General features: G+C 38.5%; 1 protein-coding gene across 1 annotated transcript; it reads right to left on the minus strand.

Annotated features, from left to right (window-relative positions):
* Positions 1 to 79,295: 79,295 nt before the first annotated feature.
* On the minus strand, positions 79,296 to 104,766 carry ISOC1 (isochorismatase domain containing 1). Its single transcript, XM_003404462.4, has 5 exons — positions 104,428 to 104,766; positions 94,128 to 94,247; positions 93,819 to 94,022; positions 92,004 to 92,120; positions 79,296 to 87,075 (listed from the first exon to the last, which is right to left on the minus strand). The coding sequence occupies exons 1-5, from the start codon at positions 104,734 to 104,736 to the stop codon at positions 86,929 to 86,931; spliced, it is 897 nt and encodes a 298-aa protein (XP_003404510.2). The 5' UTR covers positions 104,737 to 104,766; the 3' UTR covers positions 79,296 to 86,928.
* Positions 104,767 to 135,121: the final 30,355 nt, after the last annotated feature.

The raw sequence follows: 135,121 nt of genomic DNA on the forward strand, positions 1-135,121 counted from the left end.
AACATGTTGAATGAATGACTACAACCCTTATGTTAAGATTTTTATAGTCTCTGTTTTTGGTACGCAGATTTTAAATAATCACTATCTCGGATAGTCATGTTTGACAATTTTTTTTGTAAATTATAAAGTTAACAACAATGTTAAAAGATTTGTATAATTTAGGCATGGGGGGACTGAAGTATATTTAATCCATGGTGTTGTTTAGGCCCTTGCAACTCAGAGTGTTCTACCATGGACCAGCTGCATTGGCATTACATGGGAGTTTGTTAGAAATGTAGAATCTCAGGTGCCACCTCAGAGTCATTGAATCATAATCTTCATTTTAATAAGATCACCAGTTTGACAATTACTTTTATGGTAGTCATAAATAAGCAATTCTCCACTCCTTTACAAAGAATGGGTAAAAATTGGTTGGACTTATGGAGATATTCTTTCTAAGAATAAATGTTAAGATCTAATAGAGTAAATTACGGAAAGAATGTATAAGAACGCCTTTTCTAGAAGCTATTTTTAAGTGATAGGTTATTACTTATCTAAGAAACCTCAACTAGGAGAAGGGTCTTAGTCCCTGAGCACATGGAAGGCTATAATTTACTGTTCTAGAATGTAAGCTTCATGGAAACCAATTCTTTTGTCTCATTTATTGCTGTATCCTCAAATACACAGAAGAGTGCATGGTACACAGTAGAGATACAATAGACACATACTGAGCAAATAAAAGTATGTTCTCAAGATTCCTAGAGCATTCAGAGTATATCATTAATAATCTCTTTACCTAATTATCTGTTTAGCAAGGGGATGCTTGCCAGAAGACTGGTAAAACATGTTGTTTTAAATAGGCTGAGCACTTACTCTCCTTTTAAGATGATATGTGAAATATTTTAAAATAGGCAACATCTTACTGGGTGTCTTGGGCTGGGTTCTCTAGAGAAGCAAAACCAGTAAAGCATATAAATATATATATATAGAGAGATTTACATCAAGAAAACAGCTCATACGACTGTAGAAGTTGGAACTTCCCAAGTCCGTGGATCAGGATAGAGGCCTTTTCCAATTCATGGAGTGGCAGAAGCTGGTGAACCCAAGATCATCAGGTTGGAGAGCAGGGCTCCTGCTCACAGGCTGTGAAGGTCAAAGAATCCCAAGGTTGTCAGGCTGGGCCACAAGGTTTCTCCAGATTCACATAGCTTCAGGAGTTGTGGACCCAAGATTGGCAGGGAGGTCAGGGAGCAAGATTCTTGCTCGCAGGTTGTGAAGATCTGAGAATCCTAAGATGGACAGGTAAGCTGCTAGCTCAAGTCTCAAGAACCAGAGGTCAGACAAGAGGCAGCTGCTGGATCCAGAACAAGCCAAAAACTTTGGTAAGGCAAGCAGGAAGGAAATAGGTGACATAAAGCGGATAGATGAAGGCTGAGAGCGTGGTAAGCCATCACAGGCCCTGCCTTCGCTGGTACTACTCAGAAGATTTCATCATGCAGGTGATCACATATCAAATTTCATCAGGGAAGTGATCACATCATTATGCAACTGCCAAAACACTGAGAATCATGGGCCAGCCAAGTTGACACACAATCTTAACCATCACACTGGGTATTTTAATAGTATGAATCCTGAGGGGAGTCACAGGCCATCTAGCCAACATTGGTCAGTGCATTTATTGACCTTATTTGTGGGAGAGAATGGTTAAAAAAGTGGGATTAGGGGGCAAGAATAACTTCCAGGGATCTACTGGCTCAACCCTTTACGATGTGATTTGACTTAAGTATCCTAATATGGAAGAGATTTTTTTGTCATTAAGGAGGACAGAAAGAGGTGAAGAGAACACAGTGTTAAAGCCTTAATACGTCTACGTGAGGGACAGCTACAAATTACATGAGAGAAAAAAAATCACCATTTCTTGATGGCCTGGTATCAGTGCCATTTTCTTATTTTAGAATGCTCTTGGGCATAATAAACTCTGAATTTTGTTCTTTGAACTTTATACCAAGAGTTTTGCTTAGGACAAGATGATTAATTTGGCACCTCTTTCTGGACACCAGGGAGCATATCTAACAACAGGCAACCACAGAGCCAGGCCTCTAGCTCCAGCGGTATAAAGAGAACAGCTGTTTTCACTCCAGCATCTACTCATAATGATGAACTCTTGCGGTATGTCATTTCCTCTCTCTGAGCTAAGTTTCAAGGCTGCAGATACAATCCTTACAATATCATGAAGAAAAACAATAAATATGTGCCCAGATGTCAAATCACAGACAGTCTAATCAGCCCTTAAGTTTAGAGTTAAAGGAACAAATGTAGACACTAAAGGTTAGCGTCTGATTACATACTAGATAACCAAGATTTCTTATTATTCGTAAGTATTGATAACATTTGATCTGTTTGCCAATTTCACCCTTAGAATGTCACAAACGTTGCTGAGGTTTAAGTACCTTAGGTGCATAATCAATGCTGCAAAGGTTTTTCCCCGTCATAAATAGAGGTTTTTGAGTGTTTTTAGCTTAATAACTGAAATAAAAGCATGCCAACTTCCATTTTTGTCCCCCAAAGCCACCCATACTAATTCATGACAATAGCAAATTTTCTTTTATCTACTTGCTTTTTAAAACACAACTTTATTTTCTTCTAAGATTACAGATAATTCTAAGATTTGGGGTAAAACTACCATCATGAAAAAAGTGAAATATGTAAGAGATATAGAAGTCATTTCCTGAGAATTTAATGCTAGCAAAGCAGTTAACCAGAGAAATTGTTCTTCACAGTCTTTCCTGGCAGTGTCCTGGTTGTACCTGCCTCTGAAAATCATTTACCTTCCTCTTGGGTAACTCTCGTGGGTAAACCCAGGGCAGTATTTCCTATGACAAGGGAAAGCTGAAAATATCTACAAAGGCATGAAGCAGTATTTCAATCTACTAAGCAAAGTAATTCCAATAGGTTGATGGATGAGAGGTCAAAAATGTCAAGTTCTCCAAAAATTAAATAGTTCACTCATAAATCATTCAACCCAGGCAAGAGCAAAAATAATACCGCTTGTCCCAACAATCACCAGAATGAAAGGACACATTTCAGCCACAGTGACAGTATTGCTTTTTTCCTGTAATCTCTAATAGCATGTTTTAGGGTATAGGTAGGACAGAGAATAGAAGCGCCCATCTTAATAGATTGAAAACCCCATGACTCACTTCCAAAAAATAATCAAAAAGAGCAGCCCATACAAAGAAAAAGAGAAGCGCATCTTTCAACACAGAGATCCTTGAAATACCTTCAACACTATAAGTGCACTGAGCATAGCAATCTTTGGCTGAACTAGACAAAAAAGGGGTTGCAAAGTCAAGGCAGGGTGGGACAAGACTGCTCTCTCCTTGATGTACACCCACCAAGAAGTCAACTGACGTTAAACTGGTTCAACGCAAATAGTTAGATGTCAGGGTAATCATTCACATACCAGGTACTGTGTACAAGGACCAAAAACTGCCTGAGGCTACTTACACAAAAGTGGAAATGACTGATACCTTTTCTCTCTGCTTTTTTTTTGTTGTTGTTACTGTTGTTTGCTTTTTGAACTAGTATTTGGATTAAAAATAACAACATTACTGGTATATACCACTAAAATTGTGTGTCTGTGTATACACATGTATATATACACGTATATTATTTTTATCTCCACAAATGAAAGTATAACCTATATTTAAAAAAAAAATTGCCATTGAGTCAATTCCAACTCATAGCAACCCTATATACATAGGTACTATTCTGAATCTGGTCTCATTTTCCGCACAATATATTTGGGAGATACTTCTGTTAGCTTATAAACATCTGTCTCACTTTTGTTGCTGTTGTTGTTGCTGTTAGTTGCTGTCGAGTTGATTCCAGTGCATGGCGACCCCACGTGTGCAGAGTAGAACTACTCCATAGGGTTTTCAAGGCTGTGACCTTCAGGAAGCAGATCACCAGGACTGTCTTCCTAGGCACCACTGGGTGGGTTTGAACTGCCAAGCTTTTGGTTAGAAGTCAAGGACTTAACTGTTTGTACCACCCAGGGAAACTGCCTCACTTTTAAGGGACAAAATAATATGATATTACTGGAATATCCCATTGTTTACTCAACTAATCATTAATTAACACTATATTTACTATGTATTTTCACACGTACATGAATATATCTATAAATTTACAGATATTGAATTACTGGTCAAAATCTATTTGTGTTCTTAATTTTGATAACCAAAACCAAACCAAGTTGGTCGAGTTGATTCTGACCCATAGTGACCCAATAAGACAGGGTAGAACCGCCCCATAGAGCTTCTAAAGAGCACTTGGAGGATTCGAACTGAGACCTTTTGGTTAACAGCCTTGGCACTTAACCATTGTAATAGGAGTTATCGAATTGTTCTTTAAAAGATTCAGCATATAATCCACCACCAACAGGATACAAGAAGGTCTGCTACTCACACCCTCGCTCACATTATATTTGACCTTTGGTGAACCTGACAGGTGAAATAGCCTTTTGTTTATGTTTTCATTTTTATTTTGAAAGGTACTAATAATATTAACATCTATTTATGTCTTTTCATTAGATTGTTTATCTTCTTCTCACTGATTTATAGAAGCACGTGATACTCCATATTTCATCAAATCTAAGACATCATCAATTGTACTATGGGCCAAAAAGGAAAAATATCACTGCCAATTAAATTAAATTAAACACATGCTTCTTATCACCTACAATTTTCAATTTGAGTATATTAAAATAATTTTTTACACTCACAAACATTTGTGTCATGTTTTATTCTCATATAGAAGGGAAATTATGCAAAACAAATTTCTTTAATTCGATGTCTGACTCTTAGGAATCACTCTCCAATACCGAGTCTTCCATGTCCATAGTTTTTCTTACAATAGTGTCCTCATAGCACTGATACTGAATTGTCTTTTTTTTTAAATCCCTAAAACAACAAAATGTCATTGTGCCTCGGCTCTTAAGCAGACTTTGTAATTAAGTTCCTCTAACCTGCTCTTGGCTCCAGTTGCAGGAACGTTGCTAAACTAGTCTGATTCCTCACCTACTCCAGGCCTTTTACCCCATTGATTTCCTACAAAGACGACATCTTAGGAAGCCTTCTGACATACTGATTCTAAACAAACAAACAAACACCAAACCCATTGTGGTCAAGTGGATTCCAACTCATAGCGACCCTAGAGGGCAGAGTAGAACTGCCCCGTAGAGTTTCCAAGGAGCACCTCTTGGATTCAAACTGCCGACCTTTTGGTTAGCAGCCATAGCACTTAACCACTATGCCACCAGGGTTTCCATCCTGATTTTAGGGATGTTAAAATGTGGGAGAAATGTGAATTTTAACAAAATACTCAAGAAACTAGATTTTGTCTGCATTAGGTGTTGTAAACTTCTTTCACAGTTTGGCATTTTTATTTTGATTAATATCCAAACTAGAAGAGTGGAAAAATGAACTAAGAAAAAAATATTTATCATTCCAAAAGACTCAAGAAAGGGATGAAAGAGAAACCTAGAACATGCAGGACAAAGAGTATAAAATGAGTCTAAGATCATCAGATTGGATTTTCCAAGAATCAGTTTTACTATGCTTGTAAGAAGATACATATAAAACATAAGGGCAGAGAAAGGCTCAAAGTAAGATTATGGAAATAGCTTTGGCATGCAGATTCACATCAAAAGGTAGTCATCATTTTAATATCAGCCAAAATAGACACTAAGCAAAACAGCAGTACAAGAAATAAAGATGATAGCTTCATGGTATAAAAACATTTCTTTAGGAAGATATCAATTCTAAATTTTTAATATGTATGCACCTAATAGCACAACCTCAAACTGTATGACATCCTAGCCAAAAGGATGTATGTCCTTGTCAATTTGGCCAAGGTTCAATCTCCTAAAATAGAATTTTAATTTATTTAATTCTCCTAAAGAAGACTCTTTTTCTTCTTAAAAAAATGCTAACTGCATTCTAATAGAATTCAGTTCCCTCTCTGATTTAAGGATTTCTCCAACCTACACATGGCTAAAGCAATTTGTGTCCACTTGAGCCCCAAAACCTCCACAGATGGAAAGCATACAGCACGGGTATGTTTCGCTCCACTCATTACTCCTACCAACTGTTAGCACAGGATATTCCAGAACTAAATTGCTCTTTAACTGATGTTACAAAAAAACTGTGGCGTAGAACGAGCAGCTTTGTGCCACTGGAGTACAAAGAATGAAAGTTGAAGCAATTATTTTGGATCTGGCGATGAGCATACTGAAAAAGATTTAAAATATCAATATAAACAATATTTCTTCTTCCTCTTTCCACTCCCCAGTTTTTGTGACAGGCTGATCCTCTGCCATAAAGCACATAATCAGCAAGGATCTATACCGCTTGTCTATCATAAAGCAAAGAAATTTGCTGATGCTCGAGCAGTAAATAATCCATAGATGATATCTCCACTAGTGGTGGCACAAACCTAAAAAATTTGAAATTTTTGTTTATTTGCTCTAAATCTTCTATGGTTACAATTTTTTTAAGGAATTGTTAAAAAATATATATATTAAGCACAAGAATAGTGTTCAGCTCACGTAATACCAGCCTATGGAGTTTTATGCCATTTACACAGAAAATGTTGCTGAAACTGAACCATTAAATAAACTAAATTTTCTAAAGGATCTTTAATATTAAAAAAAAAAAAATTGTCATTCTTTTAGTGAATCAAATAATTCTTTTAACATAAATAATCATTCTATAATGTATATAATTTTAATGTTCATATATTTGCATTATATTTGAGCTAAAGACATATTGGCCATTATAAACTATCAAAGGTTTATAGAATTAAGAAAACAGAATTTAACATGGAAAGGCCATATGTATAGTATGCATAATCATTTTCTGCACAGTTGTTTTATTTTGATTGGTGGAAATATGACTTAATGTTTATCATGACAATATTTTCTTTGAAGTGTATGAGCTTATCTTAATGAGCTTATCTCATTTAGACCTTTAACTTCGTTTCTAGAAAACAGTTGCAAAAATACTGATTAAATCTAGCTTTCAACCTTTGGGCAAGAATATGACTAAATTATCTCCAAGTAGTTTATATTATCTTTAAAGAAACTGAGTATGTGGATTTCACAGTTTCCTTGGATAAACTTTTCTAAGATTTAAAATCCTCAGAGTCATGAAAATAACACCAAGCAATATCTTTTAAAGCAATCATCTTTTCTCAGAGATGTTGGTCCCATTGGGTGAGAGCTTCCCAGCCATAGATCTGGCCTGGCTGGAAAATCTAAGAGCAGAAGGATTTGTAATTAAACCACATATCTCTGGAACACAGACAGCCAAAAATCAGTGAGTGCCCGTTTATTCAGTAAAACACTAATAATATTCAGGACTCAATTTAGGGTGGCTTTCAGCAGGGAGAATAAAAACGGATAGAAATTTTGAAACTGTGTTTGAGCATTTTGATAAATGACTGTAGAGTATATGACTAAGTCTTTGAAAAAAATTGTATTAAAAATATAGAAGGCAACCATTAATACCACTAGAAACCAAAAACTTATAAAGTTAGGAAACTAAGGTACAGAACATTCTTCGAATCAGCAGGGACCAGTGTTTTCATAAACCACTATTTGTATTAACTACAAATTGTGATATAGTTACATTGAGAGGAAGGTAAGTAGGTGGTGGGAGAGTTAAACTTTTAACTATTACAAGCAAAAGTCTTATGTAATATCTAAAAGTAGCACTATAAGCATATCATTTAGAAAAACTGCAATAAATACAAATATATAGGAGTTGAAAGCATCTATCTTTGGGGTAGCTGAAATATGAAGAAATTTCTACATTTGGCAACTCAATTTTTCTAATCTCTCTCCTTTCAATGTTTATTAGTTACATTATTATTTATTCATATATCCAGAAAATATTTCTTGAACCTTGTCTTACCTACCTAGTGCCCCTATAACAGAAATACTACAAGTGGATGGCTTTGACAAAGAGAAATTTATTCTCTCACAGTCTAGGAGGCTGGAAGTCCAAATTCAGGGTGCCAGCTCCAGGGGAAGACTTTCTCTCTGTCGGCTCTGGAAAAAGGTCCTTGTCATCAATCTTCTCCTGGTTGAGGAGTTTCTCAGCACAGTGACCCAGGGTCCAAAGGACTCGCTATTCTCCTGGCTCTTGTTTCTTGGTGGTATGAGGTCCCCCTGTCTCTCTGCTTACTTCTCTCTTTTATACTTCAAAAGAGATTGACTCCAGACACAACCTAATCTTATAGATTGAGTCCTGCCTCATTGACATAACTGCCACTAATCCCACCTCACTAACTTCATAGAGGTAGGATTTAAAACACTTAGGAAAATCACATCAGCTGATGATCACACAACACTGGGAAGCATGGACTAGCCAAGTTGACACACACTTTTGAGGGGCACAATTCAATCCATAACAAGCCCCTTTCACATTTTAACCACCTGTAATACATAAGTGAACAAAATAAATAAGTAACACTGGAACTGTGGAATTTACATTCTAGTAGGGGGAGGCAAAAAATAAACAAATAAACATTGTATGTAAATAAATAATACAGCAGTGTTAGAAGATAATAAGGCTTTCCTATGGATGCTGCAATTGCATGTTAAAGTATCACTGAGCATGGAAACACTAAGAGATGTCCCAATGAATCTCCTGGCTTCTAGACACATATTCCCCTGCACCCATGGTATAGCATAAACTCTGGCTCTTTTGTTTCCTTGTGGAAAGCAGGGTCAATCATACATACTGCCAACATACTAACTCCTTTCTTGACTTGAAGGTACATGGGCATCAATGTATACAAGTGTTAGTCATAGCTATCACTTGGATCCGTTTATAGATATCCGCCATCTTTTGCAGTAATTCATCTTTTTTTTTTTTTTTTCAGAGTCAAATAGGTGGACTAAATGAGGTATGTTGGACCCTTTAAGTCTTTGAAGAAAGGGATAATCTCTGAAATTCGTGATGGGATGTGATGTTGCTTCTCTTAATTTTTTGAAAGGGTGGGAACTTTTCCACTTGGTCTTTATTACCTTATTGGTTTTTACTTCATTGGTCAGGGAACAAACCTTGAGGCTTCTGTAAGTTACTAAATGCGTGTGTGTGTGTATTCCTATTTCTCTATAGTACACATAGTATTCACTAGCACATTGAGAGATTAACTTTTACCAAAACTCCACTTATTGCCTCCATAAACTTCCCCTAAAATTGGAAGATGTTGATGGCGTTTCAGATCTCCTGGTAGTACCATTAGCACAGAAATCATGTCCATGAACCCTGAAACAGTCTGGATATTCCACTTTATCCAGTGAACAATAAAATGGATAGTTATACGTTCCTTTGGGAATAGATAAAAAGAATGTTTATAATACGTTCTCAGTGTGCCTTTCCAAAATCCTTCCAAAAAGGGTTCTGGACTCTTGATCAATGCATTTTGGGTCAGTGAACTGATTTTGATTTAAAACTGGATGAAGGGCTGCAGTTTTTTCATGGCGGTGGCTGACATTAGCCTTTGCTTGCGTACACCTGAATCAGTCATTTATCTAGCTCACCATTTGAACACCAGGATCTTTTAGCATCTACAGATACCTGTGTACTCTGTCTTTGCTGTCCATTACAGTAATTATGTCTACTCTGCCACCACCTGGCTTCTCCTCTTCAATTTCTGAATATCATCATTCCCTTGATAATAAAAATATCTTAGTATTAGTTCTATACATCTCCTAGAGTCATTCCCAGACTGCAGAGGAAAGCTACCACCCAGCTTCTCAAAGATGCTGATGTCCCCCTGAAGCAGAACATTCCTTATTGCTTAGTGAATCAAATCTGCACAATGTAGTACAGTGGGAGGAGTTTGGGCTTTGTAATAATATGAGTCATGCTTAATACTGACTCTGCTATTTACTAACTGTGACATTAACTTCTCTGAGCTTCAGTTTTCTCAACTGCAAACATATCTACTTAGCAGGGTTGCTTTTCCACTCAGGAAACAGGAAGATATTCTAAAGGTAAAAGGGAGTCCTATAATTTTAACACATTAAAGTAAGAAAATCAAGATATTATTAGGATTTGTAGAAACTGCAAAAGCTTTTGTATACTACACAAATTCTAGAAAATTACATTTCTTACATAAGGATATGCTTGCGATCACCAGCCATTAGAGAAATGCAAATCAAAACCACAATGACATACCATCTTACCCCAGCATTACTGGTGCGAATCAAAAACGCTGGAAATAACAAATGTTGGAGAGGCTGCAAGGAGATTGGAACTCTTATGCCCTGCTGGTAGGAATGCTATATGATACAACCATTTTGGAAAACAATATGGTGCTTCCTTAGAAAGCTAGAAACAGAAATACCATATGATCCAGCAATCCTACTCCCAGGAATATATCTTAGAGAAATAAGAGTCATCACATGAATAGGCATAGGCACATCCATGTTCATTGTAGCACTGTTTGCTATAGCAACTAATGAAGGGTTAAACAAACTGTGGTACATACACACAATGGAGTATTATGCCACGATAAAGAACAATGATGAATCTGTGAAGCATCTCATAACATGGATGAATCTGGAGGGCATTATGCTGAGTGAAATAAGCCAATTACAAAAGGACACTACTGTAAAAACTCATGACAAGGTTTACACACAAAAAGAAACAATCTTTGATGGTTATGAGAGAGGGGAGTGGTAGGGATGGGAAAACACAAAATAGACAATAGTTAAGTGGTAACTTTGGTGAAGGGTAAGACAGTACACAATACTGGGGAGGACAGCACAACCTGTACAAAGCAAGGTCATCAAATCTCCATAGACACATTCAAACTCCTTGAGCGACCAAATTGCTTGGCTGAGGGCTGTCAGGACCATGGTCTTGGGGAACATCTAGCACATCTGGCACAACATAATTTATAAAGAAAATGTTCTACATTCTACTTTGGTGAGTTGCATCTGGGGTCTTAAAAGCCTGTGAGCAGCCATCTAGGATACTTCACTGGTCTCACCCCTTTGGAAGAATGAGGAAAACTAAAGATACAAGCGAAAGATTATTCCAAAGGATCAAGGGACCACATCTACCATGGCCTCCACCAGACTGAGGCTAGTACAACTAGATGGTGCCCAGCTACCACCACTGATTGCTCTGACAGGGATCACAATAGAGGGTCTTGGACAGAGCTGGAGAAAAATGTAGAACAAAATTCTAACTCAAAAAGAAAGGCCAGACTTACTGGCTTGACAGAGACTAGGGAAACCCTGAGAGTATGGCCCCGGGCACCTTTTCAGCTTCATAATGAGGTCACTGCTGAGGTTCACCCTTCAGCCAAAGATTGAACAGGTCCATAAAACAAAACAAGACTAACGGGGCACACCAGCCCTGGGACAAGGACTAGAGGGTAGGTGGGGATAGGAAAGCTGGTAATAGGGAACCCAAGGTTGAGAAGGGAGAGTGTTGACATGTCGTGGGGTTGTTAACCAATGTCATAAAACAATATGTGTACTAACTGTTTAATGAGAGTTTAGTTTGTTCTGTAAACCTTCATCTAAAGTACAATAAAAAAAATTAAAGAAAATTACATTTTTTTCTGGCTCAGAAATAGGTGATATTAAAAGAGAAAAAAGAAATTGTTTTTTCAAGAATTAATTTTTCTTTTTCTAAATATTACATTAACTTATAAAGATTTTTTTTTAATCACAGTAGTACTAATTTAGCCCCAAAATAGAGAAGTATAATGGAGAGCATGACCTGAAACTCTAAATTACTCAATTATTTATTTCTGTGAGTCTTTATTCGAGACTCTTTTAAAATATAGAAAAGGGTCAGCAAGCTACAGTCTGCCAGCCAAGTCTGGGCCACTGCTTGTTTTTGTAAAGTTTTATTGGAACACAGCCAAACCCACTCATTTACATATTGTCTATAGCTGCTTTCTGGCTACAACAGCAGAGTTGAGTAGTTGTGACAGAAACCTATCTAGCCCTTCTAGAAAGCCTAAAATAATTACCATATGGTCTTTTACAGAAGAAGGTTGCGAGCCCCTGACATACATCACAGGGATGTCATATGGATGACTTTGTTGAAGTTCACATCACAAATATTTAAACCAACAGGAGCAGAATTTAAGTACTGCTTAATAAATTCTATTTCATTGGATACAAGCCTAGATTTAAAATGTTCAGAGTTTGTAGTTTTTTCTTTAATTTGTACCATTTTGAATCTGTGTGAATAAATGGTCATCTTCCTAAAGGTGAACCCAACATTAAGTGAGTTTTTCTCTAACTCTAGGATGATGTTCTAGAACACAGTTTTCCTTTTTAGGATTATCACAACAAACTACATAGCCTCAGGTTAAAAATCCCACTATGGAGGCTCTAACCTTCCTCCACCACAGGCCAAAGTTTTATAAATTTACATATGACATAAGGTATGTAGTTTAAAAGCTTCAGAAATGTAAGAATAAAGCACAGAAGCTGACCACACGTACTGTTTTGCTACAACAGAACTGGAGTAATTTATGGCAAACACTTATCTTCATTCTCATCAATCATGCCTTGAAACTTGCTGGTAAGATTCCCATTTTGCTAAGAATGAGTAAAGATGCTGGATCAGTGCCCTGTCACTTTGACTTTCCTGGTTGAATTTGGCTTCTAGTAATTTTTTTGGGTGGGGGGAACTTGCAATTTGTTCCGCTGTCATGAGGTTGAGAAATCTAAGTCCCAGTTTGATTCCTATCTGCTACTCTCACTGGTTTTAATCTCATTTCCTAAAAATGCTTTTTCTAGCACACATACTCATGCTGATTCTAAAGCACTCTTGCTTTTGGCATTGGTTATTAGGTGTTTTCCTATCGCTGTTAGTTCTTCCTTTTCTCTCCTTTCTACTCTCCGTCCCTCGCTCACTGAAATATTCATTGGCCTAGACAGCATCTGTAGCGAGAAGATATGACTACTGAGCAAGTCAAAAACCACATCTAGCACCAAGTAGAGAATGTATTCTTGGTTTTTATTTTACAACTGACCAGTGAATAAACTGATTCACTGATAAATGTACAAAGCTTGGCATGTGGGAGAGTGCTCCCTCCACATGTGGTAGCGAGTTCTGTGTTTTAGACAGAAATGTTTGCTCCGGTAATTTAGCCCCATTCCACCACACAGTCTCAGTAAGGCATTCATCTACTAACACCCAGTTAAATCACACTGCTCTGCTTCCTTGAGTATTGTGATCTACCTAGTAACCCTTCTTCCTTCCTCCAAACCCTTCCTTTCTCTTATCCACTGCACATGCCCTCCTGATATCTTTCCATCCACCTAAATCCTACCTAGTCTTCAAACACCAGCTGTGGCATAACGTTTTCTCTGACCCCTCCAGTCTGTAACTCTCTTTGGAAGTCCTACTGTCTCTATCTCTTTCTGACAGAGCATGTCCCCAGATATGTGCATATATCACGTGGCCCCAGATACCACAGCTCCTACCTTATAATTTGATTTCTTTTTTTCAATGTATGTATAATCTCACCCAAATGGATTAAAAACTTTTAGAAGGGAAAGGTTGTGCCTTTTATTCTTTTCCATTTGCCTGTTGTAACTCACATAATTTCCTATACACACTCTAGGCTCAATAAGTGAGGGTTGATTAATTCTTGTGCATAAATTTACCACTCTGGTGAATGTACCCCTAATCTAATCTGTTTTACATGGAGATGAAGGAAAGATATCTAAGCAACTTTTCCTGGAAGTTTTGACATTAGGGCTGAATTACAAGAATTATGGTTGATGTCTTCCAAAGACTAAGAATTTATTTTAGACAATTCTTTGCTTCCCTACCTAAGTGCTATATACGAAAGCTGTGAATGAATGGCCAATTCTATATACATTTTTAAGGTGTACTTAATCAAAACTCTAAAGTGGTAGCAGTTGGGACAAAGAAAAGTACAGTCTGTTTCTGGATTGTGAAAAATTTAGGTATAAATCTGCTGACCTACGCTTTTAAGATTTTCCAAAAAGGGCTAAAGGTACTATGTTTTCAAAACCATAGTTTTTTAAGGTTAAAAACGATTAAGGAAAAATATTCCTAGTTACATGCTTTATTCAATAAATGACAAAATACACCCCTTACCAACCACGTGGAAATATTGTCCCTGAAACAAGTAAGAGCATCAGCAACTCCAGAAAAACAGAGTGAGGAAAAAAAACAGCATTTGGTGTAAGTCAAATCTATTTTAAAGAAAGGACAAAGAAATATTATGGTACAGAAAAGCTGAAAGAGAAAAATAATAATAAATTTTGTATTTTAGGAAAATGAGGGTAGGAGACATATGTTGGCATTATTTTGCTGGGAAAAAAAAAAAAACAGAGCAATATGTGATCGAGAACCTTAAACATGTCAATAATGTTCGGTCAGTAATTACAAACCTGCTAAGGAAATAAGATATGAGGATAATATTTTAGTATATAGATGTTCTTCAGTACATTATTTATAACAATGGAATACTGAAAGCAAGTGAAAGATCCAAGAATAAGAAATTTGGGCATTTAATATTATGGAGGCTTTAAACTGTACATTTTTTAACATTAACATGAGAAAATATTTGTGGAAAAAAGTAATCACTCAGTTTCTGTACCAGCAGAATGTTAGGTCTATTATAGGCATGTTGCTGTTGTTCAGTGCCATTGAGTTGGTTCTAACTCTTAACAACCCTACCTACAGCACAACAAAACACTGTCTGGTCCTGCACCATCCTCACAATTGTTGTTATGCTTGAGCCCATTGTTGCAGCCACTGTGTCAACTCATCTTGTTGATGGTCCTCCTCTTTTTCGTTGACCCTCTACTTTACCAAGCATGATGTCCTTCTCCAGGGACTGGTCCCTCCTCCTAATAACATGTCCTAAGTAAGTATGGAAGACAAAGTCTCCCCACCCTCTCTTCTAATGAACATTCTGGCTGTACTTCTTCCAAGACAGATTTATTTGTTCATTCTTCTGGCAGTCCTTGGTATATTCAATATTCTTCGCCAACACCATAATTCAAAGGCGTACATTCTTCAGTCTTCCTTATTCATTGTCCAACTTTTGCATGCAGATGAGGTGATTGAAAATACTGTGGCTTGGGTGAGGTGCATCTTAGTCCTTAAAGTGACATTTCTGCTTTTTAACACTTTAAAGAGAACTTTCACTGTATATTTGCCCAATGAAATGTGGCAAATGTGTCCTTTGATTTCTTGACTGCTGCTTCCATGAGCGTTGGTTGTAGATCCAAATAAAATGAAATCTTTTACAACTTTAATCTTTTCTCCGCTTACCATGATATTGCTTATTGGTCCAGTTGTAAGGATTTTTGTTTTCTTTATGTTGAGGTGTAGTCCATACTGAAGGCTGTGGTCTTTGATCTTCATCAGTAAATAACTGATGAATGGTAATGAAATGTCGTACATACGTACAATGGACTATTACTCAGTCATAAAGAGGAATGAAATCCTGATGCATGCCACAGTATGGATGAACCTTGAGGACATTATACGGAGGGGGGAAGAGGGAGTTTTTTCACAGAGTAAACTGAAGACATGTTAATGATGGTGGATTAATTTGAAAAAAGAAAGCAAAAATGGTTACACAACTTGAAGAATGTAATCAATGTCACTGATATGAATATGCAGAAACTGATGAAATATTGTATGTGTTGTGTGTACATTACAATAATTAAAAAAATACCGGAAAAATTTAGCAATATCTAAACAGAGGAATTTCTGAACAGTAAGATAGGTAGGAAAATTGTATTCCCTTCTTTGTACTTTTGTGACATTTATAATATAAGCATGTATTTCTTTCATGGGACAGGACCTTTAGGCAAAGAGAGATGAATCAATCAGATACCTCTGTGCACTGAACATTACCACTGCTAGTCTGGACAAGGCTCCCTGTTATTTTATGTAATTATTGATTTTCATTAATTCCCATTCTCTACTCTCATCCGCCTACTTTCCCTTATAGACAACTATTCCAACGTGTTTATGGTGTATCTTTTAATTTATGTGTGATCTTCTAAAAATGTCGCTATTCTTTTGTATACATGTATTTGAATTTTTTTTTTAATTTACATAAACAATGTTGGGTTACATATTTCATTCCATTCTTTTTTTCCCTTTATCATTATGCTTTAAGGGGTCCTGTGTTTTAAAATTCAATGCTTCTCACTTTGCACAGTCCTCCATCATTTTCTTACAGTGTGTTTCACCTAGTCTCTCTCCCACTTCTCTAGTTGGCCTCTAGCAACCTGCCAGCTCAGACAGTACATTTTAGCTGCTATTAATTAGGTCTAGACAATTTCCTCCCAGATTAGAGTAACTAGTGGGACCCTAGGAGGACATAGAGGCTTTGATCAGGGTAAGGAAGAGAGCACAGTTCAGAGGAAAAGTGATTTTAAAGCACATGATACTTTAGAGGAGAATGCATGCATTACTACTTGAATCATCAGAAAAAATAAAGATATGCTTGAGATTACTGAAAGTAAATTAGCCTTTGAATGTGTGTATCACTTATGCCCTAAAATTATTATAAAAACATATAAATGCATTAAATGTAATTTCTCTGTGTTATTGAGGACACAGAGGGGTATTAACACTTTTCATTGAGGATTTCTCATTCTCTCTAGAACATTCACATCTTCATTTCAGAAACCAAAATCAAATAAGGGTAGAATTATCAGGGAGCCAAATAAAATAGAGTTAGTTTAATGGAGAAGCCAAAAGCAGAAGTGTTTATTCTCTTGATTTCCAAAAACAAAACAAATTGTATTCATCACAATGATTTCAGAAGCAAAGGATGGAAACTTGACTTAAACTAGTCGTCTTAGGCTGGGTTCTCTAGAGAAGCAAAACCAGTAAAGTGTATAAATATATACAGAGAGAGATTTGTATCAAAGAAATGGCTCACATGATTGTAGAGGCTGGAATGTCCTAAGTCCATGGAATAGGACAGAGGCTTCTCCTGATTCACGCAGCCACAGGGGTTGGCGAACCCAAGATCAGCAGGTTGGAAAGTAGGGCTCTTGCTCACAGGCTGTGAATATCGACAAATTCCAAAATTGGCAGGCAAGACCACAAGGCTTCTCCTGATTCATGTAGCCGCAGGGGCTGGTGAACCCAAGATCGGCAGGTTGGAGAGCAGGGCTCCGCTCCCAGGCTTTGAAGATCCAGGAATAAAATCAGCAGATAAGCTGATAGTTCAAATTCCAAGAACTGGAGGTCAGATGAACGGGAGGCAGCCACAGGATCCGGAGCAAGTCAAAAGCCAGAACATCTGCTTATATTCAGATGTAGGCCACATCCCTAAGAAAACTCTTTTCAACTGATTGGCTACTCACAGCAGATCCCATCACGGAAGTGATCACATATAAACACTGAGAATCATGGCCTAGCCAAGCTGACATATAATCTTAACATCACACTAGTTTAAATAAAAAGACCAATTTCTAATATCTCTTCCAGTATTCACAGCAGCAGCCCCTAAAAGGACTATGGTCTTCTATGAGCATATGAATACTTCCTAGTCTGATCACTGGATTGTATTGGTCAGACTACGTCACTCTGTCACCCCTATTGCAGGCAAAGTGGGGCTCCATGATTGATAAGTCCATTGCTGTCGAGTGGATCCCAACTCACAGTGGCCCTATAGAATGGAGTAGAACCACCTCATAGGGCTTCCAAGGCTGTAATCTTTACGGAGGCAGACTGCCACATCTTTCTCCCACGGAGCAGCTGGTGGGCTCAAATCACCAGCCTTTTGGTTAGCAGTTGAGCACTTAAACACTGAGCCAACAGGGCTCCTTACATGATTGATAGCTCAACAAAAATCAAGTGGAATGACAAAAGCTAAGTTTACCAAAGAACACTTCTGTTACCTCAAAAAGAAGGAAAAGGGCAGAGGCCAGGCAAAAATTACAAATGTTAATTGCACAAATTAAGTTTCAGTATTAAGTTACTAAATACTTTGTCTTTGAAATTAAAAAAGCATTCCCACTGGAATTAAGAAAGAACTCAGAGAATTTGTAATACAGACTCTTCAAGATATACGTACATTCTCGGGGAACTAGGTGGCCCCTTTGAATAAAATAACTGATGGCCTTTACAAGATGAGCAAGTATGAAAACAACACGATTCCTGATTGTATGTAGTTTGCCTGCCAAGTAGTATGAAAAGCCTAACCAGCCTCTGAGCTCCCCACTGTCTAGATTCTCTCCTTACCTGCAATCTTCATCCCAATAGGGTGAGTTTCAAGGATGGTTAAGATTTAGAAGTCAGTTTCATTCATTTTTTCGGAAATAAAAATATCTAAAAGTGAAATAATTTGTTTCTTCTTGCTAAAGATACTCTCTTGCTGGCTTGGGGAAACTGTTATGCTGTGAGTGATCCTATAAAGAAGCCCATATGGCAAAGATCTGAGGATAGCCTCTGCCAATAGCCCTCAAGTACCTGAAGCTGTCAGTCCAACAGGCTGCACTTAACTGAGTCCTAGCAAAACAGACATTAAAATCTTATGTAACATAATCACAGAAGTAATATCCCATCACCTTTTCTATACTCTATTGATTAGAAGCAAGTCATAGGTTGTGTTCATATTCAAAGGGATTACCAAAGTCATGAGTCTCAGAAGGTGGGCATAAGTAGAAGCCATCTAAGAATCTCTCTGCTACAGACAAGATAGAGAAAGTGAGAGAAGCATAGAACACTTTTTCTCATCTTTTATTATAATGATTGTGCTGATACTGTCAAAATTTGAAACATGAGCTTGGGAAAATAATAACTCCAACCTGAACGTCCCTTTAATCTTCTAATCATTCTTAGTTTTAAAATGTTTTTTTTTTAAGATATTAATACCTTTTGTGGTAAAGAAATACCTACTAAATATCAGCATTTACTTCAATTTCAATTATTATTTATCATCTATTAAATTCAAATAAAGTAAAATTTTTAATTTTTTTGAAAATATCTTACATGATATAACTCACTGTTATAATTTTCTATTCTTTCTATAAGTATATATGCAATACAGCAATACTTGAAATTATGTTTTACTGTAGTCCTCATAAAAAATGTCATGCTTACAAAAGTATTGCTGGATCATAAATAAACCATTTAGCATTTTATTATTACTATTATTATTTTGCTATCAACAAGATAACAGTATTATAAATTTGTTGCACCAGTATTAATAAATTTCAGAGCATTTGACTGTCACCAAGACTTAAACAATTATGATTAGCCAATATTACAAAAAAAGCTAAGCAAAATACAACAAAAGGAAAAGATAAGGAACATAAATGAGCGCCTTCAGTTTGATAAAAAACAGCAGCTTTTAGAATGAATGATGTAAGTCCTAATTAAATATTAATCCAATTATCAGTATTAACCCGTTGATACAAAAAAATCTTTGAGAAACTGTTTTACCACGATAGAGCTTCTGAAATTTTTGTTAGTAGTTTGTCTGTCGTTGTGGCTGTGTGCTCTTGAGTCGCTTCTGACTCATAGTGACCCTGTATAACAGAGTAGAACTGACCCATAGGGTTTCCTAGGCTGAAATCTTTGTGAGAGGAGATGGCCAGGTCTTTTTCCCCTGCATAGTAGTTAGTGGGTTGGAACCGCCTGTTTTTTGTTTAGCTCGTAACCATCGTACCACCAGAGTTCCTTTAGTTTACCTATGGGAAGTAAAAAAAATTCTAGAAGCATTTTCAGGCAATAAAAATGCATGAATTAGTATTTTTTAATCTTGTCCAAACTCCAAGTATTTGTATAATGGTTGGTAAATTGTAACAGCTTGTTTACTACAAAACGAAACAGGATACCTAGTATAGACCTTTAATCACAGGTGATAGAACTCTAAATTATTCATTATGTGTAAATATGTTTTAAGGTTATTATGCTGGCTAAAAAAGATTCTAAAAATGAGATAATTATCTCAACATAATATTTTTCTAAAATTATTACTTCTGGTGTATGCATATTTATATATACAGACATACACATATATGTATGTTGTCACATATATACATATATGCACATACATATATGCACTCACATACACATGCATGTTACGTTGCAGAGAGCTTCTATGCTATAGTTTGAAGAATCAATTAAAATATTCACACTACAACCATTCTTGCTAAAGAAATCCTAAGATCCCCTTACCCCCAGTCTTAGCGTTCTACTGCTAATATGACAAATTTAGAGGCATAAAACAACAAAAACTTATTATCTTACAGTTCTGGAGGTCAGAAGCATTAAAATCACAGTGTCAGCAGGGCTGTGTTTGTTCTTGAGCTCTAGCTCTAGGAAAGAATTTGTTTCCTTGTTTTTTCCAGCTTCTAGGGGCCACCTACATTCCTGGGCTCCCAGTCCCTTCCTCCATCTTCAACACCTTCAAGTCTCTCTCTGGCTCTGACGCTGACCCCTCTGCCTCCCTCTTTCACTCATAATGACCTTTGCGATTACACTGGGCCAACCTGATGATCCAAAATAATCTCATCTCAAAACCCTAAATTTGATCACATCGGCAGGGTCTCTTTTGCCAGGTACGGTAACACAGTCACAGGTGCTGGGTATTAAAACATAGATATCTTTGGGGACCATTATTCTGCCTGCCACACTGTTCATTCAGGTTCACTTTAATACGTGCATTTTCAGGCAGATTTTAAGGTAAGGATTTTGCTTGTTGGTTTGTGTAAGAACTCTCCTGTAAAGTCCATTTTTACCCAGAGTAATTATTTCGATAGCCATCTGTGACTGATGTTCCTAATATGGAGATTCAGGTAGAAGCTGTTTGGAGCGCACTTAAGGTAAAGCTTATTTCTGAGGTGAGTTTCTTGGAAGGAGGGAGAAGTAATTGTAAAAGAGGAGAAGAGCTAGGGCAAGACAGGTCAAGGTTAGAAGGGCGACAGAGATGTTTACGATGCTGATGAACCCAGCCAACACGTAGCTGCTGAGCAGAAATTTTCTTGAGGCTAAAATTTTTTTTGAATTTCCAATGACTGGTTAGAAGACATAGCCTCCTAAGAGGGGCAGTTTTGGATTGGATATAAAGGAAAAAGGAATCAGATTAATTTACAAAGAGTAGGGAAATACTGTGAAGTTAAAGTGATCCTCTCCACACTGTTATCTTTTGAAAGTATGATCTCTTAGAAAGTGTAAACATGGAGACTGGGTAAAGCTTGAAAGTCTGAAACAGAACTTTATTGCTGAAAGAGGTAGCATATATAGGGGAATATGATTAAGGCTGGTCAAAATGGGATCCACTTTCACTTTACGCCACGGCTGTGTAAGGGCAGAGTCTGGTAATCTGTAATCAACTCGACAGTGGCTCAGGTTAAGTCAGAAGATGTAGAGTCAGTCAGAGCCTCGAGAGGGAGGGGATGCCATCAATGACTGGCCCATTAGTACATCGTCTGATCAAGCAATCAAGCAGGGATTATCTAAATATATATACACACACACATATATATTTTTTTCTATATAGCCCACAGCTTGATATAAGTACATAATTTTTTTTTTTTTTTTGCTAAAAATTACTTATTTAGTGCTTTCCAATTAGGAAGAAATGCATTAAAAGCCTTTTTAAATGACATTAAAAAAAACCATGAGTGTGGTCTTGACTTACTGATAAGCAAAAAACATCCCAAAATTTAAATGGAAATTTATCTTCACATCCACATACATGTTAAACAGAGCTACTATGTGCACGTTAGAATTAGGGAAATGTGTTATCCAAGACTGACACATTTCTAGGGACTACAGACACATACTGAATGCTGAAAACTTTTCTCGGCCTCCAGAAACTGGCAGTAAGGGAGGAAAATCATGCATCAGAAGTAGAAGGAAGGGGTGGATGAATTGCCTGTAAAATTTAGTCAGCTGCCAAAGGGTCCCCAGTTAGATCTGTGTGGGGTCACTCTTGCTGAGCCAGACCAAGTATCCCTGAAAAGGATCAGGCAGATTTCTTACCTGGAGGTCAGGAGAAAAGGAAAAACAAATATCAGAGTCTTTTGCCATTCAGTCCTGCTCTGTGTTTGTAAGGTGCCCAGGTAGCATTTTGTATGCCACCCTATAGCTCATATTTTCTTTTCTTTATAAGTTACTTGGCTCAATAACTTCACTAAGTTCCAAGAATGGTGAAAATGTTTCTTGCAGCCAAATCTTGTTCTCTGGGAGAGGAGACCACAGGCAGGCAGGCTCCAATTTATGAAAGGGCTATATTTTAAATGTTCCTTTGAATATAAATAGTTTAGTCCTTGGAATTTATTTTCTCATAGAAACCATGCTGTAAATGGAGAGTCATTCCCCTTGCAAGTTTTCAAATGTCTATTCTCAACTATATTGTACTGGAGCTATGCTGCACTATTTTTAATTACAGCTATCTACCACTTTTAACTATTCCTGAATATAACTCTATTTCTTCTTTTTTTTTCTTTCACATGGTTGCAGAGGTATAGTAAAATATAAAGTTTATAATGTCTGAAAGTATTTTACCTATCTTGCTAATAAGCTGCCACTGCCAAGGAAGATGATCACAAGAGTAATAAGTGAATATATCTATGTATATATTTTTTTTTATTCAGAATCTCAATTCAAGGCTCCAGGAATACAAATGTCCTAAGGTCCATATTCACCCCACTTCTTCCTGTACTTCCTTAGCAATAGCCATCTATTAGCAGGATGGGCAAGATGCTTCCAGATGCTATAAACTTCACACTGCACTGTACCTCCACAGCCATGTCAAAGATTTTAACTTACCAATTATCCTGTTCAGAGGTCCCAGGAAGCTGGAAGCCAGCAGGTTAAACCCAACATGGTATTTTATTTGACCTACATAGCATTTTAAAATATTTTTAAATTACTGACTAACATTTAAAAAAGGACAGGCTGTACATGAATACGCAGATGTTTATCTTCTCTTGTTAAATTGGAAGATTGGTGAGACCAGGCCTATATTTTGAATGGCACTTTTAACAATTAGTGAGTCACTACTGTGGTTTTAGGTGGTCACCCCCTCCACTGTTCCTCTCCATCCTATGGCAGGGAATGCTTCCCACATGTATATTAACAGACTGGCTACTGGAGGCATTTGATTCTATTTGCTTGGGATTGAGAAACAAGTAGTAGTTCCTCCCAAAGAGGAAGTGGGAGACTCTAGCCTCAGAATTCTTTCCACCCATTCACAGGCAGAGTTCATTTCATAAACCAGGCGTTTGTATGCTGGGAATGTCTTACACTGCCTAACAACAAGTATACCTGCAGTAAAAATTTAGACTTATTTTTTTTAATTCAGACAATTTCACTGATTTATTAGTCTTGTGAGGAAACAGGGAAAATGGTTGAGAAACTAATACACTGTACTCTTGGTTGTTCTGGAAATAAGGGCACAGAGAATTCAAAAACATTTTCCCTAGATACCTCACATTATGATTTGTATACTTTGATCTAGTTACAATTTTCACCTTTAAAATTGGGCTTTTATCTTTTAAAAAGAAAATAAAGCATGCAAGTGTTTATACCTAACCCCAAAAGGGGACTTGGGTGGCTTTAGGCCCCATAATGTCTACCACACCACCAAGTTACCCCTCTAAGGTATGAAAGCATGTTTGTCATGGAAATGCACATTCCAAAGAATTCTGCCTCCCCATATTTAAATCAGGTTAGCCTCCTAACACTCTTGCATATAGAAATTCTGGAGCCTCCCCTTAAATACTATTCAAATGAAACAAACAGAAAGTAGTCTGCCTCCCTGCAAAAAACTCCCAGCCCTCCTCCCTTAAGGCAATCAGTACTAATATACTCTTTCTTGAATTTCTCCTTGATTTTTTTTTATTGAAAGCAGGACCAAGAAATTACTGGTGCAGCAACTCAGAGGCAATAAAAATGTTTCTATCTTTCACTGACATAATACTCCTTATGAGCCTTCACCAGCTGGGCATTACCCATTGCCATCGTGTCGATTCCTATTCATAGCGACCCTATGGGCATTAAGTGAAAACAAAAATTTTATCCAAACCAGTTTTGTAGGCTTAATTCCCTAATTTGAACATCTTCTTTAGTTTTCTCAGACTGTTGAATAAAAAACTCAATCTCATAATCTACCCCTTAGCAATCGGACTGCATTAAAATCAGAAAAGTCTGGTCTTTAAAAGACACTGTTAGAACAAAAAGACAAACCACATTTGGGATAAAATATTTTCAATTCATGTATCCAATCAAGGACTTGTATCCAGAATATATAAAGAACTCTCAAAACTCGATATTAAGAAAATGAATAACCCAGTTAGAAAAATTGGCAGAAGATTTGAACACATATGGTAAATAAGTACAAATAAACGCAGTAGTCATTAGGAAAATGCAAGTTAAACCACAGAGAGATACCACTACACCTATGCCTATTAGAATGGCAAAACTTGAAAGACTGACCATACCTCCAGTTGGGGAAGATGTGGAGGAACTGCAATTTGCATAAAGTGCTGTTGGGACTAAAAAACGGTACAAACACATTAGACAAAAAATTGGCAGCTTCTTAAAAAGTTAAACATACAACTACCATGTGGTCCAACCAAAGGTAAGCCTATATTCATACAAAGACTTGAATTGACATAATGTCTAGAGCTGCTTTAATTGTAACAGGCGAAAAGAGAAAACAGAAGCAACCCAAATGGCCGTCTACAGATAAGTGGATAAACGTGTTGTGGTATATCCATACAATGGAAGAGTAATCAGAAATAAAAAGTGGTGAACTATTAATACACACAGTGACATGGATGAATCTCAAAATATTCCTGCTGAGTGAAAGAAGCCAGACAAAAAGAATGTGTACTGTATGATTCCGTTTATATAAAACCCTAGAGAATGCAAACTAATCTATAGTGACAGAAAGCAGATTAGTGGCTGTTTCTGGAAGTGAAGTGAAAAGGCAGGGAAAGAAAAATTACTAAGTGTCATGTAGAAACTATTGGGAAGATGGCTACATTCACTATCCTGGTTACTGGGATGGGTTTATGGGTATGCACATAATGTTGAAACGTATAATTTTACACATTAAATATATACATCTTATCATATATCGAGCATACCTTGATAGCTGTTAAAAACAAATAAACAAGATAAAACAAAAAAAAAATCCCATAATATGATGCCACAGAATAGCTAAAATTAAAAATAATTAAAATGCCAAGTGTTGGCAAAGGTATGAAGCAACTGGAACTCTCGCACATTGCCACTGGTAATAAAAAATTGCCTGACATTTTGGAAACACTTTGGCATTTTTTCTATATAGCTAAACATACATTTACCATATGACTCAGCAATCCAATTCCTAAGTAATTACTCTAGAAGAAATAAAACCATTTGTCCACATGTAAAATTGTATTCACATGTGTATAAAACCGCAAACCCATTGCCATCCAGTTGATTCCAACTCATAGTGATCCTATTGGACAGAGGAGAACTGCCCTATAGGGCTTCTAAGGCTGTAAGTCTTTATGCAAGCAGACTGCCACATCCTTCTCCCACAGAGTGGCTGGTGGGTTAGAATCACCAGTCTTTTGGTTAGCAGCCGAGCACTTTACTCACTGCGCCACCTGTAAAAAACCTGATTCCAACTCATAGCCCAAAACTGGAAACAACTAACTATACATCAAAAGAAGAATGGGTTAACAAATTGTAGCACATCATACAATGGACTATTACTCAGCGATTAAGAGGAATAAATTGTACAGTTATACTTGGATTGAACAAGTAAGCAAATGTATGGTGGATGGTGGGAGTAGAGTTTCTCATGATTAAAGTGAAAAGTTACAGATAAGCATGAGGGGTGGCTAGCATCAACAGTGTAATACTGGATTAGAGTCAGAGACATCAGTAAGAACTCATGTTTAGCTTAATACAAATACTGATAAAAAAATAAGGAAAAAATTATAGGTATACACATGGGTTAGTAGACACAAATATTTCCTAGCTCTTTCCACTAAAAGGGCTTAGAAGCAAGATATCCAGTTGCAAAAAGCATACTCCATGGCCAGATCTTGGTTTCTAATACCATTCTTCAATAAAACAAACCAGGACTCCTTGGAGAAGCGGCTGATTTTACTGCTAGGACAGTAAATGTACATAATAATCCTAGAGTACCTTGTAGTATCAGAAAGTAAGGAAGTGTTCAATCAACAAAACAATAGGGATATGTCAGAGGAACACAGGAACCAATCAAAAGAGCTTCTAATGGCCAGAACAGAACGATTTGAACATTAAAAAATACATACATAGTATTGGTTTATTATCCAAAGTAGAAATACATATATATAATACTGATATAAATAAATGATTAAATAAATAAATGGAAGAGACTAACCTATACAACAGAATTATAATAATTTCTCACTTACCGCTAAAAGAAAAAAAAAATAGAGCATAATTCCCACTCTTAAGTATGGACTGCACTTAGTGACTTGCTTCCAAAGAGTATAGTATGGAATGGAAAAAAAAGTAACTTTGCAGTGGAGAAAGCTGACAAAAATTACCCTAGCCAGGTAATCAAGGTTAGCATCATCAGTGATAAATCATACTGATAGCAGCGTTTCCTTGATATAACGGACTGACAATGGCACTTCACCTTTGTGGTCTGTCTCTGAAAAAAAACTGTAACCCCAATCTAATGATGAGAAAACCACCAGGCAAACCCAAACTGAGAGACATTCCACAAAATACCTGACCAGTACTCCTCAAAACTGTCAAGGTAATCAAAAACAAGGAAAATTTAAGAAAGGGTCATAGCCCATAAGAGTCTAAAGAGACATAACAACTAATGTAATGTAGTATCCTGGATTGGGTCCTTGAAAAAGATATTCGAGAAAAACTAATGAATTCCTTCTTAAGAGTATGGAGTTTAGTAAAAAAGAAAAAAAAACAAAATTAAAAAGGAACAAACTATTGATACATACAACAATATGGGTGACCCTTCAAAGTATTACCCTAAGTGAAAGAAATCAGACACAAAAGCATATACACTGCATGATTCCATTTGCCTGAAATTCTAGAAAGTTAAAACTACAGCGACAGAAGAAGAGCAGTTGCCAGGGGCCAGAGTTGGAGTGAGAGGGTTGACCACAAAGGGACACTAGCAAAATGTTCTACATAGTGATTGTGGCAGTGGTTACCAGGATGCATACATTTGGCATAATTCATGAGTTTATTGTATGTAAATTGTATCTCAATAATGCTAACTTTAAAAAATTGCTTTTTTCATCACCTTTAAGGCCTTTATCAGTTAGGCAGGACCACAGAAACCTAAAAAGTTAACATCAAAACAATGTTGTAAGCATGCTGATAGAAATAGAAGTAAGTGGTATATTATTTCAATATTGAGGATAGTTGCTGACACAGTTGTGGGCACAGGATCCCAGAGCCTTGAAATGAATTTTACTGTTTGTCCTTTTTGCATGTTTTATGGGTGGTCATCTTGTTCTCCAGAGACATTCCATTCTCTTTACACAGCAAACCCAGGGAAACTAGCTTTTTCTTTTCTGAAGAACACAATAATTTAATAGAATAGGAAAAAAAAAGAATAGGAGGTACCTGTTATTTGACATTATTATACTGCCCTCAGCCAGATACTAAATTGCAGATAATGTGTTTGCATCAGAAATTATAATACAGTTCAACTGATGACATTGTTAAAGGAGAATGAGACTTTAAGGATGTGGTAAAAACCCTACACAGCAAGGGGAAGTTGCTCTTCCAAGCTTGGGTAAACAGAATTTGGCTTGCTGTGAAGCTTGTAAGTTTATCAGTTTTTCGAACGTTCTATCAGCCCCAAGGATATTCTTTATTGGACTATTCTGATGTGGATTTTCTTTTTCCTCCTTTTCCTACTACCTTCACCCACCCTGTAGCAGCTGGTTTCAATGAAGACTTTGAAAGTCAGCAGATTATTCCCAACTGAAATGTCCAGCCTTGATCTTGGGCCCTTCCTCCCTGGTTCTTCGTGTCTTCTTACTGCCTTTTTCCAGTAAGAACAAAAATATTTGCTTTCCTCATACACATAAAAACTGCCTCTTATTTTTGCCAAAGATACAACCATCCCCTTAGTTCCCCAGGCTCACAATATTGGAATAGCTTTTTAATCCCTTCTCCCCCTTGATCTCGTATCCAATTCATCACCAAGTCTTTCCAAATTCCTCTTACCCTACTCTAAGTTCATATTACCTCATATCTGTACTCTTCAGATGATCTTCCTTCTCATGCCTACATTCATTCTCTATTCCAAAACACCATGTACATAAATGCTATAACCAAACTTGTTGCTGTCAAGTCCATTCGGACTCATGGCAACCCCATAGGAGTAGACCCCAAGAATAGAGCTGAGCTTCATAGAGTTTTCTTGGCTGTAAACTTCATGGAAGCAGGTTGCCAGGCCTTTCTTCTGGGGCCCACTGGGTGGTTTGAAATGCCAACCTTTCAGTTAGTAAAATAAAATAAAAAAAAAACCTGTTGCCACTGAGTCGTCACCCAGGGACCTGTACAAAACTGCTACAAAAATAAAAAAAACAAGTTGCTCATGGAGTTGATTGGTGGCCCCATGAGTGCACAGTAGAACTGCCCTCCATAGGGTTTTCAAGGTTGTGACCTTTTGGAAGCAGAACACCAGGCCTTTCTTCTGATGCCCTTCTGGGTGGGTTCAAACCACTAACCTTTTGGTTAGTAGGCTGTGCTTAACCAGTTGCATCACCACAGTACTCCTCAAAACTGCTATAAACCAATAAACCAAACTTTTTGTCATCGAGTCAATTCTGACTCATCGTGACCCCATGTGTTACAGAGTAGAACCACTCCATGGGGTTTTCTTGGCTGTAATCTTTACAGAAGCAGATTGCCAGGCCTTTCTTCCACAGTGCTTTTGGGTGGGTTCTAACTGCCAACCTTTAGGTTAGTAGGCGATCACACTTTTCAAATACCTTTTTAATAACACTTCTTTCTGTACAAGAACCTATACTTCCCATTGCCTGTCACAATAAATTCAAACTTTAACACCTAGCATGCAATGCCTTATATCAACTGCTCTTCTGTACATTTCATATACATCATGAGAACCGCTTTGCTTTCCCCCACTTGTTCCCTCATTTATTGTGCAGTAATTAGTACATTTGTCTTCGCAATAACCCTATAATATAGATACTTGTTTTCATCTTCTTTTGTCAGATGAAGAAACAAAGACTCAAAAAGTCAGAGTAACTTGCCAAAGGTCACTCAGCTTGTAAGTGGTAGAACTATTTCCGAGCATTCTGACCCTAAAGCTCATGCTCTTCATTACTGTACTCTGCTGCCTCCACAACACCTACCTGCCACTGCAGGTGCCATTTCTTCCACCTAGAATCTTGCCTTCTTTCCATCTAGCCACACTTACATCTCTTCTTCTCTAGGTTGCCTTTAATCCAAATAGCCGTCCAGCTGTCCATTCCCTTTCACAGTGCCCTTCTCTGGCCTTGTGTACTGTATGTTTGCTCTTCTTTATAAGTGATCTGAAAAAGTACAATTTTAAGAATAATATGTCTTATACAACCTGTATACAACCTGTATTTCTAGCGGAATAGAAGTGCTTGGTATGTAGAAGGTAATCAGTAAATATACGTTCAATTAAAAAAAAAAAAAAAGAGAGAAACTTTTTCATTTTGGGAGCCCCTGGTTTGTATATGTTTTGAATACTTTCAGTGATTAGTATACTTCTACACACAGGAGACACTCAGTAAGTGTAAACTGCCCACTTGCGTCTGACAAGTATCTAACAATGCTCCTTGTACTCTAAATATGTGAATGCATACAGACGCTATTTTCAGATGTATTTCATGATGTATATGAAATGTACAGAACAGCAGTTGATATAAAAATATCTAGAACTTATCATTTGGGCTATCTCTGGCTTTTCTTTTTAGTTCATGAATATGCATAGGTTAGGAAATGGTTGTACAGAAACACCAAATGTGGGTTTGCTTCTTACAATAGATGGAAACAAAATAGAATTGAAAAGGGGTCAAAAAATAGTTAAACATACGAGCAACAGGGAATACTTGTATATGTATGGATGTTGTCCTTTTAAGGTCCAACATGAGGACCATTCTTGTTACTGATGAGGGTGCATCTTAAAAAATATCTGCCTGGGTAACAAAAAACAAGAGTATGACCAAAAAATCAGAAATGATAGCTTGCATTTCTATAGCATTTTACTATTTTTGTAATGATTTCACAACAATTTTCTCTTTCCATCCTTAAAACAACACAAGCCAGGACAGTTATTGTCCCTATTTTATCTAAGGCATTATTTAAACAAGGTGAGATTATTCTTCCAAAGTGATGGGCCGATAAGTAATACATCTGGGACTACGAGTCTGGCTTTCTAAATCCCAATCCAATATTCTGACATATTTGAATGTTACTGCTCTTACAGTTAGTAATTCATTCTCAATTGCTTGCTTTGGGATCTGGGAGTATATTTGCTAAACAGTGCTACCACCTGCTGGTAAGTTTTCCAATAATTCACATCAGTATAAATCATAAAATGGTGAAAAGATAAAAGAATAACTATTATTACAACTACATTTATCTACTACATTCTCAAATTATCCTTCCTATTGTGTTTCTTTGAAGTTAAGAAAAAAGTAGACACATGGATCTTGCAAAGTTAGTGTCCTCTCAAGAACTTGTAATTAATTTTCTCTAATTTCTAGAAAGTGTATATTAGGGAGAATTTTTATTGAGTTTTTGTATACACTATGACATCAAATTCAGGGTCTACGGATAAGGTAGGCCAGTGATTCCCAAACTTCTTTGCATATAAAAACCACCTGGTGGGGGGTTACTTGAAAATATAGATTTCTGGGTTTCTCTCCTTAACATTCTATTTCTATCACTTCTTGGAAGGAGTCAGAAAAAAATATTCTTCTGAATGAACATGTCAAGTGATTCTCAGGATGAACAAAGTTGCAAACTTCTGACTTAAGCAAATGATTCATCTTGACTCCACCCCTAGGCAGCTCAGTGACTCTGATCAGGTCAAAGAACTGTTTCCAAAACTCAGTTCTTAATGAGAGTAATTCAGGAAGTATAGCAAAATATAGTCACTAGATGTTCACTAAGGATCTTCCCTTGCTGACATGCTCTTTCCAAAATAAAAACTTTTTGGGATAGCCATAAATTGATCTCTGAAAGGCAGATTCAGGTGTAATAACTGAAGTTTCATAAATGAGATAATTAGAAAAAGTTGTTTTATTCAGCATTGTTACACTTTCCACAAATATCCTATTGTACAAGGAAAGAGTTACAAAAAGTATGTTACCTTTCAAATTTAAAGGGAGAAAAAATCATCAACGTTAGTGGGTTTAGAAAAGCAAGAATGGTCATTCTTTAAAGTGCTTTCAAACTAGTTGTTTTATCATAATCCTTGACAAAATCCTCACAACCAGAAAAGAGTTGTGAAGTCATCATGGGAACAGTAGAATGCAATATAAGTGCAATAGATCACTGAGTCTAATCAAACAGTGTCAAGGCAGAAAGATGACTAGGAGAAACTGTTAAGAGATTCCTAGTTGCAATTCTAGTAGCTAACAACCTCCAGACACTGAAGTACAATGAAAGTCCCCATAATTATTAGGAGAAAATCAGTGAAAGATAAGACTCACTTGGAGAGTAGAGACAGTAGAGCTTGTAAATAAGCGATGTCAGAAGGAAATAAAGGATAGTTTAGAACCAACTGACCTGAGGAAAGGGAGTTGAAGCCATTGGGTGGTTTCTAGACCCATCTCTCTCTCTCTCATTATCTTGTAAAACTGATGCTGACAATATACAAGACCCTTCAAGTAAGTGAAACCACCTGTGACTAGTGAACTAAAGGACTAGAATACAGAGCTCTGTGGATACTACCTCCCACTCCTCTGTCTTGGTACTCATCAGCACTTAGTATCACATGGAGAGCTATACCTATCATGTGGTAAACAGGTTGAGAGCCCAGGGATGAGCTGCTTAGGACTGAGATAGCCAGCTGGTGTTTAAAATATTTTTATTCATAAGCATGCCTTCATCTGGTCATTAAAAAATTCTTTTCATCATCCTCCCATACACTGCACACCTCTGCTGCTTTTGCATGACTTCCAGGCTGTCCTTCAGTCTAACCAGATTTCACCTGTGAGAGAACATGAGCTGTGATGGAATAGCAGAGCCGTGACTGATAATCTTATAGAGCAGGTAATCAGATCTTGTTTCCAACTGGCCGAAGGACTCCATCTGTCCTAAGTGGCAGCAGGATATAAGTCCATGTTGAAACCTGGCTATGTTCAGCTAGAACATCAAGCCACTCCTGCTCTAAGTGAACTGTTCCCTGGGTACATCGCACACAAATCCAAGGGGGTTAATTTTATTGATTGGTCCTAAGCATTACAGGAGCCCTGGTGGTACAGTGGTTAAGAGCTACACTGCTAACTAAAAGGTCGGCAGTTCAAATCCATCAGCCACTTCTTGGAAACCTTCCTATAGAGTCGGTGTGAGTTAGACTCAAGCGCTATGGGGTTTGTTCTTTTTTTTTTTGGTAAGCATGACAATGTAAGACAATTCTCCCTATTTTAACTCAGGAAAAAAAAACAATTTCACAAATTTTTTTTTTCATTTTCCTGACAAATGTATTAGATATTTGAATTAATTTAGTGATGATAGGTTGTTGTTCTTAGTTGCTGTTGAGTTGGCCTCAACTCATGGCAATCTTATACATGACAAAACAAACAGATAGATGATGGGTAGATATTTCCAATCACTTAGTAAATACAATAGCATCTGAGTATATTGCTTGCCTGTTTTAAAATCCATTCACAAAATCCCTCTCAGTATAACATTAAATTTGACCAAGCCAGAAACCTAGAAATCTTTGATTTTTTTTTTAAATTCTCTCTCTCACTTCCAAAGTCCAATCTATTTCCAAGATTCTCATTTTTGTCTCCTAGCTATCTTTGAATCTACTCAGTTCTCCCCCTTCTTAGTCCCATCGAGCAGCCTAAATCTCTATCACTTTGGCCAAAAAACAAAAAGACCCTTTGCTATCAAGTCAATTCTAACTTATAGTGACCTGGCCAGGATTACTAAAACACCCTGCTAAGAAATCATCACACCTCCAATCTTGCCCCTCTTCAATTAATCCTCTCTCCTGTAATCAGAGCAATCTTTCTGGAACACAAATAAATACTGATAGTATTTTAAGCCCTACTTAAAATCCTTCAAATCCTTGCTATTTCCCTTAGAAGCTTGCTACTCAGAATATGGCCCGTGTACTGGCAGCATCAGCATCAACTAGGAGCATGTTAGGGGTGCAAGCTATCAAGCTTTACTCCAAACCTACTAAACTGAATCTACATTTTAACAAGAGTCCCAGGTGGTTTGAATGCATATTAAAGTTTGAGAACCACTGCACTCGGATAAAATCCAAATTCCTCACACAGATCACAAGCCCCTTAATGACCTAGCCCCTATTTGTGTTTCCCACTGCTTCTCATGACAGCTGCCATCCATGCAACCTATGAAGATGCCATGCTGATCCTTACACCTAGGCTTCCAAACGTGTGTTTGCTTTTCCTGAATATTCTTCTCCATACCACCCCAACTCCTTCCTTGCTAACACCTATTCATTCTTTATTCTCCCAAGAAACTTTCCCAGGTAGACTGAGATAGGCGTTTCAACTAGGTGCTCTCATGTCATCCTATACTTCCCCTATCATAGAACTTGTCTCACTTCAGAAACTTCAGTAATGGCCTGCATCCTCCAAAACACTGTAAGTACTGTAGAGATAGAAACCTAGTTTAGTCTGTTTGTTGTAGTACACCCAACACCAAAAAATAGCACGTTAGGTGTACAATAAGTGTTTACTTAATAAATGTTGAAAAAAAGATACCTGATAGCCTGGGTTTTGTTAGTTTGTTTTATTGTTGTTTCTTTTGTTTTGTTTTTTGCCCAACTATGCAGAAAAGTAATTTTTTATTTTTCAACTTCCAAGAAACCTAGTCTGGAAACCTAGGCTGAGTCTAGCAGAAGGATGTACTCAGTTACTTGGATGTAGTCAGGAAAGGGACAGCAATCCAAAGGGCAACATTCTGAAAAGAGATAAACTTTCTAAGAAGTTGTTAATCTGAAGGTAGCAGCCAAATTGAGGGATCTAGGTATGCCTCAGTCAGATTTGAGCAAGATGGTTTGAAATACGACAGGGAATGTAGAAAAAATTCACTGAGTCAAAGTAACTTGTAAGGAGGAGTTGGAAGCCTTAGAAATGGATGGTTCAAGGAGTAGATAAAGAATTCAATGATCCAGAATGTTGTGCTTTTTTGTTATCTTTTACGGATATTTCTTCTTCCCTCATTCACTTCTTTTAATCTATAAATAATTCCATATGTATACATAAAATCAATTGATTTTTTCATTGGCTTACCAATATAATAAAAAGAGAAAAGGATAATTTTTTTTAAAAATTATACTGGAAAAATTGATATTAATATTTTAAAAATGAGCCTTGGTCCCTACCTCATACAATACACAAAATTTAATTTGAAATGGATTATATATCTAAACATAAAAGTTAAACTATAAAATTTCTAGAAGAACATATAGGAAAAAACACTGGTGCTTTGTGGTAGGCAAAGATTTCTTAGACAAGACACAAAAAGCACTAACCATATAATAATTAATTAGTATATAAAGTAGAGTAGACCTTAATGATGTGGATGGAGACAAGCTTTTGGGGCCTTCATTTACTGATGTGGCATGATGCAAAATGAGAAGAAACAAATGCAAATATCCATTGATAACTGGAACCTGAAATGTATGAAGTATGAATCTAGAAAAATTGGAAATCATCAAAATGAAATGGAATGCATAAACATCAATATCCTAGGTCTTAATGAGCTGAAATGGACTGGTACTGGCCATTGTGAATTGGACAATCATATGGCCTACTATGCCGGGAATGACAACTTGAAAAGAAATGGCGTTGCATTCATTGTCAAAAAGAACATTTAAAGATCCATCTTGAAGTACAACGTTATCAGTGATAGGGTAATATCCATATGCCTACAAGTAAGACCAGTTAATAAGACTATTATTCAAATTTATGCACCAACCATTAAGGCCAAAGATGAAGAAATTGAAGATTTTTTACCAGCTTCTGCAGTCTGAAATTGATTGAACATGCAATTAGGATGCATTGATAATTACTGGTGCCTGGAATGCAAAAGTTGGAAACAAAGAGGAAGAATCGGTAGTTGGAAAATATGGCCTTGGTGATAGAAATGATGCCTGAGATCGCATGATAGAATTTTGCAAGGCCAACAAATTCTTCATTACAAATACCTTTTTTCACCAACACAAACAGCGATTATACACATAAGCCTCACCAGATGGGATACACAGGAATCAAACTGACTATATCTGTGGAAAGAAATGATGGAGAAGCTCGATATCATCAATCAGAACAAGACCAGGGGCTAACTGTGGAACAGACCATCAACTGCTCCTATGCAAGTTGAAGTTGAAACTGAAGAAAATTAGAACAAGTCGATGAGAGCCAAAGTACGACCTTGAGTATATCCCACTTGAATTTAGAGACCATCTCAAGAATAGATTTGAAGGGTTGAACACTAGTGATCAAAGACCACATGAGTTGTGGAATGACAACAAGGACATCATCCATGAAGAAAGCAAGAGGTAATTAAACAGACAAGAAAGAAAGAAAAGACCAAAATGGATGTCAGAAGAGACTCCGAAACTTGCTCTTGAATGTTGAGCAGCTAAAGCAAAAGGAAGAATTGATGAAGTAAAGGAACTGAACAGAAGATTTCAAAGGGTGGCTCAAGAAGACAACGTAAAGTATTATAATGACATGTGCAAAGAGATGGAGATAGAAAATCAAAAGGGAAAAACATACTTGGCATTTTTCAGGCAGAAAAAACTGAAGATAAAATTCAAGCCTCGGTTGGAAATAGTGAAGGATTCTATGGCGGAAAATATTAAATGACACAGGAAGCATCAAAAGAAGATGGAAAGAATACAGAATCATTATACCAAAAAGATTTGGTTGACATTCAGCCATTTCAAGAGGTCGCATATGGTCAGGAACTGATGGTACTGAAGGAAGAAGTCCAAGCTGCTCTGAAAAAAAAAGGCATTGGTGAAAAACAGGGCTTCAGGAATTGATGGAATATCAGTTGAGCTGTTTCAACACTGGAAGTGCTCACTTGTCTATCTCAAGAAATTTGGAAGTCAGTAACCTGACCAACCAACTGGAAGAAATCCACATTCATGCCGATTCCCAAGAAAGGTGATCCAACCAAACGTGGAAATTATGGAACAATATCATGAATATCACACGCAAGCAATATTTTGCTGAAGATCATTCAACAGTGGCTGCAGCAGTGTACCAACAGGGAACTGCCAGAAATTCAGGCCAGATTCAAAAGAGGACGTGGAACCAGGAATAACATTGCTGATGTCAGATGGATCCTGGCTGAAAGCAGAGAATACCGGAAGGGTGTTTACCTGTGTTTTATTCACTATGCACAGGCATTCGACTTTGTGGATCACAACAAATTATGGATAACATTGCAAAGAATGAGAATTCCAGAACACTTAATTGTGCTCATGAGGAATCTTTACATAGATCAAGAGGCAGTTGTTCGGACAGAACAAGGGAATACTGAGTGGTTTAAAGTCAGGAAAGGTGTGCATCAGGGTTGTATCTTTTCACCATACCTATTCAATCTGTATGCTGAGCAAATAATACGAGAAGCTGGACTATATGGAGAAGAACGGGGCATTAGGATTGGATTAAGACTCATTAACAACCTGCGTTATGCAGATGACACAATCTTGCTTACTGAAAGTGAAGAAAACTTGAAGCACTTACTAATGAAGATCAAAGACCACGGCCTTCAGTATGGATTACACCTCAACATAAAGAGAACAAAAATCCTTACAACTGGACAAATAAGCAACATCATGATAAATGGAGATAAGATTGAAGTTGTCAAGGGTTTCATTTTACTTAGTCCACAATCAACAGCCATGGAAGCAGCAGTCAAGAAATCAAATGATGCATTGCATTGGGCAAATCTGCTGCAAAAGACCTCTTTAAAGTGTTAAAGAACAAAAATGTCATCTTGAGGACTAAGGTGCACCTGACCCAAGCCATGGTATTTTCAATCACATCATACATATGTGAAAGCTGGACAATGAATAAGGAAGACCAAAGAAGAATTGACGCCTTTGAATCATGGTGTTGGCAAAGAATATTGAGGATACCATGGACTGGCAAAAGAATGAACAAATCTGTCTTGGAAGAAGTACAACCAGAAGGCTCCTTAGAAGCAAGGATGGCGAGACTGCCATCCAACTTGGACATGTTGTCAGGAGGGACCAGTCCCTGGAGAAGGACATCATGCTAGATAAAGTATAGGGTCAGAGGAAAAGAGGAAGACCCTCAACAAGATGGATTGACACAACGGCTGCCAACAATGGGCTCAAGCATAACAATTGTGAGCATGGCGCAGTGTTTTGTTTTGTGGTACGTAGGGTGACTGTGAGTCAGAACCAACTCCACAGCACCTAACAACAACAAATATATATATATATATATATATATATATATATATTATATATATCTCATTTGTACTGATGATACCAAGTTTTGGAGAAAATCTTGAACAACTGAAGGCTCAAACTTTCCTTTGAGGAATGTAATATGATAAAAACCACCTTGAAAAATATTTGGCTGTTTCTTTTAAAGTTAAACATGCTATAATTCATGACTCAGAAATTCTACTTGTAGGTATTCACTCCAGAAATGAAAATTTATGTCCATATGGAGATTGATACACAAATAGCCACAGGTTATTATATGCCCTAGAAACAATCTATATGTTAACCACCAGGTGAATGGGTAAACAAACTGTGATCAATTCATACAAAGAAATATTATTAAGCAATGAAAAATATTAAACTTCTGATACATGCAACAGCAACAACACTCTGAGCCAAAGAAGCCAGATATAAAAAAGCGAATATAACACTTCATAACACTTTCAGTTATATGAAGTTCTAGAACTGACACTATTAGATTAGTGGTTGCTTGAGGACAGGTAGAGGAAGGGCAGACTGATTGCAAAGGGGAATGAGAGAACTCTCTGAGGTGATGGAAATGTTTTATATCTCAAGTGGGGAGATGGTTACATGGTTTACATGGGTATATATATTTTCAAGTCTCATTAAACTTAGACTTACAATGCAATTGCCTCAATAAAGTTTATTAGAAAGAAATCTCAGTTTTTCTTTTTTTTACCATACCCCAGTGAGAACACCCATATATGGCACCAGGCTTTGTGGCCAACTTGGAGAAGCACCCATTTCTAAAAAGAAAACGTTAAATGATTAATCAGAGAGAACAGTTATTTGTTGCCTAGCCACATTTTTCTTCCCAATCTTTAACAGTATTTGATATTTCTGGTATGGATCTTGGGTATTTCCTGATAAGGCAATAAAAATAATAAAAGGGAAATAGGATTAATAGCACATAGGAAAAAAAAGCTAGCCATGTTGATTATACTGCCTGTTACGGATACCCAATGAGTTGACCTCGTAGTCGGCAAAGCCACAGGCCTTTGAGCACTTGGTTTCCAGATAGGTGATCCTTAGCTTTTTTGTTTTGTCAGATCATCATTTAAACTGATACTTGAAAATATATTTTGATTTATAGTAGCAACAGCAGTAGTTCCAAAATAATGCATCTATTGTTAGTTGACTCAAAAAAAAAAAAAAAAAAAAACCCATTGGCATGGAGTTGATTCCAGTTCATAGCGACCCTATAGAACACAGCAGAACTGCCCTGTAGGTTTTCCAAGGCTGTACTCTTTAGGAAGCAGACCGCCACATCTTTCTCCCATGGAGCAACTGGTGGGTTTGAATCACTGACTTTTTGGTTAGCAGAGCAGTGCTTAACCACTGCCCCACCAAACTCCAGAACCAAACCCATTGCCGTTGAGTTGATTTCAACTTATAGCGACCCTATAGGACAGAGTAGAACTGCCCCACAGGGTTTCCAAAAGTGGCTGGTGGATTCAAACTGCCAACCTTTTGGTTAGCAGCCAAGCTCTTAACCACTGTGTCACCAAGGCTTCATTATTTGACTTAAAAAAAAAAAAAAAAAAAACCCAAACCCATTGCAGTTGAGTGGATTCCATCTCACAGCAACCCTATAGGACAGAGTAGAACTGCCCCAGAACTGCCCCATCCAGTTTCCAAGAAGTACCTGGTGGATTCAAACCGATGGCCTTTTGGTTAGCATCTGTAGCTTCTAACCACTACACCTCCAGGGTTTCCTGGCACCCAATGGCTAGCTCAGTCGGTACAGCATGAGACTCTTAATCTCAGGGCCGTGGGTTCGTTATTTGAGCATAATAATTCATGGTATCTCTGTGCAACTAATACATATTAGAGTTTTAATATACTTACATTCTTGACATTTATTGTATTTTTATAAGCACCATTTGAAGCACCCTCCTCAGAAGATTATACAGTACAATCTGTAAAACCTGGAAGCTGTGTCAGGCAGAAATCTGCCAGAGAAGGAAAACTCAAATATTTTCTACTAAAACAAGCGTTAGGAAAGTGGTAAGACTGCACCCTCTCGAAGGTGGAAAACTGGTGAGACCCAAAAAACAAAGCAGTCCCATCAAGTTCCAGCTATCGCAGGTTTCACCGTATTAAGAATTTTAGATTCAAAATATAAATATTAGCTAGAAAATTTCAGTCTTGTGAATTTTCATATGAACACATTTCTCACTTTTTCTCAAGAACAGCATCCCCTATGTTGTTGTTAGGTGCCATCGAGTGAGTTCACAATGAAATTACTCTTGATCTTGCCAAATATCACCTTTTATTTCCAGAAAAAATACAGTTGATATCTTTGAGAGAGCTACTCTGGGAGTTTTTTATTTTTAATATTTTATTGTAATTTTGATGAAAGTATACATAGCAAAACAGGCTCCCATGCAACAATTTCTACACATATTGTTCAGTGACATTGGTTACATTCTTCACATTGTGTCAACATTCTTATTATTTCCGTTCTAGATATTCCAATTCCACTAACTTAGTCGCATTGCCCGCCGCATCCCCCCCCAACCTCCTCGTCTATGCTTTAGAGTAATTGATGTCCATTTGGTCTCATATATAATTTTTTAAAAGAGCACAGTACTCAAGGGTGTCCTTCTTTACTTTTAGAGCTAACTTGTTATTTAGTTAAAAGGTGACTTCAGGGGATAGTTTCAGTTCAAGGGTTAAAGAATATCTTAGGGCAATAGTCTCAGGGATTCCTCCAGTCTCAACGGGTCTAGAATGTTTGGTAGTGGTAGCTGAGTACCATCTAGTTCTTCTGGTCTCTAGATAGAGTATGGAAACTATTAGACCAGTAGACAAGTTCCTTCTCTGATCCTTGGGTTTCCTTCTTTCTCTTTTGCTCCAGACTATTAGAGACCAGTAGTTGTATCTTAAGGTGCCTCTCACAAGTTTTTAAGACCCCAGGGGTTACTCCCTAAACTAGGATGTAGAACACAAACTTTATGAACTATATTATGCCAACTGACTGAACTGTCCATGAGTCTATGACCCAAGTCTTCAAACCAAGAAAACTAATCCTGTGAGGTTATTGGCTATGTCTAAGACACTCTGGAAGTTTTAAAACAGGAGACAAAGAACATGACTAAGAGCAATTAAAATAGCAACTGTTTAGTGAAAAGTGAAGCCTATAAATTTTTTTTTTATAAATTGTCAATTCTGTATCATAAATGCATCCTTCTTAAAATGCACTTAATGTGAAATATAAAGAAGCCAAAATCATCTCATAAAGAATTGCAGAATATTTAAACTATATTTATACGATGATGTTATTGTTGTTGTTAGGTGCCATAGAGTCGGTTCCAACTCATAGCAACACTATGCACAACAGAATTAAACATTGCCCAGTCCTGCAACATCCTCACAATTGTTGCTATGCTTGAGCCTGTTATTGCAGTCACTGTGTCAATCCATCTCGTTGAGGGTCTTCCTCTTTTCTGCTGACCCTCTACTTTATCAAGCATGATGTCCTTCTCCAGGGACTGATCCCTTCTGATAACATGTCCAAAGTATGTGAGACGTGGTCTCGCCATCCTTGCTTCTAAGAAGCATTCTGGTTGTACTTCTTCCAAGACAGATTTGTTCATTCTTTTGGTAGTCCATGGCATATTCAATATTCTTCACCAACAGCACAGTTCAAAGACATCAATTCTTCTTTGATCTTCCTTCTTCACTGTCCAGCTTTTGCATGCATATGAGGTGGCTGAAAACACCAGAACTTGGGTCAGGCGCCCCTTAGTCCTCAAGGTGACATCTTTGCTTTTCAACAATTTAAAGAGGTCTTTTGCAGCAGATTTGCCCAATACAATGCATCTTTTGATACTATATACTATAATAGTAAAGTACAAATAGAAATAAGTATTTCAATTATTCAAGTTCCCATCGTGTATTTCAAATATCTAAGAAATTTTAAAACTATATTGCAAATTAGAATTACGTTTTGATTTAAGAAAAATTTTACTATCCTTATTTATGCATTCATTCAACAAATATTTATTTGTTGAGCACCTACAATGTGCCAGGCACAGTGGGAGACACTTAGGACCCATCAGTGAAATAAACAGAGATAGCTCTGTACGCCTGACACGGAGGGAAAAAAAATGAATAATAAATATAATAAATTAGTTGTTAGAAGGTAATAAATACCTTCAGGATAAAAATAAAAAGTAGATCTGAGTAAGAGAGATCAAGGGTATCCATGTTGTATGCATGAAACCTCAAACTCTAATATCAACTATATGTATTTTTCTATCACACTAATATTTTAGTGAAACATTATATAGTGTAAAACAGTTCCTACATTAAGAAGGCAATATCCATGGGTGCCCCTCTTGCCCAAAGTTTATTACAGAATGAACATTCCATAGAATTGTCCATTGCATTGGAATTCCATATTTAACCTTACATATTATGTGAAAATAGTCACAGAATAATTCCATTTTTAAAAAATAATTATACAGCATCTGTAATATTAATTTTTCTCTAAATCTCTCTTCAGATAAAACAGTTAAGCTAAAATTCTATCTCACTTGTTTTTCTGCTTAAGAAACCAGAAAATCCTACAATATTTTCCAGTGCAAAGTTAAAAGCCCACACGTTAGATAGCTAATTTTCGCAAATCTGAATGGTTAATGGGCATGGAATTTTACTAAATTAGTTTTGGACAATATTCGGTCTCCTTTAATGGCAAAATTGAGTAGGATTTTGAAGTGGCTCTAGTATAGGCAATCCTTGCTTCATATTTAGTATTGACTTAGCTCCATAACCAAAACCGAATCCATTACTGTTGAGTCGGTTCCAACTCATAGCAACCCTGTATGACAGAGAACTGCCCCATAAGAGTTTTCAAGACTGTAAATCTTTACGGAAGCAGACTGCTACATCTGGCTGGTAGGTTCAGACCATCAACCTTTCAGTTAGCAGCAGAGCACTTAACCACTGTGCCACCAGGCTTCTTCACTGCCAAGAGCAGTGGTATATACATGTGCTTCCTGAGAATAATAATTTTTCTGTTCACAGACTGCTTGAGTTACCAGAAAGGAGGCATAATGCCTTCCAAGAAGGAGCTGTTGTGCTTCTTCTTAGAACTGTGACAATTCAATGAAATGTTCGTTCTGTAATAAATTTTGGACAAGAGGGTACCTGACCTGTGAATACTGATACCTCTGTAGAAGAAAAACAATTCTGGTGTCAGCATTGTTTCTTTCCAATGCCCAGAGTAAGCAGATGACCTCAAGGTGGCTGAAGCCACCTTGATTTAAAAAAAATAATAATAAAATAGTTTTAATAAAACATAAAAAGATTAGTCTTTATAAAACTTTTATTAAAAGTTTCTAAAATTTAACAATGGCTACATTTGAGAGAGCAAAAAAAAAAAAAAAAAAAAACCATGATTATACTAAATAAGATACATTAGAACATTAAAAAGCTAGAAATCTGGCAACTCCAACTAACCAGCTGGACATCTGGTTTCTTTCCCCTTCTAAGTCCCCTACTCCAGATCTTAATGCTTATTTGTTTGGTTTTAACATTCCCTTCTTTTCCACTTCTAAATTATGACAATGAAATAGGGCAGGAAGGAGGATAAACAGGAAAGCTGGGAAGCAGGAGAGACTGAAGTGTAACAGGACAGAAGATTTCATCTGCCTAGCAAACTTGGGGTGTGCCTTTTTGTGCGATGAATAAAATGACATCATTCTTCAGATCTTGGTCACAAGAACACGCCCATGTTCATTACTCTTCCATCACTTTCAACTTCGCAGTAAATGGATGTGAGATTAACTTGTGAACTCAGGTTTACAATCTAAGTCCTTTTCCCAAATGCATGAATTTTAATTATACTCACGTTTGTTTCAAGAATTCCTAAAAAAAAAAAAGATGTATTCTTGGCTGACTGGCAAAGTCATTAATTGTCTTGACTACAAAGTACAAAAAGTTTAAGACCCATCTTATCCTTCACATCCTGTGTCCAGTACAACAAGTAATTCCAGATGTACAAAATTATTTCTTTAGAACAAATTTTATAGGGCAGGAAACAAGATCGGAAATAGGACTAGAAGTTGATTGGATGGGAGAAGACAAGAGAAATGTAATACTCTCCTTTCTCCACCTTCCCAGGCTAGAGGTTGCTGCTAACAAAGGCACCAATTAGGCTCAAATACAGGCTCCTTGTAGCCTTCAGGGATCACTTAAACTGGAATCAATGGCATCTTTCTCACTGCTTCCAGATCTTTCTACCTCTTAAGGGTCCTTCAGTTCTACATCATCATTAATTCTTAACATGCTTATTTCTCCTACTGGACTTCAAGCAGCTTGACATCAAGGATAATATTTTAATTTTCTCTGCAACATTTTCAGCCAACAGTGCTTTGTATAATAAGACAGTAAATAAGTATTCGTTGAATAAAATTAGTTGGTCATATAACCCTACCCCAAGGAATCCCCCAATTATCAAATGTCCCCGCCTTGCTGGACATTAAAAGACTAACTGATGATTATCTTCTGTAGGATAGACAAAATGTCAATAGTTTTACTGTAAAAAATAATTTTAGAGGCATGTCTGGGTCTTCTGTAATACAAAACAACATATAACATTTACATGCTTTCTATATAACTATGTATACAGTATATAAGACCCTTTTGGCTAAGAATTTAGACAGCTTAGGTCATCCTAAAATATACTGACCATTGGTAGCACCCTAAATGCACTCTTTTCAAATGTGTGCTCATAATTAATTCTCATATTTAAAGGCTTATGCATAAAAGGTACATAGGCAAGTTTTTTGTTTAATCACAGTTATTTAAACAAAGGTAAATTTAAAGTGTAAAAAAAAATTTAAAGTGTAGCTATTAGAAATTAAATTATATATGGTTTGAATCTATATAAACAAAATGCCAGAGCATTTGAATGAATTGCTTACTTCTATAGGATATATATTCTCTTGATAAGATGGTTCAGGCCTTCGTATCCCACCCAATGTCAGGAGAATGCTCAAATGACAATCTAAGTTTTCTGGATTTTAGGGGGTAATGAGAAAATTAAGTTTTAAAGGAAAACACTCTCTTCTTAAAATAATTTTGTAGGGAGTTGACTTTCTATCTCCATTTTCATATTACCAATTTTTGACCTTGTTTTCCCACTGATCAATGAAAGAGAGTTTAAATGTTTTTGGTAAATGTAGCCTACTAGGAAAACAAGTGATTTTGCAAATTTGTTAAACAGGAATCTTTTGGAGGGCAGGAGAGAGGCAATGTGGGGAAGTGGTGGTGATGATCTGTTTTCATAATCCAGTAACAAGGGTCTATACATAATGGCTCTTATAAACCTCAAGTGGAGAATGGGAAAACATTTGTGTTATGAGTAAAAACTGGCACAACGATTAAAAACAAACAAAAATAGGCAGGCACATCTTTGAGAGAAAAAGCTCAAAGTGAAGCTTCCTCAAGATCAGTGTCAAAAATGGTCTTATTTAAGTTTGCATAGACTATAGTAAACATTTTCTGGACATTAAAAAATCAAGCTGAAGAGGGTAAGAAAGGAAGAGCTCTAAAGGGCATGGGAACAGCCAGAAACATTCTAAGTAAGGTCAAGTGTAGTATATAGAGTAATACATTTAAAGGCCAATAGCCCAACTATGGAGCCCACTATCAGTCATAACCCAGGATAGGGGTCTAATTGCCATATTTCCTAAGACCTGAACCCAACACATGCCAGGGGTCACAAAGCTAAGAAGATGCTAGATGTTTTTCAGAAATAAGTGCTAGAAACAAACAAACAAATCCTATTCTGGGGGAAAAAAAGGAAGGAAGGGAGGGAAAGAAAATTATGGTGTATTTTCAGCCTGGAACTTGTATGCAACTTTGGCCACTCTACTAAAGAAAACCATAAAAGACTCAAATAGATTGATACAAAGTCAACAATAAGGATGGGAAAATAATAAAGCCAGATTTGCTGCTGTATGAAAATAGAATAAGAACTCAGGAATCTAATGGATAGGAGTATGTGATCAAGTATAAAATAGCAAGAATCATGAAGGAAACCACATGGAAGGAAAAGGGACAAAAAACCTAGCACTGACAGAGCACCTGGTCTATGTCTTGTACAATGCTTAAAACAAACAATCCCCTGTTTTATAAGCAGTAATAAAATAAAACCTGTTGCCATCAAGTCGATTCCAACTCATAGTGATGACCCTATAGGTCAGGGTAGAGCTGCCCCATAGGGTTTCCAAGGAGCTGCTTGTGGATTCGAACCTTTTGGTTAGCAGCCATAGCTGTAGCTCTTAACCACTGTGCCACTAGGGCTCCATAAGCAACAATAGGCTTATGCTATTGTTGTTAGCTGTCATCAAGTAGAGTTATGGGGACCTTATGTACAACAGTACCAAACACTGCCTAGTCTTGCATCATCCTCACAATCCCCAGCATGTTCATTCCATTGCTGTAGTTACTGGTGCCAACCCATCCCATGGAGAGTTTCCCATGCCCTCGTTCACCTTCTACTTAACCAAACATGATTCCTTCTCTAGTAATTGATCCCTCCTGATGATGTGTCCAAAGCAAGCAAGTCAATGTTCTGTTGTGATCGATAAGGTTTTCATTGTCTAATTTTTGGAAGGAGATTGCCAAGCGCTTCTTATCCTAGTTTGTTTTTGTCCAAAAGCTCTACTGAAACCTGTCCACCATGGGTGGCTCTGAGGTATTTGAAATACCAGTGGTAGAGCTTCCAGCATTATAGCAGCACACAGCCAATCACAGTAAAACAAAATGATGGTGGAATAGGCTTATAGAACTCAATTCTTTTCAGAAGTAATAAATATTGAAATAATTTTAAAATACAAAGGTTTTAGATATATGTATACATGTTGCATCCTCATGGGTTATTAAGGGAATCGGGGTATTTTGGTCCCACAACTAATTTTCTGAGACTCATAGGAAGGACAATAACCAAGTCCTCCCACAACAGTGCTTTGGAATCTCTGCCAGAGACAGAACCCAGACCTAGATGGAAATGATTCATTTAGTTAATCCAAACTCTGGAAGCACATAAAGGAAAGTATAAAGGGTGTATCTCTCCTTTGGTTAATTGTCTGTAAAAGTTTTAAAAGTTACTAATAAAAATGTTGAGCTATGTATGATTCAAGTTCTTTATTTCTCCTCATATACGTCTTGTATATCAAAAAGGTAGCAGGAAAAATTCTCCCCTTAGAGTCACCTTTCCTCTCTCAACCAAAAAGAGGGAAAACATGTCCCACCTGATTGAGAAGGTCCAGAGCATACATCCCACTGTTTCATGGTTATTGAATTATGCAATGATTCATCAAGTTCTCATTTAGTCAACAGAGAATTATAAAAAAGAAACCATAATGAAATCAACACTGAGGATAAGTTATACCAAGGGGCAGGATTTAGAAAGTTATATTGCTGTTTTTCTTCCTGTTGGCCCCTAAGCCCAGCATTCTGGATGTTGGTCAGGAATCACTCACCAGTGAGAATGATGAAGAATTTTCAAGATGTGTTGATGGAACATTGGAAGGTGCTCAGTTTACCTCCGCCTGCTGGCATTCATCTTTGTCTGCTTATGGCTTTTATGACAGAAAAGGTTATTTTAAAATCAAAGGACAGTTTTAGAAATGCTATGGCAGTGACACTGCATTAAGTCCTTCTCAGATTACTCTATGAAGTAGACAACAGTGAGAATCTTGATTATGTCCTGGCTCAGGCACAAATTCTAAGCAGTTTTCTTACAGCGATGCATCAGATAGTTCCAGAGCCAAGAATCTAGCTCTACAACTGCTACCACTAAGAAATTCATGCCTATAAGAACATTGGCTATAGATGGGTTTATTAGAAAAAGAACCTGTGGCTAATAAGCTAGCCTGGAATCAGCAGTGGGAAATTATGATTTAAAAGGGAGCTTCTTGGTGCTAGTTTAAAAATGAGTACATATGCTTTCCCTCCTCCTTCCTGAAATAATAAAGACATGCAGAAAGGAGTAAGCTTATAAGAGTGAAAAGAATTATAAGTGGTCATGTGGGGATTTCTGGAAGTATGAGAGAACATGGAAGTTTGTTGATGAAAAAGTAAGACTATGAGGAAACCAAAATGAAGGTGAAAGCCAACTCCCTATTAGAATCCCAGATGGCCTAGGTTCAGTCTATTTAGGCATAGAGCATAGGAGTGACAGAAGAAAAATAAAATAGGAATAGTTAATATCTCTCTGTAGAGTGAATATACCACCAAATACACCTACGCACACACATACACATAAACTCTGTCCTTATCTCTCTCTTCCCATCCTAAAATGCTTTTAAATTCTTCTGAAAAACTTAAAGAGCTGCCTAGAGAGAGCTATAGTATTGTGTGGGTGTGGATACCTGAGAAGGCCTCATTCTGGCATCGAGGGAATTCCTAACTTACAAGTCAGCCCCAAAGCAAATCTCGTAGAGAAAGAGTTCCCAATCAGCCTTCTCATTCAGGTACGTCCACGACATCAGAAACCCATACCAACGGACTGGTATGATCAATCCAGTCTTCTATTCCTAAATATGAACAAACAACTAAGGATTATCAGCCATATGAAGACAACAAGCGGCATCAAAGAAAAGAGTAAATAAACAAATAAAGCTGATCTTGATAAGCAGATAATTCAGGGAACATAAAGGACAGTTTAAAAATGCTAATAAGTGTTCCAGAGAGATCCTCGAATATATTACATGCCCTACCTGGCATTTGTTCGTCAGGCCTAGAAATCCAATGGTCCAAGTCATAAAGAATGAATTGACTCTATTCAACAAAAGGAAATAATTATTGTTGAAATAATGTTGAAAGAAATAATTATGTTGAAGGAGATCTGAATACTCCTTTCACAATTAAAAAAGGGTATTAAAAAAATAAAAATTTTACCCAAAACTAAATTGGTAGCAAATTAAAGTGTTCCCTGATTTTCGAGCAAATGGCATAGGAGAAAGGAAAATTCATTTGACTTGGTTGCATAGAACATAAGAAGGAAATGGAATCAAGCAGTTTTTTTTTTTTTGCAGTAAATAGTATATATGTGATTATAATAATGTAAATGCTATTAGTTTCCTACATTTAGAACCAATCTATAGATAAAGCACAGAAGATGCTGATGGCAAAAAAAAAAAAAGTTTATCTAAAGTGTTTATATTAATTTCCTATAATTTTTTAAATCGCTTTTCTATTGCTGGGTAACAAATTACTGAAATCTCAGCTCCTACAGGTCACCCTTAGGTCATCACCCTTAGGTCCTAGCCTTGTGGGTCTCTCACAACAAGGCACTTCTTTAATTCCACAGGAGCATCTCCCTCTAGCCTTACATAACATAACATAGCTACTGAAGTGATTCTCCCACTACATTTGCCACTATCCCATCATATTCACAAGTCCCATCCATACTCAATGGGAAAGGATTATCCACAAAATATACATGAGAGGGGTGGAAATCTTAAGCATCATCTTAGAATTCTGCCTACTTCACTATACAAGGGACAGGATATTATGAGGATGGTGCAGGACCAGACAGTATTTCGTTCTGTTGTACATAGGGCCGCTATGAGTTGGAACCGACTCCACAGCACCTAACAACAACAGCTCTATTTAAAAGTGAGTATGGTCTGGGCTCAGTGGCTAGCTTCCAAAGGATAGAGTATGGAAAGGGGTAAAAGGTTACTTTTCTGTGGAGAACCCTGGCAACCACTAACTTAACCAAGTGATGAAAGCTAACATCACCAAGTGATGTCATGTAGCTATCATGTAATCCCTGATATAATGTGATATGAAAGTCACCTCATCTCAGTGACACTCTTCCCCAAATCCCATAACCCAGGTTTAATCATGAGAAAAATCAGAGGAAACCAAATTAAGGACATTCTACAAAATACCTGACCAGTACTCAAAACTGTCAAGGTCATTGAAAACAAAGAAAGACTAAGAAACTGTCACAGACCGGAGGATAATGAGGAGACAGGATGACTAAAGGAATGTGGTATCCTGGAAAGGATCCTGGAACAGAAAAGGAACATTAGCAAGAAAAATTAGTGAGATCTAAATAAAATCTGGACTTCAGTTAACAGTAATGCACTCATTTGTCTATGCCAAGAAATTTGGAAGACAACAACCTGGCCAACCGACTGGAAGAGATCCATATTTGTACCCATCCAAAGAAAGGTGACCCAACAGAATATAGAAGTTATCAAACAATATCATTAATATCACACGCAAGTAAAATTTTGCTGAAGGTCATTCAAAAATGGTTACAGCAGCACATCAACAGAGAACTGCCAGAAAGTCAAGCTGGATTCAGAAGAGGATGTGGAAGAAGTGATATCATTGCTGTTGTCAGATGGATCTTGGCTGAAAGCAGAGAATATCAGAAAGATACTTACCTCTGTTTTATCGCAGAGACTATGCAAAGACATTCAACTGTGTGGGTCATAACAAATTATGTATAATATTGCAAAGAATGGGGATTCCAGAACACTTAATTGTGTTCATGTGGAGCCTGTATTTAGGCCAAGAGGCAGTCATTCAAACAGAACAAGGGGATACTGAATGGTTTAAAATCAAGAAAGGTGCACATGAGGGTTGTATCTTTTTGCCATTACTTATTCAGGCTGTATGCTGAGCAAATAATCTGAGAAACTAGACTATATGAAGAAGAAAGTGGCATCAGGATTGGAAGAATACTCATTAACAATTTGCATTATGCAGATCACACAACCTTGCTTGCTGAAAGTGAAGAGGACTTGAAGCAGTTACTGATGAAGATCAAAGAACACAGCCTTCAGTATGGATAAAGCCTCAACATAAAGAAAATAAAAATCCTCACAACTGGACCAATAAGTAATATTATGATAAACAGAGAAAGGATTGAAGTTGTCAAGGATTTCATTTTACCTGGATTCACAATCAACACCCATGGAAGCAGCAGTCAAGAAATCAGACTATGCACTGCATTGGGCATCCTTAGAAGCAAGGATGGCGAGACTTCATCTCACATTCTTTAGACAAATTATCAGACTTATTATCTGGAGAAAGACATCTTGCTTGGTAAAGGGGAGGATCAACGAAGGAAAGGAAGACCCTTAACCAGATAGATTGAAACAGTGGCTGCAACAATGGGCTTGAGCCTAACGATGATCATGAGGATGGTGCAGGACCAGGCAATGTTTCATTCCTTGTACATAGGGTTGCTATGAACCGACTTGGCTGCACCCAACAACAACAGCAATAACGCACCAATGTTGGTATCTTAGTTTTGACAAATGTACCCAGGTTATGTAAGATAATAACAGTAGGGAAAACTGTGATGTTTGTAACTTTTCTGTAAATCTAAAATTATTCCAATTTTTTTTTAAAGTTTACTATTTAAAAAAGTGATATCATGGATGATAAAAGTTCAGAGGGAGGAGAGGCTGAGACACTGGTCTTTCATCTGGCACAGCAGAGAGGCAGGGGAAACTGCTTAAAGCTGGCAGAGGAAAAAGAAAGGTGCTAGAGAATATATGCTAAGTCACAAATGTAGCCAACTGAAAAGTTAATTTAATAGTCATTTTGGAAGGAAGATGAGGAGAGACAAGCTGATGTCAGTGGGTATTTTTAAAGTTAATGAAAAAAAATCTACATAAGCATATCATTTATAGGAGTTAATTACCAGAAGTAGAAACTGTTCAAAAATGATTGGTTTTTCTTATATATTGCTGATAGCAATATAAAATGATATAATTGGTTTCAAAATCTGTCTGGCAATTTCTACTAGAGCTGTACACATGCACAGCCTACGAACCAGTAATGTCAGTCTTACTAATATAGCTAACGGAAGTGTGTGCATATGTTCACCAAAAAAATGTGTACAAGACTGTTCATAGCAGCGCTATTCATCACACTCCAAAACTAAAGCAAAACAAATGGTCCATTAACTAAAGTGAATAAAAATTTTAATCAAGTTCAAAATCAAGCAAAACTAATCTATGGTATTAGAAGTCAGGATAGCATTTAACTTTGAGTACATAACATGCCTGGTAAGGTAGAGGGTCAGTGAAAAAGAGGAAGACCTTTGACGAGATGTACTGATGCAGTGGCTGCAACAATGCGCACAAACATAGCAATGATTGTGAGGATGGTGCAGGACTGGGCAGTATTTTGTTCTGTAATGCACAGGGACACTATGGGTTGGAATTGACCTGACAATATCTAACAAGAACAACAAGTAGCTGGGAAGGGACACAAGGGGGGTTCTGAGGAAGCAGTAATATTCTTTTTCTTGATATACTAGTTACATGAATTTGGCCACAGTGTAAAATTCACTGCTGTGTTCAGGTATGACTGGTGTATATTTCTGGTCATATGTCAAAAAATAAAAAGGTGATTTTTTTGTTTGTTTTTGAGTTTTATTTTAGAGGTTGGCATTAGGAATGGGGGTGGGAAGGACTGGGGCAGTCACATTGTGCTTTTTATTACAGACCTTTTATATTATTTTGCTCCTTACACATGTATATACATTCATTTGAATTTTAAATTAAAGCCAGGTTTACCTTGTTTATTCTTTTATCTTAGCATAAAATATGTTGCTTACCAGATAGTAGGCACTCAATAAATAAATGTTGAATGAATGAGTGAGTGGTGGTCTGAGAGTTACTGGAATCTCTGCAAATAAAGAGCTGTGAGAAAAACATGAAAAGATTTCAACAAAGAGCCAAAAATATATGAATGCATAATTAATTTGGAAAATAAACACTCAGATGTATTGGCCTTAGAAACATGAAGGGAGGCATAGACATGCATTAAAAGATAAGATGAACAGAATGCCTGAGTCTAACATACCCTGTCCTCATCTGTCCATTTGCTGCACTATGGTGGCTTGCACGCTGTTGTGATGATGGTATTTCCAGTATCAGCACGGTTACCCATGGTGGACAAGTTTCAGTGGAGCTTTCAGACTAAGACTGGAAAGAAAACCTAGTGATCTCCTTCTGAAAATTAGCTAATGAAACTCTTCTAGATCACAACAGAATACTGTCAACATAGTGCTGGAGGATAAGCCCCCTAGCTTGGAAGGCACTCAAAATACACAGTGGCTGCAGCAATGGATTCGAGCATACCAATGACAGTGAAGATGGCACAGGACCAGACAATGGTCTGTGTCTGCTCCTGTGCCATCAGTTGGAGCCAACACAATGGCAACTAATAACAAAGTATCCCGATTTCATGGCTTAAACAGGTCTAACCTTACCATGCGGTATTATGGGTTTAAAAATTCCCCAGATTTGTGTGTGGTTAAACATTGGGGCAAATTATAAAAGACAACTCCTCTCGGGTTCTTTAAAATAACAGAAATTCCTTTTTGCCATCAGTGGTCTAAAAGCAGCTCCACTTCATTGGGTAAATGGACCACAGACACTCTATCTGTGCCATGTCAGCCTACCCCTCACATATTATTTGGTTTAAAAATCTAGAAAAAATAGTGCATGTATTTTGATAGATTGCCCTAAAACACGCACTGTTCCTAAAGTTGGGTTGTCAGTGGGCTAGGGGAAAAAAAAAAAAAAAAAACTTCTAGCTTTATTTCAGAGGTTTCTATCATAATACATCTCATTCTGACAACAGTAAATTACATCTATGTTCTGGTCTATCGTTCTTTCTTGGTCTTTGGCAGACGCGCAGCTTTGTTCATCCTGTACATATTCTATGTGAAATTATTCCAGACATTTGTTCACTGTCTACTGATTACCTTACGGATGAACACAGTTTATTTCAGTGACACCGATGTCCGGGAAGAGGGCCAGAAAACCAGGGTTCTACTCTGGCTTGGCACCTGTGTGTGAAAGCTTGGACAAGTCGCTTCATCTGTCTAAGCCTTTATTTCCTAAACAGTAAAATGAGAGAATCGACCCAACACTCTCCCTTTGTTAGTCTAAATGCCATGGCATATACTTTCATCACGAACGGTGAAACATGATTTTCTGTGGTACATGTGTCATGGTTTCACAGTATAATTAGCTTAATCTCCACCACTCGTGAAAAAATTCTCTATTGTTGTTATGAAAGAATTTCTGTTTGCCTGATGACGGGCTGGGGGTCTTCATATTTTGAGAGGGAAAATGTAATGTCTCAGCCCCTGAGTAATCCAACTACTTCTGGGCTTGTTTTCCACTAAGACTTATGGCCCAAAAGTACACCTTTTAAGGGAGGAAAAGAAAATGTTACATAAGGCTGAGAATAAGACTAAAGAACTGACTTCTTTTGAACATTTTGGACTTCCAAATTTGGATTATAATTTGGAAGTTTTCTTTCCTTCTCATTTTTTTTTTTTTTTTCGTACTTTAGATGAAGGTTTACAGGGCAAATTTGTTTCTCAAAAAATTAATACACATATTGTTTGGTAACATTGTCAATCCCACGACACATCAACACTCTCCACTTCTCAACCTTGGGTTTCCCATTACCAGTTTTCCTGTCCCCTCCTGCCTTCTCGTCCTTGCCCTGGACTGATGTGCCCCTTTAGTCTCATTTCGTTGTATGGACTTGTCTAATCTTTGGCTGACGGGTGAACCTCACGAGTGACTTCATAACTGAGCTAAACGGGTATCTGGGGACCGTACTCTCAGGGTTTCTCCAGTCTGTCAGGCCAGTAAGTCTGGTCTTTTTTTCTGAGTTAGAATTTTGTTCTACATTTTTCTCCAGCTCTGTCCGGGATCCTTTATTTGTGATCCCTGTCAGAGTAGTTGGTGATAGCTGCCAGACATCATCTAGTTGTGCTGGACTCAGTTTGGTACACGTGGTCCATTAGTTCTTTGGACTAATCTTTCCCTTGTATCTTCGGTTTTCTTCATTTTCCCTTGCTCCAGATGGGGTGGGACCAGTGGAGTATCTTAGATGGCCACAAAAGCTTTTAAGAGCCCAGACACTACTCACCAAAGTAGGATGTGGAATATTTTCTTTATAAACTGCGTTATGCCAATTGAGCTAAATGTCCCCCACCCCTCAGCCTAGTAACTTGGTACCTCAGGGAGTTTGGATGTGTCTATGAAGCTTCCATGACCTTGCCTTGGCCAAGCTGTGCTGACTTCCCCAGTATTGTGTACTGTCTCACCTTTCACCAAAGTTACCACTTATCTATGGTCTAGTTAGTGCTTTTCCCTCCCCATCCCTTGCCTCCCTAGAAACCATCAAAGATTGTTTCTTTTTGTGTATAAACCTTTTCGTGAGTTTTTATAATAGTGGTTTCATACAGTATTTGTTCTTTTGTGATTGCCTTCTCATTCTTTTAAGCAATCTATTTTAAGTCCTGGTGGTACAGTGGTTCAGCACTGGGATGTTAAACAAAAGGTCAGCAGTTCTATCCCATCAGCCCGCTCAGCGACAGAAAGATATGGCATTCTCATTTCGTAAAGATTACAGCCTAGGAAACTATGAGGCAGTTCTACTCTGTCCTATAGGGTCTCTGTGAGTTGGAATCAACTCGATGCAACAAGGCTTTTTATGTTATTAATCAGCATTGGCGATTTCATGGTAGAATTCTCACTTTCCCTGCAGGAGACCTAGTTAGATTGCCAGACCGTGCTCCTCATGTGCAGCTACCACTCATCTGTCAGTGGAGGCTTGCGTGTTGCTATGCTGCAGAACAGGTTTCTTTGGAGCTTCCAGCCTAAGATGGTCTAGGAAGAAAGGTCTGGCGATATACTTCTGAAAATCAGCCAGTGAAAACCCTATGAATCATCATGGAGATGGCGGAGGATCAAAGAGCAATCCATTGTGCCTGGGGTCACCATGAATCAGGGGCCAACTCAACACAGCTAACAACAACACTATTATCAATATATATGTAATTTTTAATCAACTATGAAATGTGCTATGACTAAATAATTGTGAGTCTGGGTAAATCTATGATTTCAAAAGTATGTTAGTCTAGGTGAAGTAACTGTCCTGGTCTCACATAGCCTTCAAGGGGCAAGACTTAATCCAGTGCACTTTCCACTTGGCCATCTTAGTTTGTAGGTACTTGTTACTTCCTAAATCAATCAACAAGTTTCTATTGAGGACCTACTACATGTTAGGCAATATGCTAAGCTCTGAATTAAAAACATATGTACTTAAAACTTCTAAGCCACAAAAAGACAACCTCCCCCCACAAAAAATGGGCAATGGACTTAAATAGACATTCCACCAAAAAAGATATTGTTGTTGTTGTAGGTAGTTGTTATTGAGTTGATATTGACTCATGGTGACCTCAAGTGTGCAGAGTATGACTGTTCCATAGGATTTTCGAGGCTGTAACTTTTCAGAAGCAGATCCCTAGGCCTTTCTTCTGAGGAGACTCTAGGTGCGTTCAAACCTCCAAATTTCAAGTTAATAGTCACGTGCATAACTGTTTATGCCACCCAGGGACCATAAAGAAGATATACAAATGGCTAATAAGCACATAGAAAAATGCTCAACCTCACTGTTGTTGCTGTGTGCCTTCAAGTTGATTCTGAAGCATAGAGATCCTATAGGACAGAGTAGAGTTGCCCCACATGGTTTCCAAGGCTGTAATCTTTACAGAAGCAGACTGCCCCATCTTTCTCCCACTGAGGGTTGGGTGGGTTCAAACTGTTGATCTTTCAGTTAGCAGCTGAGCACTTAACCATTGGGCCACCAGGGTTCCTTTCAATCTCATTAATCATTAGGAAAATGCAAATGAAAACCATGAGATAGCATCTCACACCTACCAGGACACTATTATCATGAAAAAAGGAAAATAACAAGTGTTGGCAAGAAAGAGGAGAAATTGGAACACTCACTCATCGCTGGTAGGGGTGTACAATGGCGCAGCCACTATAGAAAAGGATTTGGTGATTCCTCAAAAAGTTAAGCAGAATTACCATATGATTCAGCAATTCCACTTCTAGGCATATACCCAAAAGACTTGAAAGCAAGGGCTTAAACACATACTTGTATACCAATGTTCACTGCAACATTATTCACACTAACTAAAAGGTGGAAATAATCTAAGTGCCCGTCAACAGATAAACAAAATGTGGTGTATATATATAACGGAATATTATTCAGCTATAAAGAAAAATAAAGCTCTGATACATGTTACGACATGGGTGAGCTTAGAAAACATTTTATGGTGAGTAAAATAAGTCAGACACAAAAGGACAAATATTGTATCATCCCACATTTTTTAAACATCTACAAGAGGCAAATGCATACAGACAATAGTTTATTAGTGATTACCAGGAACCGGGGGAGACAGAACTAGGGAGTTATTACTTAGGGGTACTGAGTTTCTGTTTAGAAACTTTTTGAAATGGATAGTGGTGATGGTTGCATAATATGATGACGTAATTAATGTCCCTGAATTGTACACTTAAAAATGGTTAAAAGGCAAATGTTTCGTTATATGTATTTTTCCACAATAAATTTTTAAAAAATCTTGTTAAAAGTAGTTTCCCTTCCATTGCTCTTTCATCAGTAAATATTTTCAAAAGAAAACTATCCAGGGAAGAAAAATTACAAACTACGTTTAGATGCACCAATGTATGATGAGTTTATAAAACAAATCTCTGGTGTTTCATTAGTTAGAACAGCTGTTTTCTTGCATTTTTTCCCCCAGCACATTTTTTCAACATGATACGTATGTCTCCACTGTCCTATGTCTCCATGATACAATAAACACAATATTCTTGCACAAAAATTTAAACAGTTGATGCAAAAATCATTACTTGAAAGAATCAATTTTTATACCAATTATAGGACAGATGGGAAACACACACATTATCTGTTCCTAAATTTGTATCCACATGTTTAATTTGCTTTAAAAAACTGTAAAGGGAAAAGAAAAGCAAAAAAAAAAAAAAAGTATTCAGAGACATATTTCAGTGTCTATACACAATTACAATGTTTTTTAAATGACTTCCATACTATCAAAATATTAAGAAAAGATATTAAAGGTCAGGGTTGGTTAAATGGGGAAACAAATAGGCTCAGGGTGCTTGATTTTAGGGAAACCTCTCACTCCTCTGCCCAACAAATGTTTTCTGAATACCTGACACCCCTTACCAATAGCACAAAACCTTATTTTCACAAACGCAAAAACAAAACAAAACAAAAAAAACTCAGGAAGAGGTAAAACATTAACTTCTATTTGGAAGTTACTGTTAAAAATAACCACTGCCTCTGGGTGGACTCAAACATCTAACCTTTCGGTTAGCAGCCAAGTGTGTTTACCGTTTGTGCCACCAGGGGCTATAAGCAACTAAGAAAGGCAGGTTTGACAGCAGACAGATGAAAGAGGTCCCACGGGCACTGGTGCAGAAGATAGAAATGGGCACTTCCACACAGGCAAAATGAGGAAGTGGAAGGGAGGGACCACCAAGTACACTTCATAACTCTACCCAAGGTGAAGTCATGACCATGCTTGCATCATCACTTCAAAAAAGAAAAAATGAACCAAAGCAGGTATTGTCAAGTTGAATCCAGCTCATAGCAACCCTAGGTGTGCAGAGTAGAACTGCTCCACGGGGTGTTCATGGCTGTGACCTTTTGGAAGCAGATAGTCAGGCGTTTCTTCTGAGGCATCTCTGGGTAGGTTCCAACGGCTACCCTTTTGGCTCGGAGTGCAACACTTACCCGTTTGTGCTATCATGGCTTCCAATCATCATTTAAGTAGGTTTAAAATGTTTCTTGAACTGGTATCCCAGGGTTCCCACAGATTTGTTTATGTGTGTACGTGTGTTTGTGTGTGTATTTGTGGGCCCCAAACTCTATAAAATTTTTCAATTTTATGTTTTCATTTTGATTACTGAAAACACTGAAAATTTCTCTTTTGAAGTGATATTTCCAATTGGAAGACATTTATAGAGAATAAAGTATTTAGTTCCTCAGGCTGGTATTTGTCAAACAGGGCTGTTTAGAGGTCTGTTAACAGTCTGAAAGATTTTTTTCCCCTTGAGCATAAATTGCTCAAGTTTGAGAAACAAAGACTGAATACGAAAACCTGCAAAGAAAATAACTGTTCATTCTAGAGGGGACCTCATCATTTCTATTCAGTCTGAATCTATTAGCTTCAGAAAAGGAGAACGCAGAGGGTTTCTACAGCTCAGCAAGTAGAGCTTCAAGAAATGCTCAGTAAATAATCGTGTAGAAGATTCAGAAACCCACCACAAGTATCTATTGAAGAGCTAGGCTAAAGAGAAATATTTCTTTGGAGATTAGCTTGGAGACAATAACATCCCCATACTTACTGGAACATAAACCTGAAGGTGCTTATTCTGCCCTCAGAGTCCCTTGAGTGAGCCTGATAAAAATAGAGACTTGGCTCTATCCCAGATCTGCTGAATGACAATTTCTTAAGCAATCTGCTTTTTATTTAGCATCCCACCTGACTCTGCCGCACTTATAAGAGATTATCACCACTCAGGTTTAACAGGTAATTGTGCAACAACAGAGCACCTAGCCCTGGATAACCCTAATTCTTCCTCCCCGCTACTCCTACTCTCAGATGTGGCATTTATTGAAAATGGTAGAAATGTCGGGTATGACTCAGGATTTCATTATGTTCTGGGTTAGAGCCTCTTGATGTATTTTCTTTTTCTCAAAATTCATCCCTAGTTCATATGACATATGTTTAAATAGAACAAATATTCTTTTTTTAACTAGAGTTAATTAAGTAACATTTACTTTTGATAATATAAAAAAGTATTAAAAAAAAAAAACTGTTGCCATTAAGTCAATTCCGATTCATAGAAAGTATACTCACTGGAATAAGATTTGGAAAATACAGAAAAGCATGTGGAATAAAATAAAAGGCATGAAAGTTCAGACCCAACTAGAATGTAAGCTCCACAAAGATAGGGGTTTTTGCTTTGGACATTGCTATATCCGCGGTGCTTTGAATAGTGCTTTGCTTATAGTGTGGCCATCCAATAAACATTTGTCGAATATAATCAAAAAGTCAGTGATAGCCATTATTGATATTTTGACAAATTTCCTTTCAACCACTTCTACCCATCCATGTCGCCTCCCTCACAAATAATAAAATGTCCATTTATGTAAGTAACCCTTGATATTGCTTTCCTTAAGAGAAATTATACTACTTTAAAGAATATGAACATTTCAAAAGAAAAAAATTTACCAACTGCCCCCAAAAAGCTCGTACCAACTTATAAACCAATTTACACACCATGAATACTGTAGCAGACTGCCTTGTTTATTTATTATTATTTGGTGTGCTTTAGCAAGTAATGTCTAAGTATTGTAAAGTATTTCTTCCTTTTTTTACTTGCATTTTGTTTCATGCTATGGAAATTTGTATTACTTTTTTGGTAAATGTTTGGTAATTTCCTATTTGCCCATATTCCTGATGGAAAAGAATCTGCCATTCATTTTTAATTAATTGAATACAAGTTCTTTTTATTAAATACTGCAAAAATTTCCTGAGCTGATATACGCCTTTTAATATTACAGAATTTTTTCTCATGTAAGATTTAATTGTTTTGTGACCAAACTTATTATTTTCTTATATTGTTTTTTAAACCCTGAGATAGTCTTAAAATTGTTGGAGGTTCATATCTACACATTATATATGGAGACGGTAGTGTAAATTAGAGCTCACGTTTGTTAAGATGTCTTTATTTTGGGAAAGAAAATGTAACTTATAGTACTTATAGTACTAAATATACTAATATACTAAATATACTGATATACTACAAGTACTTGTAGTACTTATAGTACTAAATATGAATAAATAAATGCATGAAGGAATAGGTATTCTCAACCTCTTACTTCTGTCATTTTACTATTGTGGATGAACTTTAAGACCAGTTTATTTTGTCAATTAACTTTCAAATGTGGTACCTTGAGAGAATTCAAATAATATATTTAGAGGCTATAGATATATAAGTTTACATTACTCTGAACTTAGCAGTTCACTTTGTCCATCATCATTTTTGGACAGTAAAATCAGGTATAATGAAAATGCAATTGAATTCAGCTAAAATTTGTTTTAAAAGAGACCAAAAGAATCAGCACTTTCTTGCTTTTAATGTGAATTAGAAAAAAAGGTCCAATTCATAAATAGTGAAAATTCACTTCAATTTTGATATTTAGGTGAAATAATACATATAAATTAATTTGTTACAGAGGGAATTTACAGAATTATCTCAGCACATTATTTTGTATAAAGAGTTTGTATTTCTTTGTTTTTAATAACCTGAGGTCACAGACCTACAGTAGAATTTACAGGAAAAAAAGAGCAATTGTCATATACTGCTTTGCCAAAAGTCTTTACCATATTAAATTTATTATGTTTCCTAGCATTACCTATATTGATACAGTTTCTTAGGCTGTTTTTTAAAAATAACAACATATATTTTAAGTAGCTAAAAATAAGAATTTAGTTTTACTATTGTTGTGAGTAGAAAATTTCATTTAATTAAAAATAATCAAAACTCAAAGAAATTGAAACATAAGGTTTATTCTGAGCAATTATTCTATATGCATATAAAGGGACAATTCTGATTCCAATAAAAAGCAAATGGCTCAAAGTAGGCTAGTTATAATGAAGCTTTTAAAGAGAAGAGGAAGGAGAATAGAAGATCAACGACTGGCTCATCATAACATGATTCATTGAACCCTGCCTTCCCCCTTTTACTGAGATCAACTAATATAAGGTCACAAGGTGGTCTCTAGCCCTCCACCCACCTGCAGTCAGGATGCCTTTTGAAATTTAAAACTAAGTAAACCTGGCTTAGAAGAGGAAAGAAAACATTAGCAACTTTGAGTGATTTAGTAGGGTTAATTTTGGGTCAGGAATATTTATGGTTAATATTTGGTTTTGTGGGTAAGGAAAACCTTAAAATCAAAGTAAGATGTCTGTTATTAATTTTTCTCTTTGACCATTTTTATTATATACCTGTATTGCATTATTGAATATGAACAGGAAATACGGTATGAGTTTTGCTTTAGAATGCTTAGATTGATGAGAATTTCCCTTCTGAGTAGATAAGTGCTTTGAGGTAGGACCATACCTTGTAAGTCTTCATCCTCAGTGGCTAGGAATTTAGCTGACAGGTAGAAATCACTCAAATCACTGTTGAAAAAATGAATCTGCAGAGAGAACCATGGTTGGAAACAAAAAAGTTAGCCCTGTGTAAAAAAAAATTAGATTTCTGCCTAGTTATAATAAAGGAAAGTAAACAATCAGGTTAGTAAACACTACCAAATACTAACAATTGGGTCTGATTAGCATAACCCTCAGTAAAAAAATGAAACTTTATTGCAGTTGCCTATTTACTTACTGATCTTCCTCACTAGCGGAAAAGTTCCTTATGCAGCCTTCTCAGTATTCACAGTGCAGAGCTGCCTCTAAATATAAATATTCATTGAATTATGCACCCATGAAGGACATAAGGAAACACTGGTGGCATAGTGGTTAAGTGCTACGGCTGCTAACCAAGAGGTCGGCAGTTCAAATCCACCAGATGCTCCTTGGAAACTCTACGGGGCAGTTCTACTCTTTCCTACAGGGCTGCTGTGAGTCAGAATCGACTCGACGGCAGTGGGTTTGGTTTTTTGGTTTGGTTAAAGGACATAAATAAGTAGCTTAAAATTCTCTCAGGAAGTTGTATCAAAAAGTACCTGCTGATTACCAGCTAAAAATATTATGCATGCTGATTTAAAAATAGTTAAATTATGATTTGTAAATTCACATTTTTATAATCGATAAATAATGAGTTCTCTTTTTTTATATCTTGGTTTGGCATTGGTTTATTTTTTTATTGTGTTCTAGGTGAAAGTTTATGGTGCAAATTGGTTTTTCATTCAAAAGTTTATGCACAAATTGTTTTGTGATATTGGTTGCAATCCCCTGCAATGTGTCAGTACTCTCCCCTTTTCCCTTTCTATCACGGGTTCCTTGTGTCCATTCATCCAGGTTTCCTGTCCCTTCCTGCTTTCTCTTCTTTGTTTTTGGGCAGAAGCTGCCCATTTGGTATTGTATACTTGACTGAACTAAGAAGCATGTTCCTCACCTGTGTTGTTTGTTTTATAGGTCTGTGTAATCTTTGGCTGAAAGGTGGACTCAGCAGTGGCTTTAGTTCTGAGTTATCAAGGTGTCTAGGGGCCATAATCTCAGGGGTTCAGCTCAGTTTATTTGAGGCTACCAGACCGTAAATCTTCAGTTACCAAATAAACTGCTTCACATCGAAGCTGTGGGAGAAATCTGAGAGGCATTAATGCAGCTTGGTTAGGAAGACACAGATGTTGACTGAACAGATTACTGCTTTAGAAGGTAAATCTCATATACAAAATGTGGAGAATGGATGAGCCTTCTTTTTTTGTTGTTTAATTTCTCATACAAAAAATTGATATACACATTGTTATGTGACATTAGTTGCAATTCCTATAATGTGACAGCACACTCCCCCTTTCCACCTTGGGTTTCTTGTATCCATTCAACCAATTCCTGTCCCTTCCTGCCTTCTCATCCTGCCTCTGGACAGAAGCTGTCCATTTGATCTTGTGTATCTGCTTGAGAGATAACTTCAAAGATTGCATTTACTGGAAAATTCTAGATTTCTAACTAAACATTCACAATCTCTCAATATATCTCGCCATCTAAGGTTCGTCACAATGGACACAAAAGATATATGCCTTTCCACAATCAGAGAGAACAGAACACCAGGTAAAAAAATGTAAGAAACTATTATTAAAATAGACTCCAAAAGGACTGTTAAAAACACCTCAGTAAGAAGAGATTCAGTAGTTTCATATTCTTCAGATGGTTTCTTGGTTATCTGATCCATTTTTATAAAGTGAAAGTTGAGATATCACCAGAGTGTAAGCTCCACAAAGGCAGGGATTTCATCTATCCTGTTCATAGATAAATGTTTAGTGTAACCTGTGTGCATTAAAAAAAAAAAAAAAAAGGCTGTGGGCAGTAGAGCCTGACTCATGGTGACCCATATGTATTGGAGTAGAACTGTACTCGGTAGAGTTTTCAGTGGCTGATTTTTGGGGAGCAAATCATCAGACCTTTCTTTTGAGGTGTTTCCAGGTGGACTCCAGTCACCAACCTTTGGTTACCAGCTAAGCACGAACTGTTTGTGCCACCCAGGGACAGCTATCACAATATTCATTTAATATTGGAAGTCTAAGGTATTCCAGAAAGGAGCAGATTTGAATATGTATAAGTATTTGGACGAGAGCCAACCCTGGAGTTCTTTGATTAACTTTTCTATACACGAGGACTTATGGGGAGGTTCAACAAGGAAACACGAAGCAGTTCAGAAAGCCCTATTCCACGGTGTGCCCTGAGCGGGTGCCACAGAGCTTCTGGCGCAGGTGTTCTGGGAATAGACTATAAGCGTGCTAGAGCCAGATGTGCTTTTACTGAGATATAGATCTTCCAGACCTCGGCACAACCATAGCTTTTGAACAGTTTGCTTCTCCTGGGCAAGCTTTGTCCGTTTGCTTCAGAGGGCTCTATGTCGTTGTTGTTAGGTGCTGTGGAGTTGATTTTGACTCATAGTGACCCCATGCGATAGAGTAGAACTGCCTCATAGGGTTTTCTAGGCTGTAATCTTTACAGAAGCAGAGCCTCTGAGTGGGCTTGAACCATCAACCTTTTGGTTAGCAGCCTAGTGTTTAACTGTTGGGCCACCAGCGCTCCTTAAAAGACTCTATAGGTATTAGTTCTTCTTTTTTATTTCTGCCATTGCCCTATATGATGCAGATAAATGAGGCTCTTAGACTTGAGTAACAGATGTGGCCTGCTGGCCACTTCGACCAAAGAATCTTAGTATGAATCTTTGGGTACATCTGATTGCGAACCTATCCACATGAATTAGGTCTCCAGTATGTCCCACAAAAGCTGAATAAACTGAATGGCTCAACTGAATTGTTTAGTTGTCTGGGGAGAAAAACAACAACAACAACAAAAAAACTTAATTTTCACAACAATCAGTATCATTTGGCTTGTTGTGGATACTTCTGGTCTTGATAGTAAAGCCTATTTCATATGACTGGAAGGCATACAACTATTTCATTAAAAATATATGTTAAAAGACTGTTCTAATTCAGGCAAAAGTTCGAGAAAGGGGAGTCAAGGTCCTGATGTACACCACTTGAGATGAAAATCTGTCTGAAGACCTGCCTTGTAGGAGCAACAGGCTTTGAGAAGTACTGACAGCCAACATTGCTCTCAACATGAACAGCGTGAAAGCTGTTATCTCCTTTTTACAGATGAAGAAAGTCAAGTTCATGTGGGTAAAGGTGATATTTCATTTATTCGAGGTGGTGTCTATGTTCCCTCAGGTAAGACACTTGCTCAGGTAAGACACTTGGTTGACTGAGCCAGTTTTTTGGCTGATGGTGGGTCCATGTTTGGGAGTCTGGACCAACGATTCTGCCCTTTCTTTCACTAGAAGTATCTATTGAGCTCTGTGAAAACAAGTAAATGTAGATGGATCCAAGCATCCTTATTTTTTTAAGAGCGCCCCAGATGATTTTTCTGTAAAGATAGATTGGGAACCACAGACTAAAAGGCTGCCCATTTAAAAACTAGGGCAGGCTAACTTAAGTCTACAGTAGTGGTAGCTGAAGAGTTAATAAGTATAAATAATCAGAAAACATTCAGATCCAGAATACAGGGGGTAACACAGTGTTGGTAGCAGGCAAAATTCTCTCAGTGCCTTTTTCAATCTGAAGTGATTATCACATGACTCTACAGTAGAGAGATTTACTGGCTGAAGACAAGTTCATAAAACTGGAAAATGAGGAAAATTACATTAATCAGTCGATTTCAACCCTAGCAGCATATTACACTCACTTTGGGACAACTTTAAAAAATACTAATGTCCAGACTCACTGTAGATCAATTAAGCCTCCTCGGCTAAGCCTGCATATGGGTACCTTTTTGAAGCTCTGGTGATTCCACGGTAGCTAGCAGTGGTTGAGAGCCGCTGTCCCAAGATTTCAAACCGAGGTTCAATCTGTCACTTAATGATTATTAGGCAACACTTCACAAACTTTAACATTCACAGGAATCACCTGCAGAGTTTGTTAAAAACGCAGATTCTGTCTCAGTAGGCCTGAGATACAGCTTGAGATTCTGCATTTCCCACAAGCCTGACGTTGATGCTGTTGGTTTGAGGATCATACTGAGTATCAAGGTCTGAGGGCACTGGTTCTTAAATGTGGCTGCACATCGGAATCACCTGGGAAGTTGGTTTGGGAAGTTTAAAATAATATCAGTGTCTGGGTCCCACCCCTGGAGATTCTGATTTCATTGGTTTTAGAGTGTGGCCTAGGCATCAGTATTTTTAAAAGCTCTTCAGGTGATTCTAATAGGTAGCAAAGTTTGAGAGCACTGCCATAGGGAGCTTATATACATTGAAGTAGCAAAGAACAATTAGTAAGCCATGAAAGAGGAGAGCATTATTATGGAATTATTCTGCAAGGGCCATTTAATTCAGAGCAACTCTTGGAGCTGATGGGCCAAATCTACAGACAGGACTCATGGCTACAGAGTGACATCTAAAAGTTGGAATTTCCAGTTTCTCTAGAAGATTTGGAAACTGCTACCACTGGGTCTGCATTCCCTTGTGGCAGCAATCAGGTGGCTCTGAGTAGGGGCTGCCTGTTTAGAAAGTACCTGCACTCTTCAGTGTGCCAGGCCCTACCTACCCATTTGATTTACTTGTACTACCTGCCTGACACCTATGGGCAAATGAGTTTAAGGCTCTGGGCTATACAACGCCTGTTGCACATTGACTCCAGATCACTTGGCAGGACTAGCAACTCAAACACATTCGCTCCCAGCATAATTGTCTTTAATCATGATAGACTGTACATAAAATGAATAATTAGCTAACTCAACAGAATTTTTAGACATTGCCCTGGTGTCTGTATTAATGAACTGACCTTCCCCACAGCTGATATTCAGGAATATTCAAGGCTACACAGCAACGGGCAGAGGCCATAAAAGAGTTCAGACATCTCAACTCCCAGCCCAGTACTCCAGGTATTTAAACCTCTGTGCTTCAGGATAGTAATAGGAACTAGCTGACAGGTTATGAGAATTAAATTAGAAAATATACATAGTGCACTCTTCAAAATGCCTAGCTCATAGCAAGTACTCAATATCAAGCGGCTATTACCATTACCTATTCTGTACTCTCGCCCTTCACCTGTGCATAGTAGCTGAGTATGCCCAGTGCAGATTGAGCATTTCTTTTTAGATAGCCAGACTTTAATAAGCTCCTTCAAGAGCCTACACGCTTGGAGTAAAATTTCTATTCTGTTTAAAGAAAAGGCCAGGTTAATACATTAAACCAACTAAACCAACCAAACCAACCAACCAACAAAGAAAAAACAAACAAGCAAGCAAACATTACCTACCAAGAATAAAAAGGAAATGGCTCAGGACTTAAAAAGCCCCAATTCATCAGGGTAAAATGTAATCCGACATTTCCTAATTGTGTCCAGTACCTGTCTTTCTACTTACCATCCTATGTAGCCTTTGTTTTGTCTCTCTCACCAGACTGACTTTCTTCAAAGGCAATAGTTCTCTCTTCTCTAGACTGTCCTTAGTGATAAGTTTTCACAAGGTAGGTGATCAATAAAGAGGTACTGAAGGAATGAACAAATGAAGCCCAATATAATCATTCCAGAGAGCTCTTAGTAGCTCAGGTTTGCTTGCATTATATATATGTGTTAAAATGCTTCAAAGCCTATGCCACCACAGTCTATCAGTGCCAGAACATTCTGTGTTTTTGGATGATGTTAATATAAATAAATCCCTGTACACATGGAATGATGTATTTCTACATTCAAATTAGCCAAAAATAGAGTTTATTCCTGTAGAATCCAAATTTTAAAAATTAATGACAATAACATGCTTGCTGGTTTTTCCAGATCTGTGTTTTGCTATTTTGCCACTTTGTATGGATTGAAATCATTTAACACTTTTCCCTCTAAAGTACCTTTCGTATTTTTATTAGATCTATCAATAGAGTAGAAGTTTTCAAGGGGTAAAAGGGAGATGCTAAGAATATTTTAAGAAGTTTTCAACAAATTAATTTAAACATAGTACTATTTAGCAAATTTATATATTCACAGAAATCATTCCAGTTATCTAAAATAAAATCTATAAAATTTTATTTAAAAAAACAATGAGCTTTTATTCACTTGTTCCTGAAAAAATTATCTCATATAATGCAGCAAATCTAAAACATCTCTAAAGCTGTCCCAGACATTCCATAAAGATGATAATTCTTAAAATTTTTCCAACATCCTCATACCTTGGCCAATTTTTTTTTTCATGGTTATCAAATAAAGAAAATGAGGCAAAATTTCTTAAAGTCATGCATTTACAAATGTGTTTGCATTTTCTAAAATATAGTTCTCATAACATTACAAAGGATATCCTTGATTGAACAGCTATGATCCATCTTCTCTTCAAAGAATCCATTTACACTTGAGAGTAATCGGTCATATTGTGTTTTTGTTATTTGGTTATGTAAAAATCCACTGGGGCTCAATTTTTAGCCCTAGGCAAGTTCTAAATCTCATTTTAAATGAAGGTTTTCAGAAAAGTAGAAACTGCTTAGTATCTGGATGGAAGGGTAGATATTTTCTAAGTCATCTAACTACCTCATTTCCTGTATGAGAGAACCTAGAGGTATCTCAGAAGGGCATGTTGAATGCTGCTGCAGAGCTAGGATCAGGACACTACTTAGACCTTACCTTTCTACTACAGTGTATTGCATCTGTCTGTTAGGAGACACAATCCTCCCTGAGCTTCTTGTGTTCCTATATTTCTTGCTGTGTGTGCCAAGACTTCAAGACCCTGACCATTCTTTTACCCAGGCCATTTCTCAGTGTTGTTTGTACAGCTGGTAACCTTGAGAGATGAGGTAATGGTCCCCTGTAGACAAACAGCAGTCTTGCTTAATATTTGCTAAAAAAGCTCAGTGTAAACTCACTAGAAGTATGGCATCCACGTGGCCCACCCTGCATTATCCTTGTGGGACTTGGGGACAAGGGGAATTGATGCAAATATGCTGGTGTTCATGCTGCTTGCAGTGCTGGGAGTAATAAAGTTCTTTGTTTTTGATCTAGTAATTTCATGTCTTCTGCCAGCATTCATGAAACAGTGACAGGCTAACTTATTAACTTGTAAGAAGAAATCAAATCCTAGATGCAATGCTGTCCAATTTTTGCTCGCAAATTCATGTTTACAGGTTATTATCATAGCACTTGATTTGATTCAACTACTATGAACAGACTGATCCATATAAAAAGGAAACAAAGGCTATGGTATATGTGTGTTTCCATTACTCTATATTCTAATAAGCTATTATGCTAACTTTGGTCATAATCATTCATGTCCCTGAAGAATTTATACTTGACTGACCTTAAAGTTGACTAATACATTCAGATATTTAAAAGAGCTGACGATTTTTAGTTTTGGATAAGTATAGAGTTACTCTGAAAGTAAAAATAAAATATGCAGAAAATAATTCAAAGTCAATGAGTATTTATCATAGATAAAATACCCTTCTATTTATCTCCCAATGATTTGAATAAAGAGGTTGGGTGAGCTGACAAAAACGTTTCCGGCTGTGAAAACTGCATTTTTGAATGCAAATCTAATGCACTTAAATGACCCGTAAACCAGTTGCTATCAAGTCGATTCTGACTCGTAGCGACCCTACAGGACAGAGTAGAACTGCCCCATAGAGTTTCCAAGGAGCGCCTGGTGAATTCGAGCTGCTGACCTTTTGGTTAGCAGCTGTAGCTCTTAACCACTACGCCACCAAGGTCTCCCCACTTGAATGAAGATTCTTAAAATATTTAAAAAGAGTGAGATAGTTATCACTTAATGGAACTTGTATGTCTCTCAATGACCTCTCTAAAGAAATGAACTATATAACTGAGAGTACAGAGAGGATTATCTATATAGAGAGAGAGAAAAAGAAAAAAACCTTGGGAATAAAGAGCTTCCATTTGCCACAAATGCCTCATGACTTGCTCAGAGGTTTCCCTAGTGCTTCACATGGTGTCTGGCTCACAGGACAGAGGGAGTGTGTATAATGGTTAAAGGTACAGTCTCTAAATTCCAGGTTAAAATCTGAAGTTAGAATCTCAGCCTCTCCACTTAGAACCAACTGGAAACCTGTGCACAAGTTACTTATTCACCCCATGTTACATCGCAGAGTTGTTACGAGATTACTTGAGTTAATAGATATAGAGTATTTAGGTAACCTGGCCCATAGTAAATACCCAGTGAGCATTATTTAATATCCTGGGCACTCAGGAAACAACTTTTGTATTCCAATCACCAGTAATTATCAATGCATCCTGATTGCATTTCGATCAATTGCAGTCTGTAGAAGCTGGCAAAAAATATTCAATTTCTTCATCTTTGGTCTTAGTGGTTGGTACATAAATTTGAATAATAGTTATATTAACTGGTCTTCCTTGTACCCGTATGGATATTATCCTATCACTGACAGCACTGTACTTCAGGATAGATCTTGATATGTTCTTTTCGATGACAAATACAACACCATTCTTCTTCAAGTTGTCATTCTTGACATAGTAGACCATATGACTGTCCGATTCAAAATGGTCAATACCAGTCCATTTCAGATCACTAACGCCTAGGATATCGATGTTTATGTGTTTCATTTCACTTGTGACAATTTCCAATTTTCCAAGATTCATACTTCATACATTCCAGGTTCCAATTATTAATGGATGTTTGCAACTGTTTCTTCTCATTTTGAGTCATGCCACATCAGCAATGAAGGTCTTGGAAGCTTAACTCCAACCATGCTATTAAGGTCAACTCTACTTTGAGAAGGCAGCTCTTCCCTAGTTATCTTTTGAGCGCTTTCCACCTGAGGGGCTCATCTTCCAGCACTGTATCAGACAATGTTCCGCTGCTATTCATAAGGTTTTCACTGGCTAATACCTTTCAGAAGTAGACTGCGGGGTCCTTCTTTCTAGTCTGTCTTAGTCTCGCAGCTCAGCTGAAACCTGTCTGCTGTGGGTGATGCTGTGTATTTGAATACCAGTGGCATAGCTTCCAGCATCACAGAAACACACAAGCTCCCACAGTATGACAAACTGACAGATGCCTGGGGGAAAGTTGGAAACCAAGAGGAAGGATGAGTAGTTGGAAACTATGGCCTTGGTGATAGAACAGATGCCAGAGATTGTATGATAGAATTCTGTAAGACTTCATCGCAAATACTTTTTTCCAACAACATAAACGGCGAATATATAAGTGGACCTTGTCAGATGGATACACAGGAATCAAATCGACTACATCTGTGGAAAGAGACGATGGAAAAGCTCAGTATCATTAGACGGAACAAGACCAGGGGCCTACTGGGGAATAGATCATTAATTGCTCATAAGCAAGTTCAAGTTGAAGCTGAAGAAAATTAGAACAAGTCCACAAGAACAAAAGTATGACCATGAGTACATCACCTAATTTAGAAACCATGTGAAGAACAGATTTGATACATTGAACTCTAATGACCAAAGACCAGGAGAGTTGTGGAATGACATCAAGGGCATCATACATGAAGAAAGCAAGAGGTCATTAAAAAAGAGAAGAAAGACCAAAATTGATGTCAGAGGAGACTCTGAAACTTGCTCTTGAGTGTCAAGTAGCTAAAGCAAAAGGAGAAATGATGAAGTAAAAGAGCTGAACAGAAGACTTCAGAGTGCGGCTTGGGAAGACAAAGTAAAGATTATGATGAAATGTGCAAAGAACTAGAGTTAAAAAACCAAAACAGAAAAAACATGCTTGGCATTTCTTAAGCTGAAAGAACTGAAGAAAAAATTCAAGCCTTGAGTTGCAATAATGAAGGATTCTACAGGGAAAATATTAAATGATGCAGGAAGCATCAAAAGAAGATGGACAGAATACACGGAGTCACTGTACCAAAAAGAACTGGTCCACATTCAATCATTTCAGGAGGTAGCATATGATCAGGAACCAATGGTACTGAAGAGGTCCAAGCTGCACTGAAGGCACTGGTGAAAAATGAGGTTCCAGGAATTTATGGAATACCAGTTGAGATGTTTCAACAAACAGATGCAGCACTCACTCATCTATGCCAAGAAATTTGGAAGATAGCTACCTGGCCAACTGACTGGAAGAAATCCATATTTTTGCCTATTTCAAGGAAAAATGATTCAACTGAATGCAGAAATTACTGAACAGTATTATCATGGGCAAGCAAAATTTGAAGATCATCCAAAAGCAGTTACAGCAGTACATTGACAGGGAACTGCCAGAAATTAAGCTGGATTCAGAGGAGGACGTGGAACCAGGGATATCATTGCTGATGTCAGATAGATGCTCGCTGAAAGCAGAGAATACCGGAGAGATGTTTACCTGTGTTTTATTGACTATGCAAAAGCACTCGACTGTGTGGATCGTAATAAATTATGGATAACATTGCAAAGAATGGGAACTCCAGAACACTTAATTGTGCTCATGCTGAACCTGTACATAGATCAAGAGGCAGTTGTTTGAACAGAACAAAGGGATACTGCATGGTTTAAAGTCAAGAAAGGTATGCATCAGGGTTGTATTCTTTCATCACACTTATTCCATCTGTATGCTGAGCAAATAATCCAAGAAGCTGGACTATATGAAGAAGAATGGGGCATCAGGATTGGAGGAAGACTCATTAACAACCTGCATTATGCAGATGACACAAACTTGCTTGCTGAAAGTAAAGAAGTCGTGAAGCACTTAATGATGAAGATCAAAGACCGCAGCCTTCAGTATGGATTACACCTCAACATAAAGAAAACAAAAATCCTCACCAATGGACCAATAAGCAACATCATGATAAACAGATAAAAGACTGAAGTTCTCAAGGATTTCATTTTACTTGGATCCACAATCAATGCCCATGGAAGCAGAAGTCAAGAAATCAAATGATGCATTGCATTGGGCAAATCTGCTGTAAAAGATCTCTTAAAAGTGTTAAAAAGCAAAGATGTCACCTTGAAGACTGAAGGTGCGCCTGACCTAAGCCATGGTGTTTTCAGTCACCTCATTTGCATGTGAAAGCTGGACAATAAAGAAGACTGAAGAAGAATCAATTCCTTTGAATTAAGGTGTTGGCAAAGAATGTTGAATATACCATGGCCTGCTGAAAGAATGAACAGATCTGTCTTGGAAGAAGTACAGCCAGAACACTCCTTAGAAGCAAGGATGGCGAGACTATGTCTCACATACTTTGGACATGTTATCAGGAGGGATCAGTCCCTAGAGAAGGACATAATGCTTGGTAAAGTAGAGGGTCAGCAAAAAAGATGAAGGCCCTCAAGGAGATGCATTAACACAGTGGCTGCAACAATTGGCTCAAGCCTAACGATTGTGAGGATGGTGCAGGATCAGGCAGTGTTTCATTCTGTTGTACGTAGGGTTGCTATGAGTCGGAACAGACTTAACGGCACCTAGCAACAACATACTTGCATACACATATAAACACACATATATATGTATGTATTTTGCATGCATGCCTGTGTGTACCATGTTATATATAAACCTAACTATATATAAATTGCTAAATCCAATATTGAAATTTGTGGACATCATAGGATAGGGGGTATTTAAGTTTTTCCAAATTTTACAGAAGAATGAAACACTTATTGGTACTACAAACAATACAACCAAAGAAATGCTAACATTTAGGTAGTGGCTAACAACTTATGTTTACATTCTTCAATCATATGGTCCATGTATCCATCTAGTCCTTTTTTTCCTTCTAGGGACTTAATTTCTTGGAAAAGCTTCCTTATTTCCAACATTTTTATTTATAAAGTATTCCATATTTTTAGTTGGGGCTTCCAAGCAGGCCATTTTAAAAGCACAGGAGGCATTTTCCAGGAGCTGCATGCATGTATTCAATACATACTAACAGTGACTGTTTGTGTATTAACTATGGGTTCTGAGACACATCACCTCTCATCTCTTGCATTTACTGTCTGAAGTGGGAGGAACAATTCAACAAGGAAGCAGCTGCAAGGACAATGAACAAATCCGAAGCCAAGTGACTTTTAGAGTTGAATAGTAAAATACACTCTGCAAGTAACAATTATATAAAGAAAGGAAGATTCAGATATGACAGGTGTGCTCTACGTTGACTATTTTCTGCAATGAAAAATAACAAAAAGCTACCCTTACAACGAAAAATGGTATATTATTAACACAAGGAACTACAAGACATACATTTTCCTTCTCCATCTCCTCTTTCTCTGGAAGCAAATTAATAGGGGCTACTTGAGGTGCAAAAGACAGGTTTATTTTACTCTCATAATGGTATCCTGCTTCTTGTTTTCTTTGTCCTTTTCTTCATTGTTAGAAAGCAACCACAATAAAAGCATCAGAATAGCAATGTACTTACACACACGAGCCCATCTGTTAGGCCTTTTTTCTTTATGGTCAGTGATTCCATGAGTTAAGATAGGTAGATGATCTTACAATAATTGTATATATTTATCATGGAATGAACTAAGAATCCATGGGTTTATTTAATTCAATAAGTCTGACTGTTTAAAAAACCTAATTTCACTAGGAAAAGAAATGTACATCATTGTCTTGCTAGTAAAGAGTCAGAAATATCATCTTTCTACTCTTGGATGCAAGATACTTGGCACATAAATCTTTCTTCCTTTCCTATGACCTAATAGGTGTTTAAGGGAAGACCATAATTAGATGCTCTTCATTATTCAAGAACAAAGTAGACATTTATTTGTGAAATAAAACATCTTATGAGCCAAGAAGCAAGCAGACCCTAAGAGGCTACTCTAATCTTCCCATTCACTCAAAAATATTTGAGTGCATCTCTTGTAACAGATGCAAGTCTTAGGAGCTGAGGAGGCAGATAGAGCAGGGAACAAAATACACAAAAATCTTCATCCTCGGGAAACTTATACTTAGTACAGACAGAAAATTTTTAAATAAAATCTGTATTAGGTTAGATATCACCAAATGGTATTAAAAAAAAAAAAAAGCAAGAAAGAAAGGTAGAGAATATTTAAGTGGTGACAAGGAAAAAATAATGCAAATTTAAGCATGGTAGGCTGGAAAATCATCACTGCAAAGGTAGTTGAGTAAGAACATGAAGGAAGTGAGCATGTGGATATTTATGGGAAGAGCAGGTGAAGCAGAGGGAACAGGAACCTAGATTAGTATTTGATTGAACGAGTGGGGATGACAGCCTAGCAAGACTGACACACAAACACTGTCCATCACAGGAACGACAGTGAGTCCTGTGAGAGCAGGAGCTCGATAGGACTGCCTTGGTTTTCCGGGTCTCTCAAGTTTTCCACCTTTGACTGGATGCAGTCTTAACACTTTTCTATCGTTCTCTATTAGTGGAAAATAAATATTTGAGTTTTCCCTGACAGGTTTTCACCTTACACAAGTTCCTGCTTTTGCAAGTTTTACTGTATTATTCAAAAGCAATCTCAGAGATTAGACACATACTTTGACAGCAAAATTTAACTTCTACTCCTGTGCTTAAGTCATTTTCTCCTCTGTATCAGCTTCCAAACTGGTGACTTCCACATGCATAGTTTTGTCCCTAAAAGAAAGTAACCTTCTTGTTTACAGTATTTGTTGTCTTTTGATCGTGACAGACCCTGCACCACCTGTCCTACCACCCCTTACCTGTTTGACTGGTTCTGTTATCTGTTGCTGTGGAACAAACTATTGTGAAACTTAGTGACTTAAAACAAGCACTTACAGCACATAATTTTGTGGGTCAAGAATTCAGGTAGAACTTTCTGACTCTTGTACTGCACATGGCATTGACTGAGGTAACTTGATGTTCAGCTGATGACTGGGCAAGTCTGGAGGGTTGAAGCTGGCTTTACTTACATGCCTGGAGCCTTGGCAGGGATGGCTGCAAGATTGGGCTCAGCTAGTTGCTCTTTCTCTCCGTATGATCTCAGGGCTTCCCCCCATGGTTTCTCCCACACGGTAGTCAGGCCTCTTAAATGGTAACTCAGGGCTCCAGGAGATCAAGGCAAAAGTTGCTGGTCCTCTTAAAGACGAGGCTGCCATCCTATCATTTCCACCATGCTGTATGCACAGCAGTCACAGGCCAGCCCAGATTCATAGGAAGGGACAGAGTCCCAGTTCTTGACGTGAGGACTGTTCAAGAATTTGTAGCCATTTGTAATTTGCCACACTAAACTTACCTCTAGTACCCTTCACTTTACCCCTGGTACATTCCAGCCTCTGCTCTTCCGTAAACATCTCAGGCATGCTTCTACCTCAGGACCTTTGCACTTGTGTATTGCTGTGAAGGTCATTTTGTAGATGTGATTAACATTCACAGTCGATTTAAAGTAAAGGAGATTATTTTAGATAATCTGGATAGGCCTGATTCAATCCCTTGAAAATTGTTAAGAGCAAAACTGAGGCTTCCTAGAAGAAATTCTGCCCATGGACTGCAGCTTCAGCTCCTGCATGGAAGTTCCAGCCTACCCTTCCTGAAGGCCTGCCCTACAGGTTTCAGACTGTCTAGCCTGACACCCTCATCACCAAAGCCAATTCCTTGCAATGAACCCTTTAATATGTATCTCCTACTGGTCGTTCCTCTGATTGAACTATGACTGTTAGAATTTCTGAAGGACAATTGTGGGAGAGCAAGGGATGAGGAGACCCCTGATAATCTGTTGTTGTTAGATGCCTTTGAGTTGGTTCCGACTCACAGAGACCCTATGTACAACAGAGTGAAATGCTGCCCAGGACTGTGCCATCCTCAATTGGTTGCTATATTTGAGCCCATTGTTGTATCCACTGTGTCAATCCATTTCGTTGAGCATCTTCCTCTTTTCCACTGACCCTCTACTTTACCGTACATTCTGTCCATCGCTAAGGACTAGTCCCTCCTGATAACAGGTCCAAAGGACTTAAGAGGAAGTCTTGCCATTCTCGCTTCTAAGGAGCATTCTAGCTGTACTTTTTCCAAAATAGATTTGCTCATTCTTCTGGCAGTCATTGAACAGTCCATGTTTTGTTCAATATTCTTCACTGACATCATAATTCGAATGCATCAATTCTTCTTCTGTCTTCCTTATTCATGGTCCAGCTTTCACATGCATATGAGGTGCCTGAAAATACCATGGCTTGGGTCAGGCACACTTTAGTCCTCAAAGGGGCATCTTTGCTTTTTAAACCTTTAAAGAGGTCTTTTGCAGCAGATTTGCCCCATGTAGTACGTCATTTGATTTCTTAACTGCTTCCATGGGCATTGCCTTTGGGTCCAAGTAATATGAAATCATTGACACCTTCAATATTTTCTGTTTATCATGATGTTGCTTATTGGTCCAGTTGTGAGGATTTTTCTTTATGTTGAAGTGTAATCCATCCTGAGGGGAGGGCTGTAGTCTTGCACCTTCATCAGTAAGTGCTTCAAGTACTCTTCACTTTCAGCAAGCAAGGTTGTGTCATCAGTGTATCACAGGTTGGTAATTAGTCTTCCTTCAATCCTGATGCCACGTTCTTCTTCATATAGTCTAGCTTTTAAAATAATTTGCTCAGCATACAGATTGAATAAGCATGGTGAAAGGATACAACCCTGACACATACCTTTTCTGATTTTAAACTATGCAGTATCTCCATTCTATTCGAACAACTGCCTCTTGGTCTAAGTACAGGTTCCTCATAAGCACAATTAAGTGTTCCAGAATTCTTATTCTTTGTAATTTTGTTATCTGAATTTGTAATGATCCACACAGTCGAATGCCTTTGCACCGTAAGTAAAACACAGGTAAACATCTTTCTGGTCTTCTCTGTTTTCAGCCAAGGTTCATCTGACATCGACTATGTTATTCTTTGTTTCACATCTTCTTCTGAGTCTGGTTTGAATTACAGCAGTTTCCTGTCCATGTACTGCTGCAACTGCTTTTTAATTATCTTTAGCAAATTTTACTTGTGTGTGATATTAATGATATTGTTTGATAATTTCTATATCCCATTGTATCACCTTTCTTTGGAATGGGCACAAATATGGATTTCTTTCAGTTGGTTGGTCAGGTAGCTGTCTTTCAAATTTCCTGGCATAGGTGAGTGAGTGCTTCCAGCATTGCATCCATTTGTTGAAACATCTCAGTTGGGATGCCATGAATTTCCGGAGCCTTGTTTTATGCCAATGCCTTCAATGGACCTAGACTTCTTCCTCCAGGACCATCGGTTCCTAATTACATGCTACCTCCTAAAACGGTTGAACGTTGGCCTTTTTTGTACAATGACTTTGTTTATTCCTTCTAACTTCTTTTGACGCTTTTGTGTCATTTAATATTTTGTTCATAGAATTCAATATTGCATTGTGAGGCTTTAATTTTTCTTCAGTTCTTTCAGCTTGAGAAATTCTTTGTGTTATTCCCTTTTGGTTTTCTAACTCCAGGTCTGTGCATATTTCATTATAATTATGTAATTATAATTTTATTATAATACTTTGTCTTTTCAAGCCACGCTTTGAAGTCTTCTGTTCAGCTCTTTTAATTTTGGAGAACTTAAAAGATAAGACATACCTCAACTCTCATTGTGGCCCTTTAGAAGACAAAGCCAAGCACAGAGCACAGAACACCTTTCCTTACACACCACACCCATCCATGGCCACATCCCATTTCCCTCAGCTCCAGGGTGGTTCAGGAGGCAATTCTAAATCTTTCTAAGCCCTTAATTGTGAATATGGCTGAGAAAAGGCCAGAGAGTCTGAGAAGAGCTGTGGTTAGGCTGGGGCAGGGAAGAGTGAGCTGTGAAGATATGAAACTAGAGAGCTAAGGTAACTTCAAGCAGAGGGCAGGGTGTGTAATAAACCCATGGGGACTGGACAGCTCAGGAAAAAGCTGAAGACTAAGGGCCAGGAAACAAATAAACCTGTGAACTAACAAAAATATTTCTCCAAAGAAAACGGAAAAAAAAGTCCCAAAATGATTATGTTGAGCTATGTTTTCCACCATCAGTAGAAATTCAGGGCTAGAGAATGAAGTTCACATAAACAAAAGCTCCGTTTTGCACACCTGAGGTATCTACTAAATTTGCACGTAACAGGGGAGGTGGTGTTTGCTCTTCCTTGTTTCAGAGCCACTTATCAACTATGTTGTGACATTTCTTTAGCCCTTTGAGTCCAGGGGTTAACGGATAAAAGGAGGATCACGAAGGTCCAATATATACAGTAGAACCAGTCCAGGCCTGGGGGCCAGTGATGGGAGAAGCCCAGCTTGGGGCTTTGCATGTTCTGTTCAGTTCCCATCTTGTGCATTCTGAAGGCCCACTAAAACAGAAGTAGAGATACAGATACTGAAGGAAAATAAAGCCATAAAAGCAATAACAACATGAGTGGGATTAGTCCATGATTTTAAAATTTTTCTGGACATCAGAAAAAAGGAGACACGTTTGTTACCACATTAGTGCCGAGAAAGCATCTGAAAGTCCAAAAAAAAAAAAAAAAAAAAAGGGACAGAGGTAACAGCATGGAAGACTGGGAGGGAGAGGTGTCCAGAATATGGCATCGGAAGGTAGATTCTATCAGAACTCCCAAGAGGCTCTGGTCTCAAGAGACTACAGGTACAAGCAAGAACAGGAGCGAGAAGGGGGCCAAACACAGAGGGCGTAAATGGTGCTGCTACTGACCCCTCATCCCAAATCCAGAGGCAGGTATCTCTTTTCTAATGAACAAACTGTCAGGGGAAAAATTTAAGCTTCTGTTGTGGGTGTCAGCATGTCAAAGAGAATTCTTCTTCATTCTAACATTTCAGGACTCTGCAGTCTGACAGCTGACACCCTGCCCGTCACCTTAAAGAGAAGCCTACCAATCGACATAGCCTATGCTTTCCACACAAAACTCCCAGCACATATCTCAAATAAGATGACCCACTAAAACACCAGCAGGGCAAACAGAATGCAACACATAATCCTTTGCTCTTAAATGAGAACAAAAACAAAAAGACATTTTCTTAATAAACAGTAGTATGAGAGTGAGAATAAGCTAAATAGGAAAAAATGACACCATAGGAAACACGGAATTCAGAGGAAAGCTTTAAAAAAATTCTAATTAGTATAATTAGGTTGAGAAGTTGCTGGATTATTAAAGAACGTGGTGCTATTGAAAAGCACTAGAGCAAGAAAAAGCACAATTGAAAACATGATTGCCTAAATTAAAAAAAAATCAGTAAAAAGGCTAGAAGAAGAAAATTCTCAAAATATAAGAGAGAGAGACAGTATAAACTGGTAGACTATTCCAGGAGTTCTAATATCCAACTACCAGGAGTTCCAGAAAGTGAGGACAGATGAAATGGAGGAAAGGAAATTATCCAAAAAAAGAATAAGATAATTTCCAAGCGCTGAAAGACTTAAGTCGCAGGCCCACCAGGTGCTAAACATCATATATGAAAAACCACCACCATACAAGCTTCAGAGGATCCAAAACACCAGAGGAAGGAAGTAAAATCCCAGAACGAGGAAGCATCAGATACAAATTGATCCAGAGAAATCACCATGCAAGAGACAGGATTAAGGTGTCTTAGCACTGCTGTAACAGAAATACCACAAATGAATGGTTTTACGAAAGAATTTATTTTCTCACAGTTTAGGAGGCTAGAAGTCTGAATTCAGAAGGCGAGCTGTAGGGGAAGGCTTTTCCTGTCAGCTCTGGAGGAAAGTCCTTGTCTCTTCAGCTTCTGCTTCCTGGTTTCTTGGAGATCTCCATGTGTCCTGGCATCTATTTTACCCCATCTCTGATCTGCTCCCCTGCAAAATCTCTTTTACATCTCATAAGAGACAGACTCAAAATATACCCTACACTAATCCTTCATTAATGTAACAAAGACAATCATTCCCAAGTGGGATTATAATCACATCATACAAGTTAGGATTTACAACACATATTTTTGGGGGACATAATTCAGTCCAGAGCAAGTGGTTATATAAAAACTTAACGTAAAACTTAATCAGCTTTGTAAGTAAAGAGAAACATATGAGTTGGCTGAAGTGGACAAGCAGAGGCACTGATATCCTCCCCTTCCACTGAGAGGTGCCGGGACACTATAGCTGAAGGAGGAACATCAACGAGGGGGACACCCTGCCAAGTAACAAAGATAATCAGCAGAACTAAAAACAGAACTTTTAACCATGGTGGTGGGAGAAGCAATGCAGATATGGGATTGTAAACAATTTACATAATATGAGTAAGCTAAATCCTCATCTTCCACAGGAAATAATAGAGATTATCTAAAACTTTAAATGAAGACATAAGCATACAAGCATTATTACTACAAGCATATTATTCAGAGCTTTTTTTTTATGGAGGCAATCTGCAGGAAAAAACACGGTTAGGACGGATTCTTCTAGAGAGGAAGAAGGAGGGGAAGGAGAAGGAAAAGCTTGTTTAAGCCCAGTTTTCTAACATGAACAATCTATTTCAAAAATAACGCTTTTATTTCATTAACTGGGAAAAATTCTAGTCTTATTACTAACACTAAGAGACGCTTAATAATGTCCACCTGAAGTTATTTGTTTCTTAAGACAGCTCTCTCCAATTAAACGTTACTGCAAAAAAGAAAAAGAGCAACTGTTATTTTCCCATTGCTGTGTGAACAACTACCACCAATTTAGAGGCTTACAACAACACAAAAGTATTATTAAAAAAAAAAAACAAAACCCAGTACCGCCGAGTCGATTCTGACTTATAGCGACCCTACAGGACAGAGTAGAACTGCCCTATAGAGTTTCCAAGGAGCAACTGGCGGATTCGAACTGCCGACTCTTTGGCTAGCAGCCATAGCACTTAACCACTATGCCACCAGGGTTTCCACAAATGTATTAGCTCACGGTTTTTTTTTTTTTTTTTGTAGGTCAGCAGTTTGGGCAAGATGTGACTGGGTTTTCTGCTCAGGATCTCAAAAGGCTGAAATCAAGGCATTAGCTGAGCTGTGTTCTTTTCTGGAGGCCCTAAGGGAAATACTTCCAAACTCATTCAGTTTCTTGCTCAAATTCAGTTCCTTCTGGTTGTAGGACCGGGATCCCTGTTTTCTCACTGGCTGTTAACTAGGGCTGCTTTCAGCTCCTACAGGCTACTGGCATTCTTTGCCATGGGTTTCCTCCATCTTCTATGTCAGCAATGGAGAATCTCCCTCATGTCTAATCCCTCTGACCAGGAAAAGCTCCATCCCTTTTAAATGGCTCACCTGATTCAGTCAGACCAAGGCTAAGCTCTTTCTCTTAAGGTCAACTGATTTTCCACCTCTGAAAAAATCCCTTCACAGCAGCACCTGATTAATGCTTGATTGCATAATTGGGAAAAAGTGTACGTAAGAAAAACAGTGGGAATGTTGGGAGACATTTCAGAATGCTGCCTACTACAGCAAGTAAATCAGGATTAATAATCTCATAAATAGAAATTAATAGGTTATTTTACTTGACTGTCATTTTGGATTTCGCTTTTGTTGAAAAAGTACAGGCAGTCCCTGGGTTACAAACCAGATCAGTTCCTGAGTCTGCCTTTAAGCTGAATTTGTAGGTCAGTTGGAACAGGTGCATGTGGTTCTTATTTAGCCTTATTTTAGTGCGAGAAAAGGCTCGAAGCTTTTTCAGTGATGTAACAGTGCACGTGCGGCAAGTGAAGGTGATCGTGGTGAAGAATTTGCTGCAAGTGGGGGTTCATTCAATCGTTTCAAAGTGAGGGCAAATTTACCTAACATTAAAAGGCAAGGTGAAGCGATCGGTAAGTCGGATGTTCCTAACCTGGGGCTTACTGTAAACGGTATTTCGCTATACGTTCTTGATAAGATGGTCTGTGGTTTAAGCACAATACAGAACTTAGGAACGACTGAAAAGATCAATAAAAGCAACATGGAAGTTAGAATTCTAAAAGCCAATACTAATTATTTCAAAAAAACCACTTCCATCATATCTAAGTAGTTAATACATATCTCACTATATCTTAGTGATTTTTCAAATCTTTTTAATCAAAGGTCAAACAGTGACAACAATGCCCCAAGGAGGATTGAGGAGGCACTAATCATTTTAATGATGTGGAAAAACTGATCTGTAGTTTATTTGACAATGAAAATCATTTTCATATTATCAGCTATTCTCTCAAAATTAGCTAGGAAATGTGCTTTAGAGAAAACCATTGGGAAGAACTGAGACTAAAGACTGTGAAGAGGAAAAGCGATCAGCACCAGCTAGGGGCGTATCCCATTAGCTGTGCTAATCAAGACAGTATACTGCACTGTTTTACAGATGGTAAAACGTACTCTTTTCTAGGCATCCTCACTGCTGTTCTCCCTTTCCTTCAGGTAATCTTTAACGTTATCAATCAGTGCAAGGAAGTACAGGACAAGAGGTTAAGTAGCCTCGATTCTCATCCTGCTTGAGCCTTCCTTTACCTACGCAACTTCAGACAAGCCATTTTTCTCTGGCTTCACTTGCTGCATCTGTAAAATAAAGCCATTTTAGAATTTTAGAGCTGAAACGAACCTTTGAGATCATGATCTTTAAAGTTTCACCAAGCTCTAAAGTTATATATACCTAAACACCAGCTTTTAAAAATGGACAATATCCCACCTAAATATAGAAATGTGTTATTTTATTGGTTACAACAGAATATTTGGATTTCTTTGTTGGAAAAAGTTGTCACTTTTTAGTTTAAGACTGCAGATGTTTTAACATCTCAATAAACGAAGCTTCTAGATCCCACTCCTATCCCCACGGCAATTCAGTACACTGGAATACTTCCTTTGGTTATGTTCTCGATTTCTTTATTTACATCATTTAAAAGAACTTCACTACCCTACAAGACTACAAGTATTTCCAATTTCAAGGCCTAATGTATTAAAATCAGTTCAGTATTCCTGTAATGAGACCTCGTCACGTTGGTTGGCATGATCTACAAAAAAGGGAAAAGGCAGGATTTAAAAATTGTTATTCTGAATGTCAACATTGTAGAGACATTTCTGGACCTTGGACACAATTTAATTCAATTCACATTTTTTTGACCATGAGCTTCTTAGAGGCATCTTTATATCCTTAATACATACCACAATGCTTAGAACTTAGTAGGTTTTCAAAAAGTGTTTCCAAATTGAGCATAGATCACACACACTCCCTGCTTTCAAAGAGCTTACAATCTAGTGGACAAGATGGAAATGTGACAATGGAATGAAATAAAATACTAAATCACATCATGAGGTCTGTGATATACGGAATAATGCCCTCTCAAATATTTCACATCCTAATCCCTGAACGCATGATAAAGTTATTTTATGTGGTAAAGGGAGTTAAGGTTACAGATGAAATTAGGGCTGCTAATCAGCTAACATCAAGTTAGGGAAACAATCCCTTGGTTACCCAGGTGGGTCTAATGTAATTACCTGCACTCTTAAAATATGAAGAGGGAGGCAGAATAGTCACAGATTCCAAGTGAGAAGGACCATACCTGCCAGTGAAGCAGGGCTTCCAACCAGTTCATTCTGGTTCAAAACCCTGCTAAGACTTTGCATTTCCAGTGCAGATATACTGAATCAGAATCTACACTTTAACAAGATTCCCAGGTGATTCTTATGTATAATAAATTTTGAGAACCACTGCTCTACTAGAGGAAAACCTGGTGGCATAGAGGTTAAGAGCTACAGCTGCTAATCAAAAGGTCGGCAGACGTGAATCTACCTGGTGCATCTTGGAAACTATGAGGCAGTTCTATTCTGTCCTACAGAGTAGCTATGAGTCAGAATCGACTCGATGGCAACAAGTTTGGTTTTCGGTTTGGCTCTACTAGTGGCTTTCAGAATTAGACCCTAACCAGCAGCATAAATATTGCCTGGGAACTTGTTAGAAATGAAAATTCTCAGCAGGGGTTCAAACCAGAAGGCAACAACAGTTCAAAGTCCTGCTTTTAAGATGGAAGGGGGCCTCTAGAAGGTGAGAACAGCAAGGAAAAAGTTTTTTCCCTAAAGCCTCCAGAAGGAATGCTGCCTCATCAACACCTTGATTTCTGGACTCCTAAGCTCCAGAGAGAAACCCTGGTGGCGTAGTGGTTAAGTGCTATGGCTGTTAACCAAAAGCTCGGCAGTTCAAATCCACCAGCTGCTCCTTGGAAACCCTGTGGAGCAGTTCTACTCTGTCCTGTAGGGTGGCTATGAGTCGGAATCGACTTGACGGCAATGGGTTTGGTTTTCTTGGTTTTGAGCTCCAGAAACGTAAGGTAATAAATTTGTGTTGTTTTAAATGACTAAGTTTGTGATAATTTGTTGTCACAGCAAGAAAAAAACTCATATAGGGCTACAACACTGGTTCCAGCGTGGAAATGGTTTCACTGCAGTGGTTTGGGTGCTCAAGCTGTGGTCCCTTCTGAGCAGCTCTGGCATCAATTAGCAGTTGACTGGAATTGCAGGACCTTGGGCCCTACCCCAGACTTACTGAATCAGAACCAGCATTTTAACAAGATCCCTGGGTTATTTCAATTCATATTATAGTTTGTAAAAGGAGCCCTGGTGGTGCAGTGTTTAAGAGCTTGGCTGCTAACCAAAAGGTCAGTGGCTCGAACCCGTCAGCTGCTCCATGGGTGAAAGATGTGTCAGTCTGCTTCTGTAAAGATTACAGCCTTGGAAACCCTATTGGGCAGCAGTTCTATTCTGTCCTCCAGGGTCATTATAAGTCACAATCGACTTGGGGCAATGGGTTTTTGGTTTTACAGTTTGAGAAACATTAGGCTAAATATATGAAAAGCTATTTTAAAAAAGTGGAGATATCTTTCTTTTTGACACACAAACTTACTGGAAAAAATAAGTAAAAACGCCCACAAAAAAAACTCTAGGGTGCTATTTGTTACTACTGACAAAGGAAACAAACATTTCTACTGCTTTTAAGTAATGAAGAATGTCCTTCAGGAAAATCCACCCCCTCAACAATGGATCTTCCTTCTTCGAAAATTCCCATGAGTTGAAAGATTTTAAATGGCAAAATTTTATTACCTTCAAATAAATATTAGAATCCCTGGAATAATACTCAGAGAGCCATCTTGTGGTGGATCAAATAATTTCATTTGCATATTTTCTTTAATTACTTTATAAAAGACAGCAATGTTCCACATTTCACATAATATTTCAAAAAAAAGTTCAAATTCCTCTAATAAGTATTTAATGAAAATAAATGTACTGAACGGTAGCGATGACTACAAAATTAATACTACTAAACCATTACTAATGCTTCTCACATTAACAATAATTAATGTTTGGCGGATGGGTAGAGAAAATTAGCTGAAATAGAACCTGGACATTTTGAAACTACATTTTATTCAGCTTTTACCTTTACCTTTGCTAAACCTTGTGCACGTATCCAAGGTGGTTGTAAGATACTGAGCTAAAGTCATACTCCAAAGAATGTTAAACAGCCTTCCTAGTTATTTGGCCTTGCCAATTATTCCATCCATTTATAAAATTAAAGTAAGCAATGACTCAACGAGTCTTTCTAGGTAAATGATTCAGCTACAGAAGAGGACATTAACAGAGAATAAGTGATAAGAATAAGAAAATCAGCAAAATCAAGAAAGATACATAATTATGTAATATAATTTGATTTGGTTAGATCAATGCAACTCACTCAGTAAGTAAGTCAACAACATTGGGAGGAAAGGAGGTAACATAATCCAGAATTCTGTTTTTAAATGCTTATACAATTATCCTATTTCAATCAACCTGCAAAGTAAAAGCAGTAACTCCATGTTAACATTATAACAGACATCTAACAATAATACAAATATCAATTATCGGTACTTTTTTTTTAAAGTGCACAATTAAGATGTCACAAGACTACACACTTTTGAAAGTTATGATCAATGTGTACAGTGTAGACAAAGCAGACACCTCATTGTAATATTTTTCAATAAATAAAAAGCACATTAACAAAGAAGGAAGGTATGCAGCACCTGAAGCCTCTGACATTAATAACTGAACACTGGTACCCAAATGGTCTAGCTGGTTAAGTTTTACTAAGAGGTGCAAAAAAGGAGAAAATTTTTGACTTAACGTCTTAGTTTAGTGGAGACAAGCCTTGTCTGGGCTTACAGTCCTGTTCTTCCTGATGGCAAACAGCATATCAGTCCTTCCAATGTCCTATACTTTGGAAAGCAGACCCGACTCTGGAGCACTCGCCTTAATTAGATTCTGAACTTCTTTGAATTTTGGATGGTCCTTATCAGCCACCAGCTGCAGCAGAACAGCCTCACTCGTGGTAACTATGATCCCAGTTCGAGCAAGACGCTTTGAAAAAAAGACAAAAACATAAAGAAGTGAGCGTGAGAAAGGACACTATTTTAAAACAGCAAAAGCATGCTGGGCCAAAATAATTAGTATCCTCTATTAAAACCACAGGCTCGAGCCACAATATTGAACTCAGTGATGAGGATATGTTTCTAAACTAGCCACACTACAAATCTGTTACGATTATCCCCAATATATGAAAAATGAACTAGAAACAAGTAAGAGAAAACAAGCAGCCAGTATGATGACTTACATGTGCCAGAGACAGGAGGGAATCAAGGCTAAAGACTGAAAAAACGAGTGAGATGAAAAGGAGTGGTGTGAACTCATCCCCATTACTGAATTATTTTCATAGTTCTAATTGCTGTATTTCCTTACTACTATCTACAGATTGGAAACCCTGGTGGCGTAGTGGTTAAGTGCTACAGCTGCTAAGAGGTGGGCAGTTCAAATCCGCCAGGCGGTCCTTGGAAACTTTATGGGGCAGTTCTACTCTGTCCTATAAGGTCGCTATGAGTCGGAATCGACTCGATGCCAGTGGGTTAGTGGGTTGGGTTATCTACAGATTGGAAGCCCTGGCTGGGTAATGGTTAAGTGCTATGGCTGCTAACCAAAAGGTTGGTGGTTCGAATCCACCAGGTGCTACCTGGAAACCCTATGGGGCAGTTTGTACTCCGTCCTATGGGGTCACTGAGTTGGAATTGACTTGATGGCAAAGAGTTTTGTTTTGGGTTTTGGTACCTGCATATTTGAGTTTCCCCTCCCATTCCATCACTCAACTGCTTCTGACTAATTTATTAAATTCTTTTATTTCTATTTCTATTATTCAGATAAGTTGCCTTCTTTCACATTTCTTCCTTCAGCAGTTTAACTGAGATATAAGACCATGATGTGTGTGAATGTTTTTATGCCTGGCATTTAGTAGCTATTTATTAAAAAAAAAAAAAAATTTAGACGGGGAAGGTTAATACTTCTGAGGCTTCATTAGCTGTCTAACATATTTCTATCCATTACTTCTGTATTATCCAATTTCATATAACTACTTTTTGTGTGAATTAAAATTACTTTAGGAATTAAAATGACCATTCTCAATTTCTTTTTTCTGCCCCAAAAACCTGACACATCATAGCATGTGACTCCTTCCCATAAGGAAGAGTGTCCTTGCCTAAAAATGAGTGATGGCTGAAGAAAACAGCCTCATGCGAGATTTTAAAATGTGTCCCTATGATTTGTAAACCACCATTACAAACTTTTTAGAATCACTACAGTATAAAATTTAACGTTGTGTAGCGTTTCGGTAACAGGTTAAAAAACACACCTGCTAAATTGTTCCAGTGTAATCATAAATCATAATAAAAACCCTCTGCCATCAAGCTGATTCTGACTCATAGTCCCATAGGGTTTTCAAGAAGCGGTTGGTGGATTCTGTTGACTTTGTGGTTAGTCACTGAGCTCTTTACCACTGTGCTACCAGGGCTGCTTAGAAACCTCAAAGGACTATGTGCGGATTTCAGGCAGAAGAGTAGGGAATATATACAAGACTAGTTGCAGCCCAGTTACGTGAAAGTGGCACGGAATGTCAGTCAACAGACCTGCATTCAAACCCAACTCTCCCTCTGTGCCCTGCCTTCCTTACTGCTCCTTGTTGAATCGGTGGATTTTCAATGATTCAGTGTGAATCTGAATCGCAGATTTCCAATGTCTGTGAAAGTGCTTCACAAAATCTAAGGTGCCAACAAAGATCAATTTTCACTAATTTTTCTAGTTCCTTAGAGAGGCAAGAAGGAGAGAAAACCGTTTCCAGGTCTGAGGAAGATACCTGGTAATTTAGAAGAAGCCGTTCTCAAATGGCCAGCTTTCCCTGGTGCCCTGCTGACCAGGGCCTGGTCCACTCCACACCAACAGTCCTCAGTGATGCTGAGAATCTCTGGTGAGGCAGACTGGAATCCTTTCTGCTTGTCACAGAAATTCTTTTTAGTAAACTGAAACTTCGGTATTTTGTGCTTCACTTCAAGACTGGAATGTGGCCAACGATGATTTGGTTTAAAAACAATCTAGCCAAGAACCTGTGTTAGGGGAAAGTGTGGCTCAGCACAATGCAAAGTGTTTAGATCCGACTCCTAGACCTTCCGAGGGTGCCTGCCTGCCCTAGCCTGAGGGGTGTCTGAGGAGAGAGAGAGAACAACAGGGCAGGTTCCTGTCCACCACCAGGAGAATACCTACAAAGCTGGTCCTAAGCTCACTTTCTTTCCTGGCTTAAAAAGGGGCAATTACAACGCTAGCTGTTTAATATACATGGCTACATATCTTAATAGGCTTCCAAAGTTCTTCCCTTATAACTGCAAAGCCAGTCCAACTAGGCCAAATGAAAAGAAAGGTGGTTCTGACCTACAAACCTAAAAATGCAAGAGCACAAAGTCATGACAGCATCAGAGAGGGAAAAGGAAAAACTAAGCCTATTCGATTTCCAAGAAGCACTTAAAAACTACAAGGACATCAAGAGAGAGTTTCATTCTATTTTATTCATTTCCTCTACAATTATTAGTAGAAAAAAATAATGCCTGGCACATGGTAGGTGCCCAAAAAACAGTTACTGAATAAAGTGCATACCACAGACCCTGGTACAGCAGAGGTTTCAATAATGGTAGCTATCAATCTTAATAATACAGCAATCTTAGTAAGCAATGAGGTTAGTCTCAGGAAAAATCTTTAGTTGTGTTCTAAAGGAACACATTTAACTTTCATAGTCTCAGAATAAAAGAAAACTTTGACATTCCTCTCAATATTTTACAAACTAAATCACCTCCATTTTAAAGTAAGACTAAGGAAAAACAGAAATATGGCAAATCTGCCCCATTACCACTTGACCTAATCTATGATTCTTTTTTTTTTTTCCTTGCAGCCTCAACACTTTTAAGCACAGGCAATGCTGGCTGCTCCAGGCCCTTTCAAATACACTCCTGATAATTAGATCCTTTCTTCTCTAGATTTCTCAGTCCTCGACTCTTGTGGGTCTGGGAGGAGGCTTACCCATTTCTGGTAAGACTACCTTTTTGAAAACAACAAAAAATAACAACAACCAAAAAGTAGCAGCCAATATTTGAGTGTTTAATGTGTCCATTACTCTACTAAGTGCTAGCAATAATTTAATCTTTAAAAAGACTCTACGAGGTAAATGGCTATTATTATTTCCATTTCACCAGTGAGTAATCTGAGATGTAAGGTTAGATAACTTGTTCAAGGATACGAATTTAGGAAATAACAATAGAGCCTGCATTAAAACCCTTCTTATCACCCTTCTATTTGGGCTCCTAATCGAGGAGATTACAGACTGCCTACCAAACAAGGAGGTTCAGATAGTAAATAGCTGCCTATATTTTTATTCTCTCATGGAAAGACAGAATTAGCCATCAAAAGTTTCTGTGATAAATAACATAACAAAGATATGTCTAAGAAACTTATATGAACATAGGAGAAAGTCCTTAGCATTTCTAAGTAAGGAAGGTTTTTACTTTTGTTTTGTTCATGTTTTTAGTTTTTTTACTTCCTTGGAAACACTTCAAGTTCTGGACCTCAGCATGACAATGAAAGTTATCCAAAGATAAAGAGCCGTTTGCTGAGAGGGTGAGGACCTGTCACAGAAGCATTTAAACTCAGGCTATTAAGGAAACTGACCAAGAGGGAGTTGATTAACTCATGAGTTGAATCAACTGGAGGGCACTGGGGGGTGGGGTCAGACGGCTGAAAGATCTTTGCTGAGATTGGAAGTAGCAGCATTTTATTTAGCACCTAGCTACATGGGAGGTTTCAATAGTGCAAATGGATTTGAAATACAGCTTTTTTAAAAAAAAAAAAAAAAAAACTATTACCACCCATAGTCCCAATAACAGGACTCTCTGCTTCAGAAATAACAGCCAAGGAATGGCCAACCAGGGCCTTAACTATTGTTGCCAGCTACCCACTTGCTTCTGTGTCAGCCCTCCCCCACTGCCCTTTACTCTTCTCCTTTTTCTTCTGACTAGCCCTTACCCTTTCTAACAGCTCTGCTCTACCTTACCACCCTAGGGAAAGCTTTTGGCTAGCTACACGACTTAGCAACCCTGTAGAGAAAGCAGGTCATAGATCAACCTGTACATGGAACACTGGAGGGTCTCAGAAACAATCTATATTTCCCACTGTTCATACAAAAAGAACAGTTAAAGAACTCAGCAATTTAAATTCACATGGACAGTACTCTAACATTATTACAGAATTTGAATTAAATACTAAAAAGAGACCCACAAAATGAAGTGTTTCAAAGGATTGTGCAATAGTTTCCTTCTCAACAGCCTTGGATAGAAATTACTTATGTAAGAGTACTGTTATGCAATGATGACAAAGAATGATCGACTTCTTGACTCTATGAAACATCTTGACATTCTAGTGTCGGACAGCCACGAAACACTGTATGAGCTGTGTCCACTTCGAGTGACATATCTCCCAGCCCCAGAAATTCAAGTCTAAGGAAACATAAGGTAGAACCAGGCTTAGGCCCAATTTGCCCTAGTGTTTTGGCTGGATCCTAGCTGAGTTAAACCCAGTTGAACTGTTCTTAATTTGCAAACCTCTAAATAGTTCAGGCCAGGCCTCTTGGAATATCTCTTAGCTTATGTGTAAAACTATAGGGAACTTACAAAAAAGGTATAAAAGAGCTTTTGGCTTCACTAGAAATCTAATTCTAAGGAGGATACAAGAAATGAAATAGGATATGGTGGCAAAACCTCAAAGGTCAGTCAGTGCAGTCGAGTCTCTGGAAACCAGTGAGTCTGATGTTGTCAAACCAAGCTTAAGTTACAGAGGTAAACCTTTTATTGCTGTAAAATATTCAATGCTCTTTAAATTTATTTGGAAAACTTAATCAGTGATTTATTTTAAAGCAGGTCAATTACCTCAAGAGCAAACATCCGATCCATCATGCTTCTCGATGAGGTGGCATCAGCGACAATATGAACCTCGATACCTCGGCCAACTAGCTCCAGAGCAGTTTGTTGGATGCATACATGAGTCTAGTAGGAAAGCAAAAAATCATACAGAGTAAACTAAAAGTATTTTACGTATGTCCAACAATGAGATAAAGCAGAAAGAACACTACAAATCTAATGACCTTGATCTAGGCCTGCTTTTGCCTCTAGTTAGCTAGATGATCTCGAGCATAAACCAGTATTTACTCATTTGTAAAACCAGTAATTGTACTGTATCAATGTTCCTCCTATTAGGAACTTTGAATATATTCTCAGAGTTCTGTGAGAATTTATTTAATTTTTTTTTAGGGCTTTCATCTGTGTCACCTGGATGACCTTCACGTAGCTGACTGCTACCACTCAGTTTTGGTGGCACTTAACGTTTGTGTTTATGTCTACACATTTCTACACTCATACCAAGTGTCAACCACAAATAATGATTCTGCAGTACCGCAGATACAGAAAATAGTGGAAAAACTGAGTCATTATAAGGTACCCAGTAGGAGAGGTAGGCCAAACTAAAATTAATTTGTGACACAGGCAAAAAAAATATCTAGGTTATAGCAGCTGGAAGTGTACTATATGGATTCTACATTCGAAAGTACTAACTGGTAACAATTCATTAGCAGAGAATATACCAGTAAAAACATTCTCCAGCAATAACCAGATTATATAACCAATCAATGTAGATTTTAATACACCACCATGCTGACCTTAACTTCACATTACAAGAGAGCTTTGGAGAATTATCAACCGACAGCTCATTAAAATTTGCATTGGAGGAATGCTCAAAGATAATTCTGATTAAGCACGAGTGATAATAATAACGATCGAGCAAAAAAAAGTGTGAAAGTCAGCAACGGCATTTGGTACAACATATTTATATAAATGTCTCCCTCTATATTCTCATTATTGAAGTCAAAATACAGAAACAACGTACATTTAAAACGCAGGATATTCTACACCTTTCCACTACCGAAAGCTACTACTATAAAACCTACTATCAAATAACCATACCATCTAAACCCACTGCCATCGAGTTGATTCCGACTCAAAGCAACCCTATAGGACAGAGTAGAACTGCCCCATAGAGTTTCCAAGGAGCGCCTGGCAGATTTGAACTGCCGGCCTCTTGGTTAGCAGCCATAGCACTTAACCACTATGCCACCAGAGTCTCCCCAAATAAGCATCGACATAGTAATATTGTCGTTTTGATTTCATAGTTTATAATTTTGTTCATAATTTTTTCTTTCAATTTTAGGTTAGTAGTTGCTTAAAAGCTATAAACAAATACCTACATTCTATTTGTCCACGTTCAAAAAACAACACAAAATCAATTTAAATCAACATTAGAAATCCATGACGATTTTTTTTTTCTTTAAAAGAGTATGTACATGACTCGAGCTTGAAAAACAGTGAATTACCTGACTTTTAAGGTTGTTCTAGCACAAAACTATGACCAAAGCAAAATCCCACAAGACATAAATAAAAATAATGCCTTTGGTGAAAATGTGTTCCAAAATAGTTGTTAAAAATGCAATTAGCTGGATTCAAATCTAGTTGCGTGCATTACCAGCTCTATGATCTGGGCAACTGCTGTGTCTCCATCCATAAATGGGGAGACTAAGAGTACTTAGCTCACTGGGTTTATCACCACTTAAATGGTATTCCCTATACAAAATCGCATTCTGGAAATACCAAGTCTTCTGCAAATATCAAATCCTGAACATAACAAGTACTTACTTCTACTCCAAACAATACAACACTCCTGACTCCAGGAATCTCTGCTAACGCAGCTTCTACTTCTGGTAAGACCATTGAAAACTTGGTCTTTGGAAGTACCAGTTTTACACCTGTTAAATCAATTTCTTGAACAGTGCTTCCAAGACCTTTAGGATACTGTTCTGTTACAATAACTGGAATTCCTAAAATCCGGGCTCCTTGTAACTGTAAAAGCAGCCAAAAATGAAAACAATTAGCAATATAAGTACACTCATGCATATATATGAACTACATCATGCTTCAGCAAACTGGAAAAGATAAACAACTCACCAATCTTTGTCCCACACTAATAATATCCCCAAAATACTTGATGGCTGGTCTGAACCTTTCCTGCATATCACAGCAGAAAAACACAGTGCTTGAAGGTGTAAGATTTCCCAGGGTAGTGAGCTGTGGGAAAAAGAGAAAAAGAATGATTTAGTACTTGGTATACAAGGACATTTATTTTCAGTGGAAGCCAGTAAAGAAAGAAAAATTTTCCTACTATCTGATCCAGTCAATTTCTGCAACTCTTACCCAAAAGAAATTATCTGAATTACAAGGAGAAACAATATTTACAAGGATGTTCACTGAATTGCTTATAATTATGAAAAATTAGAAATAAACCAAGGGCCAACGATACAGAAATGGTTTAACAAATTTTTATATGTTCATGATAAAATATTTCTAGCCAATTAAAATAATATCTGTACATGTGCTTTCAAAGAATCTGTAACATCAAAGAAGAAATATTCATTACACAGTGTGAATAAAAAGTCGACCACAGTGCAATAGCACTTCAATCGTGTAAAAAATATGAGCGAAAAAGTAAAGGCAAATACATGAAAATATTAACAGTGTTTAAACAGAAGTAAGATTACTGGTAATTATTTTCTTTGTGTTGTGTCGTTGTTAGGTGCTGTCAAGTGGGTTCTGACTCACAGTGACCCTAGGCGCAACAGAACGGAACACTGCGCCATCCTTACCATCGTTGTTATGCTTGAGCCCATTGTTGCAGCCACTGTGTCAATCCACCTCTTAAGGGTCTTCCTCTTTTCCGCTGAGCCTATACTCTGCCAGGCATGATGTCCCTCTCCAGGGACTGATCCCTCCTTTATACCGTTCTTATATTTTCTAAATGTTACTCACTAAGCATGTATTACTTTCATAATCAGATAAAAATTTTACAATAGTAAAAAGCTTAAAGTTGATGGTGGAGTTGCTTACAAGTAAAAAGGCTGAAATTTAAAATAATCTGTGGCAGAAACTATGGAACATAAAAACTGAAAAACAGAAACAAATCCAGAATTATTACTATCATCGAGACAGAAACAGAAAGATGGGATTCCTGGGTGGTGCAAATGGTTAACATCCTGGGCTGCTAACTGAAAGGCTGGAGGTTCTAGTCCATCCAGAGGCACTTTAGAAGAAAGGTCTGGCTATTTACCACCAAAAAATCAGCCATTAAAAATCCTATAGAGCACAGTTCTACTCTGAGACACATGAGGTTGCCATGACTTGGAACAGACATGGCGACTGTCTATTTTAAACCAGTTTTTAGAGTTTCAAAAAACACAATGAAATGATGCCGAGCACATCACCATGGTTAAATGAAACGCCCTGTGCTGTGAAAGGAACAGATATCTGTTTAACATGTGCATTCTCAAACATATTTGTCAAAATCAGGAAAGTCAATAAAGATGAAAATCGGGTATCAGATTACTAAGCATCATATCAACTGCCATAGTTGGTCTACTGTAACAAATCAAGTCCCCTATGGATCGAATGAAAAGCAAAAAATCACTGCTGAATACAAGAAATTAATCTCACTAGATTCTTAAAAGTCAATGGTACTTTCATTTCTATGTTTTCACATTGCAGAAAGCTTGGTAAAGGATGTGTTCTGATCCTGAACAAACCGATACAATTCCTCTTACCACAGTATGATCTATATTATTTATTACCTTTATGCCATTTATTTTCAGAATGAATCATCATTTATGACTAAAAAAAAAAAAAACCCGAAACCATCGAGTCGATTCCAACTCATAATGACCCTATAGGACACAGTAGAACTGCCCCATAGGGTTTCCAAGGAGTAGCTGGCGGATTTGAACTGCTGACCTTCAGGTTAGCCACCAAGCTCTTAACCACTGTGCCATCAGGGTTCCTCATTTATGACTATGTATTTTAAATTCTCAGTAAACATTAAATCTTGGCTTATGAGGCTCAAAGTCTATATATTTCCTTTTTATAAATCTGAACTAATTGTCTATAACGTGTTTAGGGCACACTGTTTAAATCAGTTTGACTGCAATTAAAATTACAGTGATGCAACTCAGCCAACCTCACCATTCTACAACAGGTGAGAACCAATAAGTATGCAAAATATAGCTCCTGTGCTGGTGGCCATGCACGAACATGCTTCAGCACGTACTTGCTTACAGCTCTAGTTCTCAGGTCCCATCTCACTCTGCAATGACTGGCTCTATACACATCCCTAACAAGTTTGTCTGGGCTCTAAATCCACAAAAGGTTATAAACAGCAAATCAGAAATGAAGCCACTGGAGGCAGGCAAACCGAGAGCAGAAAAAAAAATGATAGCTCTCAGACAAAGGATTCAAAATACAATAAAAGCAGATCAAATCTCAAATCTAGGCCTCTAGCAAAGGATAGATCAAATCATACACAAGCTGTATATGGTTCATAAATTGGGAGAACTTCACCATTCTAGCATTCTCACTAAGAAAATGTTAAAATACATAATATTTCAGAAGGATTAAAATATAAAATGATCAAAGTATTTTTAAGTTGGGATATTTAAAAGATAAACCCTTTCCTATCAAGAAATCCTGTCTATTCCGAGAAATGTCGTCTCTTGGGCTTCACACTACCTAGAGCTTCCTTGCATTCAATTTCAGCTGTTAGGTATTCTGTCCTGGGCAGGGAACCACGGTGTCAGATCAGACACAGAATGAGAAGGTCAGCAAATGCAGCCCTGAAATCCTTACCATACTGCAAAACCTTTCTAGAACGGGGCTTATTGTTGATACACTTTCCGTACAGTGGCAGAGCATGTTACTATGCAGAATGACGTTAAAATATAATGGCTATAATTTAGCAAATTCAAAATGCCCTACCTTATGTAGATACTCTCCCCTCAAGGAGTTGGCGCTTAACTCCCCACCCTCCTTGAACCGTGGGCTGCACTCAGTGATCTGCTTCCGAAGAATACAGAAAGGGGAGGAGGTGGGGGAAGTAACTCACAGTGGAGAGATGTGGCAAAGAGGGCCTCAGCCAGCAGATCGGGGTTAATATCACCAGTCACATCATGTTGACAGTACACACTATCTTGACCTGATGTGATGAAAATGACCTCTGTGGTCTTCCTCTCAAAAACCTACAACCCCAGTCTAACCAGGAGAAAATCAGACAAACCAAAACTGAGGGACATTCTACCAAAATATCTGACCAGTGCTCCTCAAAGCTGTCACAGACCACAGGAGCCTAAAGAGAAACGACAACTAAATGTAATGTGGTATCCTGGACTGAATCCTGGAACAAAAAAAGGGCATTAAAGGGAAAACTATTGAAATTTGAAGCAAGTATGGCACTCAGTTCATAATAATGTACCAGCACTGGTTCCTTAGTTTTGACAACTGTACCACAGTAATGTAAGATGTTAACAATAGGGGAAGCTGGGTACAGGTATATGGGAACTGCCTTAGGCTGGATTCTTTAGAGAAGCAAAACCAGTAAAGCATATAAATATACATAGAGAGATTTATATCAAGGCAACGGCTCATGCGGTTGTAGAGGCTGGAACATCCCAAGTCCGTGGGTCAAGATAAAGGCTTCTCCTGAAGCACTTAGCTGCAGGAGCTGATGAACCCAAGATCAGCAGGTCAGAGAGCAGGGCTCTTGCTCACAGGCAGCAAAGATCAGCAAATCCTAAGATGAGCAGGCAAGAACGCAGGCAAGCTGCTAGCTTAAGTCTCGAGAACCAGAAGTCAGACAAATAGGAGTCAGCTGCATGATCCAGTGCAAGCAAAAAAACCCCATGAGCCTTGCCAGAATGTCCACTTATATTCAATACAGTCCACATACCCAAGGAAATTCCCTTTCAACTGACTGGCTACTCACAGCAGATCCCATCATGAAGGTGGCCACAACATCATACAAGTGCCAAACCATTGAGAATCACTGACACAAAACCTTAACCATAAGAGGAAGTCTCTCCTATCTTTGCAACTTGGCTGTGAATCTAAAAAAAAAAAAAGTAGACTCTCTATGTTATAGTAGTTGGGTAGAAGTTACTACCTTAAAAATAACCTCCCTGCCACAGAAAGGAGGCATTGTGAGTACTGAAAACGAGCCAAAAAACTCTAATCCTGTCCAACCATCCTCACTCCCTACCCCTACCCTAAATCCACATGAATTCCAACACGCTGTTGTTAAAATGACATAGTGACTATAATTCAGGGACTTCTTGCACTTTGATTCATTAATTTCTCTTAAATCAAAATGTTATAAAAAAAAAATTTTTTTTTAACACTGCTAGTAGTCAAACATTTACATGTTGCAATTGCAAGCCAGCCAAATCCTTCCACAGCAAAAAGTGAACTTGATGAAATATCACAAGTAAAGGTGTAGCAATTACAGATAATACAAATTCAAGGAGTATGAAGAAATCACATTAAAAGTGTGTATGTGTGTATATATACACACCTTCACATATCTATGTATATCCCTACACATACATACACAAGTAATAAATATACAGATATGCACATATTAAAATGTAAAAAGTTGATCACAGTCAATGGCTTCCTCAAGCAAGAACTTAAAAGATCAAATTCGAGTATGAATTTTTTGTCCCCTTTCTTAAGAATTGTCATAGCTGGGATTTGACCTTCAATTTCATACTCAAAGGGCTTGTTTTTATCCCAAGTCCCATTATTACCATTCTCATGACAGTATTTACCCTCCTTCACAACCAGTGTACGCTGAACCATTATCCAATAATAACTTCTAGATCTGCAAGCAATCTGCCTCACCCTTCACAATGGCTGTGTGTCAACTTGGCTGGGCCACGATTCTCAATGACAGTTATGTAATCATGTGATTGTTTTCCATTTTGTGATCTCCCATAATAAATAATATAATATAATCACCTGCATGATATGATCTGATGTAAAAGCCAATCAGCTGTAAGGGGAATTTCCTTTGGGGGTCAGGGCCTACACCCAGTATACATGGACACTCTGGCAAAGCTCATTTTTGCTCTGGATCCTGCTTCTAGCTTGTCACCATTTGACCTCTGGTTCTTGCGATTCATTAGCCTCCACAGCCTGTGAGCCAGCAGCCAGCCATCTGACCTGCCGATCTTGGGCTCATCAGCCCCTGCAGCTATGTGAGTCAGAAGAATCCTCAAGTCCGATGCCTGACCCACGAACTTGGGACTTGCCAACCTCTACAACCGTGTGAACCATTTCCTTGAGATAAATCTCTCTCTATGTACACTACACTGGTTTTGCTTCGCTAGAGAACCCTGCCTAAGACACCCGTGCTCAGTTTCCCTGGTTCCTAAGAACAGATGCATGCACGGTGGCTGGCCTAGCATGCTAGTGCACTGGACACAAGTTCTGTCCTCACCATAAAGTTAATGCATGGTGAGTATCTATATATTTTTAGTAATGATGAAGAGCTTGGAACAGTAAAAATGATGATTCTAAAATTTCAGAAGTCTATTATACTCACAGAATAGGTATAATTTGCTGGATGGAGTCTAGAAGGGGATCTGGTACACTATTATTTCACTCTGAAGTGTGTCCAAGGAAATCCAGTAACCACAGCTACAATAAGGCCTTGCTTCAATATAGGCTCACTTACAACAGAAGTCTGTGACGTGATTCTCCCAGATTACAAGGATCCCTACACAGAACAGCCCAGTGGGCATTCGAATCTGTGTCCAATCTCAATTTCACTAATTCCAATCATATGAACGTAGGCAAATCATTAACAATTCTAAACTGCAGTTCTCTCATCTGGAAAATAATATCTATCTCAAAGGGTTATTTAAAGGATGAAGTGAGCTACATGCAATAAATACATTAGGTTACTATGATATCCTGCATATATGAAACCTTATACACTACACTCTAAAGCTCAGAACATGTAAAAAACTTATTCTCTAATGAGGTTACAATATCACTTACTATCAAGACCCCTTAAAAAATGTATAAATATATAGAGAAATGCTAATACTGCCTAACTTATGTTAACAATACTGTTGCTGTCAAGTCAATTCTGACTCATAGCGACCCTACAGGACAGAGCAGAGCTGCTCTATAGAGTTTCCAAGGAGTGCCTGGTGGAGTCAAACTGCCGACCTTTTGGTTAGCAGCCGTGGCGCTTAATTAACCACTACACCACCAGGGTTTCCTATGTTAATGCCGTCTGCAGAATTAGTAAAATGATTCATAAAGTGGATTTCTAGATACCACAAAACATTACATGATTTGATCCTCGCAAAACAGGTTTTGGGCTCTTTAATTTAGGTTAGAAAAGAATATTTATTTCACTCTTATTTTTACGACATACTGTAGTCACCTATTGTGAACACATGCCACTGGCATAATATTACAACTGTGGCTTATCAGATAAAGTGTGAGCTTTCTAACTCCCCAAGGGAGGACAGCTGTTTCCACCCACCAGAGGACTGAGGGATTTCTTAAGACTGTATCTCGGACTGGGGTGAAGGTGAAGCTGGAGAAAGCCCAGGAGCACAGTGACATTTGAGCCTAGTAAGGAAGTATTAGGATTCCTCTTGTCTCACAAAATGAGAGAAAAATAATGCCTAATGCAGATCACAGGTCCCACTCTCAAACACAGTTTATTTACAGGTAGCCTCTACTGTATTCACAAAAAGCAAAGGGTATATAATGTTTTCTTTGGGCATTAATCAGGGATGTTGCATTTTTTAAAAGCCACACACACATACACCTATCTAACCAAAGCGGCAGAGACAATACCATGACCTCAGAATCCAGCTGTCTCCTCTCAGTGTCCCTGACACCACCTCCCCAGCCTGAAACAGACAGAGGAATATATTCTGCCTGTTTCTTTATTCAGAGTCTCTGAGCATTCACTCATTGACGTGCTGTGCCCCCCACGCTCCTGAGGTAAAGGTCCTGTAATCAAAAATAACCACTTTCAAACCAGCAAGCCAAAGGAGGTACAGATTCCTTTTCCTCTTCTTTCCAAATCCTGCCTTTCCTCCCTTCCCACCATGAACTCTACGGTCTCCTCTAGCTATAAAACGTCCATAACTTGTTTAAAACAACAACAACAAAATTAAATGTCAAGAAACTTAAGGCTGTAGTGGAACCCTTCCCCAATTAACCATCTCAGGAAAAGGTCAAAATAACCCTTCGAGGGAGGCCTTTCTGTCCACATGAAGCTTTTCCTCCACAGAAGCAAAATCCTCTCACTGGGATCTTTCTCATCATGTCCACTAACTCCTCTCTTCTACGTAGGCTCCACTTTCCCTGGTGACAGGCTGGAAAATACACTGGTGGTGTTATATCAAATTTACAGTTGTTTCCAGGATTAAATGTTTCCAGTAGTTAAAACTTGGAAAATACCTTCTAAAAAATTAGAACTTGAAACTCATCAAAGCGACCTAAATTCGCACCATATAATCCTCTCATTTACATTCCTTCCCTTGAGTCTCAAAATTCATCACACTTGAAGAACTGGCAAAGCTACACACATACAAGCCAAGCATGAAACATGAGCTATGTCTTTAGCTACCTGAGCTGTCAGCAGATGCTCAGTCACTTTGACAAAATATTTAAGAAGACATGAAATGTTTACCACAATCTACTGTGGACAATGGGGGTCTTAAAGATCAGTTCCCAAAGAACTACTAACCACAGGTGCCGTCTGGCTCAAGTTCACATAAAATGAAAGGTCACTAGCAATAGCAGTCAGAAAAAGCATGAAAGCAAACTCCGACCCATATACAAATTAAGAACAAATTCTAGTACACGTGAACCCGGGCCACAGAGGCCCCAGGGCCTACATATGGAGAAACCATAGTCACGCTGTTTAAACAGTGGACTACACGTGGGCAAACCTGCACTCTTTGTCCCTGCCTCACCCATGGGCCACATCGAGTCTTCTAAAGTGACAGGCACCTATTCCAAAGAACAATAAGCAGCAGCAAGACAAATGATGCTACTACAACCTCGAGTTTGTGGCTTGTTTTCATACTGTTCAATAGGCTCATTAAGCACAGAGAGAAACCAAGAACGCTGCGTTGTGCTGTAAGTGAGGACCTGCATGTGCACTGCTTGTCCCTTCATTACAGCCGGGTAACTTCGGGCAATTTCTCTGCCTCTACGTTCTTCTCGTCTGCAAAATGAAAGAGTTTTAGATGAGGAACACAAACTGCGTCTTATCCACGTTTGCATCCCCTGCACCAGGCACTTAAAGTTGCCACTCAAATGTTTGTGGGATGAACTCTATCATCTCTTCTAGCTACAAATTGTTCATGTCTCTAGGGTTATACTGCTTAGTTCTCAAAAAATACAGTAAAGTAGGCAGGGTAAGAAATTTCTTTTCTTTTGTAGTCCCTGTATATGTGTCAGATCACGACTGACTCCACATTAGCTACTTCTAATCTGGGGGAGGCACCTGAATGAAGAAAGTCAAAGTGCTATAATTACTAAGAAATACTATAAAAGGAAAATATGTAAAATAATTTAAAATACATAAAATATTATATACCTAATGCTTAAGAATTCCTGGAACCGTTAGTGAGAAAAATTAATTTTTTAAAAGGATGGAAGAGAATAATGCTAGTAAACATCACCATAAAAAATTAACTATACAATGTCTCCTACACCAAACAAAATACTTTCAAAGCCACAAGTGACTTAAATTACATGTCTTTTAAGAATATACAAGACATTTCAAGTGTATATGTTTACATTAGCTTCCAGAATGATCAATTAAAAAGAGTTGTCAGACCAAGGCCTGCAACCAAGTGCCTTGAAATTTTCAAAATAAAAATCATCTTCAAACAACAAAAATACCTAACACACGTAGGGGGTGGGGGCACTAGTTTTGCACAGCATTGTCTTAGGTAACACACATCCCACCTGAACCTCTCAACCATAAAGGGAAATGCTTCACAAAGAAATCTGCTTCCTTGGTATAGCTCCTTGACCTCCTCAGTTAGAATCTGGATTCAGCCTTTATAAATGGATTTGTCAAAGGTGCATACAGCTCCCTGGGTATCTTGGCAGCGGTAATCCAAACAGACTGACAAAGAAGGCTGCAGAAATGTCAGCCTTGAAAACATAAAAATGAGGAGTGGTAAGCACCTGAGAACACCAGTTCTACACATGGGCAGCAGGGCAAATTCTGAGGTATCAGACATCACTGTTTCCCCTTAGCTCCGCAGAGCTGGTAAGGGAACCTCACAGCCTTTGTCCTCTGAACACTGGAACTTTACCTGGGTTGAAGTACCTGCTTTGAACACTTACATGCTGGGGTCAGAGGACGCACAACCAATTCTGTGGCAGACGATAGCTAAATAATCTTCAGAAAATGGAAATAATCCTCAGAAAATGACAACTGAATACTAAAATCCCTTCTAACCCTGAATCCCACATTTCAATTTATCAGTTACAGAAATGGTTTCATCAGTTTCTCTCAGTTAAAGAAAAAAATGATGATGGTGGACTATCGAAATTATACCTTATTTCTTTCCTCTCAAAAATATAAATCCTCCAATAAATCCTCAGAGCATAAAAAGAAAGCAGAGAAATTGACCTCCGTAGTACCAGAGCATGGCTGTTAAATAAATAAAAGCTATTAAATAATCCTCAGGCACAACTACTTTCTCAGCCAGCAAGACCAGGTCTAGCTAAAGCTCGGTATTTAAATGGGCATTGCAATCCCGGAGTCAAACGACTTTTTCAATGTAGGCGACACATACAATCAACAGATTCAATTGACATTTATGAGGAGGAGGCTGAGCACACTGTTATTTCACTTTTAAGGTTAGGAGAGGCTTGAGCCCAAGGACAAGAGAGCTGAGAAAGAGGAGAGAAGAAAGGGTCTGACTCCTAAAGTTTGTTTCCGCAAGTGGTTAACACAACTCCAAGCAACAAACCCTAAGGCCAGTACTCTCCCCAATCTCTATTCCTTCCTTCTGCCATCACCCAAGACCCCAAAATACAGGCACAGCTACTACTGCACAGCCTTTTGGTTACACAGGAGACTGGAATCTGCTCCTGGCACACAAAACGGACGCGGGCAGCTGAGGACCTCGCACGTGCGGGCGTTCGCGGACGCCGCGACCAGCTCGGAAGCCCACGCCCCCACCCGACTGGTGACTGTCACCTTCTACAGGCGCAGTCTCCGAGCCGTCCCCGAGCCTTGCGAGCCGCTCGGCCACTCCAACCCTGCGAGACAGGAAGGGCCGGGCGCCCGGGGCACCTGAGGAGCGCGGCGGAGGCGGAGACAGCACCCAGACGCGAGTAGCAGCGGGGCGTGCGGCCCTCCCGCGGGACGTACCTGGATCTGCAGCGGCACAAGGCGCACCTTGCAGCGCTCGCTCACCGCGAAGCCTTTAGGCAGGTCCACGTACTGGCCCCACTCCTCGGCGAAGAGCTGCACCACGAATTTGCGGTGCATGTCGATCTGGTCACCGTATAGGCTGAGGAACTTCTGGATGAGCAGCTCGTAGCCCGCGCCGTGCGGCACCGACGAGGGCCGGGCGAAGACCGAGAAGCAGAAGAGCACGGGGACCGTGCCCGACGGTGCCCCCGCGCCCACGCCGCCGCTGTTGGGGAGCATGGGGACAACTGGCTCCGCCGCCGCCATGTTCCCCTTAGCGTCTGCGAGCTCCGAGGCCGCCGAGGCACAGATACAGCCGGCCGCGGCGGCCCCGCCTCTCAGCGCAGCCCGCCCGCCCTGCCGCTCGGGAAGGCGAAGGGGCGGTCCTCGCGGCCGCGGCTCGCGCGCCTTCTCCCCGCCTCAGCAGAGGGCGGACCGCCGCCGAGGGCTGGGCGGCCGGGCGGTTGTGCGCGGGTGAGCGCCTGCGCCCGCAGCCCCGGACCGCCCCCTCCAGCCTTCCCAGCTTTGACCTCGGCGCAGCTCACTGCGCGCGGCCCCGTCCGCCGGGCACGCGGACTGACCTCAGAGCGCCTCACCTCTTCACACTCCGTGCCTAGCAGACCAGTGACCTGCCTCGGCTACCCGTGTTGTTCTTGTCCTGGTGCTCCCGTCCATAGAGCCGTTCAAGGCACTCCGTTTCCTTTCAGACGAACGGTGTTCTGTGGAGTTTAGGGTTATGCTTGGGGACATGAGAGTGCCTAGACGAATCTGCTGGGACGCGCGTTACCTGTTGGCTTTGTGCAGAGGCGGTGTGCGTGCAGTTTCTTAGGACAGACTGATAAGGCACCCTAAGAAGCGCACTAGAATTTGATGCTTATTTATGGGCGCCATCCAAAGCTCAGAATTTCGTGCTTTAGTCCCACAGAACACAATATGACTGATACTGGCTTTGACATCTTGGCCTACCTTTACCTCGACCTAATTTTCGGTACGACTTGCATTGTGAACTGCAAGACATAAAAAGAGACTTAAAAACATAAACCTGAATTTTATATTGAAACTGGGGATTTCTGTTTTTAAATGTGTAGGAACCATCACCTTCAAATAAAACAATCTTCTTTTCTCTACAGACTAATACACTATAATTAACTGGGGTTAGGAGCAAATGTTCCCCAAACGGGTAAATTTGCCCCCAATTGAGAATGCTAAGACCATCTTTGAAATCCCTGTTGGTGACCTCAGCTGTGAACCCAAATGTTGACGATTGAGTCTACCCAGAGGCGCCTGGGAAGAAAGGCCTAGTGATCTACTTCACAGTTCTACTGTGACACCCATGGAGTCATCATGGGTCAGAATCGACACCACTGCAACCGGTAAGATCATCTTTTGCCTTTCCTTCTCTCTTGTACCCAAGCTACTGAAAACAGTCTGTTTTGTGGTTTCTTATGAGACTTTGAGAGATGCTATTTAAAACTCTGTTTTCTGAACCCATTCAAACCAAAATGGTGTATTTGCAGTTATCACTCCTTTGCAAGGTCTCCAATATGCAGGTGGACCTCTGTGTTAATAATAGAAAGGTACCCCGACCTTGCCGACTGATTACAAAAGGAGCCGCCTCTGGGTACACCAGTTAGGAAAATGTTCTTTCCTTCTGAGCTGTTAAGGCGTTCTGAAACAGGGCAGTTTAGAGATCAGAGACTGACTTGGACTTCAGGCCACTTTGACAAGTACCTTTCCGTCTACACAATTTTCTGTGGTGGTCCTGAATCAACATACTTCATTCTGCTCAGAATTTTTAAATAGGTTTCTGACTTATGCACTGTGCTACCTGAAATTGGCCTTTGGCAGTCTAATTTAATGGTGCAGTCTTTGTGGTAATAGCACATTAAATAGCGTTAATAAGATGTATGACAGGCATAGTTACATTTATTGAGTGTAAACTGTGTGCCAGTGCATCACTATGCTAGAAAAGGACCATGAATGCACATCTCACTGATAAATTACTCTTTTCAGAAATCTAATTATTAGAGTAATAAAAAAAAAAAAAAACTGTTGCCATTGAATCTATTCCAATTCAATGTAGAACTGCTCCAAAGTGTTTCCAAGGAATGCCTGGTGGATTTGAACTGCCGACCTTTGGGTTAGCAGCTATAGCACTTAGACCCCACACCACCAGGGTTTCCAGAGTTATAAAGGTAAGTTTTATAAATATTATTGGAAAGAGTCAATGATTGGAAAGAGTCAATGAATAAGAACCCATAAAACCGAAAAAACCAAACCCAGTGCCATCGGGTCGATTCCGACTCATAGCGACCCTATAGGACAGAGTAGAACTGGCCCTGTAGAGTTTCCAAGGAGCGCCTGGTGGGTTCAAACTGCTGACCCTTTGGTTAACAGCTGTAGCACTTAACCACTATGCCACCAGGGTTTCCTAAGACCCCATAAACAGGTATTATAATGACTAGTAGAAAATAAGTTTCCTAATTGAGAAAATCACTATTATGGATAAAATGCCCAAAATAATCTCATATAAGACTCCTAAGAACTTTACCAATTAGTTATTTAAAATCGAGCAGTTACTTTCAGAATTTAAATTCCAAGCAGTTTGAGAAGTTAGTATACCATACTATCAATTAATACATTAATATGCTGCAGCACAACCTCCCAATATCAGTGCCTTAATGCAACAAAGGCTTGTTTTTCACGTTCTCTAGTTAGCAGTATTTGACCAAGTTGATCAAGCCCTCCTTTTTTTGAACCGTATTCTTCACTTGGGCTCCTAGTTCTCTTGATTCTGCTTCTACCTCATTGGCCACTTGTTTTCAGGCTCTTTCCCCAGGTTTTCAGTTTCCAGACCTCTAAACATTTGAATACACCGGAGCTCAGTCCTCACATCTATTCTCTTAAGACCTTTGACTTTAAATGTCTTTGATTTCCAAATTTATATTATCCAGGACCTTATCCCTGAATTCCAGACTCATATACAAGTGTCTATTCAACATCTCCATTTGGATATCTAATAGATGTCTCACATTCAACTTGACCAAATGGAACTCTTGGTTTTGACCTTCCTCAAACATGCTTCCTCTCAAATTAACATCTCAGCAAGTGACATCTCCATTTTAGTCACTGAGTACAATAACCAGGAGTTTATCCTTTATTCCTTTTTCCTGACCTCTTCAATCCATCAGCAAGACCAGCCACTTCAAACTATCTCAGTGCTACCACCTAAGAGCAAACCACCATCATCCCACAACTGATTATAACAATATCCTCATAAATAGTGTTCATTCTTTGACTTTTGTACCCCTACAGGCTATTCACCACATGACAGAGTGATACTTGAGAAACAAGTTCAGAGCATATCACTCTTCTATTCAGAATCCTCCAGTACATAGAAACAGACTGCAAGAAAACCCAGTTGGAATTAAGAGGAAAAAAAAAATCCTAAAGCAGGTATTGTAAGTACCAAGTGTGATGGTGAGCATGGTAATGCTCATCAGAGAGGATCTGCCATAGGGGAGACACTATACTACCAGGCAGAAAACCACAATATATAAAGGACTTCTACTAATCAATAATGACAAAAAAAAGATCCAATTAAAAATAAGAGAAAAGACTTAATGGACACTTCACAAAATTAGATAAACAGATGTCTAACAAGCACTTTTTTTAACAAGCACATAAGAAAGTGCTTAACAGCACTAATTTTCGGGCATATGCAAATAAATCCGCAAAAAAAATAGCACTTCATACCCGCTACAACAGCTAAACTTACAAAGACAATATGAAACAAGTAGAAAGCTCATACATTGCATGTAGGTATGTAAAATGGCACAACCAATTTGAAAAAAATGATATGGCAGTTTCACATAGTTAAACATGTATCTGTCCTTTAAGGCCAAAATATCAATCCTAAGTATTTACTCAAAAGAAATAGAAACATATGTCCACGTAAAGACTTGAACAGAAATGTTCATGGCAGCTTCATTCACAATAGTCAAAACTGGGAATAAACCAAATATCCATTAAGAACAAGAGATTGGATAAACAAATTATGATACAGTCATACAATGTAATACCACAGAGAAATAAAGAAAAATGAATATCTGATACACACAACAAGGATGAATCTGAAAAAAACAGTATGTGGGGCAAAAGAAGTTAGACACAAAACAGTGCATATTGTATGATTCTATTCGTGCAAAGTTCACAACAGACAGAACTAATCTCTGGCGACAAAAGCTGGAACGATTGCCTATGGGAATAGGAGTAATTGGAAGGGGCCATGAGAGAGCTTTCTGGGGTGATAGAAATATTCTATATTTTATTTGTCTACTTAAGACCTGTACATTTTGCTAAATATAAATTTTTGCCTGAAAATAATTTAAAGTAAAAGAGTATAATCCAACATCTTAGATTACCTCTCTGATACTAATCTATCACTTGCTGTCTCTGCTCCAGACCCCCTGGCTTTTTGTTGTTCCTGATCCTTTATACTTGATATTCTTTCTGCTTGAAAATACTCTTACCCCAGATAGCCACACAGTTTTGCTCCTTACCTTAAGTCTCTGTTCAATGAAGACCTCAGATCAACCTTACCACCTTATATAAAGTGTCACTTTCCCCCCTCCATCACAATCTGTACCCGTATTCTGCTTTAGTTTTCGTCTCCTTCTTAGCACTTATCACCATTGTATATAAGAACAGAGACTTGTTTCTTTTGTTAACTGCTGTATCACCAACCCTTAGGACACTGCCTGGCACCCAGCAGGCTCCTTTCAAATATTTGTTGAAGAGTTGTTACACTGAACATATGTTCAAGGTAACTATATTGAAAAATCATAAGTATATTCAGTCAAAAGTAATATTTTTGGGGTGAATGCTATGTCTACATTGTAAATTAATCCTGGAATAGCTATTATTAGAGGATTACTGGATTTACCCAGCAGGCCCCATACAAGATTATCGGGCTCCTTTTATATTTTCTGGAAACTTTGTGATAAGGAAGACAAAGAAAGTGAAATATCTAAACAGCTTTTACATCCTTCTCCACAGAGAATTCTGACAATTTTCTGCAGAGGAAAGGAAGAGTATCAAGATGAAATTTTACAGAGAGATGCAGTTGATGTTTGCATTAAAACCAAATTAAATTGCTTGGATTTTTTCATCTGTTTAGTTGATCAGCAAACATCTGCACTAAAGATTCTGTAGAGAACACAAAGATAAACCCTTGCTCTTATGGGGCTTACGTTCTAATGGGTATAGGCAGACAATAAACATGTAAACAAATAAATGAATAAAATAACCCTAGTTAGTAATAAAGGAGCCCTGGTGGCACTGCTGCTAACTGAAAGTTTGGTGGTTCAAACCCACCAGCAGCTCCAAGGGAGAAAAGACCTGGCAGTCTCGGAATAGACTTGATGCCAATGGGTTTTGGTTTTCCCTTAAAGATTACAGGCTAGGAAACCCAGTGGTGCAGTTCTACTCTGTCCCATAGGGTTGCTATGAGTCAGAATGGACTTGGTGGCAGTGAGTTTGTTTTTCCTGATATTAGGCAACAAGAGGAGATGTTGGATAAGTAGTAGAGTAGGTGAATCTCCTATGAGGATAGAAGTCTTGAGATACAAATATGAGTCATCAACGCAAAGATCTTATGGATTTAATTCCTCCCAAAATTTGTGTTGGAATCCTAAGTCCTGTACCTGCAGCTATAATTCTCTTTGGAAAGAGGCTTTTCTTCTTTATGTTAATGAGGTCATATCAGTAAGGGTATATCCTAAACCTAATCACTTGTGAGTGATAAAAAAAGCAGATTAGACGCAGAAGCAAGCACAGATTGGGGAAGATAGATTGCCAGGGAACCAAGCAGCCAGCACTACGGAAGTTGAAAGAGATAAGAATCTTTCCCAAAAGCCTTCAGAGAGAGCCTTTCCTGTAGCTGGTGCCTTGAATTCAGACTTCTAGCCTCTTGAACTGTGACAAAATAAACGTCTGTCCTTTACAGCCACCCACTCATGGTATTTCTGTTACAACCGTACTACCCATTGCCTTTGAGTAAATTTCAATTTATAGTGACCACCTGTAGGGCAGAAAAGAACTGCCCCATGTGGTCTCCGAGGCTGTAATCTTTATGGAAGCTGAGTGCCACCTCTTTCTCCTGAGGAGCAGCTGGTGGGTTCAAGCCGCCGACCTTTCAGTTAGCATTCAAGCACTTAACCACTGCACCACCATGGCTCCTCAGCAGCACTAGCTAACTAAAGCAGAAGGTATTTAAATCATGGGAATAAGTGATAAGACCTGAAGGGAGTTTATAGCTAGAGTACTAAAGAGGGCCATAGAGAGTTAAAGAAGGTGAAGGTAGGAATGCCATTGACAAGGAATAGACATTGAGGTAGGAATAAAAGTGGTCACTGGAATCATGTAAGTCAAGGGAAAAAGAAGTGTGACTATTACATTGAGCCAAATGAAGTTGTCAAATCATTTAGGCCTACGAAAACAGAATTTCATATGGTTCAACCTAATAGAAAGAAAGAATGGTCAGCTATGTCAAATGCTGCTGAGAGATCAAGTATAATGAAAATAAGCATGGAGAATATGGTGACATGTAGGCCCCTGGTGACTTTGACAAGAGCAGTTCCAATGGAATAGGGATCAAAGCCTTGTTTTATTGAGTTCAAGGGAGAGTTGTACTGAGAAATGAATCAATTTTCTAGATTAAGAGGGACATGGGTTTAGGAGAGTTTCCTTAAAGACAGGAAATTCTAGAAATGTTAAATTAATGTTCTATGCTGGTGAGAATTAACCAAATGAAAGGGAAACATTTACGGTGCATCGAGAGAGGGGATAATGGAGGGGGACATTCCTTGAATGGTAAAAATGTTGGGATCCAGAGCTCAAAGGTGATTTTGGCTTCTGATAAGATCAGGGAATCTTGTTCCATTTAGAATGAGAGGCAGAGAATGTGGGTAATGAAACAGGCAGTTGAATAATTTTAGAAGAGGAAGATGTGGTGATTAATTGTGGGATTAATTCTATTTTGTTTCTTTGTCATATATAACTTGGTATACTATTCTTAAATGTCTAATATTAGACATTTCTTAGTGTAGTGCAGTGAATTACTCAATATGGCCTTCCTAGACATAGTCTTTGTGACTCTCACAAAATGATTGGGTGGGACTATGCAAATAAGTTCTTGTGGCCCACCAAGGGGATTGGACAGCCTGCTAATAATGCAGATAATGTGCATGGAACGCTGGTGGGGGTAGTACCATGAAAATAAGATGTATGGAACTCTAACAAGGGGATTGGTTAATTTTGCCATCCTAGTAGGTTTAAAGGGATCTGATCCCAGAAGTGGAGAGGGGGGCCTCATTACCAACAAAAGAAGAGTCAGGAGCGCAGCGTGTCCTTTGGACCCAGGGTCCTCGTGCTGAGAACCTCCAAGACCCAGGAGACAGAGAGAGCTGTAACACTGGAGAAGGTGTGAGACTGGGAGAAGGGTAGCAGAGAAATGGCAACAGCAGAACCAGGAGACTGGTATAGGACAGTGCCATGGGCTTTCCAGCTCACAGAGCAAGATGGCTACAATGGGCATGCTGAGCCAAGGTGTGAAAGAACTAAACACCTTTGAGCAGAAGGCTTACTGGTGAAATGGGGTGCCTCCAGATACTTGTTGGTGGAACTAGGTTCTCCAAGTCATGGGGCAAGAGAGTTGAGCGCCTTTGGGCAGGAGGCTTGCTTGGCGGAGCCACTCACCCACGGAGCAAAAGAGCTGAGTGCCTTTGAACCTGAGGTTTACTGGCAGAGTGGGGTGCCTCTGGGAGCTAAAGAGCTTTTTAACACTTGCCCAAGGAGGGCAGAGGACAGGCCAAGGGGGCCAAGGGGCCAAGAGAGAGAGGCCTGCTTGTGGGTACCACCTAGAAGCTATCCTGACTGAAGGGCTGTATCCTAAATTGTTCCTAATCCTAAATTATAACCTGTTACTTCTTTAGTAAACCCTTGAACTGTGAGTATGATCTGTGAGTTCTGTGTGGTCATTGCAACAAATTACCGAATAAGCCAACCCAGCAGAAAGTAGAGAGTACTGTGGGAGGGATGCTGTTGTCAGAATTGGTAAAAAGGTTGGAGGGTAAAGGTGCATTTGGTTTCCACCTCATAGGAATCAGCCTTGAGCTGATGCTGATCTTGATTCTCCTGCTCTCCTGTGAAGTTAAATGAGGTCTGGTGCCATGATGCCATTTTTATACTTAGCACAGTTTAGATACATATTACTATATTAAAGGCGCTATAATTTTGCCCTGATCTGAAATTCCTAAGTTCTGTCTTCTCTTACAACGCAGAAAATACTTTCAGAATGACATTTCTATTTTAATACGTTCACCTCAGCATGACTATCTTTTGAGGATAGCAGGGTGTTTATAATTTATTATATTTCTTATTTATGAATTTCCATGTATCTCATTAGGAAGTTGCTGTCCAATACTGAGTCTAGCTTGTTTTTCAAAATACATCTTAAGATCTTGAAATGATACAACCTACTAGAGTTTAGCAACATCTCACTAATCACATTTTGCATGACTTTAATTGCCCTGAGTGCACTTATTGCTGGTTTGGAATCCTGTGTCATATTGTTGCTTGCCATCACTGCACTGCTGTGGGTGGACATGTTCCTTTGGCAAATCAAAGTTTTCTGATTTGAATTCTTTGACTGAAAGTTGGCAGAGCATTTCAGATTGGCAGGACATTTATCATCCCTATCTTCCCTCCTGATTTGATGAAGGAAGCACCCCACCACCCACACATACACCAAAAACCCAGCTTCATGTGGGCTCTGGATCCCCTATACCTCACTGACTTGTGTTCTCGCAGTTACTTCCCACCCACCCCCAACACACCCATGAACAATTTCTCTCTACTGGATCTTTCCTATCACACATATGACATTTTATTATCTTCTCATTTAAAAATTAAAAAAAAAAAAAAAACTCTTGTCCTTTTCTCCATTATATATAGACCCATTTCTCTGCTCTCCATAGCAAAACTTCCTGAAAAAGGTGACTGCACTTTTTCACCTTCTATTTACTCCTTAACACCCCAGTATGGCTTCTGCCTTCCTCGGGCCACTAACACTGCTCTTGTCAGGACACCAGTGAGCTCCCTATTCCCAAATTTCATGACCACTGTACTTTCAACAGAAACCCTGGTAGCATAGTGGTTAAGTTCTATGGCTGCTAACCAAAGGGTTGGCAGTTCAGGTCCGCCAGGCACTCCTTGGAAACTCTATGGGGCAGTTATACTCTGTCCTGTAGGGTCACTATGAGTCAGAATCGATGGCACTGGGTTTTGGGTACTTTCAACTTACCAGGTTTTTCAGAAACATTGAAAACATTTCCTCTCATCATTCTCTAGTTTTTGAAATTCCGTTATCTAGTTCCATTCCATTCCATTCCATTCCAATGCCCTGATTTTTCCCCTCACTACCTACTTTCACCATCCTTTTTCCATGTTCTTCTGTTATCTGATTTACAAATGTCAGAAGATGCTCCTGAGTCATCTTCTCGTCCCTCTACATACTTTCCCTGAATGACACTGTCTGTTCCCATCATTTGTTTTTGTTGTTGTTAGGTGTAATCAAGCCAGTTCCAATTCATAGCAACCATATATGCAACAGAATGAAACCCTGCCTGGTCCTGTGCCATCCTCACGATTGTTGCCATGTTTGAGCTCATTGTTGCAGCCACTGTGTCAGTCCATCACATTGAGGGTCTTCCTCTTTTTTGCTGACGCTCTGTCTTACTAAGCATGACGTCCTTCTCCAGGTACTGGTCTCTCCTGATAACAAGTCTGAAGTATGTGAGACCGAAGTCTCGTCATCTTACTTCTAAAGACCACTCTGGCTGTACATATTCCAAGACAGATCTGTTCATTCTTCTGGAAGTCGATGATATGTTCAGTAGTTTTTGCTAACAGCATGATCAAAGGCATCAATTCTTCTTTGTTCTTCCTTACGCATTGTCCAGCTTTTGCATGCATATGAGGCGATTAAAAATACCATGGCTTGGGTCAGGCTCACCTTAGTCCTCAAAGTGACATCTTTGCTTTTTAACACTTTACAAAGGTCTTTTGCAGCAGATTTGCCCAGTGGAGTAATACATTATTTAATTTCTTGACTGCTGCTTTCAATGGGCATTGACTGTGGATCCAAGTAAAATGAAATCCTTGACAACTTCAATTTTTTCTCTGTTTATCATGATGTTGCTTATTAGTCCAGTTGTGAGGATTTTTGTTTTCTTTATGTTGAGATAAAATCCACACTGAGGCTGTGGTCTTTCATCTTCATCAGTAAGTGCTTTGAGTCCTCTTCACTTTCAGCCACCAAGATTATATCATCTGTATAGCGCAGGTTGTTAATGAGTCTTTCTTAAATGCTGATGTCACATTCTTCTTCATATAGTCCAGCTTCTTGGATTATTTGCTGTGCATACAGATGGAATAAGCATGGCAAAAGGATACAATCCTGACACACACCTTTTCTGATTTTAAACTACCCAATATTTGTTTGTTCTGTTTGAATGACTGCCTTTTGCTCTATGTACAGTTTCCACATGAGCACAATTAATTGTTCTGGAATTCCCATTCTTCAAAATGTTATCCGTAATGTGTTATGATTCACACAGTCGAATGCCTTTGCATAGTCAATAAAACACAGGTAAACATCTTTCTGGTATTCTCTGCCTTCAGCCAAGATCCGTCAGACATCAGCAATGATGTCCCTCATTCCACATCCTCCTCTGCATCTGGCCTAAACTTCTGGCAGTTCCTTGTCGATGTACTGCTTCAAGCATTTTTTAATTATCTTCAGGAAAACTTTACTTGTGTGTGAAATTAATGATATTGTTCAATAATTTCAGCATTCTTTTGGATCATCTTTCTTTGGAATGAACACAAATATGGATCTCTTCTAGTTGGTTGGCCAGGTAGCTGTCTTCCAAATCAGTGTTGCATCTGTTTGTTGAAACATCTCAATTGGTATTTCGTCAATTCCTGGAGTCTTGTTATGTATCAGTGCCTTCAGTGCAGCTTGGACTCCTTCATTCATTACTATAGGTTCTTGATCATATGCTACCTCCTGAAATGGTTGAATGATGACCAATTTCTTTTGGTACAGTAACTCTGTGTATTCCTTTCATCTTCCCTTGGTGCTTTCTTTGTCATTCAGTATCTTGCCCATGGAATCATTCAGTATTGCAACTGTAGGCTTGAATTTTTTCTTCAGTTCTTTTAGCTTAAGACATGCTGAGCACATCCTTCCTTTTTGGTTTTCTAACTCTAGGTCTTTGCATACTTCATTATGTCTTTTCAAGCCACCCTTTGAAATCTTCTTTTCAGCTCTTTCACTTCATCATTTCTTCCATTCACTTTAGCTACGCTGTGTTCAAAGGCAAGTTTCAGAGTTTCTTCTGACATCTCTTTTTTTTAATGAGCTTTTGCTTTCTTCATGTATAATGTCCTTCATGTCGTCCCACAACTCATTTGGTCTTTGGTTATTAGTGTTCAATGCATCAAATCAGTTCTTTAGGTAGTCTCTAAATTCACATGGGCTATATTCAAGGCTATACTTTGACTCTTGTACACTTGTTTTAATTTTCTTTAGTTTCAACTTGAACTTGCATATGAGCAATTGCTGGTCTGTTCTGAAGTCGGCCCCTGGCCTTGTTCTGACTGATATCAAGCTTCTACATCATCTCTTTCCACAGATGTAGTCGATTTGATTCCTGTGTATTCCACCAGGTGAGTTCCACGGGTATAGTTGCTGTTTATGTTGTTGAAGAAAGGTGTTTGAAGTGAATAAATTGTTGGCTTTGCAGAATTCTGTCATGATCTCTGGCATTGTTTCCATCATCAAGGCATGTTTTCTAACTAGCAATCCTTCTTAATTTCCAACTTATGCCTTTTAATCACCAGTAATTATCAATGCATCTTGATTGCATGTTTGATCAATTTCAGACCGCAAAAGTTGGTAAAAATCTTTAATTTCTTCATCTTTGGCATTAGTGAGTACATTATATCACTGAAACGCTGGGCTTGCATCATATTATCGTCTTTATTTTTTTTCTTAGCACTTGCCATCAGTAGTCATCTTTTTTTATAAGTTTATTTGGTTGGTCTCTCCCACTAAAGTGTTCACAATCCATGAAAGCAGAAACTTTGTCTGGCTCTTTAATCAAAAAACTCCTGGGAGCATCAACCAACCAACCAAGCAGTTGCCCTAGAGTCAACCCACAGAAACTCACAGCAGCACCAAACCAAAACCCACTGCCGTCGAGTCAATTCTGACTCATAGTGACCCTGTAGGACAGAGTAGAACTGCCCCATGGGCTTCCAAAGCTGTCAGTCATTGCGGAAGCAGACTGCTACATCTTTCTCCCACAGAGTGGCTGGTGGGTTCAAACCACCAGGCTTTCAGTTAGCAATTGGGGGCTTAAATGCTACACTGCCAGGGCTCCTGTCAGTACACAGTGCCTGTCAAGTAATACACATACTTAGTAAATACTTGCCGAACAACTGAATGAACATCTCAATTTAATTGATTTCTCTTTGTCCTTAGCATTCTTTTGATTCTATGGCTGATTAATTTGAAAATCCTTCACATCTTCTCTCCAAAGATATTATAAGAGAGTTACATCTTAGTGTGCTCCCTGAAACCAAATTATTGACAGTCTGAACATATGTGTATTTATTGTATGAACTAGAAGCACTTTTTGGACAAATTTCTAGAAACACACTACCTATCCAAACTAACACTAAATAATGTTGAAAATCTGGACAGATGCATAACAAGAGAAGAGATTGGAAAGATAATAATAATATCTCCCAACAAAAAAAAAAGCCCTGGCCCAGATGTCTTCACTGAAGAATTCTACCAAACATTCAAAGAAGAGCTTACACCAGTACTACTCAAAATATTTTAGAACATAGAAAAGGAAGGAATACTTCTGAATTCATTCTATGAAGCCAGCATAACATTGATACTAAAACTAGGCAAAGACACTACAAAAAAGAAAATTAGAGACCAATATCTTTCAGGAATACAAATGCAAAAATTCTCAACAAAATTCTAGCCAATAGAATTCAGCATCATATCAAAAAGTAATACCCCATGACGAAGTGGGATTCATACCAGGTATGCAAGGATGGTTCAACATTAGAAAATCAATCAACGTAATCCACCACATAAATAAAAGAATCACATGATCATCTTAATCAACATAGAAAAGGTATTCAACAAAGTCCAACACCCATTCCTGATAAAAACTCTCAATAAAATAAGTATAGAGGGGAAATTTCTTAACATAATAAAGGGCATCTATACAAAACCAACAGCCAACATCATTCTTAATGCAAAGAGGCTGAAAGCACTTTTACTTATAAGAAATGGAATACCTGTCTAACAATGAATTGGACAAATAGGGGTTTATATTTTGAATGTAAGTAGAAGTCCAGATAAGGGTGTTGCTGGAGTGGAATCAGCAGCTCAAGAAGCCTTACTTCCAAAGTTGGCAACTCTCTCTGGCCCTTGCACTCATGGTCTCATGGCAACTGCTGCAGTTTCAAGCATCACAAACTATATTTAGAGTTTGTAAGCAAGGACAGCAGAGAGTTTGTCTCTGCTTACCTTGCCTTTACTGGAAAGAAACTATCTTTACTAGAAGTTCCTGAGCAGACTCTCCTGGCATCTCATTGACCAGAAGTGGGCCACATACCAACCCTTAGACAAAAAAGTTGGTATTCTGGTAACGGAAAAGGTAAAAGTGGCTTCCGGGTGGACAGCCAAGAGTAATCACCATACAACAATCTCAAGGTTAGCCTAATTCCACGTTCCATCTTTGGCTTTGGTTTATGGCATTTGCCCCAGATTCCACTCCATTACTCTAACGGCAGTCTTGGGATGTTTTTCAACATGTGAACATTGCCATGTAGCAGACAAAGCAGCCCAGTGCTTTCTCCATAAAGGCATTACATGTCTAAATTTTCTGTTTGGCCCCTGTGACCACTTTATACCATTAATAATGCCACTTTTACTAAATTTTAAAATCTAGCTATGGAGAGTTTAAGTTATTTCTCAGAAAATCCTTTCTGAAGATTAAATTTACCTGGCAAGAATAGGATTTCTATAATAAATATTGCTTTGATGCCAGCATCTGCTTTCATAAGCAGGATTTTTTTTTTTTTTACCAATTTAAATTTATTAAAAATATTGATCGAACTAGCTTGATCTCCTAATATTTCTTCCTTAGGTACAACCTCTCTGGCCCTAATATGCTACCCCAAATATTGCACTACAGGATTGTGAAGCCTTAGAGAGTAAAAAAACGCAAAAGAAATTGAATGGGACTCTTTTGCACAAACATTTTACTTTCCCTTTGCTTTGTCTAAATCAATTGTCTGCTTAACCCTCCATATTTCAGAATGAATTAGTGCCTTGGCCTTACCTTTTTCAATGTGATTTATTGAACATTTACTCTTCATCAGGAACAATATTAAGCAATATACATCCTTTATTTAAATTTAATTTATAACAATAATCTAACGAGGAAATATTGTCCTTTTTTTTTTCTTAGCATTTACAAGGGAAACTGAGGCGCAGAGAGGTTAAATGCTTGCTTGGGGTCATGTAATTGGCAGAGTAGCGAGTCAGTAGGGAGTCCACTTTATCTGATTGCAAAGGCTCTTAATTACTATAGTAGGTGACTCTCTTTTGCATAAATTTATCATTCTTTGAGAAGCAAATTTTACCTCCAGATACTGTTGAGAGCCACTATTATCAAAACTTTGACAATTTTCTAAGTCCCTCCCAGGTGATTTTGCTACCTGGAATATAAATAGAACATCTTTTTAGTCAAGCTGAAGGAGAAAGTTTTGGAGGGTGGATGCCATGTCACTCACTCTAAGGCTGGCTACACTGGTCCCTCTCCCCTGTTACATCTGATCAAAAACTGCTGCTGGGATGTTTGCTTCGTTCCTCCATGAGAATAAGTTCCTGTCTGGGACTGCCTTCTGTATTCAGGCAGACACAGGTTAATCGAGAGAAAATACACAGTTAACAGTCATTGAACTGTCTTCGTTTTCAGTACTTCAGAGCGTGAGCTTCTGGCCGTTTTCTGAGAATACTAATAGCAAACAATTTTATAATGTGTGTTACGTTAGAGGCACTGGTCTAAGTGTTTGTATTAGTTTCTTGTGGCTGCTGTAACAAATTACCACAAACTAGATGGCTTAAAATAATAGAAATTTATTCTCACAGTTCTAAAGCCCAGATATTCAAAATTAGTATCACTGGGCCAAAATCAAGGTGTCTGCAGGGCCACACTCCCTTCAGAGGCTCTAGGGGAGAATCTTTTCCCTGTGTCTTCCAGTTTCTAGCAGCTGCTGGAATTCCTTGACTTGTGACCACATCACTCCAATCTCTGCCTCTGTTTTCATATCGCCTTTTCCTGTGTGCCTGTGGTCAAATCTCCCTCTGCTTCCCTGTTATAAGGGTACCTATGATCATCCTGGTGGCATAGTGGTTAAGTGCTATTGTTGCTAGCTAGCCAAAAGGTTGGCAGTTCGAATCCGCCAGGTGCTCCTTGGAAGCTCTATGGGGCAGTTCTACTCTGTCCTATAGGGTTGCTGTGAACCAGAATTGACTCGACAGCAATGGGTTTTATGATCGCCTTTAGTCCTCACCGTCCCCCGCATCCCAGATGATCTAGGATAATCTCCTGAACTCAAAATCTTGAATTTAATCACCTCTGCCAGTCACATCTACAAACACCCTTTTACCGTGTAAGGTAACCTTAACAGGTTCCAAGGCTTAGGGCTTGATATTTTAGGAGGCTATTATTCAGCCTACTACAGTATTTTACCAATTGAAATGTTTCAAAAAACGGACGCAGCACTGGAAGTCCTCACTCATCTATCCCAAGAAATCTGGAAGACAGCCACCTAGCTAACCAGTTGGAAGGTGTCCATATTTATGCCTGTTCCCAAGAACGGTGATCCAACTGAATGCGGAAATTATCAAACAATATCATTAATATCACGCACAAGTAAAATTTTCCTGAAGATCTTTCAAAAGTGGCTGCAGCAGTACATCCACAGGGAACTGCCAGAAATTCAAGCCAGATTCAGAAGAGGACGTGGAACGATGGTACCTTTGCTGATGTCAGATGGATCCTAGCTGAAAGCAGAGAATAACAGAAAGATGTTCACCTGTGTTTTACTGACTATGCAGAGGCATTCAACTGTGTGGATCATAACAAATTATGAATAAATTGTGAAGAATGGGAATTCCAGAACACTTAATTGTGCTCGTGAGGAACCTCTATATAGATCAAGAGGCAGTAGTTTGAACAGAACAAGGGGATACCTCATGGTTTAAAGTCAGAAAAGGTGTGTATCAGGTGTGTATCCTTTGACCATGCTTATTCAATCTGTTTGCTGAGCAAATAATCTGAGAATCTGGACTATATGAAGAAGAATGGGGCATTAGGATTGGAGGAAGACTCATTAACAACCTGCATTATGCAGATGACACAACCTTGCTTGCTGAAAGTAAAGAGGTCTTGAAGCACTTACTGATGAAGATCAAAGACCACAGTCTTCAGTATGGATTACACCTCAACATAAAGAAAACAAAAATCCTCACCAATGGACCAATAAGCAACGTCATGATAAACAGAGAATTGAAGTTGTCAAGAATTTCATTTTACTTGGATCCACAATCAACATCTATGGAAGCAGCAGTCAAGAAATCAAACAATGCATTGCACTGGGCAAATGTGCTGCAAAAGACCTCTTTAAAGTGTTGAAAAGCAAAGATATCACCTTGAAGACTAAGGTGTACCTGACCCAAGCTATGGTGTTTTCAGTCGCCTCATATACATGTGAAAGCTAGATGATGAATAAGGAAGACTGAAGAATTGATGCCTTTTAATTGTGGTGTAGTGAAGAATATTGAATATAACACGGACTGCCAAAAGAATGAACAAATCTGTCTTGGAAGAAGTACAACCAGAATGCTCCTTGGAAGCGAGGATGGGAGACTATGTCTCACATATTTTGGATATGTTACTAGGTAGGATCAGACCCTGGAGAAGGACATCATGCTTGGTAAAGTAGAGGGTAAGCAAAATAGCAAAATAGAGGAAGACCCTCAACAAGATGGATTGACTCAGTGGCTGCAGCAATGGGCTCAAGCGTAACAATGCTTGTGAGGATGGCACAGGACCAGGCAGTGTTTTGTTCTCTTGTATATAGGGTCACTATGAATCAGAATTGATTCAATGGCACCTAACAACAACAGCACAGTATTTTACACGTATTAACACAGTCATCACACAACTAAAGAGATAAGTAATGTGATTATCCCCATTTACTGATAAGAAAACTGAGGCAGAGAGATTATACAATTAGTCCAAGATAAAAAATTTAGTGACAGGGCCTGAATTTGAACCAAGGAAATTTGTGGCCTTAAAAACTAGCTGCCACTATAAATAAATGGAAAAAAAAAAATCCATAGGACAATTCCCCAGACGCATGTGCCAAGATGGAAGTCAAAGGAATAGCGATTTCTCCTCTAAAGGCAGTAGTCCTAGGTTATGGAATTTCCCAACTTTTTTTTCTTTGGCAGGACTCCTTGTTCAATCCTGCAGTTTATCATCTTATACATATACAATCACTTTAAGTGCAGGGCTTTTAGAATAATATGAGGAAAGTGTACTGTATCCACTGCACGCAGCTGAGGTATTTGCTGAACTAATTGACTTATTAATCAATCTATCAAAAGAACACCATCTTTGAATTGGCAATAAGCAGTAAACAAGACTTTCTAGATACTCGTTATCATCTTGGTCTTTTAAACACAGACCCTTCTAGCATAACTTGCTACCCCCAATACCAAGCCTAGTTGAAGCATCTTCTGCAATCCATCAATCCCAGGAAAGAGATATCTAGCCTGAGTATCCTGTGGCATCAAAGTGAAACTTCTAGTGCATAACCATATAACCTTTGAGTAAGGAGCCCTAAAGGCTCTGCCCCTTGAAATCTTTGACCTACTCATCTCTTGCTTCTTGCTTCTTGCTTATTACAGACTGAACCAAGCAGCCCATTTCAGAGTACACATTTTGGGTCTCTTCCATACAGCTCTGTATTTATATCCTTTCCCAGGTCTACACTGTTTTTAAAACTAATACATTGTTTCTACAGATCTAGTTCATTTATTTTAACAGTTAGATAGTATTTCAGTGAATGAACATACTATAATTCATTTATCAATTTACCACAGGTGAATATTTAAGGAATTTCCCATTTTTGCCATTCTAAATACATGTTGCAATGAGCATTCTTGCATATGTCTCCTTGCAGATGTATGTGATAGATTCTCTAGGGCTTATTATCAAGTGAAATTTCTGGGTCATAGGTATGATCATGCCCATATTTGTTAAATATTTGCCAATTGCCTTCCCACTAAGTTTGTATTCCACTAGTAATATATGGAAGGTCCCTAGCTGGCACAAATGATTTGTGCTCTACTACTACACTAAAGGTTGGCAGTTCAAACCCACACAATGGTACTGTGAAAGAAAGGCTTGGCAATGTGATTTCATTAAGATTACAGCCGAAAAAACTCTACTGAGCAGTTCTACTCAGTAACACATGGGGCCACCATGAATTGCAATCAGCTTGATGGCAAAAGGTTGAGCAATATATGAGGTCCAATTTTTCATACCTTTCACCAGTTCTTTCAGACTTTTTACCTTTTTTTGCGAGTCTTTTACATGTGAAATTTATCTCTTTATGGTTTTCATTTCCCTTTCACTGATTCTTAGTGTAAAGATTTTTTATGCGTTTTATTAGACATTCAACTTTTATTCTATATTAACTGTTTATTTTAATTTTTTGGCATTTCTATTTGTCTTTTCCTCATCGATTTATACATATATGTGTGTGTTTGTGTTTTAATTAAACTTATCTTAAGTTACAAGTATCTCAAATGTCATTGCCTATTTTGTGGCCTGATGCATTGCTTAACAAATAAACTTAAAAATCAAACTAATATTTAGTAACTCTATTTGGTCGGAAATTATTCTTTTCAAGTTGTCTTTGTGATTAATACTTGTAGTTTACTGAAAGGGTTTCTGAGGACAAACATATATTCCACACAGATTATCAAAGAATGACCAACCACTAAACCTTTTGCTGTTTACCTTCCCTGCAGCTAAAGATGACAGAATCTAAAAGTGCTGCCAACTGTCGAGGATTTCTGTACTGCTCATCCAAGCTTAAATATCTGCTAATTTGGATAATGGCTGCAGTCCATTAGCTAATAGTATTTACAACAAAAACATATGGCCGGTAGTTGGAAGGCCAGTCATTAGCTAATGTAAGTCATTTCCAGATGACATAGAGATAATTCATATTCTCAGTATGAATTCTATTTTAGTAGTATGGCATCTACCAGGATTAACCTTACGAATAGTCATTGGTAGGAACTATTAAAAAAAAAAAAACTATTAAAGGACCCTGAAAATGCCTATCACAAATTATGTCCATCATAGATTATGAAGTACCGGTTGAAACAAGCACTGGAGCTTGAGGTAGGGGATGAATTAGATAAAAAAGGGAAAACATCAAAAAAGAGTGGGAGGACAGAGACTGAGAAAAGTAAAACCTGTGCTACGGCATCCTGAGATGGCGCAAACACAGGGCGCAGCCCAGGCCCCCTGAACTGACAGGAGGAGAAGTCACTGGGAGGCAGCGACTGGTTTTGGAGCCGAGAGTGCAGCATCCCAGCTGGGGAGCCTTGGTGCTGGGCTTTGGACTGGGAGCGGAGGAACTAACCGCGGCTTCTGAGACAGTGCAAGCACAGGGCGCGGACCTGACCCTCGGGAGCAATCTCTACCCAGCCAGCGTACACAGTCGACTCGACACGCCTGCCTCGGGAATCTCAGATAAAACAGTCATCCCAAGCAAGATAAGTAACTTTGTCTATATTCTGGGGTGCTACTCTCTCCTATTTATCTGAACCCTCCCTTCCCCTTCCCAGGCGGCTTCATTAACATTGGAATTTCCTCAGCCAGAGAGTGAACTGCACTGCGGTTTTTCTTTCTTTTTGGTCTTTTCCTAACCCATTCTCCTGGCCTGAGAGAAGCAGCTACAAAAAACCCAGGGACCAAAAATCCTCCCCTAATAGTACTAAAAACACAGAACCAGCTCCAGCCAAGCATATGTGATCCACAGTCTTGGGCTTTCATCCCTACAGGGAACAAGGTGGCTATTAATGCAAAGGCAATTCTGATACGGATCTGACTATAATTGTTTTAGCGGATTACTGGAAAGACAAGTTTCCCAGGTCTGATATCTCTGCATATTCAACAGAACCCTCACTGACCCACAACAGGGGACTGAGGGCTGAAGCTCCCCCCCAGACCACCTAGCCTCCTGCCTTAGGGGTCTAAGGACGGTGACACCTACCAATCTGTAGAGGTACTTGCATTGGGGGCCTAAGGTACAGCTACGGAGCCCACCCACCAAAGTGCTTTAGGAATAGAGACACACCTACCTCACTGACACTTGGGGGAAGCCTGTCAGCATCCTGACCCCCCTGGAGTGTGAACCCCGCTGCTACTAGACTCTGGTGCACACAACTATCACCACTACTTCTCTAGGTGGATAGATGACAGTCTGCACCACACACTTGATGACCCAAAATCAGATTCTACTCAAGAATAGTGAATGGACTCAGGCTTCTATATCTGGTAACAGCCCAAACCAGCTGGTAAAAGGACATAAGTGACTCAAGGGCTACAACAATCAAGACAGCACAATCTAGTAGCCCATCAACGTATATTGAAAGAAAACAAAACAAGATACGACTCAGTGAGCAAATATAGAATAAATCACTACAATATCTTAGTGATGGCTCGGAGAGAGCAGTCAATATCAAACCACATAAAGAAGCAGACCATGATTGCTTCTACAACTCCCCAAACTAAAGAATCAAAATCTTCCCCAAATGAAGATACAATCCTGGAATTGCCAGATACAGAATATAAAAAACTAATTTACAGAATGCTTCAAGACATCAGGGATGACCTCAGAAATGAAATAAGGCAATCTACAGAAAAAACCAAGGAACACACTGATAAAGCAGTTGAAGAACTCAAAAGATTATTCAAGAACATAGTGGAAAAATTAGTAAGTTGCAAGAATCCATAGAGAGACAGCATTCAGAAATACAAAAGATCAACAGTAAAATTACAGAATTAGACAACGCAATAGGAAGTCAGAGGAGCAGACTTGAGCAGTTGGAATGCAGAGTGGGAAATCTGGAGGACCAGGGAATTGACACCAATATAGCTGAAAAAAAATCATATAAAAGAATTAAAAAAAATGAAGAAACCCTAAGAATCATGTGGGACTCTATCAAGAAGGATAACTTGTGTATGATTGGAGTCCCAGAACAGGGATGAATATCAGAAAACACAGAGAGAATAGTTGAAGATCTGTTGGCAGAAAACTTCCCTGACATCATGAAAGATGAAAGGATATCTATCCAAGATGCTCATCGAACCCCATTTAAGATTGATCCAAAAAGAAAATCACCAAGACATATTATCATCAAACTTGCCAAAACAAAAGATAAAGAGAAAATTTTAAAAGCAGCCAGGGATAAAAGAAAGGTCTCCTACAAAGGAGAATCAATAAGAATAAGTTCAGACTACTCAGCAGAAACCATGCAGGCAAGAAGGCAATAGGGTGGCATATATAGAGCACTGAAGGAGAAAAACTGCCAGCCAAGGATCATTTATCCAGCAAAACTCTCTCTCAAATATGAAGGTGAAATTAAGACATTTACAGATAAACACAAGCTTAGAGAATTTGCAAAAACCAAACCAAAGCTACAAGAAATACTAAAGGAAGTTGTTTGGACAGAAAACCAATAATATCAGATACCAGCACAACACAAGGTCACAGAACAGAGCATCCTGATTTCAACTCAAATAGGGAAATCACAAAAGCAAATTAAATTAATTAAAAAAAAAAACGCTCAAAACAGGGAATTATTGAAGTAAATATGTAAAAGATCACAATAATCAAAAAGAGGGACTAAATACAGTGGCATAGAACTGCCATATGGAGAGGGATACAGGGCGATATACGACATTACAAGTTAGGTTTTTACTTAGAAAAATAGGGGTAAATAAAAAGGTAACCACAAAGAGGTATGACAACTCCATAACTCAAAATAAAAACCAAGAAAAACATAACGACTCAGCAAACATAAAGTCAAAGACTATGAAAATGAGGAGCACATAATTTACAAAGAAAAACATCTCAGCACAAAAAAACAAGTGGAAAAATGAAATTCTCAACACCACCACAAAAAGGCATCAAAGTGACAGCACTAAACACATACTTATCTATAATTACGCTGAATGTAAATGGACTAAACTCACCAATAAAGAGACAGTGTCAGACTGGATAAAGAAACACGATCCGTCTATATGCTGCCTACAAGAGACACACCTTAGACTTAGAGACACAAAAAAACAAAAACTCAAAGATGGAAAAAAGTATATCAAGCAAACCATAAGCAAAAAAGAAGAGGAGTAGCAATATTAATTTCTGACAAAATAGACTTTAAAGTTAAATCCACCACAAAGGATAAAGAAGGACACTACATAATGATAAAAGGGACAATTGCCCAGGAAGATATAACCATATTAAATATTTATGCACCCAATGACAGGGCTGCAAGATACATAAAACAAACTTTAACAGAACTGAAAAGTGAGATAGACAGCTCCACAATTATAGTAGGAGACTTCAACACACCACTTTTGGAGGACAGGACATCCACTAAGAAGCTCAACAGAGACACGGAAGACTTAATTGCTACAATCAACGAACTTGACCTCATTGACTTATACAGAACACTCCACCCAACTGCTGCAAAGTATACTTTTTTTTCTAGTGCACATGGAACATTCTGTAGAATAGACCACATATTAGGTCATAAAACAAACCTTTGCAGAATCCAAAACATCGAAATATTACAAAGCATCTTCTCAGACCACAAGGCCATAAAAGTGGAAATCAATAACAGAAAAATTAGGGAAAAGAAATCAAATACTTGGAAACTGAACAATACCCTCCTGAAAAAAGACTGGGCTATAGAAGACATTAAGGAGGGAATAAAGAAATTCATAGAATGCAACGAGAATGAAAATACTTCCTATCAAAACCTCTGGGACACAGCAAAAGCAGTGCTCAGAGGCCAATTTATATTGATAAATGCACACATACAAAAAGAAGAAAGAGCCAAAAGCAGAGACCTGTCCTACAACTTGAACAAATAGAAAGTGAGCAACAAAAGAACCCATCAGGCACCAGAAGAAAACAAATAATAAAAATTAGAGCTGAACTAAATGAATTAGAGAACAGAAAAACAATTGAAAGAATTAACAAAGCCAAAAGCTGGTTCTTTGAAAAAATTAACAAAATTGATAAACCATTGGCCAGACTGACTAAAGAAATACAGGAAAGGAAACAAATAACCCGAATAAGAAACGAGATGGGCCACATCACAACAGACCCAACTGAAATTAAAAGAATCATATCAAATTATTACGAAAAATTGTACTCTAATAAATTTGCAAACCTAGAAGAAATGGATGAATTCCTAGAAAAACACTACCTACCTAAACTACCACAATCAGAACTAGAACAACTAAATAGACACATAACAAAAAAAGAGATTGAAATGGTAATCAAAAAACTCCCAACAAGGCGGGGCCAAGATGGCGGACTAGGTGGACGCTACCGTGGATCCCTCTTGCAACAAAGACTCGGAAAACAAGTGAATCGATCACATACATAACAATCTACGAACCCTGAACAACAAACACAGATTTAGAGACGGAGAACGAACAAATACAGGGAGGCAGCGATTGTTTTCAGAGCCTGGAGCCAGCGTACCAGTCAGGTGACCTTCGGCGCCCGATTTGGGGCAGAGCCCAGGGGGGCAGACGGCACAAAGAAGGGGCCTAGCCCTGGCCCCCGAACTCATTCCGGGAGGGGTCCCAGCCGGTTCGCGTGGTCGGCATGGCGGCGCACCCGGTGGGAAAAGTCCCTGGGAGGCAGTGACAGGTCTTGGAGCAGGGAGAGCAGCGTCCCAGCCGGGGAGCCGTCACCCCGGGATTTTGGCGGGGTGCGGGCGTGGGGAGCTGCTCCACGCCCCTGAACTAACCCCGGGAGGGGGCCCAGCCGGTTCGCGTGGGCGGCGTGGCGACGCAGCCGGTGGGAGAAGTCCCTGGGAGGCAGTGACTGGTCTTGGAGCGGGGAGAGCAGTGTTCCAGACGGGGAGCCGTCCTGCCGGGATTTAGGCGGGGAGCGGGCACAGCACAAGGGCGGGGAGCTGCTCAACCCCCCTGAACTAACCCCGGGAGGGGGCCCAGCCAGTTCACGCGGGTGGCGTGGCGACGCAGCCGGTGGGAGAAGTCCCCGGGAGACAGTGACGGGTCTTGGAGAGAGGAGAGTGGCATCCCAGCCGGGACGCGCAGTCGCGGCGCAGGCGCAGGGAGCTACCCCGCTCGCCTGAGCTGACCCTGGGGGGAGGCCCAGCCGGTTCGCGGAGGCGGCGCAGCGACGCGGCAGGCGGGACGGGGAGTCCCCAGGAGGCAGCAACTCATTTTGGAGTCGGGAGTGCACCGTCCCAGGCTGGCAGTGGAGGATCTGACCATGACTCCAGCGGGCCAGACCCACCGGGGGCAATCTCCACACAGCCAGCACACATAGGCGATGCGCCCTGCGGAAATCTCAGATATAATAGTCATTCCAAGCAAGACAAGCAACTCTGGCTATATTCTGAGGTGCTACTCTGCTATCTCTCTGATCCCTCCCCCACCCTCCCCAGGCAGCTTCATTAACATCCGAATAGCCTGAGCCAGAGGGAGAACTCTGATAGGGATCTGACTGCATTTTTTTTTAGCGGATTTTCTGGAAAAACTAGTTTCCCAGTGATGGCTCGGAGACAGCAGTCCATATCGAACCACATAAAGAAGCAGACCATGACAGCTTCTACAGCCCCCCAAACAAAAGAATCAAAATCTTTCCCAAATGAAGATACAATCCTGGAATTATCAGATACAGAATATAAAAAACTAATTTACAGAATGCTTTAAGACATCACAAACGAAATAAGGCAAACTGCAGAAAAAGCCAAGGAACACACTGATAAAACTGTTGAAGAACTCAAAAAGATTATTCAAGAACATAGTGGAAAAATTAATAAGTTGCAAGAATCCATAGAGAGACAGCATGTAGAAATCCAAAAGATTAACAATAAAATTACAGAATTAGACAACGCAATAGGAAGTCAGAGGAGCAGACTCGAGCAATTAGAATGCAGACTGGGATCTCTGGAGGACCAGGGAATCAACAACAACATAGCTGAAAAAAAATCAGATAAAAGAATTAAAAAAAATGAAGAAACCCTAAGAATCATGTGGGACTCTATCAAGAAGCATAACTTGCGGGTGATTGGAGTTCTAGAACAGGGAGGGGGGACAGAAAACACAGAGAAAATAGTTGAAGAACTCCTGACACAAAACTTCCCTGGCATCATGAAAGACGAAAGAATATCTATCCAAGATGCTCATCGAACCCCATTTAAGATTGATCCAAAAAGAAAAACACCAAGACATACTATCATCAAACTCGCCAAAACCAAAGATAAAGAGAAAATTTTAAAAGCAGCCAGGGAGAAAAGAAAGGTTTCCTTCAAGGGAGACTCAATAAGAATAAGTTCAGACTACTCAGCAGAAACCATGCAGGCAAGAAGGGAATGGGACGACATATACAGAGCACTGAAGGAGAAACACTGCCAGCCAAGGATCATATATCCAGCAAAACTCTCTCTGAAATATGAAGACGAAATTAAGATATTTACAGACAAACACAAGTTTAGAGAATTTGCAAAAACCAAACCAAAGCTACAAGAAATACTAAAGGATATTGTTTGGTCAGAGAACCAATAATATCAGATATCAGCACAACACAAGGTCACAAAACAGAATGTCCTGATATCAACTCCAATAGGGAAATCACAAAAACAAACAAATTAAGATTAATTTAAAAAAATAAATAATAATACACATAACAGGGAATCATGGAAGTCAATAGGTAAAAGATCACAATAATCAAAAAGAGGGACTAAATACAGGAGGCATCGAACTGCCAGATGGAGAGTGATACAAGGCGATATAAAAGGATACAAGTTAGGTTTTTACTTAGAAAAATAGGGGTAAATAATAAGGTAACCACAAAAAGGTATAACAACTCCATAACTCAAGAAAAAAGCCAAGAAAAACGTAACGACTCAACTAACATAAATTCAAACACTATGAAAATGAGGATCTCACAATTTACTAAGAAAAACGTCTCGGCACAAAAAAGTATGTGGAAAAATGAAATTGCCAACAACACACATTAACAGGCATCAAAATGACAGCACTAAAAACTTATTTATCTATAATTACGCTGAATGTAAATGGACTAAATGCACCCATAAAGAGACAGAGAGTCACAGACTGGATAAAGAAACACGATCCATCTATATGCTGCCTACAAGAGACACACCTTAGACTTAGAGACACAAACAAACTAAAACTCAAAGGATGGAAAAAAATATATCAAGCAAACAATAAGCAAAAAAGAAGAGGAGTAGCAATATTAATTTCTGACAAAATAGACTTTAGACTTAAATCCACCACAAAGGATAAAGAAGGACACTATATAATGATAAAAGGGACAATTGATCAGGAAGACATAAGCATATTAAATATTTACGTACCCACTGACAGGGCTGCAAGATACATATATCAAATTTTAACAATTGAAAAGTGAGATAGACACCTCCACAATTATAGTAGGAGACTTCAACACACCACTTTCGGAGAAGGACAGGACATCCAGTAAGAAGCTCAATAGAGACACGGAAGACCTACTTACAACAATCAACCAACTTGACCTCATTGACTTCTACAGAACACTCCACCCAACTGCTGCAAAGTATACTTTTTTTTCTAGCACACATGGAACATTCTCTAGAATAGACCACATATTAGGTCATAAAACAAACCTTTGCAGAGTCCAAAACATCGAAATATTACAAAGCATCTTCTCAGAGCACAAGGCAATGAAACTAGAAATCAATAACAGAAAAACTAGGGAAAAGAAATCAAATACTTGGAAACTGAACAATACCCTCCTGAAAAAAGACTGGGTTATAGAAGACATCAAGGAGGGAATAAGGAAATTCATAGAATACAACGAGAATGAAAATACTTCCTATCAAAACCTCTGGGACACAGCAAAAGCAGTGCTCAGAGGCCAATTTATATCGATAAATGCACACATACAAAAAGAAGAAAGAGCCAAAAGCAGAGAACTGTCCCTACAACTTGAACAAATAGAAAGTGAGCAACAAAAGAATCCATCAGTCACCAGGAGAAAACAAATAATAAAAATTAGAGCTGAACTAAATGAATTAGCGAACAGAAAAACAATTGAAAGAATTAACAAAACCAAAAGCTGCTTCTTCGAAAAAATTAACAAAATTGATAAACCGTTGGCTAGACTGACTAAAGAAATACAGGAAAGGGAACAAATAACCCGAATAAGAAACGAGAAGAACCACATCACAACAGAACCAAATGAAATTAAAAGATTCATTTCAGATTACTACGAAAAATTGTACTCTAACAAATTTGAAAACCTAGAAGAAATGGATGAATTCTTGGAAAAACACTACTTACCTAAACTAACACATTCAGAAGTAGAACAACTAAATAGACCCATAACAAAAAAAGAGATTGAAATGGTAATCAAAAAACTTCCAACAAAAAAAAGCCCTGGCCCGGACGGCTTCACTGCAGAATTCTACCAAACTTTCAGAGAAGAGTTAACACCACTACTACTGAAGGTATTTCAAAGCATAGAAAATGATGGAATACTACCCAACTCATTCTATGAAGCCACCATCTCCCTGATACCAAAACCAGGTAAAGACATTACAAAAAAAGAAAATTATAGACCTATATCCTTCATGAACATAGATGCAAAAATCCTCAACAAAATTCTAGCCAATAGAATCCAACAACACATCAAAAAAATAATTCACCCTGATCAAGTGGGATTTATACCAGGTATGCAAGGCTGGTTTAATATCAGAAAAACCATTAATGTAATCCATCACATAAATAAAACAAAAGATAAAAACCACATGATCTTATCAATTGATGCAGAAAAGGCATTTGACAAAGTCCAACACCCATTTATGATAAAAACTCTTACCAAAATAGGAATTGAAGGAAAATTCCTCAACATAATAAAGGGCATCTATGCAAAGCCAACAGCCAATATCACTCTAAATGGAGAGAACCTGAAAGCATTTCCCTTGAGAATGGGAACCAGACAAGGATGCCCTTTATCACTGCTCTTATTCAACATCGTGCTGGAAGTCCTAGCCAGGGCAATTAGGCTAGACAAAGAAATAAAGGGTATCCGGATTGGCAAGGAGGAAGTAAAGTTATCACTATTTGCAGATGACATGATCTTATACACAGAAAACCCTAAGGAATCCTCCAGAAAACTACTGAAACTAATAGAAGAGTTTGGCAGAGTCTCAGGTTATAAAATAAACATACAAAAATCACTTGGATTCCTCTACATCAACAAAAAGAACACCAGAGAGGAAATAACCAAATCAATACCATTCACAGTAGCCCCCAAGAAGATAAAATACTTAGGAATAAATCTTACCAAGAATGTAAAAGACCTATACAAAGAAAACTACAAAGCTCTACTACAAGAAATTCAAAAGGACATACTTAAGTGGAAAAACATACCTTGCTCATGGATAGGAAGACTTAACATAGTAAAAATGTCTATTCTACCAAAAGCCATCTATACATACAATGCACTTCTGATCCAAATTCCAATGTCATATTTTAAGGGGATAGAGAAACAAATCACCAATTTCATATGGAAGGGAAAGAAGCCCCGGATAAGCAAAGCATTACTGAAAAAGAAGAAGAAAGTGGAAGGCCTCACTCTACCTGATTTCAGAACCTATTATACAGCCACAGTAGTCAAAACAGCCTGGTACTGGTACAACAACAGGCACATAGACCAATGGAACAGAATTGAGAACCCAGATATAAATCCATCCACGTATGAGCAGCTGATATTTGACAAAGGACCAGTGTCAGTAAACTGGGAAAAGATAGTCTTTTTAACAAATGGTGCTGGCATAACTGGATATCCATTTGCAAAAGAATGAAACAGGACCCATACCTCACACCATGCACAAAAAACTCCCAACAAAAAAAAAAACCCTGGCCCGGATGGCTTTACTGCAGAGTTCTACCAAACTTTCAGAGAAGAGTTAACACCATTACTACTAAAGGTATTTCAAAGCATAGAAAATGACGGAATACTGCCTAACTCATTCTATGAAGCCACCGTATCCCTGATACCACAACCAGGTAAAGACATCACAAAAAAAGAAAATTACAGACCTATATCCCTCATGAACATAGATGCAAAAATCCTCAACAAAATTCTAGCCAATAGAATCCAACAACATATCAAAAAAATAATCCACCACGACCAAGTGGGATTTATACCAGGTATGCAAGGCTGGTTTAATATTAGAAAAAACAGTAATGTAATCCACCATATAAATAAAACAAAAGAGAAAAACCACATGATCTTATCAATTGATGCAGAAAAGGCATTTGACAAAGTCCAACACCCATTCATGATAAAAACTCTCAGCAAAATAGGAATTGAAGGAGAATTCCTCAACATAATAAAGGGCATCTATACAAAGCCAACAGCCAACATCACTCTAAATGGAGAGAGCCTGAAAGCATTTCCTTTGAGAACGGGAACCAGACAAGGATGCCCTTTATCACCGCTCTTATTCAACATTGTGCTAGAGGTCCTAGCCAGAGCAATTAGGCTAGACAAAGAAATAAAGGGCATCCGGATTGGCAAGGAGGAAGGAAAATTATCTCTATTTGCAGATGACATGATCTTATACGCAGAAAACCCTAAGGAATCCTCCAGAAAGCTACTGAAACTAATAGAAGAGTTTGGCAGAGTCTCAGGTTATAAGATAAACATACAAAAATCACTTGGATTCCTCTACATCAACAAAAAGAACATCGAAGAGGAAATCACCAAATCAATACCATTCACAGTAGCCCCCAAGAAGATAAAATACTTAGGAATAAATCTTACCAGAGATGTAAAAGACCTATGCAAAGAAAACTACAAAGTAGTACTACAAGAAACTAAAAAGGACCTACTTAAGTGGAAAAACATACCTTGCTCATGGATAGGAAGACTTAACATAGTAAAAATGTCTATTCTACCAAAAGCCATCTATACATACAATGCACTTCTGATCCAAATTCCAATGACATTTTTTAAAGTGATGGAGAAACAAATCACCATATGGAAGGGGAAGAAGCCTCGGATAAGTAAAGCATTACTGAAAAAGAAGAAGAAAGTGGGAGGCCTCACTCTACCTGAT

This window comes from Loxodonta africana, chromosome 2, assembly GCF_030014295.1.
Source record: "Loxodonta africana isolate mLoxAfr1 chromosome 2, mLoxAfr1.hap2, whole genome shotgun sequence".
Classification (NCBI taxonomy): Eukaryota; Metazoa; Chordata; class Mammalia; order Proboscidea; family Elephantidae; genus Loxodonta; species Loxodonta africana.

Coding starts and splice junctions, on each gene's coding strand:
- ISOC1 (XM_003404462.4), bottom strand. CDS start 104,736: ATGGCGGCGGCGGAGCCAGTTGTCCCCATGCTCCCCAACAGCGGCGGC. Junction 94,023..94,127: donor TTAGTGTGGGACAAAGATTG/GTGAGTTGTTTA, acceptor CTGCTTTTACAG/TTACAAGGAGCCCGGATTTT. Junction 92,121..93,818: donor TTGTATTGTTTGGAGTAGAA/GTAAGTACTTGT, acceptor CTTTCCTACTAG/ACTCATGTATGCATCCAACA.